Raw genomic sequence first — 106,749 nt, 5'->3', positions numbered from 1 at the left:
CTCTTCTCCCACTTCCTCTAATTTTTGTTTAACCTCTTTTATTTCTCGGTGCGTCCCCTCAAGTTCGTCCTCTAAGGCTACCGTGACCGTCTCTATGTGCATCCTCACCTGCCGGTCCTTTGTCTCCATTATCTCTGTCACCTCCTCCACCCTCATTGTCAGTTCCTCCCGTACCATCTGACATTCCTTTTGTGTTGCTATTAATTCATTTTTTATGTCCTTTTGTGTTGCTTTTAAACCCCCGATGATTGCTGTGTTCTTTTCCACTTGGTCCGTTAGTTCCTTTTGTCCCACTGTCAGCTGTTCTACTCCTTTCGTCAGATCTTCTATTCCCCCCTGTAACTTTGCCGTATTATTTCTCACCTCTTTCTCTATACGCTTTTCGCCTCGCTTTACCTCCTCGCGCAGCCCCGAGACCTCCTCACTCACCCCTCGTCGTATTTCCTCCATCTGGTTCCCCATCTGTTCGATTTCCCTGGCGGATTGTTCCCCCATTTCCCGCAATTTGTCCTCCATCCTATTTTCTAACCCCATTAACCCATTTTTCACCCCCTCTAACTGATTCTCTTGAGCGGCCATTCTGTTTTCTACCCCCATTAACCCATTTTTCACCCCTTCTATCCCATTGTCTAATCCCTCAAATTTCTTGTCTAACTCCTTAAAATTATTGTCTAATCCCTCACCGGTACCCCTCGCTTCGTCCCTCATTACCCCCATTTGGTTTCCCATTACCCCCAATTGCTCACTCTGAGCATCCATCCGGTTCCCCATTACCCCCATTTGGTTTCCCATCCTGTTTTCCATCCCTTTGAAATTATCGTCTGTTTTTACCATAAAGGCCATCATCTGTTTCATAAACAGGTTCCAATTCATTGGCATCTCGGGTTCGGCTACCGCGACCATGGGCGTGGCTAAATTTGGTGCCGCAACAACCATGTGCGCGAGGACGCCATCTTGTGCACCTGATACACCCTCAACCGCCTCCTCATTGCTCTCCTCCTCCCTTTCTTCCACATACATTTCCCCTGGTTCCTGGGTTACCCCTAACCCGTCTATCTCCCCCACCGACATCCGATCGCCTTGATTGTCCATGGCGCGATCTCAAAATTCGGGTTTTATAAAACAACACAATTTCGGCAGCTCGTAATTTTGACCAAAAATTTTTTTTTTAAATTTGGGCCTAACAAATTTAGTCCCGGGTCCGAATCCGACTCCTCGACACCAATTGTTACGGACACGGTTTTTGGATGTTATTTTACCGAGCGGTGGTGTATTTAACCGCGTCCGAACAGTTACTCCCCGATTAGAACCCGATTCCAACCGAACGTTGACTAATCGCGCTACAGATATTCAATTGGGAAACCTCTAAAGCGACCGAAAGAGAAGAAGAGAGAAGAAAGACAGAGTTTGGAGGAAGAACAGATTTATTATACACACACAAGCAATATTTTAGAGCGACCAATATTATTTACAGCAATAGATGGAAAAGAGCAGTCACACAGTGCATTGTTAACTTATTCTATTTCATTTACTTAATCCCCAAGACAAACGAGTAGGACAGGACGTTCACACTCACACGGTGGATATTGCAGGCAGGTAATGGCTCGAGGTTGATTGCTTGAGAGGAAGGCAAGGTCGGAGGCAGCAGCTTTCAACCCCTCGCGGTTTTGGCGGGAAAACCTCCGTCGCGTATCCGCGGCCGTCACGCGCTGGCTCGGCACACCTGCTCCTCTTCCTGGGGTGGAGCCGTCTCCCTCCGTTCAGCGCGTCTCTCCAACGACAGGGGATATTGCAGGCAGGTAGGTAGGTAGGGCTTGCGGTGGATTGCGCTCCTCTTCCAGGTCATCCCCCAGCGTATCTCTCAAGGCCTCTCCTTAAAGCAGTTCCTTACATTCGCTTTTATCACCTCCGGCGGAATTAAGCCGCCGGCTCCGAGGGCACGCCTACCGGGTCACTCACCGCGGTGTTGATTGGCTGTTAAGGCCGGTTCACTCCTGCCCTCTTCTGACGAGGTGGAGACACGCCTTTCTTCTCCAACCTTACCTCGTGGCCAATGGTGGTTGAAGAGAAAAACCGACCAAAATGCGGAAGGCAAATGGAAGGGAGGTTTTGGGGAAATTGGAAGGGCCTACGCTTATTTTGTTTGATACAATGCAAAGTCAATCTAGTGGAAAACACATACTTAGCCTACATGGAATAAGGAAATACACTATTTAAAAGATATATCGTGACCTGCGTGTATGTTCTATGAAATTAATTAGGAGGACGGCTGCGACCATTATTTACATTACCAGGATGTTACCATACCAAAACCATACTCTTCACATCCGTTACCCTTCCTCCAAAATTGTTACACTCCTCAAAACCCGTTACACTTCTCAAGTGTAAGCCGCGTCTGTAACAATATATATATATATATATATATATATATATATATATATATATATATATATATATACGTATCTATATATATCTATATATATATATATATACAGTATATATATATATATATATATATATATATATATATATATATATATATATATATATATATATATATATATATATATATATATATATATATATATATATAGACATACGTCCAGTCGAAGCCAAAAATATTGGCACCCTTGCACTTTTTTCAAATAATGCACCATTTCTTCCAGAAAATTGTTGAAATTAAAAAATATTTTGGTATCTACATATGTATTTCTTTCGTTTGCAGTGAAACAAAACAAAAGACATTGAAATATTACAAAATCTGAGCTTATTCCACACAGAAATCCTAAAATGGGCCGAACAATATTATTGGCACCTTTTAGAAGTTGTTCGAAATAATTAGATTTCAAGCAGGTGATTCTCCTTTCCTTTTGAATTGAACTCACCTATGGTGAGTTGCAGGTGCCTGCAATATAAAAATCACTCATTCAACCAGTTTGAATTGAGAAAAAGAGTCATTCTGCTGTTTTGTGTCACTGTGTGTACCGCAATGACCAGGAAGAAAAGAAAGAAAACCAGAGAATTGTCTGAGGAGGTCAGACACAAGATTGTAGCCAAGCATGGACAATCTCAAGGCTCCAAGTCCATCTCCAAAGACCTTGATGTTTCTGTGTCCACCGCACGCAATGTTATCAGGAAGTTTAAGGCCCATGGCACTGTAGCCAAACTCCCTGGACGTGGCCACAGGAGAAAACTTGATTGTAGATTGCAGCGAAGGATTGTTTGAATGGTGGAGAAAGCACCTCGATCAACTGCCAAACAGATTCAAGCTGATCTTCAGACACAAGGTACGACTGTTTCAACTTTCACCATCCGTCGCCAACTCGATGAAAAGGGGTTCTGTGGTAGGAGACCGAGGAGGACCCCACTGCTGAGAGAGAGAGACATAAGAAAGCCCAACTGAAGTTTGCCAAAACACACCTGAACAAGCCCAAATCCTTCTGGGAGAATGTCCTGTGGCCAGATTAGACCAAATTAGAGCTTTTGGTAAAGCACATCATCTCTATGTTTACAGAAAACAAAATGAAGCCTTCATAGAAAAGAACAACTTCCCTGCAGTCAAACATGAAGGAGGTTCAGTGGTGTTTTGGGGTTGCTGTGCTGCCCCTGGCACTGGGTCCCTTGAATGTGTGCATGGCATCATAAAATCAGGAGATTACCAAGGCATTTGGAGCGCAATGTTGAACCCAGTGTCATATAGCTCGGTCTCTGCTGAAGGTCATGGGTCTTGCAGCAGGACAATGACCCCAAACACACTTTAAAAAGCACCCTGGAATGGTTCAAGACAAAACGCTGGACTGTTCTGAAGTGGCCAGCAATGAGTCCAGATCCAAATCCCATTGAACACCTGTGGGGAGATCTGAAAACAGCAGGTGGGAGAAGGCACCCTTTAAATCTGGGAGAACTGGAGCAGTTTGCACAAGAAGAGTGGACCAAACTGCCAGTAGAGAGGTGTAGGAAGCTCATTCATGGCTATCGGAAGCGCTTGACTGCAGTTATTTTGTTCAAAGTCTGTGATACCAAATATTAAGTCTCGGGTGTCAATAATTTTGGCGATACCATTTTCTTTTTCTTTTCTGATTTAAAAGGATATCTTAAATTCTGAATCAAAAACAAAGGTTCTGTAATATTAACAGTGAAATAAAGAATTGTGGAGACCAAATACTTTTGTCAATTTCAACTTATTTTTAGAATTTAGATCTTATTTTTAGAGAAAATTGTGAGTTATTTGAAAAAAAGTGCAAGAGTGCCAATATTTTTGGTGGACAGGTTGTTTGAATCACCAAGGATCACCGCCACCAAGGATCACCACCACCAAGAAGCACCGCCACCAAGAATAACCACCACCAAGAAGCACCGCCACCAAGAAGTACCACCACCAAGGATCACCACCACCAAGAAGCACCGCCACCAAGAAGCACCACCACCAAGAAGCACCACCACCAAGTAGCACCACCACCAAGTAGTACCACCACCAAGTAGCACCACCACCAAGGATCAGCACCACCAAGAAGCACCACCACCAAGGGGCACCACCACCAAGGAGCACCACCACCAAGGAGCACCACCACCAAGGAGCACCGCCACCAAGGAGCACCGCCACCAAGGAACACCGCCAAGAAGGAGCACCGCCACCAAGGAGCACCGCCCTCTGTCCTCAGCTAACTCTCTCCACTCTCCAACGACACCCTCGCCTGCCCCACCTTATTGATATCCCACTTCACACAATCCTCCCATCTCAACCGCAGTCTACCTCTTTTCCTCTTACCTTGCTTGCTCCTTCAACCCATCTGCTTGCTTTGCCATTCTCTCTCCCCATCCGCACCGTGTCCAGCCCATTTCAGCTGGCGTTTCACCAATCTCCCCATCAAGCTCAAACATCCTCCTTTTATCCACCCTCTTCACTCCTGCAATCCTCCTGACCCAGTTATTCTCACAAACCTGCAGCATCTGTTGTTGTCTCTCTGTCAGTGCCAACGTCTCCAGATGGTAAAGGTATGCCGGTGTTACACACGACATCAGAACCTCTCCTTTCATTCTCCTTCAAATAGTTCTGTCTGCCATTGATCTCTCCACCCATTCACACCCACCTGAATCCTCTTCCGCACCTTTGCCTGTTTTCATCTATGTTGTAATGATATTTACTCCCGCTAGGGAGTAATGCATTCGATCGTGTCCGTCTGTGTGTGTGTGTGTGTGTGTGTGTGTGTGTGTGTGTGTGTGTGTGTGTGTGTGTATGTATGTTCGTGTGTTTGTGAACAAGATATCTGGAAAAGTTCTGAACGGATTTGGATGAACGTTGGTGGGATGATTGCCCTTGGGATAAGGAAGAATTGATTAGTTTTTGGTGAAGCTCAGGATATTATTCCGGATCCAGGAATTTTTTTGGGGATTTTTTTTTTCTGTTTTACTGTATTAAAGCTTTTATTCTTATTCTTAAATGATGTTTTTCTCCTCTAATTCCGAGATATATCAAAATTAATTCTCTGACCGTTAGGGCCTACTTTCTTTTTCATTTATTGTTTTGGGGAAGAGGGGATGTTAAACAAATCGTTTTATTCCAACTTGACCCACGGCGGGATTATGCGCTCTACTGAGTGGCGTTCTAGTATTTAATATCATTGAAAAGGTGGTGTAACGGTAACCAGGTTTACAGCACCCAATTCAGCTCCTTCTTGAAGAAGCCATCGCATTTACGAACGAGAACGCCACTCAGTAGAGCGCATACTCCCGCCGTGGGTCAAGTTGGAATAGCACGATTTCACAAAAGTTTGAGGGAGTAGTTCAGTGACAACACAAGACAAGACAACACAAGACAGACACTGCACAGATATATATTTAGAATATATAGAAGATAATGTTAAAAAACAACAAGGCAATTTCACTTACATTTTCGGATTCAGCGTTCAATTCTATATAAGTGAGTGTATTTTGAGGCATGTGTGACTTCAAATAAAATTGTAAGCCAGAAAAACGTTCGTTTCATTCCTTAGGGATACAACATGTAAAACTGGCCCAAACGTCAAAACAAAACTCGCTCATTTTAAGCCGTACAAGCTAATGCGGCCACTCATTCTTCTGGGAAGAATCCCGTGCACATGCTGGTCACACTTATAACTCACCTAAGTCTTTATAAGTTCATCAAATACTGACACCGCGATTGACATTCGCTGAGGTAAATGTTGATATCTCTTCTGAGGTTAAAAAAAAAACAGTTTTAAAGCATTATACGTATCAAACGATACATTTTATGAAACGGGGAAACCGAATACACACTTTCGGGGTTTTAAATTGACAGAATAGGTCTTTATTAGGAAAAAAAAGAACCTCGAAGACGACGCTGCTAACAAAATACACCGCTCTAACGCATAACTACGAGTTTAAACTACATTTACAACAAATATGAAAACTATTTTCATATCACAATGTTAAACATAGAATATATAGAAGATAATGTTAAAAAAAAATGAGCCCTGTCTTCCAATGGTAAACAATCCTTCAAAAAATTCCTGGATCCGGAATAATATCCTGAGCTTCACCAAAAACTAATCAATTCTTCCTTATCCCAAGGGCAATCATCCCACCAACTTTCATCCAAATCCGTTCAGAACTTTTCCAGATATCTTGTTCACAAACACACGAACACATACGCACACACACACACACACACACACACGGACACGATCGAATGCAGTACTCCCTGGCGGGAGTAAAAATCTATAAAGTAGCAAAAATTAAATAAAACCTCCCATTTTTGAGCTCTTTCAACCAGCTTCAGTTATGTGATCGCATCTGCATCGGTTCATGCAGGTGCCACGAGGCCATATTGGGAATCCTTCATTCAGTTTTATTCTCCTTGCAGAAAAGACCGAGTCATTTGAGAGGGTTTCCGGTGCTATTGGTAATAGTGGAGAGACGAGATAAATTATCATTTATTTCATAATTTATATTCCTACAGGTCGCACAAGATCTGCCTGCAACCTTCTTATGGTTAAACTGCCAAAATCTAGACTCTCTATTCACCTTCACTCCTTCATTCCTCTTTTCTCCCGCCTCTGGAACAAACTCCCACAATCTATTCAATCCCACTCCTCCCTCCAGGTCTTTAAAACAGCTGTTCACCACCATCTCTTATCTTCCCCCATCCAAAACCCTGATCTTTTCTACCCCCGTTAATTCACCCCAGATCCACTTTTTTGAAATTCCGGCTTCTTTCCTGGAAGTCCTTGCAGTGTCCATGTGTTTTTTTTTACCTCTCCCACCCCCATCTGGTCTCCCGCTCCCTTTATTGTATGTTTTGTGTGTCCGTTTGTTTTTTTTGTGATTGATGTTAGCTCTTACACGAGCCTCGATCTTGTATACAAAAAATATTTTTAAAACCTCATTTTTATGATGGAAGATAAGATATCTTTAACAGCTCATATGGAGTCAGGACAGGTGCTGGAGGATTAGAGAGTAGCAAATGTAACCGTTATTTAAAAAAGAAAAGGATCCAGACAATAATTGGGGCGCTATAGACCGATTAGCTTGACTTCAGTTGTTGGGGAGGTGTTGAAGATGTTAATTAGGGATTGGATTGGGAACCATTTAAATAAATTCAAATTAATTTAAGGCAGCCCCACTAATTTACTAAAGGGAGGTCAAGTTTAACAAATTAATTAGATCTATGAAGCAGTTTTTTAATTCTGTGAATGAGGGAGGGCTGCACAGTGGATGGTATAATGTGTCTTGACTTTCAGAAGGTATTTCATAAGGTACCACCACTACCACGTAGAAAGTTGTTAGCTAAGGTGAGGGCTTGCGGAGTTGGTGGTCAGGTAGCTAACTGGATTGGAAACTGGTTTAGTGATTGGAAGAAAGAGCGGCTGTTATCTGTGAGGAGGTAAGTAGTGGGGTACCTCAAGGAGGACCATTATCATTTCATAATTGATTATCAGCAAGGGCATGTGTTACATATTTATGTGAATGTATGTGGATTACCATTCAGGTCTTTGCTTATCCGTGTGTAGTATATTAAGGGTTGTTGTGATTGGAGGGTCAGGAGCCCTTCTGAACCAGTGGCCGGAAACGGAAGTGACCGGAAACGGAAGAGGAAAAGACACGAGGAAAAAGGACGGGGATTCTTCTTCCTCGCCCCGCTCCGACAAAGGTGGGATTGATTGAGCCGTGTGGAAAAGCGGCTTCCGAAGCCTGTCTGGCGAGAGGAATTACCGGGACGTGTACCTGCCCGGTGGAGACGTCAAGTTGACGTGGGGCCGTGCATCGACCCCGCGTCTGGCATCGTTCGCGGCACCGTCCAAACAGAAGCGTGCGGGTCGCACGTTGGGGCCTAGCGCGCCTTGCAAGCGGCGTGGGGTTTGGCTTGCTCTACCGTATCCGCTTCGCGTGGCCACGAGGGGCTGCAGCCACGGTGCCTGGTACGATACCTGCCCGGTGGAAACACGTCCACCCGGGGTTCGTTCAACCGCCCGAGTGCGGCGACGGCGACCATCATCTTGGTCAGGAGGGGCCCAGAGACATTGTGCGGGACCGAGACCAAAAGGGTGTCGTAAGTACTCACCGGGACACACATGTATAAGATGGCCATCTTAATCATGGGGAATTGATTGTGAATTGGGAATTGGTGATGATTGTGTATTGTTGATTGCTCGGGGAAAATCTCCGTGGTTGTGTCATTGAAATTGTATGGTATCATTACCATTGGAAATATATCCTTGAACATCAGTTGTCTCCTGGGTGAAATTCATATGGATTGCGTGGCGAAAGCGCATATATAATACAGCTTGCTGGCGGAGTTCCTCTCACGGTCCGGGGGTCACCGAGACCAGGTATTCACCGAGGGGACCACGTAACACATGGAATCCATCATTACTTTTCTCCAACAACCTCATCTCATGTCATAAATTCTGATTCAGACCAGGTCACTCCACCATGGACGTGCTGCATCTACTCGCCCAAAAATGGATGGAAGCCCTCAATATCAGACTTGAGATCAAGGCCGTCTCTCTGGACATATCTCGTACTTTTGATCCAGTCGAGCATCCTTCCTTTCTCTCCAAACTCTCTTCGTAAGGCATCTATGGCCAACTCCACACATGGCTTCCTCTACTCTCGTAGCCAACGTGTGGTACTCAACGGAATTCTTTCATCTCCTCTCCCTGTCAAGGCTGGAGTTCCCCAAGGCAGTGTTCTGGGCCCAGTCCTTCTCCTCATCTTCATCAATGATCTCTCTGACTCTCTGGAAAATCCGACTTATCTATTTGCTGACGATACCACTTTTGCCGTGACATCCCTCATCCTTCAGACAGGAAGGCAGCAGCCTCTTCCCTCTCTTCAGACCTTGACAAAATCACAAACTGGTCAAACACTTGGAATATACCTTTAAATCCAGACAAATCTCCCACTCTCACTATTACTCTCCAAAAGGACTGTCTGGCAAACCCTCCTATCTACTTTCTTAATAATCCTCTTGAGGAAGTTCAGTCATTCAAATCCCTGCATCTCACTGTCAGCCATGATCTTTCTTGGGAAAACCACATTTCAAAGTTTGCCTCCAAAGCCAGCCGCCAACTGGGCATCCTCTGTCGTACAAAGTCCTTCCTTTGCATACCTGAACTCTAATCTACCTACAATGCCTTCATCTGCAGCTTGATGGAGTACTGCTCTCCCCTCTGAGCTGGCTCCTCTGCTTCACATCTTGTTCAGCTTGACGCCGTGGAAACCAAGGCCTACAAGATCATTGGAATCTCCCACAATAAAGCTGAGTCTACGGGCCTAACATTTTCCCATTGCAGACAGGTTGGTGTCTCTGTCTTCTAACGCCTCCTTCTGCTCTTTCCATGCTCAACCCTCTCCTTTCCCCCGGTTTCTGCAAGGCGCACATGGTACACCATTAACCCCCTTGTCGTTAAACTACCTACATCCAGGATCACTGCTCACTTCCACTCATTTGATCCTCTTTTTCGCATATGTAGAACCAACTTCTGCATTCTACAAATATATTGTTACGGTTCTACGCCGCCCTTCTTCCCCTTACCAAGGGGGGATTAATCCCCTTGTTCTTGCTGGGCTTGGCGGATCCGAGGCTTGATACGTCCTTTCCGGACAAATGCGGAGTAGGGTCTCAGGACCACTTCTCGCTCGTACCTAATTCCCCGCGCTGCCACGGAAGCGAGGAAGCAAGCCTCGCACGAGGCACGTGTGGTTTGAGTACGCCGAGCGGATTGAGTACAACGTGGTCCGTGCAGTCTTAGTTAATGGAACCCGATTTGAGCGGTTCTATTCGTACCATGCTTAGCCAATGAATAAACCACAGGAACGATCGAATGGAAGAAAGGAAGAACACAGGTTTAATTATTCCCACACGTATTTACAATGATCGGGGACGCAGAGACACAGAGCAGCCTTAATCAGTCTTAACTTATTCGCCAGACAACGGGCCCGTCTCACTCACACACGGAATTGCAGATGGGTAGCTGGTCAGCCAACGCGTCGATGGGGTCGTCCAGAGATGGCCTCCGTCCGGCTCCCCACAGTCCCGGCACGTCCCGCGAAGATGGTAGCAGACGATAGCAGGAACTCATAGCGCGTCTCCCGAACAAGGCAGATAACGAGGTGGAACAGCAAAGGGCGGGACTTTCAGTGCGGCTGGCGATTACTCAGCTGTTTTCCTCACTCGCTCGTCTCAATTGCACTGTATAGCGATTGGGCCAAAACTCAACCGAGCATCACTTATAAAAGCGCGTCTCTTGGTTCATGCGCATCGGCTTCGCCCGCGTATATTGTACAGTTCTCGGACGTTCACAACTCCTCCTCCTCGATCCTTCCCGGCTGGTTGGTCAGTGCGCACGAGTCCTTTGCATCGAGTCCCTTAGGCGGCAGTCCTTTCGAGGGCTTGTTTTATAGCTACGCCCATGAACCTTCTGGAACCCTCTGGAACCTTCTCACCACGCCCTGTGACGCAACGCCGCCGCCACCACCTCTGAGCTCTGATTGGCGGCTCGTGCTTACCGTCAGCGCTTCTGCCGCTCCGCCCTCGGCTCCGCCCCGGTTCTCCGAGCCTGCCTCGTGTTAACTCGCCCAAAATGAACCAACGTTAGCGCAAAAAGGGCATGAGGCTACGGACGTTGGATAGTCGGTGGCAGTAGGGCCTATTCTCCTGACTCTACTTCAACGCAGAACTAACAATGGAAAGGAACTAAGCTCACAAATACTAAGACATAACTATACTATCGCGAGGCTACATGTTGCTTGTGTGACTAACTATGGGGGGCAAATTTTAACCTTTATTAGACTCACTGTACAACCTCAAAACTGCAACAATATACCCAGGTGGTCCAGAAACCCTGGGCACATTTTGAAGAACGATACCTGCAACAAACAACGAAGTTTATTATTGTTCTTTGGTGCAAAACAAAACAGGATTACTCGTAAATGGATGTGACCGCTTCAACACGCACAGGCATCACGTGATACGCAACAGGGTGAGGTGCATCACGTGATACGGATTGGGGTGAGCTTGGCTCACTGTGCTGCACACGTTTGTCTTTGCATTAGTTCAGTTCATTGTGAATTAGACAACCTAATATGACGGAGGATATCGTGAGACAGAAAATTCGCGCTGTACGCTTGTATTCTGTATCTGGAAATTTGGCTGAGGTTCAGACAACTTGTCAAAGAATGTGGCGCCGACGCAATTGACAGAAGAACCATCGGCAGAATAAACAAGCAGTTTGATGAAACCGGCAGCATTCTTCCAAAACAGTCATCAGGTAGGCCTCGTACTGTTCGAACTGAAGAAAGCAGAGCGGTCATTCAACAACAACTCGCCAGTAACACACCATTATCAACTTGTCCTTCATCAAACATCACCAACATAAGCCGATAATCGTTTAGAATAATACTAAAAGACCTTAATGCGAAACCATACAAACCCAGATTAATTCGCCAATTATCTGAGGATGATTTTGACAGGTGTGTTGAGGCATGTGAGACATTGCTTGGGTTAATGGATGTGGACAGTAATTTGCAGAACAGGATCTTGTGGTCAGATGAATCCAAGTTTACTTTATCTGTTTCTGTGAATCGTCATAACAGCGTGATATGGGCAGTAGACAACCCACGATTTACTGTTGAGCACTACGTCCAGTATCAAGCTAGTGTGTCCGTCTGGGCAGGCATTTCTTCTGGAGGCATTGGAGAACCAATATTTTTCGAAGAAAATGTGAATGCTGCAAATTACCTTCTAATGTTGGAGCAGCATTTATTTCCACTAATTGATGGCCAAATGTGGTTCTTGCATGAATGTTAACTGGTTAAATCATGTTTGTACTACTTCTGAATGTTTGCAGCTGTAAAGAAACCCATGGTAGTGTTTGAAACAGCAAAGGGCTCTTCTTCGTTGCTTTATGCAGCTTTCTCCAGTAGCAGGACATGAGAGGCGTTTATGTATTTGTGTATATATATATATATATATGTATATATTTTTTGTATGCAGCCTGTGGCTGCTGGTTGTTTCAATGCTGGGATGTGACTGTGCTGCTGATGCAATGCTTCCAGGTTTCAGTAAGCTGGTACTAATTTTGCCGACCTTTTTGCAGTTGATGGAATATTCTGCAAGACAGGGCAGTGAAAGTAACAGTAAATGGGTTTGCATTGAGATAGGATAATCAAGAATCAGACAATACATTATGGTTAGGATATATATATATTATATATATATATTATATATATATTTATATTGTTACTGTCGCGGTTAAGATGTTATTTTTGACCGAGCGGTGGTGTATTACCGCGACCTAACAGTTCCCCTGATTCTTCCCCAACTCACCCGATTCACCCCAAACTTTGGCCGTATCGCACCGCAGCTGCCCAATCTGGAAAACTCTAAAACGACCGAATGCAAAGAGGAAAAGGAATAAGACGAGAAGACGTACAGAAGAGTAATTGGATTTATTATACACACAAGCAAAAAGAAAGCAGTCACGTTTATTTACAGACGAGATTAGATACACAGTGCAACGCTAGCTTACCAACAGTCTTAATTAACCCAGGGACAGAACAAACAAAAGACAGACTCACGCGGGGAATGATGACAGGAATTGGCTGGAAGGAGAGGATGGCTAGGAGTTGTATTGTGCAGCACGATCGGCGCGTTTAGCAGCCGCCGTTCCTTCGCGGCCCTGCTCAAAACCGCCGTCCAGGCCCCAAGCGGCTGTTGAGTGTGGTTGCTGCTGTGGCCGCCGCTGCTGCTGCTGCTGTGGACGTCGCGTGCTTTTCCAGGATTACAGCAGGCTTTGTGCTTTCTGGGATGTCCTCTCCTTGGATGTTCTCTATGTTCTCTTGGTCCAATCACTCCTCACCACCGACAACTCAACGTAACTAACGCAACCACTGACCACCACAACGCAACCACTGACGACCAAAACCACACAACTCAGCTCTGCTTCTTGGACCCTCTCTCTTCTCAACGGCTTGGGCTCCCTTTTGTCTGCCGGTCAAAGCTCATCTCTCAAAGCTTGTCTCAGCTTCTCTTTTGGGAGCGTCGCGCTGTGGATTTTAGCTGCGGTCACGCCTGCTCATTCCCTCCTCTCAGCGCCTCTCTTTAAAAGCGCAGCCTCTTCTCATCTCAATGCTCAGTACTCATCTCTTTCTTCTTCAAAGCTCGACTGCTTGGGGAGCGTCGCGCTGCGGGTTATATAGGCCCCGCCCCTCAACCTTTGCGAACCTCCCCGATCGCTCTTCCTCCGCCCTCTCGAGCCACACCCCTGGCTCATGGTTGGTCGAGTGGGGCTGGCTCACTCCTCCCCTCTATGACGAGGTGGAGACACGCCTTTCTTCTCCGACCCTGCCTCGTGGTCAATGGCGGTAATTGGAGCGGAGGTAGTTTCTAATCGACGAAAAGGGGGAATGGAGGTTTTGGGAATGGGAATGAAAGTTTTGGGAGTGGGAATGAAAGTTTTGGGAGTGGGAATGAAAGTTTTGGGAGTGGGAATGAAGGGAATCTATCTCTTTCACTTGGTGCAATGGAGTACTTCTATTAATGGGAGACACAGCCTTACCCTAAAACACAGAATAAGATATAACTATTGAACAGGGGTATTTTATGATTGGCTGTGGTGTGGATGCTTTATGGACTAATTATGGGATGCCCTTTGATCTTTACACAGCTCCGGAGGCAGGAGGCGCAGAATAACCAATAATAATAATTCACACAATAAAAAAATATACAGTCCTCATATCCGCAACACTGCACCCTCCTCCTCTTAGGCACGTCCCGGGCCTACAACTTTTATTTAGTGTGACACGTAGGTGTAGTTCCCTCTACTTTTAACCTGACCCTGAGTGCGACAGTTTTAAAACATAAATAAATGTGTCCCGCTGCTCCATTGCACCCTGCCTAACAGACTTACGCCCACAGTTAACCGAATTGCGGAATGGTCTTCAAACTACACACTGACGGTGGGGAGCATTATTTACAATGACGCTATTTTTATTTACAAGACTAACCCAGGACCTGCGATTGTTCTTTCTGGGGGGAGACAGTCTGCTCTGCATCAATGCACCATTAAAGCACCCAAAAACGCACCAATACACACCCAAGCACCAATCGGTGCAGTCACCATTGTTCATGAAAATAAAAACAACAACCCCTAACCCTGCAGGTGTCTCTTGCTCTTCGGCTCCCTCTGCTGGTTATTATTATTGTCTTCCAGTTGTTGTCTTTCTTTCATTTTCTTACTGGCGGCCTATTTGCAATAAAGTGTGCCCAACGTGTCCATTTTATTTTCTTTATTTATGGCCCACAGGGCCGACTACGTGTGGTTCACCTGTGGGGCATCGGTGCCCTGTGGCCAAGGCCCACCAGCAAGATTTCGGGCCCTCATGGCCGGTTCCAGCAGAGGGGCCATGCCCCAACCCATGGGGTCCATAAGTGGTGCTCGGCCACAGACATGTGGTCCATAATGTGGTGCATCGATGCAGACAGCTGGTTCTGAGAGTTCCGGGCGCACAATGGCCGACTCACGCACGCTCCCCTCGGCGCCCCATGGCGCACAGGTCATGTGGGAGACAAAAGGGGGACAAGAGAAATGAGCGAGGGGTAAGGTCACAAGGGTACACGTCAATAAGGCAATGCAAGGCGAAATGCGCACGGAGAGCGAAATGAGAAAGCTCGTCCCTACCGTACGTCACCCCCCTGTCACCTACACTACCCTTGCCCTTACCCCATATGTACAAAAATCTACACATTACCAATCCGTCGCTACCGTCACGTCTTCCCCTTATTTCCCTTATACCAAATTCGTCTTCACTCCCCCACTATCCAAAATTTGCCATCACCCAATTCGTCATCAATCCTCATAAGGAGGGAGAGATGGAATTACGCACAATGTCACACCCATGTCATGATGCGTCTCACAATCCAAAACATTTGCATTAATGAAAAATAATAAAACATGGCATGGTGTGGAGTTACCTCATCTCAGGTGAGTGGATGCAGATGGTGCGAGGAGATCCTTCTTCCTAACTATCCTCTAAATGACTTTAACACACTTTACACTACCCGGGGTCTTTCCCTGCCAATCCATTGGCCAACTTACACTATGGGTTCTAAAAACCAATTCCCATTGACCAAACTGTGGTGCTTCTCAATTTGGGGTCTCACTCCCCCGATTCATCTCCCGGTGCCCTTGCACCATTTCTGGGCTGTGACGTGTAGCTCTCCCAGCAGGTCTACCCACCTGCACACCTCCACCACTGCAGTTGCCTCCCGAGCTTACCTGCTCCTCACCCTAACCTATCTAACTGGGGAAGCCCCCTCCTGGCTCTGTCACCCCTTGGTGCCCTCTGGCACTGGGCTACCCGGGTCCGTCCTCCGGATCCTCGGGCCCCATCCACAACTACCGGCTCCCAGAGCCCACCTGCGGCCTCACCTGGCCGACATCCTCACAGTGGTGGAGTGCCCAAACCAACTACACACACTAACAGGCTACACGCCCAGCCATTTCCACAACACTAATGCACCCATCCAAATACCATTCTTTCACCCGCACCACAGATGCCAATATCCAACCACAATTTACCTATACCCTCTACCTAACACTTACACTACCCGCCCCGGGTATTCGTGATGGGGGTCTATCCTTCCCCCCATTCACACCTTCGCACCATCCACTCCACTCCATTGTTTCCATCATACTCACTCCACGACCATCCATTCCAATACTCCACATACTCCACACTACCATTTATTCCATACACCTGTTCCTCATACCTGTACCTGTTGTTGCACACCTGTGCACTCACACCTGGTGCCACCTGCACCCTCCTCCTCTTCCTGGACCATTGGGTCAGCACAATACACAATCACCTTCACTCACTCACACACTGCTCCACACACCTGTTCAGTTGCACACCTGTGCAATCACACCTGTTCAATCCTCAAACACACGGCATCATCTCATCTAACACCTCCCCTCTGAAACTTGCGCTTCCCAGTCGTCCCTTTAAACTATTGCGCTCCCACGTCATTATCATCCACACTAATCTACCTGCGTCCCCACTACAGGTATCATTGTCACTAACTAATCTTAACGTTACCTAATGTCATCTTCTAGGTCCCTACACACAATATCCTAACCCACCCGGGCTAGTTTTCGCTGCCATCAACCCCATAAACTAGTGCTCCTTTGCCCCCCCACCCCCCCTCTGTGAGGGATGACAGAATTGCCATCCCACCACATCGGGGAGGTCCTACTATCAATTTGGCACACCAAATTTCAACCAATCAAAAATTTTGCCAATCATCTGCCAATCACTGTACCATCATCAAATTTTGCTTTTTTCTAATTTCGGGGCCAAAACACTATCCTCATCACCCGTCTACTTATTAGATCCTCTCGGTGCGCCAATTCCCTTCTGAAGCTCGGCTTCGTACAGCCGAGCAATGAACGCGGATTCTTTTGTGCCAGCGGCTGGATACGTCCCGCATTCGGGGCAGGGACGGGGGCTTACCCGGGCCGAGATCCCACGCACCACCTCGGCGCGGAGCCATCCAATTGCCCGATCTCGACCTGCTGGAACGTCTCAATAAAAGGTGGTCGCCATGACGACCCTTCCTATTGGGCTGCCCGCTCCGCCTAGTGGAGCCCGGACGCGGCCGTTCCAAGCGAGGCACAGCGTGGATCGCGTACGGCGGTCCTTTCGAACCCGCCGTGGCTCGGATCCCCGCTGGTTCTCGCGGCACGCGAAGCCCGGCACGCACCGAGGGCCCGATTCGGCTAAAAGTCGCTCTAACCGCTAACCCGGTTACCGTCGATGCCTCACCTGCATGCTTACACGCATACGCTACCCCTTTCTTTCTCATACCTCCAGCTGTTCCCATGCTCCTCGTACCTTTCCTTACACACCTCGGTACACTCATTCCGCTCACAGACTTGGTCACACACCTGACCACCGAACACTTTGGCACACATTCGTTGTTCGCACACCTCACCAACACACCTTCGCGCTCCCTCCTCGGTCACCTCCTCTGTGACAATCACAGGTGTGCTCTCACTCGCACACCCAACCACGTGCCTCATGACCAACTCAAGTGTGCATTCCCACACACGCTCTACCATTCCAGGTGTGCATCCTTCCATTCCAGGTGTACATCCTCGCTCACCTGTCACAACCAACTCACGCTCCGTGTCACTCTCACTACTTTCACCTCCACTCTCGGTCGCGCACTCACCCTTACTCTCGACAGCGCACTCTTTCCTCATGCACCTGTCCGTTACACACCTTTCTCGCGCATCGTCTTGCGCACACTCTTTCGTTACTTCCTCCGTAACACTTACCACACCGCGCTTCCATGTACCCCCACGCACACGCGCTTCGACCAACTCACTCTTGACGGCACACTCTCCCGTTACATCCTCTGTAACACTCCTCACTACGCGCTTCCATGTGCTCCCTCGCACATGCGCTACGACCGACTCACTCTCGACAGCACACTCACTCCTTGGCGTGCACTTTTTTCTCACACACCCCATGGTCGGACATTCTCGCACACCTCGTTTTTCGCACACCAGACCTGTCGCACACTTCACCAATGGCCTTTCACGAACACCCGGATCCAAACCAATCCCCAAGCCGACTGAAGCTTTCCTCACATCATATACATTGCCGAATATTTCGCCACTCACCTTGGCACCTCGTCTCCGCACCTCTTTTGCCACCTGCAAACTCTTTATTTGGTCAGTGAGCATCACATTATGAGTTGAGCACCGACCTTGTACCAATTCCATTACCTCCTCCTGGATTTCTCTCTTAGTTTCTGTCCGTCTCTTCTTAATTTCACTCACCCCCTCTAACACCTCCTTTAATTTTTGCTTCACCTCTTTTATTTCCCGGTGCGTCTCCTCAAGTTCGTCCTCTAAGGCTACCGTGACCGTCTCTATGTGCATCCTCACCTGCCGGTCCTTTGTCTCCATTACCTCTGTCACCTCGTCCAACCTCATTGTCAGTCCCTCACGTACCATCTGACATTCCTTTTGTGTCGCTATTAATTCGTTCTTAATGTCTTTTTGTGTCGCTTTTAACCCCCCGATTATTGCCGTGTTCTTTTCCACTTGGTCCGCTAATTCCCTTTGTCCTACTGTCAGCTGTTTTACTCCCTTCGTCAGACCCTCTATTCCCCCCTGTAACCTCGCCATATTATTTCTCACCTCTTTCTCCATACGCTTCTCCCCTCGCTTTACCTCCTCGCGTAGCCCCGAAACCTCCTCACTTACACCTCGTCGTATCCCCTCTTTCATCTCCTCCATCTCTTTTGTAGATGCCACCCTCATCTGTCCCAATTCATCCCTCTGAGCATCCAGTTTACTTTCTAACCCGATTTTCACCTCCTCTATCTGGTTCCCCATCTGTTCGATTTCCCTGGCAGATTGTTCCCCTATTTCCCGCAATTTGTCTTCCATCCTATTTTCTAACCCCATTAACCCATTTTTCACCTCTTTTATCCCATTGTCTAACCCCTCAAATTTAGCTTCTAGCCGTTCCCCCATTTCTCCCATTTTGCCCCCCATTTCTCCAATTTTGCCCCCCATTTCGCCCCCCATTACCCCCAATTGCTCACTCTGAGCCCTCGCTTCGTCCCTCATTCGCTCACTATCAGCCCTCAATTCGTCCCTCATTACCCCCATACTGTTTTTCAAACCTCCAATTTGGTCTCCCATACTCATCTGTACAGCTGCCTGTAGCTGCGCAATGAGGGCCTGCATGTCAATCGGCTGCATGTTAAAGCCCGCTGATACAGCGGGCTCGGCTACCGCGCGCACGTGCGAGGCGCCTTTTTGCGCGCCTGAAACCTCATGCGCGAGAGCGCCATTTTGTGCGTCTGATACCCCCTCAACCATATTGCCAATGTTCTCCTCTACTTCGTCCCTCTGATCCTGGGTTACTCCTAACCCCTCCTCTAGCTCACCCACCGGCATTCGATCGCCTTGACCAGCCATGGTGCGATTTAAAAATTCGGGTTTTTCTTTAAAACAAAATCAAATTTCGGTACTTTATAATTTTGACCAAATTTTTTCCTAGATGTTTTTAAAAAAAAAATTTGGTTCGGGCCTCGAATCTCACTCCTCGACACCAATTGTTACTGTCGCGGTTAAGATGTTATTTTTGACCGAGCGGTGGTGTATTACCGCGACCTAACAGTTCCCCCGATTCTTCCCCAACTCACCCGATTCACCCCAAACTTTGGCCGTATCGCACCGCAGCTGCCCAATCTGGAAAACTCTAAAACGACCGAATGCAAAGAGGAAAAGGAATAAGACGAGAAGACGTACAGAAGAGTAATTGGATTTATTATACACACAAGCAAAAAGAAAGCAGTCACGTTTATTTACAGACGAGATTAGATACACAGTGCAACGCTGGCTTACCTACAGTCTTAATTAACCCAGGGACAGAACAAACAAAAGACAGACTCACGCGGGGAATGATGACAGGAATTGGCTGGAAGGAAAGGATGGCTAGGAGTTGTATTGTGCAGCACGATCGGCGCGTTTAGCAGCCGCCGTTCCTTCGCGGCCCTGCTCAAAACCGCGGTCCAGGCCCCAAGCGGCTGTTGAGTGTGGTTGCTGCTGTGGCCGCCGCTGCTGCTGCTGCTGTGGACGTCGCGTGCTTTTCCAGGATTACAGCAGGCTTTGTGCTTTCTGGGATGTCCTCTCCTTGGATGTTCTCTATGTTCTCTTGGTCCAATCACTCCTCACCACCGACAACTCAACGCAACTAACGCAACCACTGACCACCACAACGCAACCACTGACGACCAAAACCACACAACTCAGCTCTGCTTCTTGGACCCTCTCTCTTCTCAACGGCTTGGGCTCCCTTTTGTCTGCCGGTCAAAGCTCATCTCTCAAAGCTTGTCTCAGCTTCTCTTTTGGGAGCGTCGCGCTGTGGATTTTAGCTGCGGTCACGCCTGCTCATTCCCTCCTCTCAGCGCCTCTCTTTAAAAGCGCAGCCTCTTCTCATCTCAATGCTCAGTACTCATCTCTTTCTTCTTCAAAGCTCGACTGCTTGGGGAGCGTCGCGCTGCGGGTTATATAGGCCCCGCCCCTCAACCTTTGCGAACCTCCCCGATCGCTCTTCCTCCGCCCTCTCTAGCCACACCCCTGGCTCATGGTTGGTCGAGTGGGGCTGGCTCACTCCTCCCCTCTATGACGAGGTGGAGACACGCCTTTCTTCTCCGACCCTGCCTCGTGGTCAATGGCGGTAATTGGAGCGGAGGTAGTTTCTAATCGACGAAAAGGGGGAATGGAGGTTTTGGGAATGGGAATGAAAGTTTTGGGAGTGGGAATGAAAGTTTTGGGAGTGGGAATGAAAGTTTTGGGAGTGGGAATGAAGGGAATCTATCTCTTTCACTTGGTGCAATGGAGTACTTCTATTAATGGGAGACACAGCCTTACCCTAAAACACAGAATAAGATATAACTATTGAACAGGGGTATTTTATGATTGGCTGTGGTGTGGATGCTTTATGGACTAATTATGGGATGCCCTTTGATCTTTACACAGCTCCGGAGGCAGGAGGCGCAGAATAACCAATAATAATAATTCACACAATAAAAAATATATACAGTCCTCATATCCGCAACAATATATTATATATATATATTATATATATATATTTATATATTTATATATATATATATTTATATATTGTTGCGGTTTTGAGTTTGTAATGTGAGTTTAATAAAGGTTAAAATTCCCCCTCATAGTTAGTCACACAAGCAACATGTAGCCTCACGATAGTATAGTTATGTCTTAGTATTTGTGAGCTTAGTTCCTTTCCATTGTTAGTTCTGCGTTGAAGTAGAGTCAGGAGAATAGGCCCGACTGCCACCGACTATCCAACGTCCGTAGCCTCATGCCCTTTTGCGCTAACGTTGGTTCATTTTGGGCGAGTTAACACGAGGCAGGCTAGGAGGACCGGGGCGGAGCCGAGGGCAGAGCGGCAGAAGCACTGATAGTAAGCACGAGCCGCCAATCAGGGCTCAGAGGTGGTGACGGCGGCGTTGCGTCACAGGGCGTGGTAAGAAGGTTCGAGAGGGTTCCAGAAGGTTCGTGGGCGTAGCTATAAAAGCCGCTGCGCAAAGCCCTCAAAAGGACTCGTGCGCACACGGCAGTAGAAAGAGGACGAGCGCTGGAGAACCCGATAGGACTTGATGAGCAAAGAACTCGCGCGCAATGACCAACCAGCTTGGAGGGATCAAGGAAGAGGAGTTGTGAGCGTCCGAGAGCTGTACAATACACGCGGGCGAAGCCGATGCGCATGAACTGAAAGACGCGCTTTTATGAGTGACGCTCGGTTGAGTTTTAGGCCGATTGCTATACAGTGCATTTGAGACGCGCGCGGTGAGGAAAACGGCTGAGTAATCGCCAGCCGTGCTGAGAGTCCCGCCCTTTGCCGTTCCACATCGTTATCTGCCTTGTTTGGGAGACGCGCTACGAGGTTCCTGCCATCGCCTGCTACGATCTTCGCGGGACGTGCTGGGACCGTGGAGAGCCGGACGGAGGCCGTCTCTGGACGACCACGTCGACGCGTTGGCTGACCACCTACCCATCTGCAATTCCCTTTGTGAGTGAGAGGGGCCCGTTGTCTGGGAAAATAAGTTAAGACTGATTAAGGCTGCCCTGTGTCTCTGCGTCCCCGATCATTGTAAATACGTGTGGGAATAATTAAACCTGTGTTCTTCCTTTCTTCCATTCGATCGTTCCTGTGGTTTATTCATTGGCTAAGCGTGGTACGAATAGAACCGCTCAAATCGGGTTCCATTAAATATGACTGCACGGACCACGTGGTACTCAATCCGCTCGGCGTACTCAAACCACACCTGGCTTGTGCGAGGCTTGCTTCCTCGCTTCCATGGCAGCGCGGGGAATTAGGTACGAGCGAGAAGTGGTCCCGAGACCCTACTCCATGTTTGTCCGGAAGGGAGGTATCAAGCCTCGGTTCCGTCAAGCCCATCAAGAACAAGGGGATTAATCCCCCCTTAGTAAGGGGAAGAAGGGCGGCATAGAACTGCAACAATATCTTATACATATATATTGTTGCGGATCTCGGGTTACGGCGCTCCCCTTACCGAGGGGGGGTTACTCCCCTCGTCTATTAGGCTGGCCGTCCGAGTCCTAGAAGATATCACGCTTCTTTGCGGGGTTGAGATTGACCAGGGTGACTGGTCAACGGGTTCCCAGATACCTTTGCCCCCCTCTCCGCAAAGCAGGGCGATACTTCTGCTCGAGCCACAGACAAGATGGACGATTGCCGAGCGGTTTAGCAATCCGAAGCTCGAGCCGTTAGCAATAAAACTAACCCGATCCTGAGCGTTGGCCAAATCGTGCCACGTATATCAATGGAGAAATCACTAAAGCGACCTGATGAGAGGAAACCCAAAGAATAAGAAGGAAGAACACAGGTTTATTAAGTATGTACAAAACCAAAACCAAGGAAGAAACGAAAGGGTATGTACAGGGAAGAAGAAGAAGAAGAAGCAGATACACAGGGCAAACCTTATACAGTCTTATTTTATCACATGCTCAGGACAGTACAAACACACTTACACGAAAAGGTGGTGGTGGTGGTGGGAAGGAAGAGAAGGGTCCAAGCAGATGATAGGCGTCGAGGTCCATCCCCAGGTTCACGCTCCGCTCCGGTCCACGCTCCGGGTGTTCCCTCATACTGCGGCAAGCAGCCGGCAGCTTCGCGTGGCGCTTCACGTGAGCGGACAATTATAACGCGGGGAGGCAGACTGGGATGCGGCGTACGCAACAAATTTCCCCTTAGCCTTCGCCAGTTGTGCGCCTCCAATAGTTCTCGAAACGGCAAGCAAGGACTCCTTTCGCATCGGTTCAAATCGTTCTCCCGGGCACCTCTCTTCTCTCACTCATCTCGCCTTCCCTGAAGTAGTCCCACGCAGCCGCTTATATCGCCCACTCGCGTATCAAGCCGCTTGCCTTTTGGATCCGCCTACCGGTGAGCTGGCCTCGGCTCCGAGTGGTCGCGAGCGCTCACCGGTCTGCCCCTTGATCGGGCGTCGAGGGGCCACGCCTTCATTCCTGGCGCTCCGCCCTTCCTCTCCAGCTTGACCGCGTGCGTAATGGTGGCTGAGCCAGGCAGCGAACGCTACTGGCAAGCAAGGGAGCCCAATTTGGAGGAAGGCTACGCCGCAATATGAATAGGATTGGAAAAAGGGGCCTAGGTTATTTGATTAATACAACGCAGATTCAACTATTGGGAACAAATCCTTACCTGAAACACATACTAATGAACTAACTAAAGAAGAGCCTATGGTGTGCTACGTGTTGCTCGTGGCCTAACTAGGGTGCGACCTTTGACCTTTACACCAAAAAATGGGAGTATTTACAGGGGATTATTTATAAGGGATTATTACAATATTTACAAAGTGGAGGGTTCTAAAAAACCACAACAATATATATATATATATATATATATATATATATATATATATATATATATATATATATATATAATATATATATATATATATATATATATATATATATATATATATATATATATATACTGTATATAATATATATATATATACTGTATATATTTGTATACAAGATCGAGGCTCGTGAAAGAGCAAACATTAATCACAGAAAGACAAACTGACACAGAAAACATAAGATAAGGGGAGCGGTAGACAAGATGGCGAGAGAGGGGAAAGGATACAAACACAACATTTGAGAGCAAATCGAGATCAACATCGAGAGAAATGTGGGAGGGAGAGGGCTTGGGGGGAGGAGGCGTGGGAAGGGGGGTGGGGGGTGAGAGAGGTAAAAAAAACAACAAAACATGGACACTGCGAGGACTTCCAGGAAAGAAGTCGGAATTTCAAAAAAGTGGATCTGGGGTGAATTAACGAGGGCAGAAAAGATCAAGGTTTTGGATGGGGGAAGATAAGAGATGGTGGTGAACAGCTGTTTTAAAGACCTGGAGGCAGGAGTGGGATTGAAGAGAGTGATGGAGTTTGTTCCAGAGGTGGGAGAAAAGAGGAATGAAAGAGTGAAGGTGAGCAGAGAGCCTTGATTTTGGCAATTTGACCATAAGAGGGTTGCTGGCAGATCTTGTGCGACCTGTAGGAATATTTGGGGGACAGAGCACAGAGAGAGCTTGGGGAGCAAGGCCGGAGAGGAGTCGGTAGAAGACAGAAAGACCACCAACCTGCCTGCGGTGAGGGAGTGAAAGGCCCTCGGAGTTAGCTTCATCGTGGAAGATTCCAATAATTCTGAAAGCTTTGGTTTCAACAGCGTGAAGCCGAGCTAGGTGTGAGGCAGGAGCACCGGCCCAGAGGGGGGAACAGTATTCCATTGTGCTGCGGATGAAAGCCTTGTATGTGATGACTGATGAGGAGCTCAGGTGTGCCAAGGAAGGACTTCGCACGACGGAGGATGCCCAGTCGGCGACTGGCTTTGGAGGCCAGCTTGGAAATGTGGTTTTCCCAAGAAAGATCATGGCAGATAGTGAGACCCAAAAGCTTGAGTGACAGAACTTCTTGGAGAGGATTGTTCAGAAAGTAGATGTGAGGGTTGTCCAGTCCGTCTTTTCGAAGAGACATAGTAAGAGTGTGAGATTCGTCAGGATTGAAATTGTTGACATTGTTGACAAGTTGGTAGTTGGGGTGGGAATGGTGTATTTATTTGGGGAGGTGGGAATGAGGTGGGGGTGGGGGGGAGGTTGTTGTTGCTGTTGTTGTTGTTGTTGTTGTTGCATCGCCCCGGTCATTTCTCTCGAATAAGCCCGCATCGCGGAGCTTCCGATCAATCTCGCAGGAGCGACCCAGAGATCCCCCTCCACACCCCTGATCCCAGATGGTGTAGCCCACCTTCACAAAGTCAGGGCCATGACAGAGTTAGAGAGAGGGGGAGAGAAAGAAAAATAATAATAGAGACAAGAGGGAAAAAGCCGGTCCATGGAGACCGATCGACACTCCGACCGTGACCGCGCTACTCTGACAAATCCGGGCAGCAGGGAAGAATGGGGAAGTTTTGGCCCCTGACCTGCGTTGGGAGCACAACCACCACGAAGAGGCATCCCCGATAACTGTGCCGGATGGTTGGAGACAGCGTTGAGGTTCACGGAGGACCTAGAACACAGAATGCATTGGCCATAGGACCTAGAAGGGCCTAGAAGGACCTAGAACAGAATGAAAAGATCAGTAGAAAGAGAGGAGAGGAGGAGTGAGCACACCAACAGCAGGGTTGAGGGACGAAGTAGAAGAAGAATTGGAAAATAATTGATGGTGGACCAATGAGAGCATGGGATGAACGAGATGGATACAACCGCAAACTCTTAACTTGTAGAAGTGGAAGAAAAAACTGGAAACCCTGAAAGAGGTAGGCTTGGGTAGGGTTAATATGGTCGAAAATATCATGGTTGTAGATTGCTGATGACCTGAGATAGTAGTGAACAACTATATGGGATTGAAGAGACCGAGGAAGTTGGTTCCACAGATGGGGCGAAGAGGAACGAATGAGTGGAGGTGAGCAGTGAGTCTGCAGTTTGGGAAGTGGGATACAGGTAGATTGTGAGGGGTGGTGAAGAGGTACCAACACTCAGCCAATTGGCATGGTGTCTGGTGACAGTTGAAATCACCACATACGAGGACGAGAGGAGTGTGAGGATGTGTGTAGTAAATGGGTGTTACAAGAGAGACTTGAGTTGGTCCATGTTGGCAGAGATGGAGATGGAGATGGAAGTAGTTGTCACTGGTACGAGGACGCCCGGTACGTACCACACAGACAAGCAAGAGGTGGGGCGGAGGGGAAATGGTGGATAAAGGTACTCATGGAGGTTTGGAGGTGTAAGAGTAGTACACGGACTGTGAGAAATTGAGGTCTTCATGTAAATTGCAACTTCACTGCTGGGATGGAGTGCAGGCTTGTCGAACCGGAGGAGACAATAATTGCCACGGAGAGACACAAAGTAGTTATGGACGTCCTGTGGGAGGCAATATTCTGTTAACCAGACAGTCCGGTTTAGACAGTCCAGACAGCGGCCTGGATTGATCGTTGTCAGGTTGCAGTGGAGGCCTCCCATGTTGGAGGTCCACACAGTTATCGACATGGGAGGAGGTGCTGTTGGCAAAGATTGGAGGGGACAAGGTGGATGGGGTGGATAAGTAAGGAGGGAATGTGATTTGGAGAGGGGGGGGGGGGGGGAAGAGCTGTGAAGGGAAGTGGTTGGGAGGGGACTGGGTGACGGAGTAGCTGGGAAGGCCTGGGGTGGTGCAGCTGGGAGGAGACATGTGGGGTGCAGCTGGGAGGAGACATGTGGGGTGCAGCTGGGAGGAGACAGGTGGGATGCAGCTGGGAGGAGACAGGTGGGGTGCAGCTGGGAGGAGACAGGTGGGGTGCAGCTGGGAGGAGACAGGTGGGGTGCAGCTGGGAGGAGACAGGTGGGGTGCAGCTGGGAGGGGACAGGTGGGGTGCAGCTGGGAGGAGACAGGTGGGGTGCAGCTGGGAGGAGACAGGTGGGGTGCAGTTGGGAGGAGACATGTGGGGTGCAGCTGGGAGGAGTCAGGTGGGGCGCAGCTGGGAGGAGACAGGTGGGATGCAGCTGGGAGGAGACAGGTGGGGTGCAGCTGGGGGGAGACAGGTGGGGTGCAGCTGGGGGGAGACATGTGGGGTGCAGCTGGGGGGAGACATGTGGGGTGCAGCTGGGAGGAGACAGGTGTGATGCAGCTGGGAGGAGACAGGTGGGTACAGCTGGGAGGAGACAGGTGTGGTGGAGCTGGGAGGAGACAGGTGGGGTGGAGCTGGGAGGAGACAGGTGGGGTGCAGCTGGGAGGAGACAGGTGGGTGCAGCTGGGAGGAGACAGGTGGGGTGCAGCTGGGAGGAGACAGGTGGGGTGCAGCTGGGAGGAGACAGGTGGGGTGCAGCTGGGAGGAGACAGGTGGGGTGCAGCTGGGAGGGGACAGGTGGGGTGCAGCTGGGAGGAGACAGGTGGGATGCAGCTGGGAGGAGACAGGTGGGGAGCAGCTGGGAGGAGACAGGTGGGATGCAGCTGGGAGGAGACAGGTGGGATGCAGCTGGGAGGAGACAGGTGGGATGCAGCTGGGAGGAGACAGGTGGGATGCAGCTGGGAGGAGACAGGTGGGGTGCAGCTGGGAGGAGTCAGGTGGGGCGCAGCTTGGAGGAGACAGGTGGGGTGCAGCTGGGAGGAGACAGGTGGGGTGCAGCTGGGAGGAGACAGGTGGGGTGCAGCTGGGAGGATACAGGTGGGGTGCAGCTGAGAGGAGACAGGTGGGGTGCAGCTGGGAGGAGTCAGGTGTGGCGCAGCTGGGAGGAGACAGGTGGGGTGTAGCTGGGAGGAGTCAGGTGGGGTGCAGCTGGGAGGAGACAGGTGGGATGCAGCTGGGAGGAGACAGGTGGGGAGCAGCTGGGAGGAGACAGGTGGGATGCAGCTGGGAGGAGACAGGTGGGATGCAGCTGGGAGGAGACAGGTGGGATGCAGCTGGGAGGAGACAGGTGGGATGCAGCTGGGAGGAGACAGGTGGGGTGCAGCTGGGAGGAGTCAGGTGGGGCGCAGCTTGGAGGAGACAGGTGGGGTGCAGCTGGGAGGAGACAGGTGGGGTGCAGCTGGGAGGAGACAGGTGGGGTGCAGCTGGGAGGAGACATGCGGGGTGCAGCTGAGAGGAGACAGGTGGGGTGCAGCTGGGAGGAGTCAGGTGTGGCGCAGCTGGGAGGAGACAGGTGGGGTGTAGCTGGGAGGAGACAGGTGGGGTGCAGATGGGAGGAGACAGGTGGGGTGCAGATGGGAGGAGACAGGTGGGGTGTAGCTGGGAGGGGACAGGTTGGGGTGTAGCTTGCAGGAGACAGGTGGGGTGCAGCTGGGAGGAGACAGGTGGGGTGCAGCTGGGAGGAGTCAGGTGGGGCGCAGCTGGGAGGAGACATGTGGGGTGCAGCTGGGAGGAGACAGGTGGGGTGCAGCTGGGAGGAGTCAGGTGGGGTGCAGCTGGGAGGATACAGGTGGGGTGCAGCTGGGAGGAGTCAGGTGGGGCACAGCTGGGAGGAGACAGGTGGGGTGTAGCTGGGAGGAGACAGGTGGGGTGCAGCTGGGAGGAGACAGGTGGGGTGCAGCTGGGAGGCGACAGGTGGGGAGCAGCTGGGAGGAGACAGGTGGGATGCAGCTGGGAGGAGACAGGTGGGATGCAGCTGGGAGGAGACAGGTGGGGAGCAGCTGGGAGGAGACAGGTGGGGTGCAGCTGGGAGGAGACAGGTGGGGTGCAGCTGGGAGGAGACAGGTGGGGTGCAGCTGGGAGGAGACAGGTGGGGTGCAGCTGGGAGGAGACATGTGGGGTGCAGCTGGGAGGAGACATGTGGGGTGCAGCTGGGAGGAGACAGGTGGGGTGCAGCTGGGAGGAGTCAGGTGGGGTGCAGCTGGGAGGAGACAGAGATGGGGTGTAGCTGGGAGGAGACAGGTGGGGTGCAGCTGTGAGGAGACAGGTGGGATGCAGCTGGGAGGAGACAGGTGGGGTGTAGCTGAGAGGAGACAGGTGGGGTGCAGCTGGGAGGAGACAGGTGGGGTGTAGCTGGGAGGAGACAGGTGGGGTGCAGCTGGGAGATGAGGTGGGGGGGGGGGGGAATCTGTGAGGCGGGACATGAGGTGCAGAGATGCTGAATTTGGGGGGACAGAGAAAGGGATAGGGGTTGGAAGATGGGGGCGAAGGGTACTGATATGGAGGGGTTTTAGAACGTTAATGGACGAAGAGGGGAGGTGAAGGTTGTGTGCCGAAAACCTCGACAGATTGGAATTCTCATGATCCCCAATTAATATACACAGAGAGGGATGAAGTGAGGGCTTATTGAAGGCTTGGAGGAAAGTGGTGCTGCAAATGTGGAGGGACGGTCGACAGGTTTGGAGTTTGTTCATTTAAGTGGTATTCAAAATGGAAGGGATACAGAATTAATGAAAGAAGGAAGGAAACGGAATATTGGAGTGTACCTGTGCATTGATCCGCCTTACTCCGTGATATGTAGAAGGAATGGATAAATACAGACTTTTTGTGGATTTTGAAAGTGTCAAAAAGGTGATTTGTGTTCTGCATTGTTCAAGTATATAATTAAATTGAAATAAAATAAAGATTTTAAAGGTTGTAGAAAATAAAATCCCAGGTATTTGCCGCCGTCGATACAGCGTCTTATAACCTTCCTTTTCACTTAGTGTGCGTGAGGTGACAAGGAAACTTTGAGGTGCTGTACAGGTGGGGTTACTGGGTTGGAAATGTGGATACCTGCCTGGTGTAATAGAGTATAACTAAATGATGTATTCAATAAACCACCTGATGTTTGTGTGTACAGGGTCACGTCCATCTACCACGTACACAAAAGGGCTTGACACCCAAGACGCCCATCCCCCTTTGTACATTTCTATTTCTCTTGTTGTACCTTTTTCAATTTACCTTTATACACACCCACAGGTGTGATATGTCATTGTTTCATTTATCAAGGTAAAACTGCAGTGTTCACCTGGTCGTATCCCGCATGGGTATTGTTTGAGATAAATGGGGTATACCTGTACTGTGCGGTATTTGGGAATGTGACCCCTACCTCTCCGTTGTACATTTATTACCTGCGCTTCTCTCCACAAGTCCATAACTTAGTAACTGATTTGTGAACACACCACTGAAAACACACCAAACCTCCTCCCTGCACATGTTACTGAAACACCGATTGATGAATGGGGCAATTCATGTATTTCCTAAAGTTTTGGAATCTTGTATTTTGTAGGAAGCATCAACCTTTGTAAAGATGGCAGGGAGGGAGAGGGAAAGGTGAGGGGAGGGAGAGGGAAAGGTGGGGAGGAGGGAGAGGGAGAAGTGAGGGGAGGGAGAGTTAGAGTGTGGGGGAGGGAGAGGGAAAGGTGAGAGGGAGGGAGAGAGTGTGTGGAGGTTGGAGGTGAGAGGGAGCATGTGGTGAAAGAGGGATGGATTCGAGAGAGTATAGGGGTGCAAGGTGAAGGGGTAGGGGTTAGAGTATGGTGGGGGGGAGGTGGGGAGGAGGGTGAGAAAGTATGGGGTGGAAGATGAATAGGTGTAGGGGCTAAATAAAGCATGGGGGGGGGGGGGGAGAGACAGAGAGAGAGAGAGAGAGAGAGGAGAGAGAGAGAGACAGAGAGACAGAGAGACACAGACAGAGACAGAGTATAGGTATGGGAGAGGGAGAGGGGTAGAGTACCCATGGGTATGGCAGGTGCACAGGGGTTAGAGAGAGTACCCTTGGGTATGACAGGTGGACAGGGGTTAGAGAGAGTACCCATGGGTATGGGAGAGGGAGAGGGGTTAGAGAGAGAGTACCCATGGGTATGGCAGGTGGAGAGGGGTTAGAGAGAGTACCCATGGGTATTGCAGGTGGAGACGGAGAGGGGTTAGAGAGAGTACCCATGGGTATGGCAGGTGGAGAGGGAGAGGGGTTTTAGAGAGTGCCCATGGGTATGGCAGGTGGAGAGGGGTTAGAGAGAGTACCCATGGGTATGGCAGGTAGAGACGGAGAGGGGTTAGAGAGAGTACCCATGGGTATGGCAGGTGGAGAGGGAGAGGGGTTAGAGAGAGTACCCATGGGTATTGCAGGTGGAGAGGGGTTAGAGAGAGTACCCATGGGTATTGCAGGTGGAGACGGAGAGGGGTTAGAGAGAGTACCCATGGGTATGGCAGGTGGAGAGGGAGAGGGGTTTTAGAGAGTGCCCATGGGTATGGCAGGTGGAGAGGGGTTAGAGAGAGTACCCATGGGTATGGCAGGTAGAGACGGAGAGGGGTTAGAGAGAGTACTCATGGGTATGGCAGGTGGAGAGGGAGAGGGGTTAGAGAAAGTACCCATGGGTATGGCAGGTGGAGAGGGGTTAGAGAGAGAGTACCCATGGGTATGGCAGGTGGAGACGGAGAGGGGTTAGAGTACCCATGGGTATGGCAGGTGGAGACGGAGAGGGGTTAGAGAGAGTACCCATGGGTATGGCAGGTGGAGACAGAGGGGTTAGAGAGAGTACCCATGGATATGGCAGGTGGAGACGGAGAGGGGTTAGAGAGAGTACCTACCCATGGGTATGGCAGGTGGAGACGGAGAGGGGTTAGAGAGAGTATTACTATTAGGCTAAGGGAAGCCTTTGGAATGTCTGGGACACAGGCGCTGGGAAAGGATTAGTCACAAGAGCTGTCTCTGTTTGTGACTTCCCCCAATGTCTGTCTGAAAACAAGTCTGCTGTCCTCTGTCTTTCCTGTCTACGCTGGTTTGTACGACAAAGGTAGACAAATGGGTGTTGCTGGTCTGTTTTCATTTTTCGTCCATCCGTGATGTCCTGTCCCCGTTTGTACGACAAATGTCCATGTTCGACACATTGTAGTTGCGGTGCCCAAGTAGCCAACACCACGTGACCGAAACTGGTATCTTTCGATACAGGTGGTAGGGTGTGCGGACGATCGGCCATGACGTCATCATGGCTACCTGGGTGCCCAATAATGTGATCACAGATGTCATGCACACCTTTTTTTTTCAGGTATTTAGTTGAAGCTCCAGTGGTGGGAACGATCTGAAGACCCCCACCTCGATCGTCCAACCCGCCCCTTTTAAGGCATTCTTCCTCCCTCCCATTGCCCCCCCGACCCCCCTTACCACACATCTGTTTCCCCGGGCGATTATAAAATCAGGAAAATCCGCCCTGTCGGCTTAGCTCGCTCTGCCTCTGCACGGAGACTCTTAACCGGCTCCATCCCTTTGATCCCATTCCCGAGAACTTTCCCCATTTCTGGACTTTCTTTTGGCACTCTTCACTTTTCCCTCCTTTTCTTCTTCTTCTTCCTATCTCTAACTTGGTTAGTCTACTCGAGCAGGTGCACGAGCATCTCTGCAGACTCTGCGATCTTTGTCGTCGAAATCCTCCAATTGTCATGAGACTAAAACTCCAAACTATCGATCTCCACTGAACACCCTCCTCTTCCTCCTCCCACCATCTCCAAACACCGTCCCGTCTCTCCCTGGGCCCAGTCGCACGCGCTCCCACTGTGTCCTCGAGCCGGCGCGATGATCCGCGCGCTCCGCCTCGTGCTGGTCCTCGCGCACGCGGGCGCACTGTGCGCACAGGTGAGGCTCCGCCCGCGCTCCGATACCTGTCCGCCCGTCCTCGCAGCGCCGATGCCTTGTGCTCCTTGCTGCGGTTCGATTCCCGCCCGTTTCCTCCTTTGGCTTCTCGTTTGGTCGTTTGTAACTCGTTGTAAGTTTAACCAAAGCATAAACTCGTGTTTAAAGGTTAAAACATCAGGTGGTTTAACTTTTTCACACTTTTATTGCACGTAGTTGTGCGTTTATACCGTTGATGCTTGTTGGCAACACGTGCTGTGTACTAAAGGGATAAAAGGTCGGACACATGGACATGGAGGGACAATTAAAGATTAATGGAGGATAAATAATGGCGAAGTGCGGAATTGAACAAAACGGGGAAACTTTGTGTGCCTGGTCACGTGGGTGGCGGTGGGCTCCATGACGAGTCACGTGGGTTCGCCAGAGCTCCGCTCCATAGATAACTAAGGAGGGATGTCCGTCCACCTTAACGGCACAGACAGCTCAGAGGGGACTTGCACCTCCAGACTCGGCCATCTGCCGGCCATAGCTGTACATGCGTACGTAATATGTGGAAGAAGGAGGGATAGGTGCGTCGTGATCGCCGAATGGGAGGAGCCGGGAACACCTGCGGACTTTAGGCTTTCACCAGGGCGTGAAGGGGCCATTTACAGGGGGTTCCACGTTCGCACCGGAAAGTGCGAGCCGAACAGGAATAGGAAATTGGGATTAGGTCGTAGGAGGACGGGAGGTGAGAAGTAAAGGAAAATCGGGGGCGGCTGCAGGTGGTTTTTGGGGGAGCGAAAGATAATGAGGAGGCAAACCTCAAGGGATTGGAATGTGTTGGAGATTATGGAATGGAAAGAGGAAGAAAAGGTTACAAGGACTATTGTAAAAGTGCCTCCCATTTAGTTTGTCCAACTTTTAGCTGCTTCCCAAAACAACGTCTGCACAGACTATTCCATGACTTATTTTGTACATAATTCATGTTTTTATTCTCCTCAAATTGCTTTTCCTCTTATGAATCTTCCATGTGTGCTCCATGTCATCCACACAGAGATTGTCCGTTCCTCAAAGCATCCTGGAGGTTCTATCGCGCTCAGACGCCCGGACCGTCAGCGATCTCCCATTCGTCCTGCCTTTTGACTCCGTAGGTAAAGCTTCCCCGTACCGCGCACCTTGGAATTCCACGAATTCCACGCAATCTTTATTCATGTTTGCAGTTGCTGCCGATTCGACACTCACAACCACCTAACAGCGACGAATTGTCCGTCCATCTTGGTCCTTGGGACGCAGTAGTCGGGGATGCTGCACCGTGACGTCACGGCCGACCCTTGCACCCCCTACCCTTGGGGTTTTCTCACATTTTATTATGGTCAAAGCAGGACACTGAGCTAGCTGCCAAATGTACCCGCTTGGTGAACCTGGCGGCTTCGAGCCTCGCAAAACGTTGTTGCTCTGAGTGTATTGCAGGTGAGAACAGGTGTTCATCGACTGGATCAGTTGAGCGTTATAAATTAAATAAATATAACACGGAGAGCAGCAAAACCTTTTGGGCGGATGCCTCGGTTGTCATAGCGATTTGAGGTCTCGCCTCGCGATCCTGTGACCCCCTTCTCGTGGCATAAATACATTCCTGACATTTACCCTCAGCGGTTGTTTCAATGCAGGTGCTCATCACATTATCGGTGCGCACACCGCGCACGGTGTTCAGCTTCGGAGCTTCAGTTGGAGAGCCCTCTTGATTGAACGTCATCATTGGCTTTTGCTGTTCAGGTTGTAGTTTTATTTTGGTCCATCCTCCTGGTTGCGGCCTGAGCTGTATTTTGACCCCGTACCGCGCGGCCATTACAAACTGCAGTTGCCATGGAGACGGCGTAGCCTTTTTGCGATAAGAGTTGGTGCTTTGTGCTGACATATCCATTTAACATAGTGTTGGAATTGCTGTGGGTTGTAAAAGTGGGCTGGCAGGCTGGGATAGACTCCGAGAGGTATGCACACTCGCCTCTGAGGCGTCTAGCCTAGGTTTGAATCCAGGCCTAGCTATAAACTCTCATCCTGGTGTTTTACAGGCAGTGCGAGACATTTAGCTGGTGGACGTTAAAGATATCACGGTGTCTTGCGTGAAGAATAGGTGAGCTATCACCGGCATACCTGGCTAAATTACAAATTCCTGCTCTTGTCTACATGGGGATGCAAAATCTGCGTGCAAAAGAAGAAGAAGAATGCTGTAAAGGTTATTTGTTTGTCATCGTACCTCTTTGTCTGCTGCACGAGCATGTTGGCGCTGTGGCTGCACCATAGTCCTCTTGTCACCTCGTGCTGGGAACGAGGCCGAACCGTGATACATCAGCACGGTGCAGCACCCTGGACTGGTCAGATGAGCTTGAAACCGCACGTTAATCACATCAATCTTAACGCACCCACACAGGTGACGTCAACTTGAGAATACGTCGTTTGTTCACCTATGCAGGAAATTGGTAATTTTGATGCCCCACAGGTACTCGGTCTGATGGGTCATGGTTACCTCTTGGCTGTGAGCACGTGGTGCGTCCGTGCAGGTCAGGCTAGTAACTGGCATGGAGAAATCGGAAGATAAGGTGCAAGTCACAGCAATGTCACAGATCGTTTCTTCAGTCATGGGAAGGCCACATATCCATTTTGTGTGATTTTTTTTTTTCAGTGCTGTCTCGTCATGCCAGGCTTTCCATGCCAACCTCTCCATGATTAAATCTTAATATAGGAAGGAAAGGTCAGGTAGGGCGATGGAAGGAAAATGTGGCAAAGATTTCCACCAGATTCTTTTTCTACCTTTGGGATCTCATCCTAATTTCAGCTCATTGGTGCTGTTTCTTAAAACTATATAAACATGGTATTTTCACACTATAAACAAAAAGGATGATTTATTATAAGGTCACACGAGATAAAAGGAGGTGAACATCCATTTCCTGTGTCTTTCCGATGATGGCCTCGTTTGTGGGATTCTGGCGGTGTTTTTGGTGTGCAAGTCGATGGGTGTTCTCTCCTTGTATGGAATCGCAGCTTCTTCGTGTTGTTTCCTCCGCACCTGTCAAGCACGTGCAGCTGATTGACGATGCGTGATGTAATCAATAGGATGCGAGTCAAGACCGTACAAGACCAGCTGATGTCAGGAATAGTCACAGTTTAGGTTTTCCTGCCACCGAGCTAGAAAACAATTATGTACCGTTTGGTCCATTCCGCATGCGGCTTTCCCATCAAGGCCATTGTGTAGGCCGGGCGTTTAAAGAGTGAGGGAATGGTGCGGGAGGGGGGCAGCAGTTTGAGCCATGACATCTACATGTATTATTAACCAGTCTTTGCGTCTCGCTTTATGGCATTGAAGCTTTGCTTTTGAAGATTAAAAAAACTTAAAAACTTGTGCAACGACAAAAACCCCCAAGTCCATAGTTTCTTTTCTCCGGTACAGAATGGTCCGAGTTGTGAATACACATTCCGGTTTTATTACCCCATACCCTTACCAACTCCAAAATCGATTATCAACGTCCCATAAATGTTGTAACGGGATTGCAAAAAGGTTTTGAGAAGGACATTCTTGAAAAAAACAAACTAGGATGCACGTCCTCATCGAGGACACAACCCCCAAGTGAATCTTAAAAATGGGACCATTTAACATTGAAATAAATAAATACATAAGTAAATAAATATTTAGTCTGTGGAGATGCTAAAATGTATATAAATAAATAATTCACGTTTGTTTGTAGGTAGCAGTGACACGAAAGCATGTATAATAAATAAATAAACGTGGCAGGTCAGTAGTGGAGATGGTAATTTGTATATAAATAAATAATCGTTCACAAAAGCACATACTGTACAAAATTGTAAATAATTGCCAATGTTCAGAAATAAAATCGTAACTCGTGGCTCCGAACACAAAATCATTTGACCTGCCCCATGCCCAGATACTATTTTGCGGAATTTGCAGGATATTCTTGAATTTTATTTACTTATACCTGTGTCATGCCCATTGCAGTTTATTTCAATGTTGCAGAAACATATCAAAAGGAGCCAAAAACAATGTAACCTTAAAAAAGCATAACCAACGGAACCTTAACCAACGTAACTAAACCTTAACCAACGGGACCATAACCAACGTAACTAAACCTTAACCAATGGAACCTTAAGGAAACTTCACCTGCAATGCAACTTTTTAAGAAACCTCAACCAATGTAACCTTAAGAAACCTTAACCTGCAGCATAACCTGAAGAAATCTTTACCAATCTAACCTTAAAAACCTCAACCAATGCGGTTTGACAATTGGGCCACAAGAAAGGAAAGACAAGCTACTGACAAGCTTGCACCCGACAGGAACTTGTGGAATTTATTCCAGGCACAACTCCCAAAGTTTTATGTGCCCGGTACAAACTTATGTGTGGACGAACAACTCGCATTCGAGGGGTGGTGTCCTTTCTGCCATGGTTGCCCTTGGTAGTGAAAGATTGCTGTTCACATATTAACTCGAACAACCGAGTAACATTAATTTGTTTATAGTGCAGAAGCTGTTGTGCTGGAAGGATGGCAGAGAGGTACACGCACTCACCACAAAGCTGTCTTGTGTGGGTTTGAATCCCGACACAGCTATAAACTGTCATCCTGGTGTTTCACAGGTGGAAGGGTGAATCATCAATGTGTGTGTTGTCCCTCAGATGGACGTTAAACAGGCATTCCATCTGCCGGTATTAGTTGGTGGACGTTAAAGATCCCACTGTACCCTTTGCGAAGAGTAGACGAGCTATCTCTGGCACCATGAACAAATTCCAAACTTCTGTCCTGATTTCCTGTGTCGGAGTGGTGACTCATCCAGGATAACCCTCGCTACCCTAGCTAAGAAACTTCTTCAGTAACACCGACATTCTGTATGGAGCATGGTTCATGATCTGATCTGTAGATCTGTTGCCCAGACAGCAACCACTCTGAGATAGGCATGGTGGGCCAAATGGCCTCCTCCTGTGCCCAAGTTTCTTGGATAAAGGCAGGAATAACATAATAGGAACTTTGCTAACTTTTCCACATTGGTTGTTGCGATTGTTCCTTTTTTTACTGGTTCCCTGCTGTAATTTCTAGCCGAAACCACTCGGCATTTCAGGGAAATCTCAAAATCACATCTCGACATGAAAATGCCATCTGAAAACAGGAAAAAACTGTTCCAACTGCTCGGCCTATTGGAGATGCACTCGGATGGTTTGTACTGTCAAGTGTTGTTCAATCAAAAGGGTGAACCCGCATTTGTTCCCAAGTTACAACCTGGTCAAAATATCTATCCTGGATCATCAAGAAATCTTTCCTGAATCGTCAAGAAAGCTTTCCTGGATTGTAAAGAAATCTTTCCTGAATCGTCAAGAAATCTTTCCTGGATTGTAAAGAAATCTTTCCTGAATCGTCAAGAAATCTTTCCTGGATCGTCAAATCTTTCCTGGATCATCAAGAAATCTTTCCTGGATCGTCAAGAAACCTTTCCTGGATTGTAAAGAAACCTTTCCTGGATCGTCAAGAAATCTTTCCTGGCTGCTCCACATACCTCTCAGAAATCTACCTGGAGATTTTTCACCGCCTCCTCTTCTGTCCCCCAATCAGTCTGTCGGAGACCAATCTCGCAGATACTCTGTTCACGTGCAATTTGAATCCATCATCATCGTCCGTGCTCACCATATTTGGCTCCTTCAGACTATTTCCTGTTTCCAAACCATTTCGGACACACCCCTCAATAAGAGAGTAAACATTCATGCATTTTCCTCCTTTTCCCCTCCAAAGAATGGAACAAAAACAAGAAACCATAATGGTGGCCTAAAATGTTGTTTTTCATTGTTCTCTAACAAATAAATCTTAATTTTTTTTTGCTGCTTTCCTATATCTCCATGTATAGGCAATTCTGGCATAAATAATTAATAATCGCAAAAACTCTCACTTGTAATGGTCAATAATTTGATTTTATTGATTTTTCCTTTCGCCATTGCCCACCACTGCTCCTCATTCCATTCTGAGAGCCATTTTGTTAGTGTCTTCACCAAGTGTTGGAATGCTTCAGTTAAATTACAAATTGATGAAGGTCAAATTGACGGTCACGTACCCGAATAGGTTGACGAGGCTAATTGAGCTAGTCGGCTAATGAAGAAGGGAGCAATCAGAAAGGGTTCGTCTCTCTGACTCTCATCCAAATATTGCAGTCAGAACCTTAATTTTGAAACAAACATTTGTCCGGTCCGGTCCGGTTCTTTGAACCGGTGTTTTTAATGTGCCCTGTCCTATCCCTGTGTTCTAATTGTCCTCGGTGGTATCAGGCGTGAGACTTGGGTGGGAGCGTTGGTGACGACGGGCGTGAGAGATGGCAGATTACTGACCCGACTTCATCCCTTTAATCTCCAGAGCCTTCTTGCCTCGGCGAGCATTAGTAGAATTGTTGTCAAATCGCTTGTGTCTGTCAGCAGGTCTCTAGGTCAAGACATGGCCAGCATGGCTCGCGTGACTGGACAATCGAGGTGGGGCAGGATAATGAAAGCCAAAACCCAGGAATATGACGCGCCCCACAAAACTCTGGCATAATAATATGGCTAACAGCCGGACACTTTAATGCCATGTTTGACGAGGAGTGTGGGAATGAGCGATGCTTTTACTCGAACGACGCCACGACTTGCCGGTCTGCACACGGGGTTGTCACTCTCACGTAAAGATCACCCTTGTTGAAGTCTTCTCCGGCCTTGCATCCGGGCAACCGGGCAAAGTCAGAATCACATCCTGGATATCCAGCAATGCATTTCATGAATTAATTCATTCATCCATCCCCTCTGCTTATAGAAAAACGTCCTTGCACTGTGGCAAGGGGCAATGGCACGGATGTTTCATGAAGATTCTGTCCAAGATTTTGGGACCGCATGTTCGTTGGAACTTTGCACCTGATGGAACGTTTCATCCCAGGTTACATTTGGCACAGGTTGTTTAATTTCCACAAGAACGAGGCTCATGGAAGAAAGAGCAAAGTTAAATTGGCAGTGGGGGTTTTGGACACCACATTTTGGACACATTATGAGAACAGAAACAGGACCATGCACAATTAAATAATCATCTTGTTTCGTATGATCATGTAAACACTACAGGTGCAGGTAGAGTGATGAGAGCCACTTGATCGCAGAGTCAACGGCTTCATGTGGTTCTACAAAGGAGCCCGTGAATCTCCTCTGTGCACAGCCTTACACGACCCGAACGAATGTCTGATCCTGAGGACCACAAGAACATTCTGGGCTTTCAGTTAGCATCCGATTTGCGCATACGGTGAGGGGGTCTTCCATGTACAATTCAGAGGTGGAGTGGACGATGACAACCTTCTCATGGTCTACCCTATAATGTACTTTGTAGCTTAAGTGATGTCATCAAACCAATGAAGCAGACTACTAAAATTAATTAAATAATCAGTAGATGTGGAAACTAGCATTGCAAGGGATACGATTGGTTGTGGCACCAACCCTTATGTTTGAACTAATCAGGTCAGAACCATCACCATCTTTCTCTTCTTCTTCTGTCTATTTCTTTCACATCTAGGAGATCACCTGCAACTCGTTGCTGGTGGATGGATGTTTATTCAAACTTGCGTCACTTGCACATCATATACGTAATTAGGTTTTTGTTTGTTATCCTTCAGACAAGGTTCAATTTGGCAAACGTTGAATCTTCACTAAGTAAAAAATTCCGTGCAAAGTGTACGACTCTTCAGTGTAAGGCCCCCACAGGCCTCTGCTTTGATCTTAAAAAAGCTTTCCCTGATTTTCATTCCGATGTGTAAACTGTAGGGAGGAAAATAAGGAAACTTGCGCACACGAAACCGAAGCTAGCCACCCAGATCGATGGGCCGGCCAGGAAATTGAAGGGAGTTCCTTTGTCTTTCAACCGCAAACAATTAAATGGGAAGTCACACAGGAGCCTTTTGTTACTCGGTACCGTTAATTAGCAAGTGTGAGAGAGGCCTGGGTGGGTCACGCTGATCACGCGGACCTCTCTCGGTTACATCTGCAAATAAGGAGAAGCTGGATTTATCTTGGCCTTTTGTGATGGATTTTTTGTCTTTATCCGAGTTTTTGTCTTTGTTTTTACCCGAGTATAGTCCATAGCATGTTTATTATTTGCTAGTCTGGATACCAAATGGCAAAGGCCTATAGATGATTTAAGTTAATTGAAATAAAACTTGTTCTTCAGTTCTAACTTCCTAACCAGACCAGGTCCCACTCATGTCCTACAAGTCATGCATTCAACAGCCTCACTTGGTGTGTTTGGGATCTGTGATGGAATGTGGTGTAAGAGTATAGTGGTTGTTGGGGACAGTAATGATTGCCGCAGTCATTATTTTTATTGCCACTGATTGAACTGCCGTTTCCAAACCGGCTGTTCCAGCCTCATAATGCTGGATGTTTCAATCCGATAACCGTCCTTTGTAAAACTCTACTTCCCACTTCACGTTTCTCTCTCTCTCTCTCTCTCTCTCTCTCTCTCTCTCTCTCTCTCTCTCTCTATCTCTATCTCTCTCTCTATCTCTATCTCTCTCTCTCTATCTCTCTCTCTCTATCTCTCTCTCTATATCTCTCTCTCTCCATCTCTCTCTCTATCTCTCTCTCTATCTCTATCTCTCTATCTCTCTCTCTATCTCTCTCTCTCTCTCTCTCTCTCTCTCTCTCTCTCTCTCTCTCTCTCTCACATAATGTTAGCCCTGAAAAGAACAATTGATACACTCGGGTTTAGAAAGCAGTGTTTTTGGAAGCTGAACTTAAACTCCAAATGAAAGTAATAAGGTACTGAGTTTATGCAGCAGGTAAGTGTTCTTGATTAAAACTCAGATCAGAAGTTTGTTTAATCCGAGAAGAAAGGGGTACATGGACATTGGCAGGACTGGTCGGTAGTTTGGGTATGGATGGGATGATTGGATACCCGTGTAGTGATTGTGATGTCAAAGAGGGTCTCGTCCAAAGGCGTTTATTTCCTCACCTTACATCCTCCTTCAGCCCTCAACCCCTACCTTACATCTTCCTTCAACCCTCAACTCCCCCCAACCCCCCTCCTCGGATCTCCTTCAGAAAAACAAGAACTAATACATGTGGTGATGTCTCTGTGCCTGCCATAGTGTTCTCCTCCACACAACCCGGCCCAGTGAAATCTACTACAATAAATAGAGCTTGTGTAGACGTAGCTATGTCAGCAATATTCACTCATCGATTGGTTGCGGCACTAACCAATTGCATGTGCCTGTTTTCCCCTTCACTTGTTGATTGGTCGTGGGCTCTGACCAATTGGGTGTGCCCATTTTTCCCTTCACTCATTGATTGGGTGTGGCACTAACCAATTAGGTGTGCCCGTTTTTCCCTTCACTCGTTGATTGGTCAAGGCACACTATCCAATTGGGTGTGACCATTTTTCCCAGCATCATTATTCATGTCTATTGTTATCGCATCTATCTGCATCAGCAAACAACGGGTGCTTGGTAGTGCGGCAAATCACATGCTTTCCTCACCTCATGTTTCATCACATTTCACAGGTGATTACAATATTGGTGATTACAGTGCAGCGATTTACAATATTGGTGATTAGGGTGGCGCGATTTACAATATTGGTGATTACAGTGCGGCGATGTACAATATTGGTGATTAGGGTGGAGCGATTTACAATATTGGTGATTACAGTGTGGCGATTTACAATATTGGTGATTAGGGTGGAGCCATTTACAATATTGGCGATTTGGGTACGGCGATTTACAATATTTGTGATTACGGTGTGGCGATTTGCAATATTTATGATTACGGTGCAGCGATTTGCAATATTTATGATTACGGTGCGGCGATTTGCAATATTTATGATTATGCTGCAGAAATTTGCAATATTTACGATTACGGTGCAGCAATTTCCAATATTTTTTCTTGTGGTGCGGCGATTTGCAATATTTATGATTACGGTGCAGCGATTTGCAATATTTATGATTACGGTGCGGCGATTTGCAATATTTGTGATTACGGTGTGGCGATTTGCAATATTTATGATTACGGTGCAGCGATTTGCAATATTTATGATTACGGTGCGGCGATTTGCAATATTTATGATTATGCTGCAGAAATTTGCAATATTTACGATTACGGTGCAGCAATTTCCAATATTTTTTATTGTGGTGCGGCGATTTACAATATTTTTTATTGTGGTGCGGCGATTTACAATATTTATGATTATGGTGCGGCGATTTACAATATTAATGATTAAGGTGCGGCGATTTACAATATTTATGATTACGGTGCGGCCATTTACAATATTAATGATTAAGGTGCGGCGATTTACAATATTTATGATGATGGTGCGGCGATTTACAATATTAATGATTAAGGTGCGGCGATTTACAATATTTATGATTACGGTGCGGCCATTTACAATATTAATGATTACGGTGCGCCAATTTGCAAAATTTATGATTACAGTGCGGCGATTTACAATATTTATGATTACGGAGTGGCGATTTACAATATTTGATTGCGGTGTGGCGATATACAATATTTTTGATTACGGTGCAGTGATTTACAATATTTATGATTACGATGTGACGATTTACAATATTTGATTACAGTGTGGCGATATACAATATTTTTGATTATGATGTGACGATTTACAATATTTATGATTACGGTGTGGCGATATACAATGTTTTTGATTACGGTGCGACGATTTACAATATTTATGATTACAGTGCAGCGATTTACAATATTTATGATTACGATGCGACGATTTACAATATTTATGATTACGGTGTGGCGATATACAATATTTTTGATTACGGTGCGGCGATTTACAATATTTATGATTACAGTGCAGCGATTTACAATATTTATGATTACGATGCGACGATTTACAATATTTATGATTAAGGTGTGGCAATATACAATATTTTTGATTAAGGTGTGGCAATATACAATATTTTTGATTACGGTGCAGCGATTTACAATATTTATGATTACAGTGCAGCGATTTACAATATTTATGATTAAGATGCGACCATTTACAATATTTATGATTACGGTGCAGCGATTTACAATATTAATGATAAAGGTGCGTCGATAACAATATTGGTGATTACAGTGCAGCACTAAATGGCGTCCTCCTGTCTCAGAGATTCTTGTATAAGGATAGAAATCTGATAATGGGAAATAAATTATTGAACTACAATATGCTTTATGCCATTCTGCCAAATTAAAGTTGTTATAGAAGACAGCTGGCCTACAAAATTTAGTTCACTTTGGATTACCATTTCTTATCAGCATTCCTAAATGACCAACAATAGACACGAATAATTAGATGTGATATAACTGTTTCTCGTCATTTCCGTTAATTATTTCTCACTTTTCGCCGATTATTTTCCTCGCAAAACACTGTCTGGCAAACCCCCCTTCCCTCCCCCGCATCTACTTCCTTAACAATCATCTTGAAGAAGTTCAGTCACTCAAACGTTTGGGCCTTACTATCAGCCATGATCTTTCTTTGGCAAACCACATTTCTACATTGGCCTTCATAGCCAGTGGGCATCCTCTGTCATGCAAAGTCCTTCATTGGTACACCTAAACTTCTATCCACTTACATGACTTTTAGCCACAGTTTGATGGAGACATGACCTTCATGGAATTCAAGGCCTTCAACATCATGAGAATCGCCTGCGGTGAAGCTGAGTCTCTCGGCCTATCAATTCCATATTGCAGACAGGGTCACTCTATCTTCGACCACCTCCTTTCTAGTCTTGCACCCTTTACCTTTTCCATGCTCTATCCCCCCTCCACCCACCAGTTACCTGAAGGGTGCACACTTTTTGTCAGTAACCCCCTTCTGGTGAAACTTATAAAATCCAGAATTTCTGCTCACCTCTGCTTATTCATTCCTTTTTTCTCCCACCTGTGGAACCAACTTCCACATTCCCTTCAATCTCATTCTTCCCTCCAGGTCTTCAAGACAGCTGCTCACCACCATCTCAGATGCTGTTATGTAAACCGTAGGGATCCACAACCATGATCTTGCATACCCCCATTAGCCTTCCCTAAACCCATACTTTATGAATTTTTAGTTTTTCCTTCCACTTCTGTGATTGAGAGTTAGTGGTTGTATCCATCCTGTTCTCCACTTTGCTCTCATTTCGACGCACGTCCCTTATTAGTCCCCTACCGGTGTACACCCGAGGGGACTATAGGTTTGCACGCCGTCCCTCCGTCTGTCAGTCCGTCAGTCCGTCAGTCCGTCAGTCCGTCAGTCCGTCAGTCCGTCAGTCTGTCAGTCCGTCACGCAAAGAACAGTTTTCCGGACTTTTTTTCTAAACTCTTCGTGCTAATGATTTCAAACTTGGCACATGGTTTCCTCATGATAAGATACAGGTCAAGTTCGAACTTCACGACGTTGCGATCATTTTTGACAAAGTTATGGCACTTTGAACTTTGGGAATTCTGATAATTCTGATGATCCTTAACTCAGTGCCATTTTAAGTTTTAATTTCCTTTAAAAAAGATTTTCTCTGCAATAATAGGACCAATTGAGATCAAATTTTCACCGTAGGGGGGACTCGGTCTGTAGAATATTGTAATGGTAATTATGACGTCGCAGGTCACGTGGTTCGGCCGCCATATTGTTTTTCATGAAAACACGAAAACCCCTTTTTCTCTGCAACGGCTGAACAGATTGAAGCCAAACTTTGCAGGCAGAATCGCATACCCATGACGAACAAAAAAGTCAGCGAGCATGACGTCATGCGTCACATGGTTTCAGAGTTATGACGTTTTTAGACATGAACCTTTAAAACCTAGCTCCTCCCTCATTTTTGATCCAATCGACGGGAAACTTCACAGATCTGTTCAGCTTGTCAGTCTACTAAAATGTCCTTTTGGAATTTGCGATAGGGCACGTGGCTTGGCAGATATCGTTAATTAAACGAAAATATTGAAAAAAAAATGGATATCTCTTGAATCGCTAGTACCTCAGACCGTGAGTTGGTAATTATATAATTCACACAGTGCAATACGTGCAGGCTGCTCCACGGAGCGACCTTGCGGGCTTATCAACGAGGCGAGGCGTGACACATGTGGCTCAGCATACCTCAGATCAAGTTTGAAAACTAGCATCAACCGTGCATACATTTGCATATTCGATCATTTTTGACAAAGTTATGGCACTTTGAACTTTGGTAGGGGACATGTATTGCAGCGCAATACTCAGAATGCTTGTTTCTCAAGGCTTCTTCTGTTTTGCACTTCAACCCTGCTGTTGGTGTCCCTCCCTCTCTTTATACTGTTCCTTTGGTTCTGTTATGTCCTGATCCATTCTGTATTCTAGATTCTCCACAAACCTCGACAATGCATACAAAAAAAACCAAACTTTTTTTACATTTCCACACTGAAGACCAATCATTCTGTTTTGACAAACTTTACTATTTTAATCACAGTACATTATTATTATTAATCTTTTCTATTTGTACTTTAGAACTTTACCTATTTCTATCCAAGTTTTTCAAAGCCATGATGCTCAGTCTCTCAAACTGGTAACCCTGGCCAATATGCCATCTTTTACCCTCGCTCCTTTGTGTTTGGCTAATCATGTCATTCTCGGTTGTACACAAGTCACCTGAATTGTTGCTCCTTTGTTTGTATTGGAGATGTAGGACTCACGGTTGAACCTCAAAATGATTTCCATTTGTGGACACAGCCACACTCGGACACTGACTGGACATCCCAGTGACAATATTTTTGATGAATCGACATCGATTTGTTATTGTTTATTCATTTTTACAGGATTTTCTCATTGTGTTTGCATTTATCTGTATTCTTTTTCTAGAATACTACACAGCCGAAGGCATCGTCCGGCCACGCAGCCTAACTTACGTATCGTCAAGGAACAGGCCAGGTGGGACATGTCTTATCATTCTCTTTGACTCCCATTCCAAATGTCCTTCATTATTATTTTTCTTTCATTTCCCATTGTTTGTCATTGTTCAGGCGCTCACCCTATAGTTATTGAGCAATTCAAAATTTCGCTTTGTGCAGTTTCCAAACTCTGTTATCACATTCATCATTATCCTTTTATATCCACCACTACCATCACAGAGGAAGCGATCCTGGCGGAGTGCCGTCCGCGAAATACCACGGTGAAGCTACACCGATCGCTGCTGGATGCGAGCAGCGCCAACTTCGTGCTTTGGCCCGGGTGCGTTGAGCTATCCCGCTGCACTGGCTGCTGTAACTCTGCCACGCTACGCTGCGAAGCGACAGAGACGCAGCTTCGGACGCTTAAGGTACTTCCTCGATGACTGTTATGCTCAACTACCTGCACCTGCACAATTGCCACGGCCGTTACTTATTTCAGGGACACAGTCTTAAGGGCTGCAAACCTGTCATGCTTAAAGCTTGTGACAAGGGCACTTGTGTGAAAGTATGGGTCTGGGTCTGCAAAAGTGGAAGGTCTTGCTTTGCAATGCTGTGCCCAGCAAGTTGTTTTGAAATGCAGGCTTTTGTTGTGTCAGAAGAGCCACAGCTTGAAAATGAGCATTGGCTCTGACACAGCGGGTCATTAATGAATGAGAATGCAGGTCCAAGTACCCCACCCTCCCCCGATGATTGTTAAAGAGTAAAATTAATGGATGTCTTTGGTCCATCCTTAGCATCTCTTGCATTGCCAGAAGGTATGCTTATGGTATCAAGGGACTTGTTCTTTTGCTTTATTTTATAACTGATTCGATATTTGATGAGAAGTAACAAGTATTTTGTTGTTATACCCTAGGTTATATGCTGTCAATATTCAAAGCAAATATCCTTGTCAGATGGACTTAACCTATAAACAAATTTCAATACCGTGGTTTATAGGTTAAATCCATCTGACAAGGACATTTGTTTGAATGTGGCCACTGATATCATATTCCTTTATAACCTCACCATTAATGGACCCTCATGGAGCTGCCGAAGCCTGGTGTTTGCTTAAGGGTTAAGGGGACTGGCCTTAGATCTTAGGGTCTTGAGTTTGAGCCCTGTTGTTCCGCTGACCATCCGAGGTCAGCAAAATGACAGTACCAGTGGGAAGAGAGGGATGGAGGGGGAAGAGGGAAAGAGGGAAAGAGGGAAAGAGGGAAAGAGGGAAAGAGGGAAAGAGGAAAGAGGGAAAGAGGGAAAGAGGGAAAGAGGGAAAGAGGGAAAGAGGGAAAGAGGGAAAGAGGGAAAGAGGGAAAGAGGGAGAGAGAGAGAGAGAGAGACGGAAGAGAGACGGAAGAGAGACGGAAGAGAGAGACGGAAGAGAGAGAGAGAGACACGGAAGAGAGAGAGACGGAAGAGAGAGAGAGAGAGAGAGATAGAGATAGAGATAGAGATATATATGGATATGGATGGAGGGGGAAGAGAGACAGAAACACAGGGACAGAGAGGAAAAAAAAAAAAGAGAACGAATGAGAACCAAAAACTTGGAGATCTTTCTAAAAAGGATACTGTATGTAAATGCTTGATTGACAAAGTGTGATTGTACACAAATAACATGTGGCATATGAATGACATTTTTCAAAGTTTTACTTAATAACTGAAACTTTATTGCCTCTTTCATAATGGCTCCCTTTGACGGTACACTTTGGCCGATTTGTTTGTGACCCTTTGAAGAATCTGACAAATAGTTCCTGTGTGAAGGTACAAAGATCCACTGTCATAGGCTGGTTGACTTCCTCGTCAAACAACACATGACTTTTCAACCTTTTATTTAGTGGAGGAAAGGAGGAGGCTGCAGCGCATGAGGTCAGGAGAATAATGGTGGGTGCAAAAAGTCCCTTTTCTTTCGGCATTTGGGCACTCTAAAAAATCCATTTCCTCATGATTGTTGCAGAAAACGAATTTTGATTATTATTTTTTCCTTCTTGAATGGTAGTGGCAGGCCTGTGTGGAAAGGGAATTAAGGGTTAAGGGGACTGGCCTAAGATCTTAGGGTCTTGAGTTTGAGCCCTGTTGTTCCGCTGACCATCTGAGGTCAGCAAAATGACAGTACCAGTGGGAAGAGAGGGATGGAGGGGAGAGAGAGAGAGAGAGAGGGATGGATGGAGGGGAGAGAGAGAGAGAGAGAGGGATGGATGGAGGGGAGAGAGAGAGAGAGAGAGGGATGGATGGAGGGGAGAGAGAGAGAGAGAGAGGGATGGAGGAGAGAGAGAGAGAGAGGGATGGAGGAGAGAGAGAGAGGGATGGAGGAGAGAGAGAGAGAGAGAGGGATGGAGGAGAGAGAGAGAGGGATGGAGGAGAGAGAGAGAGGGATGGAGGAGAGAGAGACGGAAGAGAGAGAGAGAGAGACGGAAGAGAGAGAGAGAGAGACGGAAGAGAGAGAGAGAGAGACGGAAGAGAGAGAGAGAGACGGAAGAGAGAGAGAGAGAGACGGAAGAGAGAGAGAGAGAGACGGAAGAGAGAGAGAGAGAGACGGAAGAGAGAGAGAGAGACGGAAGAGAGAGAGAGAGAGAGAGAGAGACGGAAGAGAGAGAGAGACGGGAAGAGAGAGAGAGAGACACAGAAGAGAGAGAGAGAGAGAGAGAGAGAGAGAGAGAGAGACGGAAGAGAGAGAGAGAGAGAGAGAGAGACGGAAGAGAGAGAGAGAGAGAGAGAGAGAGAGAGACGGAAGAGAGAGAGAGAGACGGAAGAGAGAGAGAGAGAGAGAGACGGAAGAGAGAGAGAGAGAGAGAGAGAGACGGAAGAGAGAGAGAGAGAGAGACGGAAGAGAGAGAGAGAGAGAGAGACGGAAGAGAGAGAGAGAGAGAGACGGAAGAGAGAGAGAGAGACGGAAGAGAGAGAGAGAGAGACGGAAGAGAGAGAGAGAGACGGAAGAGAGAGAGAGAGACGGAAGAGAGAGAGAGAGACGGAAGAGAGAGAGAGAGAGACGGAAGAGAGAGAGAGAGACGGAAGAGAGAGAGAGAGACGGAAGAGAGAGAGAGAGACGGAAGAGAGAGAGAGAGAGACGGAAGAGAGAGAGAGAGAGACGGAAGAGAGAGAGAAAGACGGAAGAGAGAGAGAGAGAGAGAGAGAGAGAGAGAGAGAGAGAGAGAGAGAGAGAGACGGAAGAGAGAGAGAGACGGAAGAGAGCGAGAGACGGAAAGAGAGAGAGAGACGGAAGAGAGAGAGAGACGGAAGAGAGAGAGAGAGACGGAAGAGAGAGAGAGAGAGAGACGGAAGAGAGAGAGAGAGAGAGAGAGAGAGAGAGAGACGGAAGAGAGAGGGAGAGAGAGAGAGAGAGAGAGACGGAAGAGAGAGGGAGAGAGAGAGAGAGCACGGTCGTTTCCAAGCTGCATGCATCGTTTTCGTTCAGTATTGGGAAAAGGTTTACCTGCAGCTCCTCACCAATGATGACTTGTTGTGAGATTGTACTGATGTTGGGGAGGTACGAAAGGGACTTGAGGATTTGTTGGAAGGAGAGAGGGTGGGAGTGAAAAGGCATCTCCGCAGGGTATTACCATGGCCCACTGGGCTCGTGAACATGGATATTTGGTGACGGTGGGGGAGGGCAGCGTTGGGAGTAGGGAGTCTCGCAGGAGTTGGGGGAAGGGGTGTTGTGGAATTTAAAGTGAGGGAACAACGAGACAAAGTTTGAAGAACCTGGAGCACCTGGCGCACTCAGCACCATTGCCCACATATGTGTGGCCCTTACCTTGACGTGCCCGTATAATTTGGTATGTGTTTGCACCGAGATAGGTGTGGGAAAAGAAAGAGGAATGATCTTCACTGCACACTGCCAAGAGCCCCCACCTTCCCCACAAATGGGAACTATGTAACCATCGCACAGGTGGACAACTGGTTCACACCAACACCACAGGGAGGCACCACAGTCGAACACTAACATTTCCACTCAAATAAATCGAGACAATATTAAAGATGTGCTACGAAGTAGAAAAAAAACCATGGAACATGGAAGCCGGTATTACATACTCGACTGACCCAACTGCACATGGTCATTGATACTTGAGGCCATCGGCAAGGGTCAGTGAGTGGGCAGTTTCACTGGCGGTGTAAGTGATCCCGATAAGGCCTCACAATGTGCACTTGTTGCCTGGCTCGGTATCACTGGCTTGGAATGCAACAGGTAATCTGCGATGGTTGGATCCGATGGCCTATTCTTTCTTTTTTCTTTTCCAGGATCGTAAATACAACGCTGACATTTCTTGCCAGTCCGGGCAAAATTGAGAAACGGTCTTAAGATTATCTACTTCCTCTGTTGGTCAAAAAGGAGGTGGTGAGAAATGCAACATAAAAAAAAAATACAATAACACACCAGAGGATGTGCAGAAGCAGCAAATGAATCCGTGTTAACTTCTCACTTCACGGTAATTGTAAATTCGCATTGTTTTCTATGGCAATCTTTACGGTGTAAACTAAAGTTGCTTTGAAAGTTTTGCTCCAATTTGCAAAGTTTGTGCCACGATGTGAATGGGAATCTGACCAGGTTCTCAGTGCTGGTTCCTAATAAAATGGCCACATTATTTGGTTTGGATGGTTTTCCTGGTTCGACGTCTGCACGTCACCCCTTTCCCAATGGATGGCAGGGCAGCTCATTTGGTAGCGTGCTGACCTCTGCACTGTCTGGCCATAAACTTGTCCCCCTATGGAGATGAATCCAATTAGATCTATCTTCCTGGAGTTCTTCCAGCATGGGGCCCTGCGTCTGAGCATGCCGTCCTTCAGACAGGGAAGTAAAGCCAACTGTCCCATCTGCCTTGGTTGTGGACATTAAAATATACGACGGTATATTTTGAGAGGAGTGGACCATTTCCAGCTGAATTACCTGCCAATAGATTCATTGGGATAATCATTTTTCGTTACACTGATCTTAGGCTCATGGAGGAGCTTGAACATACATCACATGTAGGCAAAGACTGCAGACGTGTGTACTTCTGCATCAATTATAAGGATGTAAGTGGACGATGGACAAACACGCATGGTATATAGGATTAGAACCTTATAGTAAGGGCATTTTATGAGATATTTCACAAATCTGTTAACTAAATTGTTACCAAAAAATTTCTTCACCAATATGTTTGTAAAGGTGTGTATATGTTTGTAAAGGTGTGTAATAACATGTGTTAAAAGTTTGAAGTTCAACTCCCGTGGGAAACCCAGAAAAAAAGCTGTTGAATTCGGGTACCGAAAAATTATTTTCGAGAATTTTTATTTTTTTTAATCAGCCCTTAAGTAACTTATGAGGGGTCAAATAAGGGTTTTTCATGATTCTGAGTTGATTGTTAACATTTATATTTCACCACAGACACTCCTTTGTGGAAAAATAATTTCTAATTATATATTAGTGTGCTCTGCTATTTATTACACTAAAAGTGTGCTCTGCTTTGCATCATTAGCATGGATTCTCTTCATCCAGCCATTCCAGTTGGAGTGTGGGAACTCAGGATCGTTGGCTTTGATCACCCACCCCGGTGCCCAGAGTGTGTCACCTGGAGTGAGGAGTGGCTGATCATGAGCCAGGGAGGAGGAAAGCTCAGCGAGGGGGAGAAACATGATCGCGTTCGTTCCTATCTGTTTCCTGTTCGTAAATGGAATAATCTTTACTTCAGTTCCTCTCAGGATCTTAGCTTTGTCGAGTGCCTTCAACTTCACCCGGGGGAAAGCTGCTGTTGTCTGTGGATCTGGCAAAGGTGGTGCCGGAGAGGTGACTTCGATCCAACCCATTGAGTGAAAGGGAGTGTTTCCGTGAATAGAGACAATGTTTAAATCTATATTGTCTCCAACAAACTGAGTGACTGCATTGTTTGTTTCCCCAACCTCCATAAAGACCACCTGATCATTACTTGACAATTCACTTTCACTGGCTGGCACTTTGGCTGTCATCACTGATTGATCCTCAAGCGCAGCATCAACCGCAACCTCATCATTGATCTGTTCATCGGTTTCCTCCACAATGGTGTCAAGAGTGCCAGAAGTATCTGGAACATCATCTCCACTCCTACTATTAAGGAAGCAGTATTTGTAGTTTTGTGTCTCCGTGTAAGACTCAGTGTATCCCAGCCGGTGGAACTTGTTGAGCATCCATTTTGACCCAAATCTATGATCAAGTTGTATGGCAAGCCCCATTTGGTGTGGCAATACTCCAGACCGAGGTCGACAGGCCTTAATAAAATTCTGCCCCCAAACGGCAACTCTTTCGTCTGTCTTGACAATCGGTCTCAAGAACATCTGAAGGCTTGCAGGAACAAGTGTCAGCTGACTATCGATGTCAGTCATACTGTGTGTGGTGGGGTATGACTTTGGACCTAAATCAATCAAGGCAATATCATTGGATATTAACTTGAGTGCCGTCTTTATGATCTAAGTCTTCTCATCTCCATGGTCAAGATTAGCATGATTTCTCTCGCAGAATATTGTCGGTGCCATCTTTGAGACAGAGTACATCTGCCCTTCTTTCCTGTGTTGTGAAATACAAGGTGTCTTCGTATTTCTCTAGAAGTTTTATCTTTAGCCAATGCTTTGAATAAGAAAGGCTCTTCTCTGGTGACTGATCAAACTCCTGCAGCTTTTCATGGACTTGGTCCATGTTCATTACCCCATGCTCTAATTCTGAGTCTAACCATTCGCAGAATTCAATAAAAACTGCCTCTCGCTCCTCATCAATACTCCTCTGTCCTCTCTTCCTTTTTCCTTCCTCATCAGTCTTGGACAAACTGTCACCTCTCGCAAACATAAGTTTGCATCGCAAATGGTAGTGTTTCTTCTGCTACCAAGTCGTTGATCCCTTCCAGGCGTCCAGTGACTTCAGTGCCCCAGTCATCCCCGCGACTCCGTGCTGTCTTCAGCAAGCTTGCCTTCAGTGTATCTGCAGTCAAATTATCTGGCACTCTGTATTTCTTTCTAGCTTGTGCTGGATTATTTTTGTGGAGCTGGGCTGGTTGGTTGCAAAGAATGCATACATCCTTATACAGGAGGTCAACTGACTGTGATCTTCTAGAACTGCAGCCAGTTGATGAACTGAACTCACAAGTAGTGCGTCTTCTCTTCAACTTTGATGACTCTTTCTCTGCCTTTGATGCTTGAGCTGACTTCTTGGTGGTTGCAACAAAGTTGTTGTACAGATCATTTTTACACTTCTGGTGGTACCTCAGTTTTCCTTCCTTTTGAGCCTCCTTCATACGTTCCACAACAGTAACATTTTCGACAGTTTCTGCTTGTTTCAATAAAGTTGAGTATCCCTTTGGAGTTGCCTGTATGAGCCTTTCAGCTGGTGTATCCGAGCGTGCACAGATGAAGCAATTGAGCACAGGTGGAGTAACGTCTTCATCCATATTGCTAGACTCCATGTCCTGCAAAGTAGAAAATGAGATATATTTAGAAATTATTTTTCCACAAAGGAGTGTCTGTGGTGAAATATAAATGTTAACAATCAACTCAGAATCATGAAAAACCCTTATTTGACCCCTCATAAGTTACTTAAGGGCCGATTAAAAAAAATAAAAATTCTCGAAAATAATTTTTCGGTACCCGAATTCAACAGCTTTTTTTCTGGGTTTCCCACGGGAGTTGACCTTCAACATTTTAACACATGTTATTACACACCTTTACAAACATATTGATGAAGAAATTTTTTGGTAACAATTTAGTGAACAGATTTTCATATGTTTCCCTTACTATTACACATTGCAAGTGTTCCTTGCATCATGAGCCAGAACTGCAGATGGGAATACCAACAGATCAGGGCAAACCCAGAAGAGGATATAAACGTAGTATGGTAAGTTAATGTAAGAGAGAAGTGTGTGTGTGGTGTTTTATAGCAATGGACCGTGTAAGCAGATAAATGGAGTGAGTGAGCAGTGTGAGCTCCGTTCCTCTGCTGACCGAGGGAGTGAAGGTCCACAAATCCATCAACTAATTCTGGCAGACGCGAGGCTACTTTAACATCCATCCAAGGGACGACACACACATTGATGAATCACCCAACCAGGATGACAGTTTATAGCTGGGTCGGGATTCTAACCCAGGTTAGACAGCTCAGAGGCGAGTGTGCGCACCTATAGGCCAGGTGGGAGCCGGGGAAGGGAGCTTGCCTAATTGGAGGACTGTAACAGCTATTGTTGAACTTGCTGCACGCCGGTTCTATGCAAAGTGATGTGTTCGTAATTTAAACGAGGAATACAAGATTGACTCCACAGAAATTCTTGCGAAATGCATTCAATGGTTGCATTTGCCCTTTAAATAGTTTTTTTTTTTTTTTTTTTTGTATACTGAATCGAGGCTCGTGAAAGAGCCAACATTTACTTCACAAACAAATCAACCAGACAAACAAAATATATAAAAAGAGGGAGCGGAAGACAAGATGGGGAGAGAAGGGGAAGCACACAAACACAACATTTGAGAGCAGGGAGAAGTGAGGGAGGGAGAGGACTTGGGGGGAGGAGGCGTGGGAAGGGGGGGGGGGGGTGGGAGAGGGTGGGCCGGGGGGGGTGGGAGAGGGGGGCCGGGGGGGTGGGAGAGGTATAAAACACAAGGACATCAAGGACTTCCAGGACAGAAGTTGGTATTTCAAAAAAAGTGTAGGATTTGGGGTGAAATTAGCAGGGATAGAAAAGATCAAGGTTTTGGATGGGGGAAGATAAGAGATGGTGGTGAACAGCTGTTTTAAAGACCTGGAGGGTGGAATGGGATTGAAGAGAGTGAGGGAGTTTGTTCCAGAGGCGGGAGTAAAGAGGAATGAAGGAGTGAAGGTGAGCAGAGAGTCTTGATTTTGGCAGTTTAACCATAAGAGGGTTGCATATCAGGATTCATAGTTATTTCATATCAGGATTTAAAGGGGATAAAATAATTAAATGATGAGATCTAGTAAAGCTCAATGTTTTTATATTTGGATTAAGTTACAATTTAAGACAAAAGTGACTCATGCATGCAGAACTGTCATGCCAAGGTGTCCTGTCGGAGAGGTAACGTATAATCGTTAAGTGTAAATATTGGAATGGTTTTTTGGAAACTTTCCCTCCATTTTGTCTTCCAAGAACTCCCATCCCACTCTGCGAGTTAATTTTCATATACAGTGCATTCAGTGCATTCGTGCACATATTCAGTGCATTCGTGCATTCAGTGCGCCAAATAAAAACTGCCGTGCTTTGCTGTGTATCACAGTTCGAGCAGTTGAGTCCCAATTTGAATGAGGTTTGGGGCACAGGTGGTGCATGCGGAGTGCAGTGAGTGCAGCAGGTGGTGCAAGCCAGTGGGTGTTGGCATCTCAGCGAGCAGGAAACTGTGCAGACAGGCCTTTGTGTTGTCGCGTCCGGCACCATGCAGGAATGCAGCTCAGTCCCGTCTTGGCTTTCTCCCCCACTGTCCTCCTTGATCAGCATTCCCATTGTGTTAGCTTACCTTTCCGTGCATGACTAATCCACTCAGCACCTTGGATTTTCATTTCGAGTCACCTCACTGTACTGCTTAAAATAAGTAAACGATTAAAGATCATTTACCCACCCTGTCCATTCCTCCACTGCCGCCCCTTGTGCCCTACTTTGTTATCTCCATCTCAATCCTCCTCCATTTTGCTGATGACTTCCATCACTCCAACCCTGTTCAGGTAGCCAAGATCGAGTATACGCGGAAGAGGAGGTTAAGGATGCGCGAGACGGTGGTGCAAGTGGAGGAACACCTCGCGTGCCAGTGCCGATGTCGTGCGGACGTCACCTGTGCACCACATCAAGGTGAGCAGGAACACCGACGTGGTCTTATTGGCAGAGCGCCCTCATGTGGTACTTGCACCGCAGTCAGGATCACATCTTCAGTTCAGCAACTCTTTCCTGCCTCTCATTATCCATTTACACATCCTCTTACATTGGATTATTTTTCTGCCCGATTCTTCTTCTTCCTCCTCACAGCATTTTAAAATCTAAAGTACCTATTTAAGTTTTGGGGATTAATACATTTTAATAAACGGCAAAATATTTCCATTAAAAAACCAATAAATAGCCTGCAGGTTTACAGTCATTGTGGTCACAACGGTAAGATAAAAAAAAAAACCCTCGCAATTTAACGTGGTGGTGCAGAGGTGGTGCACTTACCTCTGAGCTGCTTATTCTAGGTTTTATTCCAGACTTTACGATAAACTTTGGGTTGGTATTTGCAGGTATGGCATCACAATGTGTGTGCCGTCCGTCATCCTTTACATTGAAGTTAAGCCGGGGGTCCCATCTGCTAGCATAAGTTGGGGGACATTAGGGATCCCACGGTGTCTTCCACCAAGAACAAACGAGTTATTGCCACCACCCTGAATAATGTGCAATGTCTGTCCGAATCACCTTCAGTCCTGGCCAGCCAGTTCATGAAAGACCTTGAGCAAAAGGTTGCCTGGCTGTCAATCTAGAAGGTTGCCCACAAGAATGTAGGAATAATTGGGGCTGTAAAGTAGTAGTAGTATTTTGGTTTTTTAGAAAAGTCAGACTCTTAGAAAACAAGGTTTGAACTGAAATGGTGGAGCAATAAATGGGCACAACCAGCAAAGGAATGAATGAACAGAAAGAAGAGAGAAGAGGGGAGGAAACACCCAAAGCAGCAAGTATGAGAATTAGGTTATGAAGGATTAATGGAAGTAATAAAGATCATGGGTCAGGATGGGTTAGGTAGGTGGTGGTGCACTGGTTGCTTCAATCCCAACTTCGAGGTGGTTCTGTAGATTGGAGCATGAAGAACAAAGGAGTAGAGGTGTGCAGTGAGCCTGGATTTTGGATGTTGAACCAGGAGGAGGTTAGTGGAAAAAGAAAAGTCTTGCATCCTGGAGCTTCTGGGTAGGGTCGGAGGACAGAAGGCAGAGGGAGGTAGACTGGTGAAGAGGCGGAAAAAAAAATCCACCGACCTGCCTGCGATGTGAAAACAACAGGCCCTGTGCTTCGGTCTCAACACAGGAAATTCCAGTAATGTTGAGAGCTGTAGCTTCCACAGGATCCTGAACAACCAGAAGCAAGGCTGTGGTGCGGACAAAGATCAAACGAGTTATTGCGAACGGACAGTTATCAAAGAACGGACAAAGATCTTGTAAATGATGAGTACCTCTAATTTCTCAAGAAAAGACTTTGCCAAAGAGAGACTGTGCAGTCTGCGGCTGGCTTTGAAGACCAACTTTGCGATGTCGTTGGTCTCGAAGAGGCCACAGCTGATAGTGAGGCCTAGAAGTTCAAGAGACTGAACCTCTTCCAGTGGCTGATTGAATGAATATGAATGAATGATCGTTTTAAGGCCATTTTCCCCACTAGAGCGGGGGTTAGCCTTGCGGGCCCCATGACAATCATGGTTCCCTGTTTCAGGCAATGTTTTTATGGTCGGATGCCCTTCCTGACGCCAACCCTTGGTCACGCTCTTACGATGTGCAGGGATACGGTGTACCTATTCTAAATCGGGGTACACACCGTGATCATTCATCCCAGCAAGCTGGTACTCAATTTGCCGACCTTGGAAGGATGACAGGCTGAGTCAACCCCCCTGGTGTTCATTCAGCGATGACCGGGATTCGAACCCAGGATCCTAGGATCCCAAGCCGGCACCCTAACCGCTAAGCCAACACCAGGGTTCCAGTGGCTGACTATGAAAATATATTAGTTTGACGTTCCTTCTGGAGCAACAGGATGAGACGGTGAGCTTTTCCTGGATTAAAGTACATGTTCCACTTATCGGACCAGCATGTAATCAATTCCAAATCTGCAGGAAGTGGCACAGCTGTTGTCTCCCTATCAGTTGGATGGGGTACGATATGACTGTGTGGAGTCATCTGCAAAACGGAAGAGATGGTTTTCCGTAACATCAGAGAGGTCATTTATACAGATGAGGAACAAGACTGAGCTCAACACAGTGCCTTGCGGAACTCCAACCTTCACTGAGAGAGGGTTCCATTAATGGAAACACGTTGACTGTGAGTGGAGTAAGTCAATTATCCAGGAATGAAGTCGGCCTTGAATTCCACAGGCAGACATTTTGGCAAGCAAAGCAGGATGCCAGACTGTGTCGAATGCTGAGATGTGTCCAATGAGACGGTCCTGACTTCTTGATTGCAATTTAGGGCCTCCAAACATTACTGAGAGAGGAGCAGAAACGTGTCGAGTTGTGACCAGAACAAAATCCAAACTGTTGGTTGGTCATCAGGTTGTTTGTAAAATGGGAAAAATTGACATCAGCAGCAGTGATGGAGTCGATGACTTTACTTAAATTTGGAAGTAATCTCACTGGTCTGTAGTTGATAGGATCTTGCACCCTTCTTGTAAACGAGAGTGATGTTTTTGACTTCCTGGTGGCCAAAGGACAGAGTGAAAATGGTCAACAGGGAAGCAAGAATGGCAGAGCAGAATTTGAGAACATGGGCACTGATGCCATCTGGGCCCATTGCCAAAACAGGGTCAAGGCTGGAGAGACCTTTCTCTACTTTCTTCGGTGAGAAGGATACAAAGTTCTCATAGACAGTAGGTAAAGGGGGTAAGATGGGGACAGAACCGAATGGGTTGGGTACATGAGATTTGGAGGCAAACACAGGGTTTACACATTCTGTATTTCTGTCATTTGAGATGAGGGATGGGATGGAGGGAGAGCATACACCGTAGACAGACGTGATGAGGTGCCACCATATGGAATTAACTCGTTGCCCTCGGTCGGGTTAGCTTACCATGCTGAGAAAGCAACCTGCTTGACAGCAACTGCCTCTCTACAGGGTTGTGTACCAGGGCTTAGAGGATGGATAAAAGAGCTACAGCTGGGCCACAAATGAGAAACGAGTGGACGGTATAGCAGGCAGACAAACATTAGATGGTGTACGTAGCCAGAGGTATTCCACAGGGCTTTTATGGGTTAGTGGACATTACATCAACCTATTTTGAAGGAAACAAAGGGGAAATCTACTAATTTTTTTTTTTTGGTATACAAGATCGAGGCTCATGAAAGAGCTAACATTAATCACACAAAAAATCAAACAGACACATAAAACATATAATAAGGGGAGCGGTAGACAAGATGGGGAGAGGGGGAAGGACAACAAACACAACATTTGAGAGAAGGGACATCGGGAGATCTGTGGGAGGGAGAGGGCTTGGGGGTGGGAGAAGTATAAAAGACAAGGACATTGCTAGGACTTCCAGGAAGGAAGTTGGTATTTAAAAAAAGTGGATCTGGGTAAATTGGTGAATGTCTGGTATGTTTGATATGTACATTGTCCCTCATTCTGTCGTTGCATGCATCTCCCTTCCCCATCTCACCCTCCCTCCATTCAGTGTTCAATGCAGCCCAATGCCGATGCATATCACGGCGGAGAGGGAGGCGTCGACGTCCTCGATGCACGGACGAAACATGCATGTCAGGTACAAGTCGCATGTCAGGTACAAGTCTCGCACTATGTGCCAATTGAGTGGACCGTTCGAGGTTGATTTTTAGGATCATTTATCTCGGTTCGACTCCAGGATAAAAGGCTTAGAGTTCACTTGGGAATGGTAAAATTGGATGTTTTTGATTCGAGAGGGTTTGACCTGGACCAGGTGAGTGGTTCAAAATAAAAACGCCTTGCAAGAACAACTCTCTACCAAGTTGAACCAACATGCATTGGTTTTGCTGCAATAAGCACCTGTATTATTACATGGAGTGGAACTAAGAGGAAAATAGGTTACCATTGTTGACTTATAAAAGGCTTCCCTGCTTTAAAGCAAGCTGCTGGCGGTGTGCGGATCCCCCGAGGGCAGCCGATGCTGGCAGCAGCAGCAACAACAGCAACCAGTGGAAATTGTAAAGCAACTAAATGTCTACGTCGCGATTGTTTTGAGTTTCCCTTTCCAAGCGCACGTCGGTTTTTCTCTTCCGTTGCTTTGTGTGTTGTTGTCCATCTCTCGTTGTTTATGGGGCCCTTCGTTTCTTTCCGACCCTTAACTGGGCCACGGTTGATTACCAGTTCTCAAACTTATCAGCAGCCGATTTCATATCCTGAGGAATAACGACTTGAGCACTTAGAAACCAGGTCACTTAATATATACCTTTTCCCAAGTGTAAAGTCATTTGGAATGCCCTCTTGGAACAAGGGAAGGCAATGAGTCAACCACAATGAGTGTACTTCCTCTTGTGCACCCCCGCATGGATTACGTGGGGACGAGATTTGGTGGGGCAGGTAGATTATCTCACCCTTTCGGTCGTTAATGAGCCAACTGGACTTTTACCAACAATGACGTGGCAATTCCTCCTGCGTCGACTTCCTGAAGATTAGAATCCCCATTTTTAATGCTACTGCCATCAGGGGGCTACATCTCTTGCCCTCCCATTCGGCTACCTCCATTTCCCATATAAATCAACTTTAAGCATTAATATATCGGTTAAATGCCTTAAAGTCTTAGTTGATCAATAGATCATGAAACAGCCAGAAAATAGCTCGTTATCGAAAGCTAATTTGGGGAACATTTTTACCCCATCAACAGCTGAGCCTCATTATCCTGGAGTCGAACACCTCCAACATCAAAAGCAGAGGCCCTTTATTCCTGATACATGAAACGCCCTGCAAATCATGCCTGCAGGAAAACAGACTTTTTTGGAATGCTGGTCACATTTTTCCATCCAATCATGTAACTTTGTTTAAAAAGATTGTCCAAGCGAATGCGCATATGTTGAAAGTTTTGTGTTATTCACTCAAGCGGTTGTGCAGAAAACGAATTTAAATACAAATAAAGGGGAAAAGGTGAGGGTCTCGGCTGACTTTCCACAACATGGTCAAGGATGGATGTGGACACGTATTATTAGTTATTAAATTTATTGGTTAATACAGACATTGTGATCTAGCATTTACTCCATCATTAACCTTGTCGATGCAGACGAAGCAAATTATCTTAGTCACGTGACTCTTGATAACACTGGGTTTAGTGTGACATCCATATGCATTGCAATTTCCATCAGTGCCTGGTTTGTAATTTCATTGGAAATACTAGGCCAAAGCCTTGGTGCCTGTTTTGCAGTTTGCTAATGACTGATCTTGACTGTGGTGTATCGTGCAGGCAACCAGAGGAATCAATAAGGCAAAGCATCTCTCCTTCCTAACCCCGATGTGAGGTTGGGAAGGCAGTTCGATCGTTCGTTCATGGTCCTTCCACTTCCTCGCGGTCTCGCTCTGGATAACCATCCATCCTCGTGGGATGGCGAGATGGACTGCTGGATACTGCAAAGATGTTGGGATGTTTTCCTCCACCCAGGACGAGTCATTCCGAGCAGTGCTGGATCACCCCTAACAGATTGGTGTTCATGGCTCTGATTGTGAAGCAAAGTGGTGCTTCGCCGTAGTAGGCGGTGAGGAAAAGGGTTGGTTTGCTTGAGGTTGATGTTTTTATTTCATCAGTGCATACCTCGTATATGTAAACAGGGTGAGGAAGCTCTTATAATGGCATCCATGGTAAATAGGTAGCTCACCTTGCAGCATTCCATGTTTTTAAGTTATAGGTTCAAACCAAAACGACCGTCTTTCAAATCGCTAAATGTTGTCCAAAACTTATTCCCGGAAGATATTTATTTTTTTCATATGTATCAGTTGCAAGAAGCCACAACCAATACTGTTTGCGGGTAAAATACAGTAAATTATTTCCCATAACTTGGTGCTTTGATTGGCTGTGCCATATTGGGATGGCGGCATTAAATCAGAAGGGGTTTGGGGTGGTGGGGGGAGAGTTGCAGTAGTCTGTTTTCTTCTCCAGCCCAAAGGCCACAATTTTCAACTGGATGGCCTAACCAACATAAAGTCCTTTATTTGGAAAGTACTGTGGAGTCTTATGAAGTATGTCAGTCACTTTAATGTACATAGTCTTGGAATATTTTATATATTTTCATTTGTTTGTTACTGCTTTGTGAATAAAGTACGAGCTGTTACGTTGGACTTTGCAGCTTCAGTTTGAGGTTGATCAACCTTTGTCAGCAACAGGTAAGGGGTCCTCGATATATTATGCATGTACAATATATCCGGTGGGATCAGGCATAAATTATACCATATTTGTGTACATGTGTATACAGACTAATCTTTTCGGTCATTTACTGGGACGGGAAGAGCTGTACAACTTTTGCACTGGAAGGATAGCTTAAAGGTACTCACACTCACCTCAAAGCTGTCTAGCCTGGGTTTGAATCCCGACCCAGGTATAAACTGTCATCCCGGTGTTTCATAGGCAATCATTCAATGTGTGTGCCATCTCTCAGATAGATGTTAAACTAGGCATCTCTTCTGGTAAAAGTTAGTTCATAGACGATAAAGATCCCACGGTGTCCTCCATGAAAAGTAGGTGAGCTATAGGTGGCACCATGAACAAATTACAAATTCCTGCTCTCACACCAAGGGGTGTTGCATTGGTTGTACAACTGCATGCACAGTACATGATGCTAACCACAGCAATGTACTGCATGGGGAAAAAATCAAAACCGAATGGCATCGCTGGGATTGGATCTGCTGAGTGGAGGATCTGCTGTCCCCCCTCCCCCATCACGTGACCAGATCCTCAGCTCCGATTGGTGGACGGGTGTGAGGGACATACATACATAAACGGGATGGACAAAGAAACGCTGTTCCAGACGGCATTGCCCTACGGGCTTCGCCCTAAAAATATTGCTGCTGAACCAAGTGACTGATGTCACCAATTTATCGCTAGATCACGCTCGAGATTTCATACTGATCGGATCAAGTGTTCGACTTGTCGATTTATGACGTCATAATGAAAGCACCTATGACATCACTGACGTGTTTTCTCCATGGGGAGTACTTTACAATGAGTCACCTTCCAATTTTTTTCAATGTAGCAGTTTCAGAGATAGAGGTGCAAAGTTTTTCGGTTTTCTGAAGATGACGCTCATACCATGTGACCTATGATGCCATAACTATTTTAAAAATTTGACAGGAGGCACTCCTGTGGTGAAAGATTTGTGCCAATCGGACCAACAGTTGCAGAGAAAACGAATTTTAAAAGGAATAAACCCGCATAATGCCGGCGGACGGGACAAACATACATATGGACAGACAAACGCTGTTCCAGACAGAATTGCGTACGGGCTACCCCGTAATAAACATACAAACAATATAGGAGCCTCAGATTCCAATTGCACTGAATGTATGACAGCTAATGAAACTGTTGTTAGACAACTGAACCCCTTGATGTTTATTGATGTACATGGGGCAGACAAGCTGAAAGATGGAGCAAGTATGTACCAGTGAGTGGCAAGGGATCAATAAACAATTCCAGGTGGGGTTGTTCCATTTGTCCAGCACAAAGCTAAAAACAGGGAAGCATAACCAAAGGGCTGGAAAAAGACCACATCTTTCAACGTGCAAACAAGGAAGAGTTCAGGAATTATGTACAATTATTAAACACGAGTTAGTTGTTTCACAAAACGTTGTTTCCAGTGCAGTAGCATCAAAAAGTTATGGAGTAGAAATAATCACCGGAACATGAGCTTGAAGTGTCGGTGCCACTTGGGGGAGGGACTTGTGAATGGTGGGAGGGGCTTGTGAGAGGAAAGAAAACCTTTTCAATAACAAGTCTTGATCTGTCATTTGGGTTTAGCAAGGCCAGTGATAATACTTAGTCCAAATGCATTTGCAGAATTACAGTGCAGAACCGGCCACAGATGTATGCAACCACATCCGGCCACATCGCAATTGTGCAAAAATCAAAGTGCAAGTCTCAAAGCAAACTCCCGTTCAACTGTGCAAAGTTGGCATGCCGGTTGATTGAATGTGTCACCTTTAGCGAGTTCGAATGAAAAAACAAAAAGCAAGAAGCCGAACTGTTGCAACATTGCTTCGTACTCGGTACACAGACAAGCTATAAGCGTACGGGTGGGTGAGGCGTACCGTTTCCCAGGAGCTCACGAGAAAATGTTACCGAAGCAACAGCATATGGACTATTGGTAAATCGTGAAGGGCCACGTGAGGTGGTAAACCAAATGTAAAAGACGTTTACGCCATGTATCACAAATAAAATATTTTCGATGATATGATGAAGACTGTCGGGATGGTAATTTTGTCTCTAATGTGAAAAATATAAGTACTCTGTCATGTCACAAAACTAGGTTTTGTTCTTGGAGTTTAAACCCAGATCATTGCCATTTAATTAAAGTTGTTTTTTTTCCCGGCTAACCCCTACTCCAAGCACAGCCAGAGCAAGTCCATTGACACGTAGCTTGATATGGACGGAGAAGGCAAGATGGCATCTGTCTCGGCATGTGCCACCATAAACTTTAAAGGACCCGTGTAAAAGCGCAACAAATTCTCCTGGCTCCAGTATCTCTGCTTCACTGACCTTTCAGGACTTGCTTAGCACAGCAGCAGACAAGGGTCAAAGTTCAGATGGCTGAGTACCAGACAGTGGCAAGGCTGGTACAGTGGATGCACCATAAGCAACGTGTATTGGAAGATTCAACCCGGGTTCTGAAAAGGAATAAACAGAAGAGGGGTACACACATGTTAAACTTGGTAGATGGTGGGTAGGGGAGGGGGGGGGGGCGGTAGGTGGGGAGAAGAGAGAGAGATGGAGACATCAAATGGTAGTGGAATAGAGAAAACAAATGTATTAAAATAGAAGGTTGCATACATGGTACAAATCTAGGATTTGATCTCCAGGATGGAAGGATTGTGGTCGAGGATTGCCAGGATTATCTTGTCCATGTACTGCCGTAGATGGAAATTTATATCTTCCAGTTCCTTCAAAGCAGTCATCAGCTGTAGAAAGATCAAATGGAAAAGGAATGCTCTTGCCAACTTTACATTGGAAACAGAGATAACATGGAGATCTCTCCAAAAAATAATAAACAAAACCCCATGGAGACAGTGTTCAAACCTGCATTAAAACAGTCAGTTTTGGACACCTCAAAACCTCGCCAAAGTCTCACCTCGTCACGTGACACCGAGTCTATCTCTGCAGCAAGTGAGTGCGATTTGGCCGCAGCAGAGAAGAGGTTTTTGGCTTCGTGAAGGCTCACGCTGATTATCTGTCCATTTAACTCCTCATTGGAATCTCTTAGCCTGCGGTTATCCTGCCAGGAATGAATGAAAGAATGAATGAAAAGAATAAATGAAAAGAGATAAAAGGTCAGACCAATGCGGATGACTTTACAACCGGTGGTGTGGGTATTTTGGATCGTAAGATCAATGAAGCACCTGCCGCAGCCTTCGCACTTCCTGCTCAAGCTCGCTTTCCCGAGTACGTGCTGTGTACTCCTGCAGGCCGGCTCCGGGTCCGCGCCCACGCCCCCCTCGCTCAACCTCCAGCCTGAACATCTGTAGGTACTCGAGCTGCTTGCGCAAGTCTTCTATCAGCTGTGGAGCAGGATAAAATTAAAAGGAATTTTCAAGTGGCTAGGAATGAAAAAGAATGACAAAAAAGATCAAAGGATGAAGGAAAAAAAACACAAGATGGAAGCAGCAGCTATTTAATTAGGAGTAAAATACTTGTAAGGGAAAATATGTAATGAAGCTGGTTGACCCTGTCAAGAACTAAAGAATAAGAAAAGGATCAAAACGTCGGTGTCTGGTCATACGGGAGAAACCAGAAGCAAGATGATCACATGTGAGATTCAAAACTATCGTGCGATTAAAAGGCATCTGAGTAATCATCCCAAAGAGACTACATGTGATATCAGTTTAAACCACAAGGACGACATACAAAGGCATTTGGGCCACTTGGGATGTCCAACGTAATGCCGATGAAAAAGCTGTCGTGTGTACGTATCCCCTAAAACAGGATTAAACTAGAACGGCACTTGGGAGAGCACATACGTACCTCCGCCTGAACAGTTTAAGTTTGTATCCCACTGATAGGTCTGATCTGGATTCGGACCTGAACCAGAATCTAATCGGCTTGTGCTTGTCACCTAACCAACTCGTCGAACAAATCTCGTCATAACTCATCATAACTTTTTTGAAATATTGTGCTGCATAGCGTTTTTGGCCGTGTCTCTCAATGGTGAAGAATCACTTGAAAAAATTCTCGGATCTGGATCTTCACCAAAATCCAATGAATTCGTTCTTGTCACAAACCCAACCTCTCCACCAAATTTTGTCCAAATCTGTCCACATGTTTTTGAGATATCCTTCTCACAGACAAACAGGCAGACAGAGGTGAAAACATAACCTAAATCCACCTTCGGTGGTGGAGGTAAAAAAACAAAAAACCTCCCCGCCGTTTAGCCCATCATGCCTGTGCCATATTCACACACCGGCACACCCACCGAATTCAGGTAGTCCTAATTACACAGCTAACCTCAAGCAAGGAATGAATAAAGCAGTGAATAAACAGCAGTGAATAAACAGCAGTGGATAAAGACAGATATGCAGGAATTCATCCAGAGTTTCAAAGTTGAAGACAGCCATCAACTTTGGGCAGGAGTCATCTCCTTTATGTTACTCGCTCAGTTGGTCGTGCCGTCCCACTTTGAGCGGCTACCAGTTTACAGACAGTATGGAATTTGCTGTAAATAAAGTCAAAAGTGACAACTACCTTATCTACAGTGCCGTCCCCCTTTGATATACAAACACTAAGGCAGGCAGGGTGGAATGAGTCTTCATTGTTGATTGACTAATTCCGACAGAGGGGAAAAAAAGTTTTTTTTTGTTTTTATCGAAATAACTCTCAACTTTCCCATGTCCTATAGTATTGAAGTAGTTATCTAAGCATAGAAAAAGAAACACCGAGTACATTCTTTACATTCTGGTTCACAGTTAACCTGGTGGAGGAGGTTGCTTCATGTCAGCTGTAGACACAAATGAAAGTCTGAACATGGTCTCATCACTGGAGAGACCACAGTGGAAAATGAGCAAATTCCTCAAAGTGATTCACCAAGAAAACTGCCTTCCACTAAATGGATCGTCTCTTCCTAAAGGGGGAAAAAGTTTCTGCTGCTGCTACTACTACTACTGCAAGTACAAATCACAGTTGCTACCACCACCCGACTGAAGGATGACATCGTTATGAAAACAGGCAATCGGCTAGCGAGCACTATGCAGACACAAAAGTGCTAATTAAATGTCAAAGGTGGAGAAAAAAAACCGTTCTACTGTTCAGTGAGACTCAATATTAAAGTTAATTAAACAAAAGAATTATCAAGTGTCTCACCTCTGAGCTGTCTCTCATGGGTTCAAATCCCGACCCAGCTATAAACCGTCATCCCGGTGTTTCACATGCAGGGTGATTCATCAACGTGTGTGCCGTCCCTCGGATAAATGTTAAACTGGGCGTCCCATCTGCCGGTATTAATTGGTGGACGTTAAAGATCTCATTGCGTCCTTCGCGAACGAAGAGTGGGCGTGTTATCGGCGGCACCATTAACAAATTACAAATTCCTGCCCCAACTATTTAGTCGAGCGTCAGAGGCCTGGCCAGCTGGGGGGGGGGGGGGGTGGGAAACTGGACCAACTAACCAATATTTCCTACATAATGATCATGTGTATGTTAAGGAGTGAGTTAATCATCACCACCACATACCAATAGCCCACTCAACATCAGTACCTCCTGTGTTGCCTCTCTTTCCTTTTGTACTTCATGTCTGTCCCTCTTCATCTTATCTGTGAGTTTCTTACTGAGATCCATCTCGTCTTTAATCCGCAGAGAAAAGTCCTCCAACTTCTCCTGGAGGCGCGTCTTCTCCTGGTGGTTAGCAGGCAAATGTGAAACATCTCTGTACACATCGCCCAAAGCTAAAAATGAGATGCTGTAATTGAGAGGTGGTGTATCGATATATAGGAAAGGTTGTTACTGTGGAGCATGATGTGGGTGTTGCTGGAGAAGAAGAAAATGTCATTAAAAGGGAGGCCTCAAAAACAGCCAAAATGGGTAAAAGTCCATCTTACCTCCTCCAGTTTCTCCACTTGCGCTTTCAGGCGTGGCATTGTCATACGGAACTGTTCATTTTCCTCTTCCAACATGATCAGCCTGCAAAATGAGGACAAGAAGCAGACATTTGAACCCAAAAACATCTGATGTAAAAACTGAAAAACCCACTGGTATAACTTGGTCCCTCCTTGGGATGGAGGACTGAGGAAATTCATAATTGGGTTAGCATTAGATTTAGAAGGGCCGTTTTGACGATTATCATTAAGTCTGATTGTGAAGGCCCCAAGAGCCATCATCAAGGTCTGTGCAGACAGAGGTGGGGAACCCTTCCTACTCCGAGGCCCGTAACAGCTATTATTAAAACTTGATGCGGATATGTGATTTGTTACCAATTTAAACAGCACGTATGCAGATAAGTAATGTAACTAATAATTTTGACGAACTTATGAATGAAGGGCACGGCACTCCGAGTGAACTCTCCGCTTCCTAACGCTCGCCATTATATCAACCATGGCTAATGATAAAATAAATTATTCATTTATTTAATCGTTTTTTAAAATCTCAAACTGTTCAGACTTTTTATGCCTCCGCCGCCAAAGGCATAATATGTTTTCCATCGCCATCTGGCTGTCAGTCGGTCAGTGACAAATTTTTTTATACTGTCATAACTTGTGAACCACTGAAGGGATTTTGACCAAACATGTTCCAAGAGGTGTACAATGATGTAAAGATGAACCGATTCGATTTTGGGTTGAAAAGGTCAAAGGCTGAAGGCTGAAGGTCAAAGGCTGAAGGTCAAGTGCTTGTTGAAAATTATTTTTCAGACCATAACTCGAGTTAAAAGCATCTGATTTTGTCTCTTCATCTGGTCTAGTCTTGTATTTTCTTCTCGTTTCTCTTTCTCGCACGCTCTATCGAGGGACCTTGGATTTTTCATGTGACCTTTTAATTGAAATGAAACTCAGGCTAGACAGTTTAGACGAGTCTGCATGATAACTGCATACCTCCACATTGTCCTACCAGCCTTTCCTACATGATTTTTCATTTGATTTGATGTACTGTGGGACCCGGCTATTCGCAGGGGATACGTTCCTGGAAAAACCGCGAATAGCGAAACCGCAAATAGCGGGGCATTGTTTCAATGGAAAAAGGGGGGATAGGTTCCTGAGTCGTGAAAATCCACGAATAGAGGAACAAACCGCGAATGGCGAGGCAAAATCCACGAATGGTGAGGCAAATCCTGAGAATGTCAGCGATAATCCCACAAATGGCGAGACAAATGCCGCAAATGTCGGCGATAATCCCGCAAATGGCGAGACAAATCCCGCAAATGGCAAGACAAATCCCGCGAATGTCGATGAAAATCTGTGAACGCATGCCGTGCCACTTTCAATTTTTTATTTTTTATTGTATACAAGATAGGTAAAAGGGAGACAGTTAATTGCACTAATAGATACTGTGGAGTTTTTTCATTCGGTACAGTAACTCGCGGGGATGACATGATGACATGCAGCTGGTGGCATATCCCACGGAGCTCTCAATTATAGTGCGGCTAAAACTTGCGGCCGTGAAAGCCATGAAAACGCAAAGCACCCAGCAGTGAATGTAGAAGCAGGTCTCATGGCTTGTAGATGTTTTTTTGCGTATGTCCAGCTGCTTTATGCATGGCTGGTGAAAGATGGTTTTTAAAAATAAATACACTACCTGTATCTCGTGAAGCTCTCAATTATATACTGTATGTAAAGCTAACAGCTCGTGAATTTATTTTTTTTGCACCCATGAAAAACCACAAATTCGCGGAACACGGCCGTGCATAGGGAAAAAAAACAAAAAAAAAAACGCGAATTTGCGGGACACTTTTCCACGAATAGAGAAACAGATCGCATTTTATCACCCGTGAATATGCGGAACCAGTGAATACGCGGAACCCGTGAATAGTAGAACCGCGAATAGCGGGGTAAAACTGTACTCCCCTATGTACTCTTTATATAGCAATAGTGCTGCGAAAACAATTTCTTGGAAACGGTTATACTGGGTGGTTTGCCATTGTCTTCCCAGCATTGTTTGTCCGTGCTCTATCCTTTTAAATGCTGAGCATCCAGCAAGGTCCGTCTTTTTTGTAAGTCTTTGGTACGTCTCAGCCGGAGTTTGAACCACCGACCAATCACACCCAGAGCAAACACTCTAACCATAACATCACCAAGTCTGGGTTCTGACATAATAGCTATGTAAAACACCGAATAAAATATCACCACGCAGGCCGAATCAAAACATGACTCGGGCCGGTGTGGTTCCCCATGCCTAGTCTATACGGTTCACCTGGTGTTCAATAAAGTTAGGTGGTTCATTTGCAAGGTGGTTTGAGAAGAATTCCACAACCACATTGTCAAGAAGGCATTGCACTTCCAATATTACAAGACATGTCAACCCACATCCTGGAAACAATAACGTGGATGTATTGTAAGAGAACCAAATCAGATACGAGTTTGTTTTTGGGTGTCATAGGTCAACACACACCTCGCCGTGAGAGTCTCCACCTCAACAGTACGCTCTCGGCAGAGTCGTGCAACCTGCTCACGATGACGTTTGCTGTCCTCCTCCACACGCTCCTCCGCACGCACCTCCTGATCTTTCAGCTGTTCCTCCAGTGCATGAATCCTTGGGATGAGAAAGGGTGTTACATCACGAGAAAGCAGAAAATCCAATGTGACGCTGAGAAAAAAAATTAATTTCGGATTAATTTCAGCAATTTCCATTTGGTGCAGCTGAAAGGACAACTGAAGGGTAACTCAGAGGAAGAGTGTTATAACCACCTTTAGAGGCCATTTTTCCCCGCAAAGCAGGGGTTGGCCTTTTCCGGGAACCGTGGTTGTTGTTGTTTTTTGGTCCCCTTTTTGAAGCAATGTTTTACGGCCGGATGCCCTTCCTGACGCCAACCCTTTTTGCCGCCTTTAACGACAAACAGGGAATTACCAGCAAGCTGGTACTCAATTAGCCGACCTCGGAAGGATGACAGGCTGAGTCAACCCCCCTGGCGTTAGATTCAGCGATCGACCGGGATTCGAACACCAGGATCCTAGGATCCTAAGCTGGCACCCTGGCCGCTAGCCCAACACCAGGGCCCAACACCATAGATGTTAAAAGAGATGAAAACAGCAGTAGAGAGGATATAGGTTCTAAGTCTCTATAAATCGAGCGAGTCTTGGGAGAATTACCGTGTTTCTCCAAAAGTGTGAATAAAAGCCCAGCTGTCTCTGCAACGACCATGTCGAAGGGGGAATCTGTCATTCCTGCCTGATCTGGGCGACAGTTTGTGTTTGACTGTAAAAATTCCCTTAAGGTCACTTAGGATTGGCAAAGAACCCTTCCCCTATGATGGCCTACGATGAAATTTTTTTTTCCCATCATTATGCTGACGGCCGACCTAGGAGTAGCAAAAATAGCAAAAGGTTAACTGACAGCCAACTGGACGGACAGACATCCGGACATCCGACCAATTTTATAAGTTCATCATCTCTTACAGAATCGAGATGAGATGACCTAATAAAATCACTCGAAGAGCAACCATCGGGGACGCCCCCTCCCCCCCCCCCCCCCAACACGAGTCAGGAGCAACTGCTCCTGGATTTGTCAGGGCAATGTGGTCACGGTCATTGCTGATCGGTCCACATGCAGTGGCTCTTACCCTCTTGTCTCTTCTCTTTCTCGCTAACTCTGTTGTGGCCCTGATTTTGTGAAGGTGGGGGTGTACCGTCCTGGATAAGGGAGATCGATTGGCTGTATCCGTGCCACGGGCTTGTTCAAGAGAACTGTACGGGGCTATACAACAACAAGAACAACTAGTAGAAGACCTACTCTTATAATAGAGAGAGATCACAGATTCTGGTTTTTCTTTTGACACATAATGAAAGTACAATATGAAGTACCCTGTGGAGAACGTGCTAAAACAACCCCCCCCCCCCCTCAACCCCCACCCCAAACTCCCAAACAACAAGAGAATATCTTTTATTTATAGAGTACGAGTCAGCACTGTCTGCAACCAAACAAGGTCATCATGGCACTCAATCTCCCTGTACAGGTCCTTTATCCTGTTGGAAATGAGCGGATGTACCCATCATTGATGGATGTTGAGATGGTATGGGGATTAGATAGGGCAACAGGGCCATAGAACAACAAGATCAACAACCTTCCTGTGATGGAATGGTGCTGGAAGTGCTGCCCACCAGAATGCCACGATATCATCCAACATGGCAAACACTGAGAAAAGTCTACTTTTGACTGGGCAGGGGGGAGTAAAGGGAGGATTTGTAAGTTGATTTTGACAGTGTAAACAGTTGTAAGACATTTTAAATGATGCCTACGGAATTTGATGATACAAGAAGCGGTGAGAGAGAAGAGATAGGAAATGGAAAGAAACACAGAAGGGCAGGAGATTCTCTTCCCATACCTGTGCACCAACTGTAGGTTCTCCTGCTTGAGTCGGCCATGGAGATTGCTTCCCTCTGCAGTCTCCTGCTCCAAAACTGCAACTCTTTGCTCCAGGTAGCTCAACTGATCAACAACAAACAACATACAGCACATGTAAAACAAAGACTTAGCAAAAACTCAGTCCCTCACCATTGAATCTCAAAAGGCTCGACAGGAATTGCTGAAAAAAAGATCCTCAAAACTCCCCTTAAATTACAGTTCTATGGACATCATATGGCAATCCCCAACCAGATATAGCATTTAATACATCATAACAGAAGTTATGGGACAAACTATTTCTTAACACATCGGGACAAACCAAATGATGAAAATTCACCGTAATAAGTACATTCCATGGTACTGTTAGTTGAATCGAAGATTTGTTATATGGGGTCGATACCACCCATTCCCCCTCACAAGCTATCCTCCCGATCAAAAATAAAACCAAACATGTAGAGATACATTCAAAATACACCACCCCCTATACCAAATAAATAAATAACATATCCTCCAGGATGTCAGGCGATGTTGCCATGCAGCACATAGAGACGGTATTGGGAGGGAGAGGTATACAATAATTGATTGATCAATTGCACAATTCAAAAAAAAAAAAAAAAATCATAAAATAATTTCTTAATCAATTGGCTAACGGCATACCTCAACCACCAGTGTTTCATCTGAAGCTGTAACTTTTTGAAAATTAAACTCATTAATCAAAACAAATAAAGAATTAATAGATTAATCAATAAATAATAAATTGATTAATCAATAAATCAAAAATATCCTTTATAGCCACATCACTTGGTCACTGTTGTATTTGAATATCAGATTCCGAGCTCAAAAGGAGACCGAGATATTGTCCAGATGAGAAAAAAAAAAAGGCGTTTAATATAATGAAAATAAATAAGTGATTAAGAAAGAAAATAAATAAGTGGTTAATAATGAAAATAAATATATAATAATGATAAAAGAATCAAATTATTAATCAATTGGCTATTAGTATACCTAAACCACCACTTTCATCTGAATCTGTAACTTAAAAAAAATTGTCATGAATCAAATAATTAATCGATTAATTGATTAATTGATAAATCAAAAATACTCTTTACAGCCAAATCACTTGGTTACTGTCGTGTCCAAATACTAGCTTCCGAATTCAAAAGGTGCCTAAGATAATGCGCAGATGAGAAAGAAAATAAATAAGTGATTAAGAATGAAAATAAATAAGTGATTAAGAATGAAAACAAATAAATTATCGGAAAATAATTAATTGATTAATCAATTGGCTAATAGCATACCTAAGCCACCACCGGTTCATCCAAATATGTAACTTTTTGAAAATTAACCAAGTAATTAATTACCTAATAAAACAATTAATCAATCAGACAAAAATTCCCTTTACAGCCAAATCACTAGGTCACAGTCATTTCCAAATATCAGCTTCCAGCTCAAAGGGTGCCCGAGATATTTCCCAGATGAGAAAGAAAATAAATAAATACATAACAAGTACAGATACATTCAAAGTACACCGCCCCCATGCCAAATAAATAAAAAACATCCTCCAGCGCAGCATTGCCGGGGCGCCTTTGGTGCCCGGCAATACCATCATGCAGCGCATAGAGACTGTATTGGGAGGGAGAGGTGCACAATAATCGATTGATTAATTGCATAATTAAAATCCATAAATAATGATCATAAAATATTTTCTTAATCAATTGGCCAATAGCATACCGAAACCACCTCTCCCTCCCAATAGTGCTTCAGCCGAAGTGCTTCAGCCAATAGTGCTTCAGCCGAAGCGGTAACTTTTTGAAAATTAATTAAATATGTCATTAATCTAAAAAAAAAAATTTTTTATTGATTAATAAATAAATAATTAATCGATTAATTGATTAGTCAATAAATCAAAAATACCCTTTAGTCAAATCACTTGGTCATTGTTGTGTCCAAATATCAGCTTCCTAACTCAAAAGGTTCCTGAGATATTGCCCAGATGAGAAAGAAAATAAATAAATAAATGACTAAATGAAAATAAACAAATAATAATCATAAAAAAAAATTTTTTTTAATCAATTGGCCAATAGCATACATAATCCACCACCATTTCATCCGAATCTGTAACTTAAAAAAAAAAAATTTATCAAGTCATTAATCGAATAATTAGATAATTAATTGATTAATCAATTAATCAAAAATAGCCTTTACAGCCAAATCACTTGGTCTTTGGCATGTCCAAATATCAGCTTCCTAGCTCAAAAGGTGCCTGAGATAATGCCCAGAAGAGAAAGGAAATATATAAGTACTTAATCGATAATAATCAAGTAACTAATCAATTAATTGATTAATCAAAAAACAAAAAAAATAGTTTTTGACAAAGTACTTACTCACTATTGTGCCCAAATTTCAGCTTCCTAGCTCAAATGATGGCCGAGATGTCGCCCGGACAAACAAACAAACAAGAAAACAAGAAAACAAACAACCAGAGTGAAAACCGAGTGCTCCCTTTCAGCGTGCGTCATTGCCGAGCCCCCTTCGGTGCCCGGCAATGACGTTATGCAGCGCCTAGAGATGGCATAGGAAAGGAGCGTTGTACAATACATCGGTAATAATAAAGTAATTATTCAATCAATGGATTAATCGGGATTTAAAAAAAAGTTTTTGCTTGTTTATTGTGCCCAAATTTCAGCTTCTGAGCTCAAAGGATGGCTGAGATATCGCCCAGCCAAACAAACAAGAAAACGAGAAAATTAACGGAGTGAAAACTGAGTACTCCTTTTCGGCGAGCGTCATCGCCGGGTCCCCTTTGGTGCCCGGCGATGACGTCATGCAGCGCCTGGAGATGGAATAGGAAAGGAGTGGCATACGATAATCTGAACAAAAACAATTGGTATCCATCCTGGAAGGATTGGGTCCCAAAATAGAGATGATGAGGGAGTGAAAGGCACCTTATCTGCAATGTCAGGCTGTGTGAACTCCGACAAACCGGGGAAAATCTCTTCTGTACTTTCAGAACGACTGCTCAGGTTACTTGTATGCAGCAATTGTCTGTGCACACACACACACACACACACACACACACACACACACACACACACACACACACACACACACACACACACACACACACACACACACACACACACACACACACACACACACACACACACACACACACACACACACACACACACACACACACACACACACCGTAAACACAAACCTCTACCCACTTAAAGATTAAATATGGTATTCTTGTTTTACAACGGATGAACATCAATACTTCATGCAATCAGTTGTCACGTGTTCATGAATGACCAACATCCAAAAAGACCATTTGCAATTACCAGATGGCATTATAAAGGTTAATCAACACATATATTCAATAATGAGGTTCATAATGTGGGAAACTGTGGACACTAGGGCCTGCTCCCCTAAGACTTTTTATTTACAGTAAAACGATTGTGATGATAATTCTATCATTTGAAATACAAAGCTGGAAAAGGGCTGAATGCATTCACTTAATAATAATAATAAAGGAGTCTTATATAGCCCCATCAAGCAGAGTAAACGACCCTCATGGCACTTTACATTATCATGCGAACGGACACACACCGCGCACACACACACACAAACATACACACACACACAGACACACCTTCACTCTTGCCCTATTCCTCTCCCTCCCCATTCAAAACCCACAGATGTGTACTCCCCTCCTCCTCCCCTCCCTCCCCCGTACATGTACACAGACATACTCTCGATCTCCGTCCCACCTCAAACCAAAGGGAAAACAGGACTTAGACTTTGAAAGACTTGTGAAACAGATCGGTTTTGAGGGAGGTTTTAAAGGCAGGAAGAGAGTCAACATGTCGAACAGAGGAAGGCAAGTCATTCCAGAGCAGAGGTGCAAGTAGGTGATAAATGTTGCTTCTGGGACACCTCCGTTTAACATGGGAAATCCCTATCTAATGTCATTTACCCCCTTGTCTTTAAAAAAAATCATAAACACCTCTATTTCTCCCTCTATGAACCTATAATCTTTCTCACCTTATGAACCTATAATCCTTCTCGCCTTATGAACCTATAATCCTTCTCACCTTATGAACCTATGATCCTTCTCGCCGTATGAACCTATGATTTTCTTCCTTTATGAACCTATAAATCCTTCTAGCCTTATGAACCTATGATCATTCTCACTTCCATGTAAATTTCCCTCTCACCATCACTTTTCTTCATTTCCCCTTAACACCTCTATTCCTGACCCCCTTGGTCTTATGGGCCTTTTACTCTTACTATCAATGATCATTGTTGTTCATTGATCATTGATTATGTTCGGGTCCTGTGCCACACACTTTTTGTTAAGCTCTGCGCCACTTTTTGCTAAGCTCCGCCCACTTTTTGTTAATCCCGCCCCCTTTTGGTAGGCCCCGCCCACTTTTTGGTAGGCCCGCCCACTTTTTACTAAAGCCCACCCACTTTATAAACTCTCCAGCATTACATTATTTTTAGTTAAGACATTACATCATTTTCTGTTGAAACATTACATCATTTTCTGTTGAAACATTACATCATTTTCTGTTGAAACATTACATCATTTTCTGTTGAAACATTACATCATTTTCTGTTGAAACATTACATCATTTTCTGTTGAGACATTACATCATTTCCAGTTAAGACATGCCCAGACTTGCCCACACTTGCCCAAGGGAATTTCCACAGGAAATGACACACCCAGTCTTTCTTATAAAAGGCACTAACCACACAGGCCTTTTCAAACACACTTTCTGCTTCACTTGAGAATGGACTACTATGCTGAAAAGGAGTTGGATAACTTTGACATTCCTTGGAGTCCTACTACCTGTGTGGAGCTCAACCTTCAGATTGATGAACTGGACTCGAACCTCTTATCAATGGAGGTAAGTTTATTTTTATTTTTATTTTTATTTTTTAAATTTTTTTTAGATAAGACTCGTGCAAGAGTCAGCAAAGTTTCTTTTAATATTCATAGAGCTTGATTTATATAAATAATAATATTGTATTAAATTAATACGTTGTTATTTTCTCTCACAGGAAATTGTATCTGAGATACAAAATGAAAATACCACTTTTGCCACAACCTGGGGTGAAATGATGATTGATTTGTTTGAAGACCTTTTGAACAACCAAGACCCACAGAACGAGTTCTACCTTGATGACCCAGCCAAAGAGTTATACCTTGGAGACTCACTAAATTTGGGAAAAACAAATTATGAGGTCTGCCTAGATGGTTCTAACTGTGGAGCCTACCTTGGAGACTCACTAAATTTGGGAAAAACAAATTATGAGGTCTGCCTAGATGGTTCTAACTGTGGAGCCTACCTTGGAGACTCACTAAATTTCATAAAATTAGGAAAAGAGTTTTACCTTGGAGACTTTGAAAACTGGTTTCGTTTTGGAGATTCTAGCTGTGTGGAGCTAAACCTTCACCTTGATAAACTCGATTCAAATTTCTCATCAATGAAGGTAATATTTTATTTTAATATACATATAATAATTGTGTATTAAATGTAAAAAATAATTAATTAATACGTTGTTATTTTCTCTCACAGGAAATTGTATCTGAGATTCAAAATGAAAATACCACTTTTGCCACAACCTGGGGTGAAATGATCGATTTGTTTAAAGACCTTTTGAGCAACCATGACCAAGAGAACGAGTTTTACCTTGATAATCCAACGAAAGAGTTTTACCTTGGAGGCTCTTTGGATTCTAAAGCAATGAACAATGTTCTTTCTTTAATGACGTTTGATTTAAGGTAAGTTCAGTTGATTAATAATCAATTAAAGTATATGTTATTTCATTCAATATTAGATAAGTAATATATTTCTTTTTTTTACATGTATTTCAGCAATATCAAGAAAGTTCGGGGAAGAAGATGCTGGAAAATACTTTCTTCCCATTTCTACTTTTTCCAACTTGAAAGCCTTGAAAGACAGAATTGGAGGAAGAGGAAAAAAATATATATTGAAATACGTATTAAAAAACATTTTAAAAAAATATTGAAATACGTATTTAAAAAAAGAAAAGGAAAAAAAGATTATGCTAGGGTTAGGGTTGGGATTTTGAATGTGAGGGTTAGGGATGGGTTGGGTAAGGGATGGGGATGGGTTAGGGATTGGGTTGGGTTAGGGTTCTGGATGTGAGGTGAATTTTTGAATGAATGTCAAACCTCACAGACTCATTTATCTTATATTATCATTGAATTGTTTTAAAAAAGTTGGGAAAAGATAAATAGAATTGGAAGGTCATACAAAGAGATGGAGTTAAGAACTTTTTTTAATGGTTGATGTAATGGATTCAGTTGTTTTGACTAACAAATTTGGTGTTTTAATGTGGGGGTTGGGTTAGGGTTTGTACATTATTATGACCCACTCACACACACACAAAAGTTAAGCCCCAACTAAAAAGTTGTGGGATTCTGTGTTTGGGGTTCACAGATTTAAAAACATATCCCCATGATACACACAAAAGTTAAGCCCCAACTAAAAAGTTGTGGGATTCTGTGTTTGGGGTTTACAGATTTAAAAACGTATCCCCATGATACACACAAAAGTTAAGCCCCAACTAAAAAGTTGTGGGATTCTGTGTTTGGGGTTCACAGATTTAAAAACGTATCCCCGTTATACACACAAAAGTTAAGCCCCAACTAAAAAGTTGTGGGATTCTGTGTTTGGGGTTCACAGATTTAAAAACGTATCCCCATTATACACACAAAAGTTAAGCCCCAACTAAAAAGTTGTGGGATTCTGTGTTTGGGGTTCACAGATTTAAAAACGTATCCCCATTACATTTTTTAATTAATTTATTATTTTCAAGGGTTATCAGCTTTGTTTTTTGTAATTCCTGTGAATAAAATGACCCTAAGATTTCTTCTCCATTTAAATCATATAATTTGTAGGTCCAAGGGACTGTATCCATTACATCAACGATTTTAAATAATTCATTAGTCCATTTTTTTGTATAACCTTTCTCAAAATGGCTTTTCCATCTGTATATTCTTACAATATCACCAACTTTGAACTTCGGTTTTCTCAAATTAATCTCCTTTTCATATTTTAATTTTGTAAATGATTCTGATGGTTTTGATTTTGTTGATGAATGAACGGTATTATTGGAATTATCTACAATACCCTGAATTAAATACACCCATTTTTGAGAACCGAGTGGTGTGAATTTTTTATATAGCCTCTCTTTCAAAGTACGATTAAAACGCTCAATAACAACTGCTTTTCCTTCATTAAAGGTGCTGTATAATTTAATACCCTCCCCCTTAAGAAATTTCATAAATATTTTGTTATAGAACTCTGTTCCCTCATCGGTCCACAGTTTCTTTGGTTTTCTTTTATCCCTATCAAATATTAGCTTAAAGGATAACATTAAAGTATCACCCTTTTTATTTTTTAAAGGGACAACCCAGGCAAATCTACTCCTCAAATCAATAACGGTTAAAGCATACCTGTATCCCCTGTCATTATTCAATTCAATTAAATCAGCGGACCATATGTAGTCAGTGTCTTTGGAATAAACCTTCCTTCTTTTAAACTTGGTGATTATAGGTTTGTGTAATTCTTCAGCCAAAAGCTCCTCAGTCTTGATGACATCATTAGAGCCTAATAGTTTTTTGAGGGTGAATAACCAAGACCAAGTTTCAATTTAGCATTTATCAAATTTCTCACAATAAACCTATCAACTTTCTCTCTCAACGTTGGATTTTGTATCAAAGACAAATTATACAACATTTCTCTGTCGGCTTTATGTTTTTCAGTCAACGTAGTGGTTTTCCCATAAGCAATATCATGCTTCATACACACTTCGTCAACCCTATTTGTAGGTTTAGACCAAGGTTTAGGATTGTCAGCCTCATCTAATCTTTTATCCAAGTTTGTTCCTGGGCCACAGAAAGAATACCCTGGAAGGTGTAATTCCCCTGGAATTCCAGTTGTTGTAAATTTGCTACCTGACAAAAACTTTTGTATGTCTCCTCCACTTTTAGGAGAGATGAATTGACACTTTTTAGAGCCACACACTTGACATATTCCTTTTTGATAAACTCTATTATTTTTAGCTTTAACATGAGATATTTTTAGATTTAGTTTTCTTTTTACATTTGAGACAATAACTCATATTTATTTATGAGAAAAAGTCCTACATAGTGCCAAAACCTTTTTGGTTTTCAACATATACATTTCTATCTTGATTTTTAAAACATAAAGAATCCTTAGAAATGGCTTCACTCTCTCCTCCATTTATTTACAAATAAAACTAACTAAAGTCAATAACACCAACATCATCAACTATATGTTGTATATCTGCTCTCTGAATTCATTATAGCAAATTAAAAAACCAATATGTTCGTAAGAGTCATTAATTCTTTATTTTCCTCTTCAGTGAGTTGATATTTATTTATTTGCCGTAATACCTTCAATCTTTCATTAATCTCAGGAATGGTCATATTTTTATATTTTTCCACCCTCTCTCTTTCCTCCCTCTCCTCCTTCTCCTTCTCCTCCTTCTCCTTTTTCTCCCTTTCATCCTTCTCCTTTTTCTCCCTCTCCTCCTTCTCCTTTTTCTCCCTTTCCTCCTTCTTCTCTCTTTCCTCCTCCTCTTCTTCAACTCCTTCCTCATCCCTTGCTACCCTTGAGCTTGAGCCCCAAAGAATATTATACATATACTCATCTGGATTTTGAGATATTCTTGTATCTATAATTATTTTTCTCATAATAGGATACCAATAAGATTTGTTGACGATTTCTAAAAGAGTTTTATATTTCATAACTTTGAGAAGTTCATTTTTATTTAATATTTTAAACAAGTCTCTATTTGTGGGTTTAACAATATCAGTATAAGGCCAGTTTTTAATGACAAAATTCCCATGTATATGCTCCACATCATAAGGTATGTAATACCGAGCACCCTTTTCTTGTAGGTATCCTTGAATACAAAAATTATAATTCTCTTGTAGTCTTCTTCCTGCCATTTATGTATCAGAAATATATGTGAGATTAATATTATGACAGGTAATACCACCCCATATTCCCACTACCAAATCGGTTTGTATTCCTTGGCTTTCTATCCTTATCTCATGACCTTCCTTCTTTGTCATGCTAACCATCGCTATACTATCATATATTTTTCTTTTCTTAAAACCATGTATTTGTTGTTTACTAATTGTACTTCCACATAAATCCTTATCCTCGCCAAGCGGATAATATTCTTCTTTACGAGACTGATTCAAATCATGTAGGTCTTCCAAGTTTATTGAAAAATACCAATTATACCCTAAATCAGGCATATCATACCCCCATTTATTGATTCGCATATTAACTATATGTCCTTCTTTATAAAATTCAATTGTAAGCAGATAGTTAAATTGAATGAGGAAAGGTGTATGGTCAGTATAACCAGGTGTTGTGGTTGTAAATTTTACTTGTTTAACAAAACGTGCTGTTTTATTTAAAAATATATCTTGTGATAAATCACTGAATCTAATTAAGTCATTCGCATCTGTAGGGTTTGGATAATTGATTAATTTATAAGTATTCTTCATATTAATATTTTTACTTATACTATATTTTTGTCGTTCAGCCTGTGCCTTTGTATAATAATTTGATAAATCAATATCCTGAGAGGATTTTCCAAAGATAGAACCATCTTTTCCAACATAAGTCATTTATATTAGATTAAAAATGATATCATAAAAATTTTCATTATTGTTGAGTTGAAATAATACATATAAACATAATTGACCACAACATTTAGAATTAATTTCTTGAACTTGAAATGTTTGATAAACACCATTCTGTAAGAATTGTATTACTTCAACAGGCGGTGGCATACCATAACTATCAAAATAATATTTATCCTGACTATTATGAATACAAACCCAATGAGAACCATTCTGTGTGTCTAAATTCATAATAATATTCATTGTATTCTTGGACAACTTTTTTTAATTCATCTCTCATACAAATAACCACATTATCAATTTTTAGTTTTTTACAATATTTAGTAAGTTCTATATTTGACGTTGTATTCTTTCCAAATTGTTTAAACCATTTATCCATTTATTTATGAGAAAGATATAACCCATTACCCCTTTTAGTTAGTTTAACACCCGCTTGAGCGATAGAAGAAAGCATATCTCCAACTAACAATCTAGCTTTATCAGGTAGACTTTCAAGTTTTTGAGCAAAATCTACAATTACACCACTTCCACTAATTTGTTTCTCCAACTCCTTGTTATGTCTTTCCAATTATTTTTGAGCTTTTAGTTGTGCCTTCCTTTCGTTAGCAGTTTTTATCGCTGCTGAAATACCACCAGTCAATGCTCCCGCCGCACTTAAACCAGCAAATAAAGGAATTAGAAATGGGAGAAATCCTCCTCTTGACTCGTCTATTGAATATTTCTTTAACATAGGTTTTGTCATTTTAATTTTAAGTGATCCAGCATCATTTAGTGTTTTCACCTGCTCTCTTGTGAGTAAAACATCAATTCTTACTGCTCCTTTTCTTTGAAATGTATTAACATTAATAATACAAGGCTTTTGATTTTGAATACAAGATGTTAATTTATCAAGATTGATTTGATTAACATATACCCCTACCATTTATTTATGAGAAAAAACCTATGTGATATTAATCATAACACCATTATCTGTATTAATCTGTAATTCTGTTTCCTCCAAAAGCAAACAATAAGCATCAACTTCTTCATTCTCTCCTCTTTCAATGTATAGAGAAGTATCCACTCTATTAGACTTTATAGTTTCCTTTTGAGAACTCAGGTCAATTGCGTAGATTGTATAAAGTTTTTGAAACGCAACCATATCCAAAATAGGTTCATTATTACCGTTGCTTTCACACACTTTTGGTAAGACTTGTAGGCTTCCGCATAATCATTTTTTTCCCAATCAATTTCCAATCTATCTCGCGGATAAAATGTTCCATCAAGAGAAACCCGAAGTTGTTTCACCTTAGCATTATCACTCAGCGCATTATTCTTATCAGTACCCTCCTCTCCATCTGGTTTCTTAAAAATGAGCCATAGGTATCGTGGCTTTCCTTCAAGAACACCCAAATTCCAAGTGTAGGTAGTGTGTTCCAGTTTAACGTGTTGACATCTTCTTTTAAGGTATGATACATTTAGCGGTTTCTTTGAGTTAAGTCTTCTATTTAACATCTCTTCCGTTTTAAGATTAGGAGTATATTCACTAATATACCAACACAAATCATTAATAACAAATTTATTATTGTCGCCAAAAGCATTTTCAGCCCCAAAAAGCAACCTATTTACATTATCATTCCTTTGTAGTTGAAATCTAATTTTAAGACCATACAAAACTTTATCATAATCACAAAATCCAAATATACCTTTCAGAGGTACTGCTACCGTAAAACTATTCTCTGCTTTTGTATCATCATTATACATTGACTTCCTTTGACTATAACCAGGGTCAGCATTTGTTCCCGTTGACATATCAGGAATAAAACCTTCAACAGCTCCCTTACCCATTCTATCACTAAACGAATATAGTGTAAATTTCATCATTTCAGATATAGCAGAGACATAATCAACCGCTTCAACCTCTTGTGTTCCAATATACAGGCGGACACTATCAAACATTTTCCAGAAGAAATCATTTACGAGTGTAGCATTAGTATTATTCGCAGCCTTAGTGAATTTAAATTTACACAGCAAGAAACTATCAGCTATATTCAAGTAAGTTTGTTGATTATTTATTTCAAAACTTTTTGTTCCGTTTGAATTCCAGTCTGTTCCTGTTATAGCATTTACCTTAAAATAGTCTTCCTTTTTAGTAGAGTTTGAAATGATAATCGTATCATCCAAATCATAGATACTATCAATCGCTTCCATACTTGTATTTATATAGCATTAAAATCGTTGAAACCCTGACCCAAGTATTTTAATGATTTTTTGTCGTTCTTGTGAAGATAGTTGAGTTTTGCCTTTTTTAATTTCTTTGATTGCTTGTAATTTATGAGACTCCTTTTGAGCATCTTTTATACTCTTTATAGCACCCGCAACTGAGCCCACGGCTGAAGCAGTTGAACCAATTAGGTCTTTATGTTTAAGGATGGTTGAACCAATACCCATTAGAGTATCAATTATCCCATCTCCTTTATTTCTAAATTGATGTCCCACACCCCGTTGTCTCTTTGGTTTATAGTATCCTCTCCCAAGAAACATACCTTCACCCTTATAGTATGGTGAAAGGAACATCCCATCCCCTGTAATTATTTTATATTTTCCCAACTCGTGTTTTCTCACAATAACCATTATTTATTTATTGAAAAACTTCACGTAGGTGAATTCTGATGGATATAATTTCATCATTAAAGGATATCATACTTGGTCGGTTATCTTGGTCGGTTATCTTGGTCGGTCGGTTATCGGTTATCTTGGATTATCTTGGTCGGTTATCCTAAAATTTACTCTGTATATGGTTTTTCCTGACACAGGTAAATAGACAAGATTTTTTGGTTCCATATTAAATTTATAACCAATCGGGGTTGAGTATGCGCTGAATGAAAATATTGTATTTGTTCTTATTCCATCGTTATAAGCACCATCAATCAAATCACAATGAATTAATACTGAATTTATACCGGAGGATATTTGAATGACATTATCACTGTAAGACGTCCCGTTAGTTTCAATCTTTTTAGAAGAGAACCCCAATAGCTCTCTGAACGAATTTTCAATCGTGAAATCAACTTTATAATTATTTTTAAGTTTAATAGTTGATTTTGAAGTGTGTTTTTGAATATCTATTACAATATTTTTTGGTTCATCACCTTTTTCTTTCATAAGGCGAGAGACTTCTGAAGATATTTGAGAAATCTCGTAAGCACCGGGTGAAACGGTTATAGTTTTATATCCACTTCCTGGATTATAACTAAACTTGTTGTTTTTCTCTGTGATATTAAAAAGGGTATTGTAAGTCTCCATTGACAACAAAGATGCCTCATATTCTTTTTTGGGGTCAAGTTGTAGTGGGTAAGGGAATGAAGCTGTGTAATCACTCGTTGTGAAATTAAAACTAAGAATTGTGCTTCTCATCTTATTTAATATCTAATAAAATATCTTTGTATTGACATTTATTAATTATTTTCATATTCATCAACTGATCTAAAATGGCGGATGCTTCATTAAAACAATTGTTGTTTCCAGCCTTCTTACTACCTAACAACAATAATAACCTATTAACTAATTGTGATGGGTCATTTGGAAGAAAACTAACACCCGAACCAAGCTTACTTAAAGCATCAATAATATGTTTCTCCTTCTCATTCTTCTTACTTTTACCAGCAACAGAAACTCCATAATCAAGTGCGTTTAGCAACTCAATATACTCTCTATCTTCCTCTCTTTCCATTTCAAGCGGTTCATCAAAATAAGGTGAATTAGAATGTCCATCTTTTGTTAGAAGAAACATTAATCTTGGGGTTAATTCAACATTTGGTTGGTCAGAACTTAAGAACACCAATTTATCATTAAATATCAATAACTTTTCTTTCACAAGATGGAACTGTGCTGGTTCTTCTGTTGGAATGAGACCTGCTCTGGTTTTTGAACCCTTCAAATATTCATTGTTTTGAAGAGCTTCTACAATATAATTGGAAAGTTTATTTACCTTCTCAAGATGCCGAAATAATCCTTCATCATCATATTCTAATTCTCCAAGTTCTTGCTCTGTCATTTGACTAAAATCTTTGAGCATTTGAAATTTTTTTGGAGTAAATTCTACCGTGGGAACTGTAGGTGAAATCGTTTGTTGAGTTTTTAAAAGTGGTTTAAAAAATTTCTCTTGTTTTCTTTCAAAGGCTTCTTCACCAGTTAGTTTCTGTCTCCTTTTCTTCTTTATGTCTTCCTGTTGCTTTACAACTTTTGAAACCAACTCTTGATGTTCTTTAAACTTTCTTACTCTTTCTTCGGTATTCATTTTCTGTATTTATTTATTGAAAAATATCATTTAGTATCTCATCTTGTTTCACAACAATATATTTATATTTTCAGATCGTGTGTTTCATATTATTTTCAAATTCCTTCTTACTACGTAATGTAGAACAATTATCTCTCCAAAAATTATTTGTATCTATTGAATTTAACTTAAATAAAATAAAAGTATTAGCATTGTTTCTTATTGAGCGCCGAGGGAGTTGAAAATATGACTGACTAAGATAAATACAATTACAAGAAGAATGTCTCCCTCTTGTATAGTAGCTATCCATTACTGTTTGGTTTCTCTCATTAACACAATCATCAAAGATAACGAGGTTCTTTTTTGATTTATCTAAATCTTGAGGTGAAGGTATATCATCCGTATTATCACTGAGAATACAAGTTATGGGTTTTGGTTTTGATTTTGATTTCTGTGTATCACAAAATAATTGTATTATATCATCAATATTATAATCATTTAGTTTGTTTTGAAGTTTAAATAAACCGATAATGTCTTCCTTTTTAAGACCCGCATTAAAACCCTGTGAGAGTAGTTGATACTCAGGTTGAAAACTTGACTTTGTAAAAATTATTAAATTATCATAATCTAAAAAATTAGGACTAAGGAGCATCTTTAAAAGTAAACAGGTTTTTCCACATCCGCTTGAACCGACTATTAGACATCTCAATGAATTTGGAAGATTTTTATGGTTATTAAATTTTATCTTATTTTCCCAAACGGGTAAAAAATCATTCATTTATATATTTGGAAAACAAGTCATCTAACTTTTTTTGAGTTTTTTGAGAAACTCTATATTTTATCCTGAGTTCAGGTTTAATTTCAAAATAATCCATTATTTTGTTTATATAGTATCTTGTATTAACATTTCCATTAAAATTATTTTGAATAATAAATATCATTAAACCCTTATACATTTCCTCAATACAAATAGTCTCTTCCCTTGTAAGAAATGGTGTATTATCACCATAATACTTAACATTCATCTCTCTTATTAATCTTGTAAAGTAATTCATGTTTGGTTCTAATTTAAAAGAGTTATATATTTTTCTATATTTTTTATTATCATTAATTAGAAGATAATCACAGAAAATACATTGTTTATATGCTTCTGATTCTGTATTAAGCCCCACTCTACCACAAGCCGGACAATTCTCTAATTTATCATATGGAGAGTCTGGAAATTCTAAATATCCTTCAGAATTTATCATATTTATAAAGTAAAATTATACTTAAAACAAAGTGCCTTTTTTAGAGGCTTTTTTAAAGATGAAACTGTGCTTAAAGTAAAACACCTTTGAGCTTTTCAACTCGTTTTATGTATATAACTTTACTTAAACTAAACGCAAATTTATTAGCTAATAAATACAATGTTTCAAAACACAAAAGACAAATTTCAATCAATCTCTACTTCGGTGGAAGATATAGAAAAATATGTCAAAGATGTTAAATTGAACAAAGATAAATATGGAAATTTTTGGATTAAACCCATAATGGAGAATAACATGTGTCCTTTTATTAAATTTACGGGACAAGCTATGTTAATTAATAACTCTATTAAAGTAAATTTGACAAAAGTTTCTCCACTACTACTAACAATTTACTCAAAGCTTGAAAAGGTCATTGATAAAGAAGCTTTGAAAATGAATGATAAGACCATCAACGATTCTAGAGGAAACATTTGTATATTCTTTAATAGACCCAAAGATGTGGGTGAAATTAATAATATGAATATTAGTGGTGAACTATCATTCCGTACTCTGATTTATTAGAGATTATTTGAAAATAACATTTAATGTAAAAAATATTGTAGTTATTAGTTCTAATGAAAGAAAATATATAGATATTGATGGAAGTTTAATGGTATGTAAATGAGTGATATTAACAGTCAATACTCTGAGAGTTATTATACTGAGAGTCTAGGATCTGAAGATAGTTATGATACTAATAGTTTGTGTTCAAATGATAGTTATGAGAGTAGCTTTATTGATGACTCAGATAGTGAAATTGAAATTGATGAACTAGAGTATCTAAACTTTCTGGCTAATACATAGACGCTTTACTTTAAGTAAAGTTATATACATAAAACGAGTTGAAAAGCTCAAAGGTGTTTTACTTTAAGTAAAGTTATATACATAAAACGAGTTGAAAAGCTCAAAGGTGTTTTACTTTAAGTAAAGTTATATACATAAAACGAGTTGAAAAGCTCAAAGGTGTTTTACTTTAAGTAAAGTTATATACATAAAACGAGTTGAAAAGCTCAAAGGTGTTTTACTTTAAGTAAAGTTATATACATAAAACGAGTTGAAAAGCTCAAAGGTAAACGTTTTACTTTAAGCACAGTTTCATCTTTTAAAAAGCCTCTAAAAAAGGCACTTTGTTTTAAGTATAATTTTACTATATAAATAAATATGATCAAAGCAACGTATTGCGATGTTTGTGAACAAGAATATAAACAATACAAAAGACACCTTAAAACTAACAAACACACATTTAATCTACTTCACCTACTATCTCCTATTCAGAAGGAAACAAAACACTGTTCTGCATGTAATAAAAATATCCTCAAGAAAGGCTTCGAAATACATCTTAAAACAATTCTACATTTATCAAATTTTATCACAACTAAAAACTCTGATGGCGCATTCAAAGGACATATTAAAATAAGAGTCTTTAACTTCAAACCTCCTGAACCAGAGTCTATAGTTGATGCTGTAGAAATAGTTAAACCTGCTGTTCAAACGTTGATTGAAAAAACACTAAAAGAAATGAAACCACTTAAATTTTATATGGGAGTAAAAGATCCAAAAGAATCATACACAAATAAATATCAAAAACATACTCCTTGCGGTTTTTGTTATTATATCAAATCATCCGTTGGTGATAAATATAACAAGTTAGAGGAGTATAGAGGCTCAAATACCCCAGAGGAGTTTGTGAAACGACTAGAAAAAGACTGTGTCCGATTAACCAAGATAATGAGAGAAACGAATAAACCAATGTCCTTGACGAGTGAACAGAAAAGGGAATTTAGAAAAAACAATGTTTGTCATATTTGTGAGGAAAAAATTGGTGAAGGTCTAAAGGTTAGAGATCATTGTCATCTCACTGGTAAATATAGAGGTCCAGCTCATCAAAGTTGTAATATTAATTATATCAACTCCCCTCTTTCATTCCTGTCTTTCTTCATAACAATGCTCATTATGATACGCATCTATTTATTAATGAACTTTCAAAGACATCTGGACACATTTCAACAATTCCTAACACAGATCAGAAATACATTTCATTCACAAAAACAATTCACACATCTCCTATTACTCATATCAGATTTCTTGATACATTTAAATTCATGGCAAGTCCATTGGCTAACTTGGTTCAAAATCTAAAAGAGTTTCCATGTCTTTCAGAGTATTTTTCAGATAAAGATTTTCTAACACAAAAGGGAATTTACCCCTATGACTATATGGACTCATTTGAGAGATTCAATGAAACACAACTTCCTTTAAAAGAAAATTTCGATAACAAATTAAACAACAGTCATATATCTGATAAAGATTATGTACACGCACAAAATGTTTGGGAAAAATATAACATCAAGAATCTTGGTGAGTATCACGATTTGTATCTCAAAACTGATGTGCTTTTATTGGCCGATGTATTTGAAGCCTTTAGATCTGTTTGTCGCACTGGATATGGATTGGATCCTGCTCACTACTACACAGCACCTGGATTGGCTTGGAGCGCGATGTTGAAAATGACAAAACAAGATTTGGATTTGCTAACCGATGTCGATATGCTTTTGATGATTGAAAAGGCAAAAAGAGGTGGAATTTCACAAGTATGCTCGAGCAGATACGCAAAAGCAAATAACAAATATCTTCCAAATTATGATTCAACGAAAGAGAGTTCTTACTTGATGTACTATGACGCAAACAACTTGTATGGCTGGCTGGGCAATGTCTCAAGCTCTTCCTTATGGGAGACTAAGATGGGTAAAGGAAAAAGACTACACAAAGGTTTTACAAGATGTATGTATCTCTACACAAAAAGAATTGGATGATTCAAAGGTTGGTTATTATTTTGAGGTCGATTTAAAATATCCTGAAGAACTTCATATCAAACATAAAGATCTTCCATTTGCTTGTGAGAAAGAAAGTCCAAAGAAAGAATGGTTGAGTGATTATCAACGATCGTTTGATATAGGTGAATCAACAGAAAAATTACTTACTACATTATATAACAAGAAAAATTATGTACTACACCAAAGAAATTTGCGACAATATTTATCAAAAGGTCTAAGAGTAGAGAAGATCCACAGGGTTCTAAAGTTCAATCAAAGTCATTGGTTAAAGGGGTACATTGATTTTAATACACAAAGAAGAACAGAGTCAAAAACAGATTTTGAGAAAGACTTTTATAAATTGATGAATAATGCGGTCTTTGGTAAGACCATGGAGAATGTGAGGAAAAGACAAAATATCAGACTAGCAACATCTTGGGAACAAGCATCAAAATTAATTAATAGACCGAGTTTTACTAGAGCTGAGGTCTTTACTGAGAACTTTTGTGCGATCCATTTGGTTAAAGAGAGTATTGAAATGGACAAACCTATTTACATTGGAACATCAATTCTTGACTTGTCAAAGTCATTAATGTATGATTACTTTTATATTAATCTAAAATCAAAGTATAAGGATAATGTGTCATTGTTGTATATGGATACTGATAGTTTTATTTTGAAAATTAATACTGATGATGTTTATTCAGACATGAAAAAGGACATTAATATCTATGATACAAGTAATTACAGTCCAGAGAGTGAGTTGTTCTCTTCTAAAAATAAAAAGGTGATTGGAAAGTTCCAAGGATGAATTGGGAGGAAATGTTATGAGTGAATTTGTGGGATTGAGGTCGAAGGCTTATGCTTATAAATACATTGTGAATAACGTTGAAAAGACTGATAAGAAGTTAAAAGGTGTAAAGAAAAATGTCATTAAAGAAACAATAAACTTTAAGGATTATTATAACTGTTTAACAACAAAGAAAGAAGAGTTTAGAAAGATTAATGGAATAAGAAGTTATAAACATCAATTATATTCAGAAGAGGTGAATAAGAAAGCATTGGGGGCTTTTGATGATAAGAGGTTTATTTTAGAAAATGGAATTGATAGTCTCCCTTATGGTTATATAAGTATATAAGTGATAAGATATATAAGTGATAAGATATATATAAGTGATAAGATATATATAAGTGATAAGTTAAAAAGGGGGGTTAGGGATTTTAACGGGCTACCACCACCTTTTTTCTATTATATAAATGATAGAACCAAGTATCAACCAGACTAAAGAGTGGAGGTGTAATCAACCTTGGTATATAAATGGAAAACATAACGAATGTGAAAAATATCAGATTCAAGAGGTTGAGAGAATCACTGGTCAGAAGGTTCTCAAGACGGATAAACGTATTCATTTGTTAAGTGGGGTAATGGAGGGCGGGAAGAAAAATATATTAGAGTGGAGTGAGAACATTAATGGTTATCAATCGGATAATAAATATTATAATTTTAAAATGGTATGTGGGAGAGGAGGAGGTCAAACAAGAACCCTCCGTGAAACATACCACTTTATACTTTCACAACAAAAGGTTAAGGAACCTGTATACTTTATAAATATACTTGATGGGGATGAGTTCTATAGGAGAATGGAACTCTTAAAAAAGTTAGAAAGAGATAATATATTTATAGGCTCATTAGTAGAGTGGTCTAAGTAACTACATTAAGGGGCTAGTGGGGGGAATAGGGTAAAAATTACATGGAAGTGAGAATGATCATAGGTTCATAAGGCTAGAAGGATTATAGGTTCATAAAGGAAGAAAATCATAGGTTCATAAGGCGAGAAGGATCATAGGTTCATAAGGTGAGAAGGATTATAGGTTCATAAGGCGAGAAGGATTATAGGTTCATAAGGTGAGAAGGATTATAGGTTCATAGAGGGAGAAATAGAGGTGTTTATGATTTTTTTAAAAGACAAGGGGGTAAATGACATTAGATAGGGATTTTCCATGTTAAACGGAGGTGTCGCAGAAGCAACATTTATCACCTACTGGTGCAGCAAAGGAAAAGGATTTCTCGCCAAACGACTTAGTTCCACTTGGTGGAATTAGTGGAATTATTCCACTTAGTGGAATTATTCATTCAACAACACTCAAAGGAATTTTAAAGGAATTAAAAAATAAAACTATATTCCCCATGGCTAGTCGATCATATGTATGAAGTTTAGCATCGATCTGTTAAGCAGTTCTGGAGAAGAGGATTCTTTAACGTTTTCATTTTCATTCGAATATGGCCACCAGACCATGTGACCAATGATGTCAAAAATTTAATTCTCTATTCACACCGGGTCAGATATATGAAGTTTCAGATTTTTGGGATTCGAATTTTGATTCAATCAATAATGAATGGAATACTTCACCGATGACATCATCGTTATCATGCTATACACTACCGGTCAAAAGTTTTAGAACACCTCAATTTTTTCAGTTTTTGTTGAAATTTACGCAGTTTAATGTCTCAATGTACTCTGAAATTAAGCATAGAACAAATAAACAATTGGAGATAAAAATGAAATCATAGAATCATTTTGTTTAACAACATTTAATTTGCATGTTTGACTCGGCAAAGTAGCCACCTTTTGCAGATATAACCGCCGAACACACTCGTGGCATTCTTTCTACAATGGAAATCAAATATTGTTCGGGAAGTTCTTCCCAACACTGTTGCAGAAGTTCCCACAAATGTGTTGCACTTGTAGGTTGCTTTGCTTTCACCCTTCTGTCCAGTTCATCCCAAACCAGCTCGATGGGGTTTAAGTCTGGAGACTGTGCTAACCCCAGCACATTCCTCGATTTGAAGCCTACTGTCTTGTTGTTTTCCTCGAAGGTGGTTTTGACATAGCCTGGAGGTGTGTTTAGGGTCATTATCTTGCTGTAGGATGAACCCCTGACCATCTAGGCGTATACCAGAGGGTATTGCATGGTGCTGCAAAATGCTGTGGTAGCCCTTTTGGTTCAGGGTGCCAGTCACTCTGTGCAAGTCGCCGACTCTGGATCCAGCAAAAGAGCCCCAGACCATCACGCTTCCTCCTCCATGTTTGGCAGTTGGTGTCACACATTGAGGAACCATCCTTTCGCCTACTCGACGGCGTACAAAAACCTTGCGTGATGAACCAAAGATTTCAAATTTTGATTAATCGGTCCATAAGACCTTCTTCCAGTCTTCAGTAGTCCACTGGCGGTGCTTCATGGCCCAGGCAAGCCTCTTTTTCTTATTTTGCCATCTGAAGAGAAACTGCTATGAATAGAGACAACCAAACAGACCGATTCCTCAGCTATTCTTAATGCTAATCTTATCACGAGCAAACTCGATTCAGGAACACAAGATGCAAAAGAGAATGAATGAAAATGTAAGCTGTGTATGGATCTTTCCTGTGAAGTGCTGAGAGATGCAGCACAGGCTGGACTTGAGATGCCCAAGTGCAGCAGGGCCAAAGTCTAGCGTCACTCCGCAGTATCCGCGGCTCTGGCGAAGCTTTCTGCTTTTCCCATGTGCTGGGTTGTGCTTGTGGTGTGTCAGGCTGAATAACTTTGCCCAAGGCTTTGTGTGCCTATAACTGTGCGTTTTGCTCTATGGGGGGTTCCCAGGATGTCCTGGTGTGTGTGCGCATCACCTTGGGGTTTCCAGGATGTCCTGGTGTGTGTGCATCACTTTGGGGTTCCCAGGATGTCCTGGTGTGTGTGTGTCGCTGCCTTTTTACACGCAGCAATCTGATGCCTCCACCCACCCGACACCCCCTCCCCCCCCCCGACTCCTCACTCTCCTCACTCCTCACCCCTCGGCTGTGCTGCATGGGTCTCGCGAATGTGCTCTCACAGCAGTGAGATACCACAAGTGGGAGAACTGAAGCGGACATTTGTAAAACCAGTGCAAGGCTTAAACTAGCACACGTGGTCACGCCATGTTTAAGTGCAATGAAAGGATAATGGTTTAAGGATCACAAGAATGGAAGATGGGGAGAAGAAACAGACAAGAGGGTGGGGAATCACAGAGAAGCTAACCAGAGATTGGGGCGATGCTAAATGGGGTTTACAAACACTTACCTCACTCATTAAGATATAACTGATGAATAATAATTAATCCCTCATCAACTCCACTCCTCCTCCCAAGACATTTTCCTAACTATAATATGTAGATGGCTCTTCGGGTGGCAATCCGATTACCAAAAAAATTACAATAACTCTTCCGTAAACTATGCGTCCCAACTGGCAGCATTAGTAGGTGGAAAACCCAACATGTCCTCCACGAAGAGAAGGCGAGCTATCTCAGGCACCCTGAAGAAATTACAAAGTCCTGATCTACAGGGAGGGTTGGGGGTGGGGAGGGGGGAGGGGGTCACAGCATCAGCGTCACTGTAACATCTCTGCAAGAACCGATGCTTACGGCGACAACAACTCTTCAGCAATATATTTCTGTTGTGGCTGCAAGAACTATACGACAAACTCCCCTCACCTTGCAATGGTTGCTGTAGAAATATGGCAATTGGGGCTGCAGAAAAGAGGGTGAAAGGGAAACATAAAAACGAGATGAGAAGGTTAATATTACTGATATCACATGTCGAAAACATAATATAAAAAATAACAAAACAAAAGAACCCACCAACAATGATTGTGCAAATCACAAGGTGCAGGAGGTAAGCAAATACCAGTCAGGAAGTAATATTGCTGGTATATAGATGGGAAGGGACAACTGGTGAGAATGAGGAGCTCTGGTGAAAGTAGAGGTACCTCTGGATCTCCAGGTGCTGGAGCCTGCTCTCCAGCTGCCTAAGTACGTCGATGCGCCGGCTGCATTGGCTGCAGTAAGAGGTGAAAGCCACAGGACCTCTGGGCAGAAGACCCAGCCAGTGGCGAGACGAGTGGCTGGGACTAGCAGCAGGAAGCAAAGCCCCGCGAAAGGAAAAGAAAGACCATTTGCAGATGTAAGAGGATAGAAAGCAAAAGAGATCACCGCTGCTTTGAATAAAATATATTGACGATTGCATGCACATAAAAGCAAAGCCCATTTTCCCATCGCAGCGAAGTCATCCTGAGCTGGTCAAAAAAAAAAGAAAAAGAAAGGAAATTGCATCGATCCCTTTGTTTGAAATTCAGAAGCAATGCACAACGCGACCGAACAATTTGAAATAGGTAATCAAAAAATAAAACCATCTGATGCGGGAGAGTTGATCACCTTGATGGTAAGGAAGCCACGTGTTCTTCGAGGAATTCCCGTACATGTGGAGACCGGTCCAGTTCTGGTTGACCACTCGCAAACTCTGACTCCGTACTCTCGCCGTAGTCTTCAAATTGCTCCTCTCCAGGCTCAGCACACAGCAGGCCCATTGCGCCGTGGCGGGGAGTCCTGCAAGTGGATGCAGAAGACAGTTTCTAGTCTAAAGGACTGCACACCTTGATTATTTCCATTTAACCCCTCTTCCCCCTCCTCTTCCCCTTCCCACCCCCACCTGCAGCCTAAAACTGGTATTTCACACCAAATTATCAAGGTTGAAGATAACCAAAAGTGCACCAGAATAGGAAACACGTTCTCGAATTTACAAATTCCAAATTAATCGTGGGCCGCCCCTTAACCCTATCATTTAAACCACACGAGGCCTTTACAGCTGCTGCAGAAAGGATGAAAATTAAAAACTTCGGCCTCAAATTACCGCAGCCAAAACGGGGAATTGCTTTATTTCCCCACGTCACCCTCATCGCAAATGGGCACAGACTGGGTTTGGCAATTACAACATTTCAGGGAGAACAGGAAGACCGCTCTCCCATTCAGATCCAGATCCAACGCAATTATATAGTGATGACAGAAGTGAATGAGACGAACTCGTAAGCATAATAATTGTTGCGGCTATGCAGATTACCCATCATTGTTGAAAACGTTATAAAAAGATTTTTTTTTTTTAAAGGAGAAAATTGACAACAGCTTGAGGACCAATATCACACAGAAAACACGGACTATCGTTCCATTAAATCGCAGTCGACCACAGAGTCATGAACATAACAGACTCACCCTGAGTCTCTTAGCAACGTACCCCTTCCATCGCTCGGAAAGTCGAGGACTGCTGAACCCGCTTTCTCGATCTTCGCTGCCCACTCCTGATGTGCAATCCGACACAAGCCCGACCTCCATCAGCCCAGAGCCGTCGGCTCCAAGACCTAGGCCCGAGCTCGTACGTTCCCCATCTTCTTCGCATTGTCCCAAAGCTGCGCATTCGCCCGCATCGATATCACCACCCGTGTTTCCACCTTGGACTCCATCATCCCCACCCCTTTGTGAAACATCCTGTTCATCCATAACAAATGAAGCATCGAGCCGAAAGTCCAGGTCCAGAAGGCATTCGGAGTGTGGATCTGTCGTTGATGTGCCACCAACAGGAGTGGACGCAAACGTGGACACTTTTGGTGAAATGTTCATCAAGTCCGCTGTCAGGATGGTAAGGCCTGGTACTGTGCTTTGACTCATGGTTGTTAAAATTCCACCGTGTTTAACATTGGTATTAGATGACGAAAATTCCTCCTCGTAGTCTCCTTCTCCCTCTACCCTGTCCATCCCGGCTTCCCCTTCAGTGAGGAGGTTTTCTGAGCCGTGAAAGCCATAGTCTGATCCCTGTGGATGGCAAAGGAGTCCAAAGTTTGTCTTTCAACCCCTTTCACTCTTACCTTATCTCTCCCTTGCATCATATCTCTCGTTTCAGGACCTTTGTCTTGAAGCAGAGAGATACAGACAAGGAACACATACAAATAAAACAGAACAAGAGACAGAAAGCATACAAATAATCTTCCCATGCCCGCATAAATACTCAAGCGCAAGCAAGTCACGTGGCGTAGATTAACAGACATTCCAGTTCAAATCCGATTGTAGACATCACAGACAGAATTCTCCATACTTACCTGCTCGTGTTAATATCAGGAATATTAGTTCCACAGGAACACAACTCAGTGCCTCTCCCCTTAGTTGTCAAAACATTGGCTTTCCCTCCCCCTCTAACACTTATCCACAATACCTCCACCACCACCACCACCTCCCAAAGAGCCTCTCGTCAAAAACACCAACAATAATCCTTGTTGGAATGTGAAACAAAAGCGAACTTCAAAACAAAACTAACATTCCGCAAGTTAAATGTTGTTCAACGTGTTGCACCATCTTAAACTGTTTCCCACCTCACTCTTGTATGTGCTCAGATCTGCGAGCAGGAAGGACCCGGAGTTCAGATTGAAGATCAACTGGTGACCTTTGCTTTAAAAAAAAAAAACTACCCACTTTCTTTTACACCATCTGCCGGTCACTGTGATTAAACTACCAATACTGTATAATGCTTGCACAGATTACCAGTACAAGCGCACTCACTCGCACGAGTAGAGCACTCACTCAAACTAACGAAACTCGCGTATTGGGTGGAGCGTCCAACCTGAAGTCTGGGAGGTCGGCGGTCGATCCTCAGCAGAGTCATACCAAAGACTAAAAACGAGACGTGCTGCTTCGTTACTTGACATTCAGCATTTAAAAAGGATACAGCATGGACAAAGCAACCATAGGTTGGCAACTGTTGCACCTGCAGCATAAGCCTAAAGGCCTCCTCCTGCTTTGAAATCCCTCATTATTATTAGTCCCCTACCGGTGTACACTGGAGGGGACTATAGGTTTGCATGCCGTCCCTCCGTCCGTCAGTCCGTCAGTCCGTCAGTCCGTCAGTCCGTCAGTCCGTCAGTCCATCAGCCCGTCAGCCCGTCAGCCCGTCACGCAAAGAACAGTTTTCCGGCCTTTTTTTCTAAACGCTTAATGCTAATGATTTCAATCTTGGCACATGGTTTCCTCATGATAAGTTACAGATCAAGTTCGAACCTCACGACGTTTCGATCATTTTTGACAAAGTTATGGCACTTTGAACTTTGGGAATTCTGATAATTCTGATGATCCTTAACTCAGTGCCATTTTAAGTTTTAATTTCCTTTAAAAAAGATTTTCTCTGCAATAATAGGACCGATTGAGATCAAATTTTCACCGTAGGAGGGACTCGGTCTGTAGAATATTTTAATGGTAATTATGACGTCACAGGTCATGTGGTTCGGCCGCCATATTGTTTTTCGTGAAAACACAAAAACCCCTTTTTCTCTGCAATGGCTGAACAGATCGAGGCCAAACTTTGCAGGCAGAATCGCATACCCATGACGAACAAAAAAGTCAGCGAGCATGACGTCATGTGTTACATGGTTTCAGAGTTATGACGTTTTTAAGCATGAACCTTTAAAACCGAGCTCCTCCCTCATTTTTGATCCAATTGAGGGGAAACTTCACAGATCTGTTCAGCATGTCAGTCTACTAAAATGTCCTTTTGGAATTTGCGATAGGGCACGTGGTTTGGCAGATATCGTTAATTAAACGAAAATATTTTAAAAATGGATATCTCTTGTTTATTCTAGAGTTCTCCTCAAGGCGCACCACGCGCCCTCAGCCTCGTCTCGCGAACGTCAACAGCGCGACACAGCGCGCGCTTTCGGGAGGGGCGGAGCCAATCCGAACAACATATATATGCACATCGATCATTGATCGTGAACCGGAAAATATAATAAATTAATGATATTTAGCGACTCGAAAGGTTCTTTATCAATAACGTATTTTCTCGTGCTTCTGCTGACCTGTCTGCAAGGTGTATAAATCGAAGTCCCGAGTGCGAATCACAGGTGAGCCCGTCCTGAGGTAATTAGCGATTGGGAACGATTCAGAACCTGCGGGTAAATAACCCTTGGTAATTTCCCCAACAGTTTTCCGGACGACAGACTGCCGGTTGGGGACATGTATTGCAGCGCAATACTCAGAATGCTTGTGATTATTATTTTATTTTAACTTCCTATCGCACCACCAAGTGCAAACTTTCATCTGATCGCCATCTCCAGAACCAATCGCTTGCCAGTAAATCGTTTCAGTTAAAACTGCGTGCCAAATGTTCGGGGACAACGTGGGCCTTCGGATGAGCTTTGAAACCGTGTTTTTACTTCCCCTTGTAAGGACAGAGGTTTTTGAACGAACACTTTTGACTCCGCTTTCTCCATTGCACTTTCACCCATAAATGCTTGCCTCGCTTTCAAAGTCTCTCCGCAGTTCTTCCTGGCCACAAAAATGCTCCAAAATACCTTTTTCCCCTCCTGCGCACAAAACACAAACAGGACGATGAGTCATCGGTAAAAAGGAACGTTTTGTGTACGTTTCGAAACACAAGGATAACATTGACATCACCGTCAAAAACCGATACTTCGCTACACGAACCAAACGAATCAACAATCGTTAAACAAACATCTCAGCCTGTACAAGTTAGTGGAAAGGATCGGAAGAAACTTGCACATGAAGGTCAATTCAATAAAATGGCATTGGCAATAAAAATGACACTTTATTATAGACTCGGCGGTGTAATGGTTCGAGCTGAGTCTCAGAGTCTGAGTGGTTGGCGGTTCAAACCCAGTCCGAGTTTTACCAAAGGCTTTAAAAAAATGGTACGTGCTGCTTACTTGCTCGATGTTGAGCAGTTAACAGGTTAAAAGCACAGACAATCCCCATAGGTTGGCATCCATATGGAGGAGGAAGTGCCCCGCTGAGTGCGGTGAGAAAAGTGGAGCCATTGTTGTGACGTCACTGGTACCCACAGTATCCTGAAAGTGATGGCACTCCCCCCCCCAAGTTCAGTGTCTGTTTGTCCCGTCTAACGGCCCTGCATCGTGTCTCGTGTATTCGTCTGAACGTCCATGTGTGGGTAACAGCTGCACTACGAGCCTTAGATCCTGTTAAAGATAATAATCACAAAAACGTGCTGTTTACAGAAGCACTAGACCTGGAAGCAGATACGTTATCGGGTTTGTTTGCTCCCACTTTTCAGACATGACATGGGTTCATGGGATCGCACTGGTGTAGAGTAAACAAAAACATTACACCCGGTACACCGTACACATACCGGCCTTCATGGCACTGATCCCTCGGCAGAAGTGATTGAAAGAGACCCGACCGACACCCTGCGGATCGAGGAAACCAGCCAGCTGCTGGACCTGCAACAAATGTGACAAACACGTATATACGCTGACCGACTGCACACTTGGGATGCACCGTCCTCGGTCTGCTTACAATAATTTATGGATGATCATAATCAAATGGTATTTATTTTTCCATAAAAGTACACCTGATTGCGTTTGAACTCTCTTTGGGAATTTAGGACTATTTCTCTTTTTTTAATGCTTTGAAATATTGATTTAGAAGGTTCTACTGGCTAAGTGCTGGAATTTTATATGCCAGAACTATTCCAGTTTCTGTTTTAAAATTTACCCTTCGCCTCACCAGATGTAACATGGAGCCATCTATAAATTACATATGCAAACCTCATGCCATCTGAAGGGGGGGGGGGGGGGGAGGTGGGGGTGCTGGTTGAAAAATTAAGAGAAATTAAACGAGTTAGTATGAGGAAACGTAAAGAATAGGGAGAAGAAAGAAGTGCAGAAAAGTTAGGAGAAAACTTCAAAGAGCGAATATGGTTGGGATTAGGTGAGATTGAACAAAGGTGGATGTGTACAAGTGGATACCGAGTCACAATTGCATGTACTGTACGTGGTTTCCAAGACAATGTGGTGTTAAATTCCAAAAAGAACCTTCATGAATTTTGTCACTTACAGCTTTTTGTAGATCTATAAAGATGTTTAGGTACACACTTGTGAAACTTTATGAGGGGCCATATATTTATTACGTAAGCATTGAAGAGACGGTGCTCAAAACCGTCTCGCTCGTTTGAGCGAATTAAAATTGAGGGGTAAAGATTAAAAAGAGGATGATGATGTAGGGGAGGAAGGAGGGAGACGTCAGGGTTGTGAAGGGAAAAGGGATTTGGAGGAGACGGGAGTAAAATATAGAAATAATAATTAGAGAGTTCATAGAACACTTTACCCCACGCCATGTCAGAAAGAAAAGGACATGGGCGGGGTCTGTGAGCGGCAAATTTGATTGGTCGAGATGACATAAAATGCCGTAATATTTTGTCCAACTATTGCTAAACTGGAGGGTTTTGATAGTGCCAAAAAGGGGAAAAGTCATAGAAAAAAAAAAAATTCAGAGGTTTACCGCCATTGACGCAGCTTATTTTACACCACCTTACTTAACACATAACATTAGTTATTCATGCCTGTTGCTTGTGGCCTTTATGACGTCCTTAAGCATAGTACGTTTCCTGTTTGGAGCGATTTCCAATTTTGTTTGGCTGCCAGACATGCATGCAGAGTAAAAAAAATAAAAAATTCCTGTCTTGGCACATGCGCTCGGGACAAAAGATCGATCCACTGTACAATTTGCTAAATTCATAAGGAAAGTATTGCTAAACTGCAGGTTCATGCTCTGATTAATGTTCAAAATGTAACATTCAATTGAATTGAAGGAGTTCCTCGATCATAAAATGACGTTTGTTTACAGACAGACAAAGTAAACCGATTGCTTAATCTTCTTTGTGTCGCTTCGCACAAGCACGCAGGTAATAGAGATTCTTGGAGCAAAAGGTGGTGGAGAGTAAAAATGTCAGCCAAACTTACGTAGGAAATAAACTGTTCTATTAGACCCCTACCCGGTGAAAGGTTTGCTCTCTCTCTCTCTGTCTGTCTGTCTGTCTGCCTGTCTGCCTGTCTGTCTGTGTCTGTGCATCCATCCGTCTGTCTGTCTGTCTGCCTGCCCATCCACCCATTCGTCTGTATGTCTGCCCATCCATCCATCGACCTGGCTGTCTGTCCGTCCGTCTGACCATCCATCCATCCTTCTGTCCGCCCGTCCATCTGTCTGTCTGCCCATCCATCCGTCCATCCATCTGTCTGCCCATCCATCTGTCTGCCCATCCGTCCATCCATCTGTCTGCCCATCCGCCCATCCATCTGTCTGCCCATCCGTCCATCCATCCATCCATCTCTCGTCCGTCCATCCATCTCTCGTCCGTCCATCCATCCGCCTGTCCAGACGTCCATCCGTCTGTCTGTGTCTGCCCATCCGTCCATCCATCCATCTGTGTCTGCCCATCCATCTATCGTCCGTCCTTTTGTTCGTCCATCCATCCATCCGTCTATCCATCTGTCTGCCCATCCGTCCATCCATCTGCCCATCCGTCCATCCATCTCTCGTCCGTCCATCCATCCGCCTGTCCAGACGTCCATCCGTCTGTCTGTGTCTGCTCATCCGTCCATCCATCTGTGTCTGCCCATCCATCTATCGTCCGTCCTTTTGTTCGTCCATCCATCCATCTGTCCAGACGTCCATCCGTCCGTCCGTCCGTCTGTCCACCCCACCTGTGGTTTGCTTTACTTTTTCCCCCCTTACCCTTTAACATATTTAACTAAAACTTGGTAGGGGACATGCATTGCAAATGCAAAGCAATTCTCCCTCTTGTTATTGCAACTAAAAGCCGTTATTATCACATTGGCGTTTATAATAATTTTCACCACTTCCAAAATCGATCAAAATTCAGAAAAAAATCAACGATAATTTAATTGCAAGTGTACCTGTCCTTCAAACTTCAGGACACTTTTCGTGAAAGAAAATAACGAGCTACATATATATGTCCCATACCCAAGCGTACGTAATACGTAAGCGTACGTAATATATAGATGGCTCGGGATTTCAATCCCCACGTTCAAATTTTGTCCTTTAATCACAATTCTAATCAAACTGAGGAGGGATGGGGGCACGAATTAGTAGCAAGTTCGTGGACATCCTTCAATGGTGAATGAAAGAACAAGCAAAGCAGCACGAAAACACGCATGGGGGATCCGAGGTGATTAGGAAAAGAACCTGCAGGTGAGGAGGTTTATATGAAGCATGGGGTCGCTCACCTCGTCGCCTTGGCCGAAGAAACGCGCTGCCAGAGCGAGGAAGTGCTCCGTCCGGATGAACCCGTCGCCGTTTTCATCACAAAAATCGAAAACATCGCGAAGTCTCCGACTGGACCCGCCGGGAGCGGCGGCCGCGTCCCCCATGGCGATGAAATGGCGGGAACGAGCGGGGACAATGCGTTCGGGCGATGGACGCTGTTATCCTGAGGGGGGGGGGATCTTCGGGAGAATATAGTGTAGGGGTCGACGGTTGCTCAGACAATTAGGGATTGATATACGAATGGGGGATTCGAGAGAAATCCCGTGAAAGGAAATTTCATTGACGATGTAATTTAACGTGCAGGTCCAGGTCCAGGTGTGCAAATGTGATGAACGAAAAAATGAGGAGCGATGAAGGAACGAATAATAAAACGTTCAACGAGGAGTCCAGAGTGGATTGAGGGCCTCCGATGATAAATACAGTACAACAAACTGCGGCGAATGAATGAGTTGGTGTGATGGGATTGATAGTCTAATTGAACGATTTTTAAAAAGCCAGGACATCCATTAATAGAGCAGAGATATTTGAAACGCTTCGTGGAATCATTTTGTGAAAGATAATGATGATGTTAGAGATGATGTTTATCCAGGATTGGAATCCCTGCGTGGACCAGGGAGAGGGACGTGGAGATCCCGATGGGGAGGGTGGTCACAAAAATGGACGAGGACCAAACGATGAATGAGTTAAACGACACAGGTGTAACGATGGGAGGATGGATTCGAACGTTCGACTCGAAATACGTCGCTCAGGATCGATCGGAGACCGGAGGACGATCCGCTCGTTGTGCAGGACGGGCGGTCGGACGGCCGGCTCAATGGAACGAGACGAACCTCCAAGACGAAGACAGAAAAGGACAAGGGATCGACGAGAAGGCGATTAGACGCGACGCCATCGCTTGGCGTCGCCAGTGACGCAACCACGTGGTCGTGACGTCACGTTGCGTGGCAGCCCGATGATTCGATCGCCGTTACTCCCTCCGTAAACAAAATCATGCACAAAAATTAATATTGTCATTGCTATGGCAATAAAACCCAGCGATACAATCGTAATTATCATTTAAAAAGCAACAGCTGATTGATTGGCTAATCATCACGCAATCATTTAATTAGATTATTTTGGAAAGACAAATTTTATGGGACGTTTTTTTTTGTCCGATGCAAATTCCGAATCGTTCAAAATAGGTTATTACGCTTTTGCTTTGGTTCGACGCATTCCGGTCCAAATGACATCACGACATGCACGTTGGGTGCAGCATCGCAGTGCATGCGGATCATGAATATTGTCGCGTGACTACCCTTGGTGAACACAGCAGGGTAACACGGATGACCAAACGAGCTTAATCCGAGGCGTTCAGTCAAAATTATAGCGGAGGATACGCGTGGGACAGGTGGGGGTGGGGAGGGGGAACTGAAGAGTTTACCTGTTCGGATCCCAACGGCAGTCTTCAGCCTGTAATAAAAACTCAAACCAAACGGAATTAAAATGTACAAAAATAAACAGGTTTATTAAAGACAATGCCGGTAACAAAGAAACGCACGATAAAACTAAACTCCTAAATTGAGGGACCCTCCTCACAGACTCAGTACACAGAATAAGGGAAATATAATGATATAAAAATAAAAGGTTATCTATGGCACTTAGCTCAACTCGACTGGTGCCTCTCGCCAGGAATCGTCAACGATCGTCTCGGGCCTTGGCGGGGGAATGCGCTCGCTCTTCCGCACAGCCCGTGGGTGGAAAAACCAGGTCTCGCTGTGCGTCTCGCTCACTCCTGGCTCCGTGCGCAACGCGAACGGGAGTTGCCGCGCAGCTCTTCGTTCTTCCTTGGGGAAAACGTCACTCATTTCACGGCTCTTCCGCCTCTTCACGACCACTAGCAAGATCTCGGAACACGGCCGCCCACGTTGAATCCTCCTCGCGCAAGATAGCAAAATGCAACCATCCACAATAGATGCAGAATGAGAAGGCGCAAGAGCAAGAAGGAACGTCGACACATGACTGTCCACTATCGCATCCAGAAGCGAGAGAGATAAATGCCAACTGCACGCAATCAAACCAGAAGCAGAGAGAGAAAACATCCGCCAGCGAGTTCCTTTATCGTTCAGGTTCTGACGTCATTTTTCCTTCCTACTTTACCAATCAGCAAATTCCATCTTATCAGTCCTTTCTATCAATCAAAACCCCGACCAATCACTGCTCTTCGGGGCGTGGCTCTCGGCCTGCCGATCCTGTATCCTCTTACCAAGTCGGGGTAATCAGCAGTAGCGCTCAATGTCATGGCTTCCGGTAGGTTTTTAATTAGGGTGTTTAAATGTGCGATTTCTTACAAGGTGTGTGTGCTGCGTATGTCACAAGGAACAAATGAATAATTAAAGAGGCAATTACATAGTGGATTAAATACCCATAAACCCTCGCTAATTAACAAGCCCCAATCCTCTGATGGGGACGAAGATACAAGCTTACACGAGAGTCCGGTCTACACAAATTTCCATACTTATGGTACATCGAGGTTACTTCTTCTTCACGGCAGTCGGAGCACACTATATACATTCTACCTGGTCTACAGTATCACTATCCCCCACAAACATAACAGCCCCCCCTGGAACCGTAGCCCCCCACAAGGTTCATTGCAGGCGCTACCATCCCAGTCTTAACACTTATCGACTCGTACTTAATTAGCCTATGAAATAAATCAGGAGGGCTATGGGAAGCGAGCCGTAGCTACTTACCTATTCTCCTTATCGTTCTACCCCCTTAAGCAATAATTCATATTTAAAATATTATTGCGCGGACCCTTCTGGTTAAGACCAGGGACCAGAACGCGGGTGGACC

General features: G+C 43.9%; 2 protein-coding genes and 1 long non-coding RNA gene across 6 annotated transcripts; 2 read left to right on the top strand and 1 right to left on the bottom strand.

The window, feature by feature from the left end:
• Positions 1-32,236: 32,236 nt before the first annotated feature.
• Positions 32,237-62,496, top strand: LOC137426845 (platelet-derived growth factor subunit A-like). The gene is made up of 7 exons (XM_068115800.2): positions 32,237-32,649; positions 33,683-33,779; positions 46,487-46,555; positions 46,756-46,943; positions 56,213-56,336; positions 59,880-59,966; positions 61,635-62,496. Exons 1-7 carry the CDS (start codon positions 32,590-32,592, stop codon positions 61,652-61,654), a joined length of 645 nt encoding a protein of 214 aa, XP_067971901.2. The 5' UTR covers positions 32,237-32,589; the 3' UTR covers positions 61,655-62,496.
• Positions 62,497-63,755: 1,259 nt separating this feature from the next.
• Positions 63,756-105,272, bottom strand: RAB11FIP4 (RAB11 family interacting protein 4). 3 transcript variants are annotated; one of them, XM_068115801.2, is made up of 16 exons: positions 103,878-105,272; positions 100,982-101,072; positions 100,114-100,181; positions 97,070-97,644; positions 96,217-96,387; positions 95,772-95,912; positions 95,497-95,532; positions 75,854-75,953; positions 72,889-72,992; positions 70,959-71,099; positions 68,459-68,540; positions 68,118-68,255; positions 65,771-65,929; positions 65,503-65,646; positions 65,205-65,332; positions 63,756-65,041 (listed from the first exon to the last, which is right to left on the bottom strand). In XM_068115801.2, the coding sequence occupies exons 1-15, from the start codon at positions 104,019-104,021 to the stop codon at positions 65,216-65,218; spliced, it is 2,211 nt and encodes a 736-aa protein (XP_067971902.2). In that variant the 5' UTR covers positions 104,022-105,272; the 3' UTR covers positions 63,756-65,041; positions 65,205-65,215. The 3 variants fall into 3 exon arrangements, with proteins under 3 accessions (XP_067971902.2, XP_067971903.2, XP_067971904.2); XM_068115802.2 differs by lacking the exon at positions 95,772-95,912 and having other exon boundaries at positions 103,878-105,270; XM_068115803.2 differs by lacking the exons at positions 100,982-101,072; positions 103,878-105,272 and adding an exon at positions 100,542-100,605.
• LOC137426847 (uncharacterized) lies at positions 77,659-78,984 on the top strand. Of its 2 annotated transcripts, none has more exons than XR_013623607.1 (3): positions 77,659-77,824; positions 78,497-78,702; positions 78,796-78,984. It is a non-coding gene; the product is annotated as an uncharacterized LOC137426847 (long non-coding RNA). The 2 variants fall into 2 exon arrangements; XR_010984413.2 differs by lacking the exon at positions 77,659-77,824 and adding an exon at positions 78,352-78,410.
• Positions 105,273-106,749: the final 1,477 nt, after the last annotated feature.

The sequence above is a fragment of the Myxine glutinosa genome, chromosome 5 (assembly GCF_964187855.1).
Source record: "Myxine glutinosa chromosome 5, kmMyxGlut1.1, whole genome shotgun sequence".
Classification (NCBI taxonomy): Eukaryota; Metazoa; Chordata; class Myxini; order Myxiniformes; family Myxinidae; genus Myxine; species Myxine glutinosa.
Note: the sequence above shows the minus strand (reverse complement) of the source record. Positions and strands in the feature narration are given on the sequence as shown.

Coding starts and splice junctions, on each gene's coding strand:
- LOC137426845 (XM_068115800.2), top strand. CDS start 32,590: ATGATCCGCGCGCTCCGCCTCGTGCTGGTCCTCGCGCACGCGGGCGCA. Junction 32,650..33,682: donor CGGGCGCACTGTGCGCACAG/GTGAGGCTCCGC, acceptor TCATCCACACAG/AGATTGTCCGTTCCTCAAAG. Junction 33,780..46,486: donor CCTGCCTTTTGACTCCGTAG/GTAAAGCTTCCC, acceptor TTCTTTTTCTAG/AATACTACACAGCCGAAGGC.
- RAB11FIP4 (XM_068115801.2), bottom strand. CDS start 104,021: ATGGGGGACGCGGCCGCCGCTCCCGGCGGGTCCAGTCGGAGACTTCGC. Junction 97,645..100,113: donor GGAGAGACTTTGAAAGCGAG/GCAAGCATTTAT, acceptor TGCCATCCACAG/GGATCAGACTATGGCTTTCA. Junction 71,100..72,888: donor AACCTACAGTTGGTGCACAG/GTATGGGAAGAG, acceptor TCTCATCCCAAG/GATTCATGCACTGGAGGAAC.